This window comes from Magallana gigas, chromosome 3 (genome assembly GCF_963853765.1).
Source record: "Magallana gigas chromosome 3, xbMagGiga1.1, whole genome shotgun sequence".
Classification (NCBI taxonomy): Eukaryota; Metazoa; Mollusca; class Bivalvia; order Ostreida; family Ostreidae; genus Magallana; species Magallana gigas.
In genome coordinates this window covers 16,221,332-16,343,227 of record NC_088855.1, presented here as the reverse complement: position 1 = coordinate 16,343,227, position 121,896 = coordinate 16,221,332, and the positions used below count along the sequence as shown (strand labels likewise).

The window sequence follows — 121,896 nt, the reverse complement described above, 5'->3', positions numbered from 1 at the left end:
TACCCCGGGGCCTCATTGAAATATACCAAAATAAACCAAAAGCCAACATTTTAAAAAATATTCTCTACTCTTACAGATGTTGGAAAAAACTAAAAGCTGATATTGATGTCAATTAAGCCCTCCACCAAAATTGTAAACTTCAGAGCTCCTCGATGGTCAATTTCAACCTTACAAAGCACTTTGAAATAAAATTTAACCTGTTTATATTGCTTTGTATTTTTCTGTGGCATTTGAAAATCAATAAAACACGAAAGCATTATTCTTTTAATTTTTGGACCCTTCTGTACCAGATTTCGATGTTTTCTGTCTGTTCCTCTTCTCTGTGACGCTCTTTTTGAATGTATGAAATTTCATTCTCTAATAAATATACATAACCAAATCCTTGAGAGAGTCTTTTGATAATACGTAACACTACTGCTTAAAATTGATGAAATGAGTTTATTTTAGGAGGTTAACACCTGAAATACTAGTAATGTCAATCATCCAAAACATCTTGGATATAAAGATGGGACCTAAGATGTTCATTTAATTCATTTACGACATATCACATGCCATTCTCTAATAATATGGGGTTCCCAACAGAAATGACAATTTTCCTGAAAGTATTGCTTCAATTCGGCATGGAAATTGAAGAAATCTAACAAAATATTTAAAGCTGGAACTATTATTTAGTTTTGATTTCAATACAGTATGAAGTTGAGCACATGTAGAGACTATGAAAGACATAACCAAGTCAAAGTTTTTAAAACCTTGCTTTATGATGGCTTCAAATGCCAGTACATAATGAATACAACACTTAACGTAGAGACTGTTACCAAATTTTGAAGTAATCAAATTATAACGCAAATAAAAAAATAATAGTATTGCAAACTTTCCAAAACTTTGCATACAAATAGACATACATTTAACGTCTCGTATAAAAGTAAATAAAAGTAGTGGTCAAATACTTGAGATATGAATTGAAATAAGCTAATTTTAGGCACAAATTGGATTAAATTTCTTCTTGACTTCTGTGAAATACAAGCTATATATGCAAAAATATATTGATAGAAATATCAAAATATTGTGGTTTTTTTTTTCACAACAACATAAATATATCGAAATACACAAACTCTCTGGAAGTTTAGTTTGCGCTGAAAATAAGGAGGCTAAAGTAACAGTACTCTAAAAGAGTTATGAAAATTGTTCATTTTCTTCTTGAAAACCTTCCGCCCGTTACAAAATACCGGTATAGTCTCTTACTTAACTCTGTAAATATATAATTTTCTTTGAACAGTTTTATTCAATATTGTTTATTTGGTATTGTAAAATATAAGTATATAAATAGAATCAATATAAGATGCAAAATTATTAGATAAGAGGTGACATAAATTAGTTACCCAAAAAGGAACCTCTTTAATACGTTTGTCTCGAAAGATTAAAGAAATACACTGTTCCAGAATTTTTTGCCTTTACCGAAACACATTGAACAAGTGAAAGGCCGTCAATGTGACAATATGTTTTTTTTAACGTGAACTGTATCTATAATCCATGTTACCCCTGAACTGATAAACACTACCTACCATATCCAAAATATTGGAGTACCTTAAATGCAATATTCTGAAGGAAATGAACAAGTTCAACAGCTGGTATTTTTCAAAAATTAACAGAATTCAAAATCCAAGTAATATGCAGACCTCTGATGTATCTACTATTGAACTGCAAAACACCAACTTTCTATCTTGAAACTGTAGGAGGAGTTATCCGTACAATAGTGTTGCCCTTTAGGCAGCCGCCTGATATTTTCACCATTTTAAAGGTCATATGAAACGATATCCTGACCATATTGAGTTTTATACGGGAATGAGTTCATAAGTGCCTATTTAATAAGACAGACATTGTTTTTTGGATATTTTATGCAAAATGTGAGCGCCAGAGTCGATCAAAATCACTTAATCGGGAAAACGAACATTGACTTACCTCCCTTGCTTATGACGTCAGTAAGACCCAATAGCCTTATTTACAGCTATGTTGTGAATACAAATATCCAAGTCATTTTGCAGCATTTTAAAAGAAAACAAAATACAATTTTATATAAAAACTTGTATAATTATACAATAATCAACCATATCAGTATTTTTTCTCTCAAGAAATGAAATCGTGTGCGTTTAATAGCGTGTACATATTCAGTTTCGAGACTGCACGGAGAATGAATGATTTTCTTTATAGATCCACATGCAAGTATAATATAATTTTAATATATATGCGTGTATATATATGTTTTATTTCGATCTTTTTAATGAAATTGACAAATTCAAAAATAACTGATCGTTTTTTTCCCATTTGCACGTTCATGCAATTCATTAAGATTTTTTCCCAAACAACTTACAGGCCTCGTGGTGCCTCATTCGCTTCACGATTATATTGTTTGTTTCGCCTTCAAATTCACAAATATGTTACCATTTAATTATTTTTAGTCTAAGAAAAATTTCTTCAAATGTTTAATTTGTTTTTGAAAAGTGTACTTGTATGTGCGGTGTTTTGATTTTACAACGTGTATGTGCAGTGTTTATACTCACAGATCCCCTCTATCTCACTTTCTTCCGCAATGTTTTCTTTCGTTTTTTATCATTATTGATGCTTGTTCTTAATAAAATCTGTTGATTATCTTCACATTCGTTCACAACTTTTTTTTTATCAAACAACCGATTTATTTTACCGATACATTTCTAAATCCTTAAATGCCATATTTCCGCGATCTAATTTAATAAAACGTTAATACACGTGCACACAAAGTATTTTCTAATATAAAGATATTGCTACATGTACATATCAATAAGTCAGAAATAAAATTTAAGAATAATTTTGCGGCATTTTATAGCAGCTCTTAAATACAAACTATGTACACAATGCCTCAAACATTTTCATTGGCCTGCCTTATACTTTTTTATGTGATAAAATAAATCAAATCAGTTAAAATGCTTTAATTCCCTTTAAATGTAGCCCAATCATTATACGTACCGAAGAAGAAAATGATGTTTCTATTTCAAAAGGATAAGGATAATTCATTAATCAGCTGTTAATTTTGGAGCATTTCTTTCGTTAAATTTCCACTGCAGTACGGGATCTTCATCATGATTTTACTCTGGTGAGAAGCTGATATTAGATTTATTCATTAACGACCAATTAAAACTAAGTCATCTGTAGGCTACTACGAAATCAAATGATCTCATTTGAAAAGAAAGACACGTTCATGTGTGCAAAAATTACTAAAATTTAATCGATAAACTACTGTAAAATTACACTAGTTTTGATGCATTGTTTACATCGGTGGGTCTTTGTGACGTCATAAATCCACAAAATCAGGAACGATAAGCGGGGAAGAATTTTTTCAGGTGCTCAGTTTTCACGGTTATTTCTCAGTAATGCAAAGGCAAAAAAATCTTGCATCACGTATTTTAACATTTGTTTATACCAAGCTTTATATTTATGAAAGAAAATCATAGTGTTAAAAATCGTTTCATATGACCATTAAAAATCGGATTTTTCCGTTGGAAAACCTTGTCAATGAAGTTAAGTATGACGTAATAAACTTGAAACACTGAAGTGAGGGTGATGCTGGTGCTTCTGAGGTACGTGTTGCACCTATAATTATATAAATCAACCATTAATGCATAACCGTTTGCAACAAACAACGATACACGCTATTAACATCGAAAATCTTGTCATTACCACAGCAGTTATTTCCGAGACGCCTATTATTGTTTCGATAATGACAATATTATTCGGTAAAATGAAATTTAAAAAAAACATAGTATCACTTCTGCACGAGAGCAAAGAAATCCGCGACAAACATGGAGAATGGATAGATAAATAAAAGAGAAAGTAGTAAAATCTTACTGCGTGCTGTCCAAAGGCTAAATACACCCTTTAATTTTCCAAATTAAATAATACAAATGATCAGGCATTAAGACGAAACAACGTTGGTAGAAAAAAGTACAGTTTACAAGGAGATAAAGAAAACGAAATTTAAACTTAATTCGATAGAGAAAGGAACAGGAAAATACAGGAGTCGACTGCAAATAATAAATATTCAGACAGATGCCAAAACTACTGATTCTGCACGTTCTAAAACTGAGAGGCTCTTGAAGAATCAAATAGTGAATGGCATTGTTAGAAAGAAACTGGTGTTCCACCACAATATGATTAAGAGCATTGCCAAAAAACACAAGAACACTAAAAGGCAGAAGCATTGCCAGTTCATTTCTAAGGTAGTTTCTTCTGAACTCCTTAAAAGGTACCGCTTGAAAAAACATTTGCCTTACGATAAAAATAGAACACATTTAAATTTAAAAATTTGTCTGGGTTTCAGAAGGAAGTTACAACGAAATCGTTCCGTTGAAAGGTTACAGGAGAAGGTGAGAGTATTTCTCGAACGTGAAAATAACAGTAACAACAGCAGGGGGAAAAGACACAGTCACGCGAAAAAAATATCAAAAAAACAGAAAAGGTACCTTGGAGACAACATGGTTAATGTACACAAAAAATCCAATGCTGGAAACCATGCAAGCTGCCTTTCCTATTCATTCGTTTGCATACTCAAGCCGTTTCTGGTTCTAAAAGCTACAGAAAAGTATCGAAATACTTGTGAGTTAAAAGTTACATGTAAGTTCTAGAATTCTAGTATTGAGTAACGAAAAGACAAATTAAAATTATTATGAAGACAAAACTACCACAGTTTCGGTGACCAGGAGAGAAAAACAACAGTGTTCATTATCGGCATTTATGGACGACTTTCAAGAACAGCTTGCTAAAATTCTCAGGCACTTATTTGATATAAAACACCATAATAAGGCACCATGCACACTTAGGTAGAATTTAAAGGATTCGGATTCTGTAGATGTAATCCACATTGACTTTTCTGAAAACTGCAAATATAACAAAGAGATACAAAGCGTTCAGAATACCCTCACACTGGCTTAGTTTACCATGACAACAATGTGTTGTCGTTTTGCTCAGTTTCAGATTTTTACATGTCTCTTTTTCCACGTGGGTGCACTTTAAACCTATTTTACATCTTGGAATTTTCTAAAGGCGGCCCATGGGAAGGGCCCCTCAGATGACATTGGTGGAGCTATCAAGCAATCTGCGGACGCGTCTGTTGCTAATGAAGGAAGAATAACCAATGCAAAGTCTCTCATGACTTCTATTTCAGAAAAAAACTAAAGTAGAAATATCTGGAATTCAGGAATCAGGCATAACCATTTTTAAGAAAGTCATCCCAAGTAATCTCTCCGCAGTACCAGAGACAATGAAACTCCATCAGGTAACTTCATCTAGAATCAGGTATGTCAATCGGAACATTTAAGAATATATGAAGTTGGAAAACGAAAATATTAATGTACTTTATATCTATGATTGTATAGAAAGTTTGGAATTTTAAGTAATATGGCACATTGCAAATATGATTGCAAAGGTATTTTTTCAATTTGTAAGAAAGCAATTGGTCTGTTTAGGTTATTGCAAGTAAATACAAGTAAATACACAATCAAGAATCCTTAGTTGTTTCTGTTCACTGGACCCTGTTCTTGCCTCAACCTGACCTCAATTGAGTTTGAACCCTCACATGCAGAAAATGAGATCTTTATATTCGTGAGATTGTTGCGACAAAAATACAAAAAAGTACAATGTAATTGAAATTTTTTTTCTAACTCCCTCTTAAAATGTGTAGAATGGTCAAAACTTGAGTAAACTGGCTTAGAAAGTAGGAATTTCCTATAATAATTTCAATTCATAGACTTATTTAAATTCTGAGATAAGAATAATTACTTAAAAACTTTTTTAATCATTTTAATAATTAGATTGATAAATTTGCAGCAATTTTGCTGTCTGATTTTATGAAATAACATTTAGCAACCTAATAAAACTCAAATATAGCTTACATGTAGACAAATGCAGTTATCATAGTATACAAAATGTCATAAAAGCCAAATTTTTGCTTCTTTCTGTCAAAAAGTTTGGGTTTTATGTGTATTTATTTAATATATAGTTAACCCCCCCCCCCCCTTTCAATTTTCTTCATTAACATTACATGTATGATATGTGAATGTTTATTTGATCTTCAAATAGCATCTGCTCTATATTATAACTACTTTTAGAATTAACAAGAAACAACATATTTTTACCTTTTTATTTTATTTAAGGAATGAATACAATATTTAAATTAATTTTTTCACTCTTCATTGTATATAAAAACGGTCATTTGACCTTTAAAATGGCGTAAAATTGTACAAAATTCAAATGTAACGTCAGGCGTATTGATACGTTTTTGACGTTAGTCTTACTATGACGTAGACAACATTCTTTATACGATGTAAAATAATTATTTAGCCAATCAGAAAGCACGTTACAACCAGAATTAAATTATCTATGCATTAAAAATATAGAAAAAGCATGTAAAATTTGAACATTTTTAAAAATGAATTCTTATCCGTCTCCAAATTCTTGGGTGTGTTTGAATTTTATTTTAATTAATGGCAGGCATCATCACACTTGTAGGTCTTACTGTTTCAGCGTGGTTAAAAGTAGACTAGAAACCAGATAAGGTATTCAATGGAAATAATTGTAAGTCTCCTTTTTCATGGTATGACACAAGAAGTCACATACAGGACGGGAATGTAAATAAAAATGCTACAAATCATTCAATATACCAACAAAAGCTATTCTAAGCATCTTTGATGATGAATTTCAAATATGTGTGAGAAATGACTTAAGGAAATTGGAATTGCCACATGTTTCCTAATATTAGGCAAACTATTTCAAACTAATGCTTTTTATATGAAAATCAAAAGATAATGAAAGAGCATTCATGTAAGGGTATTTCTAGGTAATGTGATTCTTTTATCATGACAATAGCATGTAGATGTATATAGTATTGAATAAGGTTGCTTATTAAAGAAGGCTGAAGAACAATTAACCTCTTAAAGATTAAGTAAAGATGTTTTTCTGAAGAAAAGTCTTATAAATTGGTTTTAAATTGAGGAAAGTGGAAATGATGGGTTCACTCAAATAACTACTTGATACATTTTTTTTTCAAATCAGCAGAAAAATACTAGATTTTGATAGATACATGTACATGTGTAGTAAAATGTATAAGACTTATGTAAATCACGGAAAGCATATAAAATATTTGACAACAAAATTTGATTTTCAAACATTTAATTAAGTAAATATGACTAAAGTCTGAGCCGGTTTTTAACTCGTGTTCTTTTTTAAATTTTTATTTTTACCACTAAGCTAAAATGATATCCAACGACACTGATTGATAAAACCAACGACACTGATTGATAAGCAGTTAAACAAAACATTTAAAACGTCATCTTGTGACGGGATGTCTTTAAAAATGAGTCTTGATGTAGTGAGGTACATTAACCACAAAAAACATATTTAACCCCAGGTTTGAGTTCTTTCGGTGCAAAGACTTAAATCAATATTTAAATAGAAACTTGGGTTTAAGTCAGAAAAGTGATTGCCATCGAAGCACACTATGTTGAAATAATGCTTCGTTATTGTCATGTATGGAGATGTATTGTCGACCATATGATTGAATATATCCACTGGCTTGGAGCAAGCGCAGCACGTTCGTTGATAAAATGTTCTCATTTAGTATTTAGATTCTGCTTAACAAAGTCTTGTTCGAGTGACATTTGGCTCATTGTGCAAAAAGGACACCAGCAAGCCATACAACAGTCTTCGCAGATACTGCCCTGTAAAAGCGATGAAATAAAGATGATAAAGACATGCATGTTTTGATTTTTCGAATCGGTTCAAGAAAACTCAATTTATATATATATATATATATATATATATATATATATATATATATATATATATATATATATGGTCTTAAATAGAATTTTTGCACCCGACTTCTGCACTATATAGGTCATGATAATCTTTAAATGCCTATTACGATTATTTATCCGATCAAGTTTTCAGTTCGTCTCACCTGACTTATTTGATATTTACATTCCATACTAAACATCCAATGCAGGAATAAAAACATCTTAATTAGAAATTATTTTCCGTATAAAAAATCATATAGGATTTTATGAAATTCATACTGAAAATTCCTATCTTTAATACTCTTCTGAGAAAAAAAAATTAATAAAAAAGATTTTAATAATTCAAAAATATATATATAAATCGTAAGAAATACAATAAAATTGATATATAAAACGGGTTATTGTGAGTTGATTTTAATCAACTCTCCTATGCAGTTACTCTGACAAACCGTAAGTGAAACAGTGTTTGGACCTAAGCACAAATCACCACCGCTGACAAGACTTAGTACTTTAAAATCGATAAATTCTGAATGCATTCAGAAGCATTGTTTCAAAGAAGCTTATTAATATATACCTTGAAAATAGTCAGACGTTAAATGGTACAAACAATTCAGATATTTTTTGTAGTCGTATGAATTCCTACACCAATAGTTCAATATTGCTGGGATACAATTTTCAGAAATATTTTATTACTGATACATAATGCATCGTAGAACTTGATGGCATAAATTCTATCTTTATATATTACAGAATATGTCATTGATTCATAATGGGTTTTTTTCGCTCGGAATAGCCCAATAATTCATATTAGAAAAAAATTTGTGTAACTCTTCAAATATAGCACTAAGAAACTACTTGCTATGCGAAATTACATATCTTTCATTTAAAAATGAACAATAATCAATTAAATCAACTCCCATCAGTTCTTCAGTACTTTGATATATCTTATTTGAGCTTATCAATTAAATGGCATAAATGGAGTTGAATAAAACTGCTCCTCAGATGGGTTAACAAATTTCATACTGGCAATGTCATAGTTATCCAGCACTGGGCTTTTGTAGATTTAGATAAAAATATAGAATGTAATGTGGTGTAGTAATTGAGGTTTAAAAGTAGCTTAACTAATGTCGTTTATTGTATGTAAGTCGTTATTAAGCTTACATCAATGTTGTTCTCCGTTCTGATCTTCGTTCTCAGAGGAATCAGGGAGTAGAAACCACAAGGAATAACAAGTGGGAGGCAACAACTGTCCCCCAACTTATCGGAGAGGTTGCAAAGGTAGCATGGAGCACACCAAGCAAGAATGCAGCCTAAACACGACAAGATAAAACAATCAATAGCATTTACGCGGTAAATCAGTAGTATTTTCAATTAAAATAAATGCATATCGCAATGTTGTCCGAAGTATTTTAATACATTACCGACGAAAGTTAATAAAATATATCTATATGTTGTGTTGCATAATCAGCTTAGGTGACTGCCGTTAGAAAAGAAAGTTGTCGGTTTGTCTATATGCTTATCATGCTGATAATTATAAAATATGTTTAAAAACATTTTGATTGCGTATCCGAATTTGACATATCTGAGATACATAGATGTTTTTTCTATGAGTAAGATTTTTTTTCAAACTTCGTGCATCTTAAAAATGTCAACGTTCCTTTCTATCGTAAAACTGATTTTAAAAAATCGCAAAATTATTTGAATGCCATGTTTTGATCTCTTCTAAACTTAAATATACCGGGAAGTTACGGTCAAGTACATTCCAATCGTGGCATCCAGATTACGGATGACTGAACTTTACTTTGTTATATTGAGCTAAGAAAATGAATTTAAAAACAACTACAATCAACAGAATCTAAAATAAGGCATTCTAAAATATTTAAAGAATTGTCAAATTGTACGAACAAGATATCTGTAAGCCAAAGTGAATACAGCCATACGACATGCCTTAACAAGAAAGTGTAACAATTTCAAGCATCTGCGTTTAGTTGCTGAGAAATCTTGACAAAATTTTGTTAATAAATTAGAACTTAAAATCAATAAGGTCGTCAATTTCCAGGAAGTTGACGTCTGATTTGTTCAGACATGATTCCCCCATGTGGCATGCCTTAATAACGAGAGTTAAAATTTCAAGCATTGGCGATTTATACTAAAATATTATCTCATGGGTAGGGTACATACCTAATTTACTTGTGATATTTATGTTGATGCACATTAAAAAAAAAAAGACTAGCAATTACTACAATAAATGATTGCTAAGAAATCCATGACGAAAATTAGTAATTTCACAGGAAGTTGACATTCGATTGGTACAAAAACGAATCCCAACATACGACATACCTAAGCAAAGGATGTATTAAAATTTCAAACATTTGCAAATAATAGTTTCTGAGAAATCATCGACTAAAATTTGTGTTACGGAGAGATCACAGACAGACACACAAGGGGAAAACAGTATACGCCTAACGTTTAGCCAAACCAGTTTTTCTCGCAGAGCTACAGATCTGCGGCTAGAACTGATTAAGCTTTTACTTAAAGCTGAAATCACAGATATGGGGAGCAAATCTTGAAATTCTATTATATAACGGAATATTTAAAGGGTAACGCTTTAGTATTATTAACATGGGTGACGATGAACACCTTTGAAATATGCAAGCTTCTTTTTTAATTTAAAAAATCTGACACCAACTGGTATCGATAACACAATTTGCCCTGAATCAATAAAATCGGAGGAATATACATACATCAAAATCTGGGGGTGATTACAAAAAACAATTAAGTAAAAACTCACAGGTTCTCCTATTTTTGAAACAATCCCAAATCCCAGTGCTCCACTGACGAGCAGTAGGTTGAGATCTCTGGTCCGGGGTCGTCGTTTTGGAGATATTCTACATATTATGTATAATACATTAAGGAAAAATGATATTATAACGTCATGCAAGTGTTTATCGAAAGTTAATGTATTATGATACTTTTTTAAATTTTGCAGTTTTCTTGTATACTAACAAAAGGGAGACAAACTGAATGCGGTTTTGATGTCCATGTACCTGTCTACCTAAATTGTGAAGTTGTTCCTAGGGGTTCAGGTCCTTAGGTAGAACCAAAATAACCACAAAGTGAATATATTTCAGTCTTGGAAGAAGACTAAGTTCACTGTAATTATGTCTATAAATATCTTCTTCAAACACTGTAATTTTGTAAATTATTTTACATATACAGTGTAACCCACAGTAAACGAATTTACTGTGGGCTACACTGTACATGTACAATAAATCCTTAGCCTTCACAATTCTTTAATAGCTGAAGTGGATAAAAATGCAACTTCTTAAAAGTGCGCCAAGGTTGATAAATCTCACAGTATCCTCGGATACCAACTTATTTATCAATTTACTCATTGACAAGTGCCTATTAAATGCCTGCAGGTATTTCACAAAACGATTACAATTGATGGCACATGGATTTAGGGTATAGAAAATCTGAGATTCCTGCGACTTCTTTCCCCCTCCTTTGTATAAATAAAAAGGCCAGGCGTAATAGTCAGAGGAGTGTCCTGGATTAGGCTTTAGACCCCAAAATATAGATTTCAATGCAAACATGAGACTCCTACAGATATTGTACTAGTCAGATGTCCGTCAATGCATGTAGCCATCTTATTTTATCAGATGTTTAGTCTGAAGTCCATTCAATAAAGATGTCTGAAATTAAAGCTTTTAGAAATACCTGAAGCAAATGGTATTTTGCGCTTAAAAATGACCTTAGTTTTTCAGATTGTCTAAATTCATATATTCTGAAATGGTCTATGTTTTGCCACTGATTCTTACAATATGAAATAAGCAGTACATACGAATTCCATTGGTTGAACTTTTCCTGGCTGGCCTGTAATAGGTCCAGGGGGAGGAAAGGAGGGATAATCGTACCGACCACTAAAACTCGGTTCACTGTATTCGTGGTGACTGTAGTTCAAATTATCGTATTCGTAGGGGGCGGGCTGAGATAAATTAGTGTATCTAGATGGTTCATTAGTGTAGTGCTGACTGTCACTTAATGGATGTGGTACTGTTGAAATAAAAACAGATTGAACCATCTTGATCACAGTGTAAAGGAAGTATTTTTACGAAATTTAGAATCATTCTTTGAGTATAATGAGGTGATCAAATACGGTCGATGGTAATCAAATCAAATAAAGCCCGAAGGGCTCATGATATATTTGAGCACGCCCGATGCTATTTGATCACCTCATGATATTGAAAAAAATGTTTCCTATTACTATTATAGATTTCAGCAACTTTTAATTTTTAAATATGTTAAATAATCATTGATAAACTGATTTGGACTATACATTACAAAATTGATTTGTAGCGTTTTCACAGACAAGCCACTAGAAAATGTAAATATAATGAAATATGTTTCATTTTTATATACTAGTTCTAAACAAGATTTTTGAATGACTTGATGACGTTATTTTCAAACACTCAAGCATCTATTATTACTGGATCCCCTTCCTGTTATTCCTACAGCTCCTTGTAAATGTCAATTATTTGGAAACATATGTGATGTAAATTGCAAAAATCATGCGGCATTTTATACAATCTAAAGTTGTAGAAAATAGGATTCAGTACATACCTGATCTTTTGTCCGCCATATCAACATTTAACTAAAGCAGGTGAACAGAAAGTAGCTTAATTATATCTTTATTTTAATGATGGATTATCAGTATGATCAGTTTTGAGTGTAAGATAACATTATCAAAACACGGTTATGGTCTATATTTGTCATCAAAGATAGTAGGCTTGCCCATTTACTGTATCACTTGGGTCACTCAGGTGAATTGTTACAATTGGTCTTTGTCCGTCGAAATCTACAATGCCAATTGTTACTTAAAATTATTTTCAACTTGGGTTGTATTTGTTTGGTCGATTGAAGAGCTGCAGGAGTAATGCTCGTTTGCAGTATGGATTATTTACTTTCCAAATGGCAAATAGACGCTAGAGATATCCTCGACCAGTTCTGGAGGTAGCAAATGAATACGCCCTTCAAACATTTATCCGAGTTGTGATATTTATCATCTTAGCACCACGGGCCTGGTCAGCGTAAAAAATTAAAAATAATGCCAAAATTTCAAAAATCGTCTTCTCTACTTTTACACGTGGGGAAACAAGAGGCCTTAAGACCTTAACAATGCATTCTGGGTGCATGGTGTTTCGACACTTGTTGTTCATAAGCTGAGAAATTACTTATCAGCATGGGCTAGAATATCCCTAGCTAGTTATACATCGGTCCCCATTGAAAGATCTCCAAGAATTTTACTGATCATGATATCACCCACTCCAGTTGAATTAGTCTCCTGGTTGTCTCCTGTGGTAACAGACGCTGGATTACCAAATATCGAGCTGGTCTTAATATAGAATATGGAAAGGGACTTGAACTGTCCAGGCAGGATGGCGTTTACTCTGACGGTTGTCTTTTTTCTGACTTTCAATGGTGATGGCGTATGCGGCATAGCATGATGGGATCTCTTTCAGAGAGTTGAAATCTTTTGGAGAATGACACTTTTTTTTCATTACTTGTTGGCTGAATCCAAGTTGTTGTGAATTCATAGTGAATGTCATCCATCGCGTAAATCTTTGATTTTTGTCCTCTTTGTCCACAATATTAAGAACCACTGAACAGCCAGTTAGGGAGGCACTCTCATTGCACTATATGATGAGGATGTCCTCATTTTGTTTTACGCTGTGTACCTTTGTTTTCTGTATTCTATGTAATGTTTCTGCTTCCTATTTCATAATGATTGATGTGATGTTTTTTTGTTTCAATATTTTTGCTGTTTTATATCAACAAGTTTTAATTCAAGTGATGATGTCAACAATATGTGAATTCGATGCATAATATCAGGAGTACCTTTCTTTGTGTTGCCATGTACCGGTATGTTTAAATTTGTCTTAATTACTAGTAAATGCGATAATGGCCATAATTTTAAATTAAAGTTTTTATTTTCAATTTTGATTACCAAACTTGTATCTACGGTACTTCCCACCATGGTATAGAAGTGGTAGATACTGCGGAATCATTTAATTTCGTGGGGGCCAATTTTCGTTGATTGTGGATTTTTTGCTTATTCGTGGGGATGTAATTTCGTGGATTCGTCAGTTTTCAGTTGGAGTAGGTAAATTAAATCTTTCATAATTAGTTTTCGTTGAGGATGTTAATTCGTTGGCCAGGGGTACCCACGAATACCACGAAAATTGAGGCACCACGAATTCTAATGATTCCAAAGTAAGCAATATGTCTGACCAGATTTGTCAAATAATCAATTTGTCTTAATTAATTATTATCTTCTATCTATGAGATAACTTTGCAAATCAAAATGGCTCGATGAATCATGTATTCAGGTCATATAACCAAATATGTACTGACCATGAGTTTTGGTCATTTGTGCAAGTTAAAATTCAATGAAAAAAAGGCGAAACATTACTTTCCAATTCAGAAGTATTTGAGTTATTCTATTTTCTTGAAGGTAAGTGAATTTGCTCACAGTACCTCAAATAACAGAATTTTCAAAAACTCACCCACACTTTATTGCAACAGTTTTTTTCCTATTAGACTTAATATATAGGCGGTGATCATTCTGACCTCGGTTGGATGTTCACCCCTTCTACCCCGATAACATTTTATATCGCTTAAAATGGTATCGTAAATGTGTCAGTGGGATACTGTTTCCTCTTTTGCCACTTTTAGCCACATATTTTTTGTTTCGTTTTAAAATTCAAAACCCACCACCACCCCTTCGCAAATTCAAACCTTTTGCGTGCATTTAAAGACACTGCTGGTGCTCTGTCTGAGCTAAATTCCTAGTCTTCATATGTTCAACAAAACTATACTCCCGCTTCGAAGGAAAGGGGGTAGACTGTTTACCTTTTTGTGTCCAACTGTCTGTCTGTGTGTCCAAATCAAACCATTCTGTCGCATTCCCCCGCAAATATTAATGCAGGAGCTTGAAATTTTAACACTCGTTTTGTTAGGCATTCCATATGGTGAAATTTGTTCACACCAATCGGACGTCAACTTCCTGTTAAATGACGACTTTGTTTATTTTATTAGAGCCTTAATTTTCAAACAAAAGATTTCCCAACAACAAATATTTCATCAGAGATGAGCAACAATTAATTGCAGATGTTTGAAATTTTACACTCTTTTTTTTTGTTGGAATGTCATATGGAGAGATCTAATTTTGTGCCAATCGGACGTCAACTTCCTATTTAATGACAACTTTGTTTAATTTTAGGCAACATTTCAAAAACATTTTCATCAAAGATTATCAGCAACTATTAATTGTAGATGTTAAAATTTTGCACTCTTCGTTGAGGCATTCCATATGGGGAGATTTGTTTTTGTACTAATTGGACGTCAACCTCCTTTTAAATGACGACTTTGTTTATTTTAAACCTAAATTTTCATACAAATTTTCGTCAACATGTACACTTCTTTAATAAAACCATCATTTTTTTTATCGGATTTGTCCTTTAAAAAAAGTTGTCCATAAATTTTTTAAAAACCGATTAAGCACATAAAACGGCAATTAGGGATTCCAAAATAACCGATGCATCATAATTGACGAAATTTACATTTCGACCACATAACTTAAACATATGCACATAAAGATGACGCACCTTTCCGGCTATATATATAATATATTGTGTACATAAGCACAGCATGAATTGGATGTTGTTTTGTTTTTGAATATTTTTTATGCTTACATTTTGTTTCCAACAATAATTTAAACTGCTGTTTGATTTTTCGTCGTCCAGTAGCGTACTTGTATTCGATGGTAAATCGATTAACTATATGTATAAGTAAACAGCTGCAGAATGCCGGCGATTGATGAATTAGGTAATTGTTCTTTATATTTATTTTATGTAGACTTAATTGATTTTATTACTTTTTTCATGAAAAGGTGAAATTAGCACATGAAATATTTAAAACAATCGTTAAAGACCTTTGATGATAGCACCTGGCATTTTCTTTTTGAATCTTATATAATTAGAAATTAAAAGCAATGCAGTTTAAAAATCTTTATTGAACAGTCATCGAAACACACAATTTAAGACTAAAAAATGAAAGTATTTCTCGCATTGTCTTTCCTGTCGATCGTTTCTGGGGAATATTTGGAGGGTTACCACTTGGATGTCCCTCTTCTGAAAAGCTTAAAAGACGTAGGGTTGCGTTCTTGTTGCAAGGAATGCTCAGCCTACACGAATTGTCAGTCCGTCAATTACAACAAAAATGACTTTTCTTGCGAGTTAAACTACCATCACCTGTCTGGATTGTCCGGCAAAACTGCTCTCAATGAATCTGTTTACATGGACAGGGTCCACTGCTTCACACTGGCTTCCTGCAGTGCGGTAAGTAAGCAACATTTATAGGAAAGAATCGAAATTCTATTCCCGTTGCCTTGTAATTGCTTACTTGTTAAATACTTTTGAAACTTTCAATATATAAAGTTTGTCAAAGTAACCGCTATGTCAATTACTAGTAAGTGTTAGTTTTGTTTAAACTATTTAATAGTGTTGCTGACACTATAATGAGAAACATACTTACTTTGATGATTAAACTGGAATAACTCGAACTATATTTATATAGTTCAAAAGCTATATTTACAATACATTTACTTATGAATTTTTTTCCAAATTTTCAAATTTTTTTAAAATTTTTTTTTCTTAAATGGCTTTGCCATTTAATAGAATACATGTAATAACCTTTGAAGTTTTGCTTTTTCCAGAATTTTTGTAATCTTACATGCAAAATTAACGAAAAATGTGTCCTGACTTCAACTCATCAACCGACATGTATAATCTCAGGTAATTTTACCTGGTTTATCTTGAAAAGCAAATTTGATATATTAACACTATTAAAGTTATGCTTCTTTTTATAAAAGAGTATCATAAGAATTCTGTATCAGGGTTATGTTTATCTCATGTTATTTTCGTTTTCTACACTTGCACACGGTTTCGCCTGTCTTGAACTCGCCCAGACAGCTTTGTACTAAAAGGGAAATAATAAGAGAAAGAATTCACTGAGTCATAAATTCGCGCGCTAACAAAGGGGCGAAAATTAACTTGGGCGAGTATTTCCCTGCACACTGTAAATGTCTGATATACTAATCAAATCAATTCATTTTTTCGTGTAGAATGCGACCCAGTTGATATTATACCGGACATAATACCTATCAATATGAGTAGATTAGTTGGTATTAGGCATTCATTACGGTGCTCGACACAACCATATCCTAGTAGACAACGAGTCAGGTGTGACACAGACGGACAATGGATTCGGCAATACGACACTTGCAGTGAGTAACGACTAATAATTACTTTTAAGGTTTGATTTTCATTATTTTCTTCTTTTAAATTTTAGCTTCTAATTGTACAATTTTTGAAGAGGTCCGTGTTTGCGCATGCTATGCTCTGTTTTGTATCTTTTCTTAAACTTTTGCTTTGAACACTGTTCGTTATCACCACATTTCATTTAAAACATGATGTTTAGATTAGGTAGGGACATAATTGATCATGTTGATCTAAATATTAAAAGTTATATGTATATTGAAACTTTCCGTCGCCGTTGGATGTCGTTTCAAACTGAGTATTTTAGTTTTTTTCTCTAAAATAACAAATCTGGCCTCAGGATCATGAAGCTATATCAGACTTAAGTCAAATTTTTAATAAGTTATAAAAAAAATTGTTTATCATAAAATGAGAATTGAAATTTGTAATTAACAACGTTTAAAAAATACATTTTTAATCGCATTTCAATTTTGTCAGTGTTTTGAATCAAGGTACATTAAAACAGTGTACAAGTTTTGACTTAAGTCTAAGTTTGCTTCATGATCCTGGGGCCAGATCTCGGATTGCTCCAATCTTGATCAAATTTTTATTTGTAGAAAAAAGAAAAATGAATGATTATGATGTTGAGAAAGTCCTTTATCTAATTAGTGAATTAAATTCATAACAATTTGGTATGAGATATACTAATTGTGTTTCAGAATGTTTTTCCGGTACATTTTGGGGTGGCGGCAGCACGTGTATTGAATGTCCCGCAGGACAACATTTGCCCTACGATGATGTGGCGGGAAATGCTTCGTGCATCGACTGCCCTGCTGGAAGTTACACACCTGGTCCAGGATATGCCGATTGTCTCGCTTGTCGTCCTGGGTATTACGCACCAAAGACAGAGTCTTCATTTTGCAAGAAATGCCCTGCCGGATCTTACACACCTAGTCCGGGATATGATCATTGCATGGAATGTCCTGCTGGCTATTTTTCATGGTTCCCAGGATCCAATTCCTGCACTGCGTGTCCTGTCGGATCCCACACACCTGGTTCCGGATATCGTTACTGTATTTTATGTCCCGCGGGATTTTTTTCACCAGTTCCGGGATCTGACTCCTGCATTGAATGCCCTGCTGGATATTGCTCACCAGATCCAGGATATGACTCCTGCATTGAATGCCCTGCTGGATATTACACACCGGAACCAAGATGCAATAGCTCTTGCACTGCGTGTCCCCCTGGATCGTACCAAAGCGAGGCTGGACAAACTAGTTGTCCTCTTTGTCCAGCAGGAAGTTTTAGCGAATTTGAAGCATCTTTAAATTGTAGTAAATGTAAACCTGGATACTACACACCTAGAGCAGGATATGATTCGTGCAAGGAATGCTCCGCCGGATCTTACACCCCTAAACCTGAATACGATTCCTGCATTAAATGTCCCGCTGGATATTACACACCAAACCCTGGATCCGAGTTTTGCATTGACTGTCCTGTCGGTTTTTACACACCAAAAAAAGGATATGATTCGTGCAAGGAATGTTCCGCTGGATCATATACACCAACTTCAGGATACGATTCTTGCATCAAATGTCCCCCTGGGTATTACAAACCAAGTTCAGCATACGATTCTTGCATGAAATGTCCTGCGGGTTACCAAGCACCGTATTCAGGATCTGAGGTTTGCACCGAATGTCCCGCTGGACATTACACACCGAGTCCAGGAACTCCTTCTTGCATAAAATGTCCTGCTGGACATTACACACCAAATCCAGGATCGGATAGCTGCATCGCATGTCCCATGGGATCATACCAAAGCAATAGCGGACAAACAGATTGTCGCCTTTGCGATACCGGAAGATATAGTAAAGTTGAAGCAGCTGAGCACTGTAAACAATGTAAACCCGGAAGCTATAGCGATGTAAGAGGAGCTTCGTCCTGCAAGCTTTGTCCTGTACAGACTTACCAGAAATATTATGGGGAAGACAACTGTAGATCGTGTGAGACTGCTACTGTCGTAGGCGCTACAGTGTGCCCTGATGATGTGGTCTCAACGGTCAGTGTATAAGTTACAGAAAACCGAGGTATCTGATCGAGTGTTAGGGTGGAAAATAGATGCCAAAAATCAGAGGTACTGCATCAATGATTAGCGTTGCACTTAAAAACAATTATAACTTATATTGATAAGAATCAACCCAGAATTATAAATTGCCGATCACATTAGCTTTTCTTTGATAAAATCGATCAGTGTAACGTTTAAAGTATTGGAATAAATCATTTTATATATTCAGAAACAACAGTTGCTTATATTCAATTTGATTTATTTATAGGTTTTGAAGTTACATATCAAAGGGTCACACGTCTTGGTTGAACCCAACGATGTATTTCTATTCATATCTAGGTTTTTATCTAGAACCTGAAGTAAAATTTGCTTTTAATGCTACAATGGATTTTATTCTGCGAAATGCCCTGGTTTCATTATTGTAACTACATATTTTATTTGTGCAACATTCAATGTTTGTTATACATGTATTAATATACTTATGTAGTTTTAGTAATGTAACATTTTGTTTTATGTGCTTGGAATAAACTGTGTTTTATTCGCACAAGCAATATTTTACACATGCAATACAACATGACGACGCCCTTTGGCAAATGATAGTGTTATTATATACCCCGAGTCCGATTGCAAATAGCGTGCACTTGTGGGCAAGTCCACTTCATGATTAACTGTCCCATGTCCATACATGTGCCAAATAGGCAGCCTCTTTTCAGCACCAGACAAACGACAAGACCAGGACATTAACAAGGCTTTTAGACCAGAGGGACCCAATTTTACAAGACCCTCGAGATTTTATAACCCCTGCCTTATGGGACCTGGGTCATACCCCAATTAATGTTTCACATATGTCTAGTATATATCTAGACAAATATACTATAAGATATGTGGCTAAAGAAATTTTTTCAAGGTTTTACATATGGTTTCATGCTTAGCTATCAAGGACTTAAACTTTGTGATGTTTCGAATGATTACTTGTCAACCAATTAACTTCGAGCTTAGAATGCAAAGAAATTAGGGAAATAAGAGTAATGTGCCCCCTTTTTACATCTACTTTTGCCAAATATTCATATTTCCCGATAGATATAGAACAAGTTTAAACGAAATTACTGTTTGTCATATTTGTTTTGTTAAAGAGCGGTCGGACAATAAGTACAGTAGTTAGTTCAAGTATGATTCTTTATTACAGCATATTCAATGGTATAAACAAAAATCGTCACCAAATGTTAAAGATGGAAACGATCGATTTTTATTTTGGAAGAAGTTCAAACAGCAAATTTTGAGTCCTTAAATTGTAAATTTTCTTGTTTTTCTTAATGAAATGTGATTTTAAAAGGAGCTGTACATAGCATTGATGGGAGTTTCAATGCTCATGAAAACTTACTCATGAATAACTAAGTAACTACTCTTTGGTCATCTTTATTCTTTTCTTCAATAAACGATATTACAATGATCAGTTAGTTCTTATTTAGATTTGTTTAAGTAAGTAAATATGTCCCTAATATAATATTAAAATATGATAAGTTACATTACTGATTCTATTTCTGTTACTTTCACTGTCTCAAACATGACGGACTAAGTGTTTGTTTTGTTATTTTACTTTATTTTTTAAAATCCAATAAAACCACTGTGATTTTGGATTATTTTAGTACTTTATTCTTGTAAATGCTGAACTAATCAAATATATCGGATATCACATTTGAAAATATTGTATTGTATCATATCGAAAAGTCTTTACCAATACACAACCCTAGAAGTAGAGCATTTAATAGCAGATTGTATGATGCAAGTGCCAATTGAAGTGCCAAACCCAAATTATAAAACAAGGATATCTAAGGCAGCTAGGAAGGATATAATCATGTGTCTTGGTTTTTTGGGATGGTTCTAATGGAATTTTTTAAATTCCACAGCAGGAATGGATCAATTCGAATGCATAACTGATAGTGCAAGATCTAATGGTCTTGGCTGTTGTTTGCTTTTTTCAGAATAGTTGGATGTATTTTGAATGGCCACTTGATTTGGAGAATGAGGCAGTGATGAGAGATTATAATTTCCTTGAGTCGGTTCCCTTTGTATTTTCAGTAATGACAGGAGCTAGGCAATTGAGTTGTAAGAAAATTCAGTTCTATACTGATAAAATTGCTGTAACAAGCATTAATATTTACATTTTCATCTGTCTTTGTCTGTGATAATATTATTAATTTTGAACCCTGAAACCCAATAACATAATAAAACATGAGTGACACAAAATGGGCGTGTCTTATAGCATTACAGAGAGACGGTATTGGCTGTACACAGTCAGTAACAAACCTAATGAATAATAGTGTTACAATATCAGAATGATGAAAGTGGGTCTCCATTATGCCTTTAGCTGTGGACTCTTGTATGTTCTTAATAGGAAAAGATAATAAGTTCAAGATTTTTTTATCAACATTTCTATATAGTATATCAACGTAAGGCCATATAAAATTAATTTTTAGACTCTCGTCCCCGCCCGCCCCTCTGAAAGTGGCCCGCCCCGAGGCATTTAATTTCATTTTGAAGAAAAAAAATTCGGAAAATAAATCGGTCTCGGTATACAAAAATTTCAAAACATTTTAATGCCAGTCTTAACATGTGTAATATCGTTTGATTTCAGTCATGATTGTAATCATAAGGATACAAATGTCTTCGTGCATTAACAGTTAAGTTGATATTAATTGGAATTAAAAGATAAAAAGTGGGTTTGTGTACTCACATCAGCATTAACAATTTAAAAGAATAGAGCAGTTGTTATTTCTGGAGCATAAACGGTGAAAAAGATGTTTAAAAAAATAAAAATTAATAAATAAAATCCGCCCACCCGCCCCATATTTTTGCAAATCAGGATGAAAATCTAAATATTAATTTTATGTGGCCTAATAGTATTTTGTGTTTTACAAGTAACGATTATGTTTTTCTATCGGTTTTAAGTTAATTGTGCAAACAACTAATATGAGATTTTTTTTTTATAGTGCCTATGTAGTAAGCACTTTAAACAAGCCCATAAAGGGGCATGGTCACGATTTTGGTCATATTTTGTTTTTCTGTTTTTATCATTTACAATGTTTTAGAAAGGCATTAATAGTGATCAAATGAAATTTGAGAGTCTGTCGTAGAGTTAAAAGCAAGATACAGGGCTCACAATTCTTTGTCATGTAAACAAGGATCGTTCCCTGATTTTGTTTACATAAGTTCAATATACCAGTAAAAATCTTTTTCTATCCGATTTGTCAATCTTCTTATTCATTTTAAGCATAATTAAACCGTTCCTAACATATAACACATTAATTACGGTCTAAAACTGGAATTTTCACTTCAACGTTCAAAATGTAATCAAAAGCTTTGTTTACATACAAAGAATTGTAACTCGCTCATAACTCAACAAATGACACTCAAATTTTTGTTGACTTTTAAAAATGCCTTACTGAAGTATTGTTAACATTAGAATTGGAAAATAAATTTTAACCAAAATCGTGATCGTGCCCCTTTAATCTATAAAAAAAACTTTGTATTGGTGCACAAAGTATAAATGATTATCAAGAATATAGAAATTAACAAACAGAAATGATCATAGAAGATATAGTTTAGATATTCTAAATAAGATGTGTCTAAGAAACATTCGATTTATATCTAAAAGGTGTGTTGTAAGTTTTTCGTACTATGATGTTTCTAACTTTTCCAATTAACATATCTTACATTGTAGGAACACTTTCAAGTTATACCAGTATCTTAGAACAGTTTCATGAACATGTCTGAAGATTGCAATTTGCAAACAAGTCTCAGTTACAGCAATTATTTGAAAGGAGTCAACATTTAAATAAGAATTACTTTGCCTTTTCAATTCCAAGTTATTCATCTTTGGATCGGTAGAGAAATGTTATTTTTTAACAAGATTCGTAAAAATTAAATTGAAAATAGATTCGAAAACAAATTGGTTTGTTTAACTGAAAAGTTTGAAAACTGTAAACAAAATATCTGGTGTGAGGTATTTTTTGCCGGTGTGCCTGGAGACGGTAAACAAACAGTAATTCAAAAGGAGTCTGGGTGGTCTACAAATTACTTACTAGATGTACTTTTGAATTTTGGTTATTAAATGATTTTAATCTAAAAATGGCTGCGACATTAAGCCTTGTAAAAGGTGGTCTAATTAATACCCAAATTCAAAACGCGTGTGCACGTTTTTACACACATATCGACAAATTTAGTTCGTGTGAACCGAAATACTTGTCTTACAACAGTGTCGAACATGTACATATTTGTGCCAGGCCCTGACGTCAGTACAATTAAGAGGGTGATTTGATACATTTAATGTGAAAGAATGTTACTTCATGCGAAAATTCCACAGTACCACCTTTTGAATACACAAAACAAAGAAAATAACGCCTCGATTATCGTTAGATATTTTTAAAAAGCCATGCATAGGTTACAGAAAAATATTTACATTTCCCTGTGTCTTTGTCTATGATACCACTACAAACTGATTTTGTAATGTATAGTCCAATACATTTCATCAACCCATTTTAATATGAATCGTAAAATTACTGAAAATTCTTTTAATATAAATAATAAGGAATCATTCTTTGAATATTATGAGGTGATCAAATGCAGTCGGGTGTGATCAACTCTATCACAAAGTCTTTTGGGCTTTTATCTTTATGAACTGCTAACATGTCTGCACAAGATCACAATCGCGCAAACAACTGTAATTGTGAACAATTGAACACCGTGAAATGATTCGTCAGAGTAAAAATGGTGATTTAATCCGATTTTTTTAAAACGTAACTGGTACAATTTATAAGAATTTAAACCGAAACTTAACGGACAATTTTGCGAAAATGTAAAGTGTTCATGTTTGTTTACTCAACTTTGGTTTCCATTTAAATTTGTGCACAGATCGAGTCAACATATGAAAATATTTTTTAAAGCGTCATCTTTGTGCATTAAGGATGCAGATCGTTCACAAGATAGTACATTATTCTATTTCAAAAAGATTTCTGCTTCTCGTTTTTAAAATCATTGCGTAACAAATGAAACAATGTCACAATAATGATTTTTTTCTTAACGTCAGAACAAGTTGAAGGCAAATAATATGCAATATGCAAGGATTCGGAACATGAAGCATGCTAAGATTTTTTCTTGCAAACTGCACGGAAAATGTTACAGCTCGATTACGACCACTATAAATATTTACATCAAAACTTTTATATTATGATTTTGTGTAAATTATGTGATACACTGTATTCAAATGCTGAATTGAAATACATGTAATTAATAAAACTTCTAAATGTGTGTAAACAATGATATTAATACTTTAGTCACTTCTACCGGCCGCCTACGTTTTGGGTAAATTGTCCTAGCAACAGTAAACACTCTTCTAGTTACGGACTTAAGTCTCAGAGTGTACCTAGGTCCTACTTCAGCACTGGTATTTTTTTCTTTTTTTATAATTATATATTTAATTTTTCTGTTTGATAGTCAATATTTTGAATAAGTTTGCCCCCGCTCCTCAGTTTCCAAAATGATGCTACGTTTCTTAAAATAATAATAGAAATCAATCATTGAAACAATCAACAGTACATTTGAGGCAGCCTGTCACAGGTTTTGGATACACGACCATGATTTTCATTTTTATCCTTGGTGTTACCCTTCCATCTAACCGTCTCAATCAACAAAGCTTGATACAGCGTCCATTTTGTTCTATTTCATCGCGACAAAAAGAATTGAACTGTAGAATAGGAAAAATGTAAACTGACACTGAAAATACCTGTTAGATAGATGACTGTTTAATTTTAAATTTTAGACACTTCCTGACGGATGAGATTTAGATGGAGTCCATGTACATTTGGTACTTCCGGTCCGCCGCAATTCGTATGTTTGTTATCTTGCAGTGTACGCTAGTTTTCTTTTTATACCGCACCGAATTTAAGTAATCTTCAAAGTGGCTTGCCATTTCACTGTTCTGGCATTTAGTATTGACCCCATAAGTTATTATTAACATTCTGGAAATATTTCTCATTGTTTAGAACGCACTTTAAGGTTCAAAACATATATCATTTCGATCAGTTTAGAAAACAATGAAAATAAAAAATATTATCAAAGAGGTTATACAACCATCACTTTGAAATTTGTTTTTCTGTGATTATTAACATGCAAATGCGCTAGCTTCCTTGTCTTTTTTAACACAAAAAAACATATTGAACAAACTAATTGTTTAGTTGAATCCGATTTGCTGCCATTTGAATATTGCGTCATAACATTGTTCAAGGAAATTAAAGCAAATATAAGTTTTTGATCAAATTAATAATGAGAGTGGTAAACATTTACGCAAAATTATTTATTTATTAACATATTATAACACAAGAATAAGACTTTAGTACACCCGATAGGTAATGAAAAGAATTTTGATTTTTTTAAAACATCAAACCAATAAATTTTACGGCAGTTACAAAAAGTTTAGATTAAGATCTGCACAAAGCAAATGCGGACTGCTTGCATGGCGTCAATAACATTAAACGTCCAAGAATAATTCAGGGTGACTATTCTCACAATTACTATAAGTCAAGATTGAAAAGGGTTCTATTTCGAACTTATGAAATAAGATAATCTCTGTCAACTCTTTTTTAGGTTTCAATATATTATTGGATCTTAGATAATAGCGGGTGGGGGAATTTTAAAGTTTTATCTTTATCATTGCTGCAAGTATATTTTCTGTATTTAATCAATAAAACAATGCTTAATAAATAAACCAAATCTGCCTAATGTCCCTTTGATAGTCAGGAAAACGAATTTCTTAAAAAAGAAAATAGTTTGGGGGTAATGTATTTAAACATCATAGGGTTGAATACTATACGTCTCTTTATAGAAATAATGAGTTTAATGTGTGACAGCGATGATAGTTTAAGTACACACAATTACGCATCAAAGGTATGAAGCAATCCATAACAACATGTCTGTTCTCAATAGGTCTGTGGATTAGCAAGTGTATAGTCGTGTTCACGTGATAGCTGGCACATCACACACTGGCTACAGCAGCAAACGCAACAACAATCATTCATAATGGACCCCTATAGAATGAAAAGATGAAAAACAACGTGGTATATCTCAGTTCATTTTATAAAAAAGCTCGATAGTTATAGCCATTTTAGACTTTATTGATCTCTTTTAGAAGAATAGCTCTATGTAAAAATGTAGGAAAGTACCCAAATTTAAAGGTAAAATATATGGATTTTTACTTCATTAATTTGGTTGATTAATATCTACCCACCTGAATATTATTTTCGGCCCTCATTTTGACACGGAGGGCTATCAGCCATGGATAACAAGGCAGGCAGAATGGTAGGCAGCAGCTTTCGTTGAGTTTGGACGACAAGTAACATGGGTAGCAGCCATTTCCACACCAGTAAACGGCACAGCCTGTAAAATTTCGAGTAGATATACTGTAAACCACCTTTAATTCGCTGATGAGAAAATTTCGCAATGTTAGCGAAAGCCACAGCGTCGCGATTAATTCTCGCCGCGAAAACATCCTTGGCGCATGGTTGTGTAAACAACATAAGTCTCGATAAGGCTTGGTCGCAAACATAAGTCGTCGCGAACCAGTATAGATCCAAAGTCAGTCGCGCAATAAAGTCAACGTATGACCAATAAAAGCTGGTTTACAGTACCTTCAGAAGCATGAATAAAATTAGAAACCTGAATTGATATCGAACTCATAACATGTAACCTAAACTGTCTTTTAAAAAAATAAATAAATTAGAAATTGGTGATTGAATTGCAATATATCTTTTTTAACTAGTCGAAAGTCAATTGTCAAACTGTCAAACCTAATCCGAATATCGAGTTCCTTACAATTGTCAAAAATTAAGAGTATAATAACGGATTATAGGTTTTGATAAAAAGAGGACAAATACATCGAAGCCTATCAGCATTATCTTGATCGGAGGCAAGGACATCTTGCAATTTTGGCACCAAACAAAAAAGTAATATAATATTTAAATCATTTAAAAATATATATATATATATATATATATAGAGAGAGAGAGAGAGAGAGAGAGAGAGAGAGAGAGAGAGAGAGAGAGAGAGAGAGAGAGAGTGTGTGTGTGTGCGTGCGTGCGTGCGTGCTACGTAGCATAATTTTGTAAATAAATTACGTACAAGACGACATGTCCTCAAAGCACCCACAGATTCCGGAGCTCCAGTCCCGGGGAGGGGGTCGGCCAACCCGCCCCTGGTTGATAACAACGGTCGTGTTTGTTTGCTGTTGATGCTGTAACGCAAAAATCATTTGCGTGCATGAATCTGTTTTATTCAAAACGTAAGAAAGTATACACACACCAGTATGTTGCATTACGTAATTTTCTGGTGGAAGAACTGAGATACAAGTTTGTTATTGTTTTTAGTTCAGTTCTTCAGTTAATCTTGACTCTAGATTCGTCGCGTGGTGTTTTTTTTATCAACTTTGTTTTATTTGTTTTTTGGTTTGTTTTTTTTTTGGGGGGGGGGGTTTCTTGGGGGAGGAATACTTGCGCACTTACGTGTACTGGTTGTGGATATCCTGGGGGTTGGTAGTGATATGCCCCGGGAGGTGGCTGCTGTGGCTGTTGAATAACAGGTTGGGGACCAGTTTCTGGTGCCTGACCAACATTCCAATAACCGAATCCTGCGTGAAAAAAATTCTGCTAACTGAATCCCCAATGAATTAAGTCGATGATTCCTGCAAACTTGCAATCTTGCGCATTCTTTCCCGAAACTTTTGACAATAAGATTGAAACTAGCTATTTGTTTTAATTTTACATTTTTATAACGTTGAAACTTATGCAATGTAATGGTAATTTATCACGTTTTACATGAGAAATTTTGAATTTACTGCCACTCAGTAAATTCAAAAAAAACAAAAAAACAAAAAAAAAACAAAAACTTATTGAACTATTTTGGTTTTTCTTAACAGTGTGTTGAACATTAAGATCAAAACATTTGTCCATAGTCCGATTTAATACTTAAAACTTGACCATACATTCAAATAAATTTATATTAGTTTTGGTTAACAGTTTGTCAAATGTGTCGAAAGAAATATTAGTGTTTTTGATATTTTCAGAAAACAAATGGTCAAGTTATAAATGACGGTTATTATTTTTGAAAAAGACAAATATATAACATGAAAACAACAAATTATCCTTAGCAGATTTTTAAAAGTACATGTATGTATAGAGATGATAACGTATTCAAAACCTATAAAGTACAGTTTAAAAATGCAATAAACGTTGAAAACTTGTGTTTTGATTGATGAATTCATAAAAAAATTGATAACGAAATGAAAATGAATTATTAAAAGATCAAATCAGTATTTTAAAACAAATAATTTTGTTTTACCCTGTCCTCCTTCCATGTCGAAAGTTGGAAAGACTTGAGCAGATCAGACAGTGTCTGGTTTGTTATCTTGCATTGGACGCTAGTATTCTTTTTATCCTGCTATCTTTAAAGTGGCTTATCATTGCACAGTTCTGGTATTTTGCATTGGCAAACAAAAGTCGTTATCTCTGAGATTGCAAGAAAAAAAAAGGTTTGTAAACTATTTATTGGCGATCATGGGCACGGCTGATATATACATATATGTATATTTTTCAATTTAGAATTCAAATACAATGTTTGTTCAAACTTTAAATCAATCTACAATGTGAACAAATGTGACCTTGACCCTGGGAGGTGCAGCAGTCAAGGCCAAAGTTTCAAACAACAACAACTGTAAGTTAAACAAATGACAGCAATGTGACCTTGTTCCTGTGAGGTGCAAGACTCAAGGTCAAAGTTCAACTCATACAATTTCAGCATATATGACCTTGACCCAGGGAGGTGCAGCGGTCAAGGCCAAAGTTTTCAACAAGAACAACTGGGCATTTAACATGTTTAAGAGAAGAGCCGCTCGATATGCTTCAGGTTTTCAGCCGTGCCAGGTGATATGATTAATGGTGGATAGTCTGCAATAAAGAATTAGAACCAGCAGTATCGTGTTTTAATGAATAATCACAGTCATAAGTAAAAAACAGTAAAAGGGAGGGTGGGTTTGGGATTTGAAAAACTAATGTTTTGCATAAAAATTTCTGAACACATGATGCACAAACCTACTTCTTGCAGTGGATTTATGGAAAAGGGGCGATTGGAATGCGTGCGCATAATTTATAATCACGAAAGGGAAGTGATTAGTTACTGAAGGGGCGCTGATCAATTTGTTAAAAAGGAAAAGGAAAATCTAAATTTACATTCCTTCTATAACAGCATCGTATTACTATATACATACGGCATAGATGCATAATTATCTCAGAGATTGCAAGAAAAACAAAAAGGTTTTGTAAACTATTTATTGGCGATCATGGGCACGGCTGATATATACATATATGTATATTTTTCAATTTAGAATTCAAATACAATGTTTGTTCAAACTTTAAATCAATCTACAATGTGAACAAATGTGACCTTGACCCTGGAAGGTGCAGCAGTCAAGGCCAAAGTTTCAAACAACAACAACTGTTAGTTAAACAAATGACAGCAATGTGACCTTGTTCCTGTGAGGTGCAAGACTCAAGGTCAAAGTTCAATTCATATACAATTTCAGCATATATGACCTTGACCCAGGGAGGTGTAGCGGTCAAGGCCAAAGTTTTCAACAAGAACAACTGGGCATTTAACAGTTTAAGAGAAGAGCCGCTCGATATGCTTCAGGTTTTCAGCCGTGCCAGGTGATATGATTAATGGTGGATAGTCTGCAATAAAGAATTAGAACCAGCAGTATCGTGTTTTAATGAATAATCACAGTCATAAGTAAAAAACAGTAAAAGGGAGGGTGGGTTTGGGATTTGAAAAACTAATGTTTTGCATAAAAATTTCTGAACACATGATGCACAAACCTACTTCTTGCAGTGGATTTATGGAAAAGGGGCGATTGGAATGTGTGCGCATAATTTATAATCACGAAAGGGAAGTGATTAGTTACTGAAGGGGCGCTGATCAATTTGTTAAAAAGGAAAAGGAAAATCTAAATTTACATTCCTTCTATAACAGCATCGTATTACTATATACATACGGCATAGATGCATAATTATCTCAGAGATTGCAAGAAAAACAAAAAGGTTTTGTAAACTATTTATTGGCGATCATGGGCACGGCTGATATATACATATATGTATATTTTTCAATTTAGAATTCAAATACAATGTTTGTTCAAACTTTAAATCAATCTACAATGTGAACAAATGTGACCTTGACCCTGGAAGGTGCAGCAGTCAAGGCCAAAGTTTCAAACAACAACAACTGTTAGTTAAACAAATGACAGCAATGTGACCTTGTTCCTGTGAGGTGCAAGACTCAAGGTCAAAGTTCAATTCATATACAATTTCAGCATATATGACCTTGACCCAGGGAGGTGTAGCGGTCAAGGCCAAAGTTTTCAACAAGAACAACTGGGCATTTAACAGTTTAAGAGAAGAGCCGCTCGATATGCCATAAGACCCAAATCGTAAGTGTTTTGCACATAGCACTTGCGCTTGGGGTCTCCGCCACCATGAGGACATTGGGTGGGAGCTTAGAGCGGCATCCCTTTAGCCTGCCCTGCCAAATGAGAATTAGAGATAATGTGGCTGCAGGTAGGCTGATACACCGTGACAAAGAATTTCTTCAAGCCCCGTGTACCCCATCTCTTTGACAAAAAATGTTGGTGGTCAGATATATCTGGGCATTGCACTACTGAACCCCTTACCTCACAAACCTTATTCGAAATGAAAGAATTAATACGCTTTCTTGCCTCTTCCATAGCCCTTGTATTTTCAGAGTAACGCCATTTAAGTCTTGGCAAAATGAGGGACCATATAATGTGTACATTTGGGAACTCCCAACCTAGGTATTGAAGGATTGTTATGATTGCTAACCTTATTTCCGAACAGATGTTTTGCCTATGTCATTCCCACCACAATGAATAAAAATAGCACTTGGGAGAGGACCTACTTGCTTTAAGACTTGCAATTTCTGAATCGCATTGACTACTAGTATCTCCAATCCACCATAACCTTGCCACCACAATGTGATGTTCAATCTATCTAGATTAAGATCTGACCCGCCCGGGCGAAGGAATGAAGCTACAAATGCCCTCTTAATAATTGACGAGCCAAACACCCAAATAACCTGCTGATCTGAAAGTACAGTAAAATTTAGGCATACGAATGTATGATTTGTAACATTTTGATCTCCATCTTCCCGACATCTGAATATTGTCTGATGGGTAACCTTTAAACCTTGAAGCCAATTCAGTGCTCCAATTCTAAACGAGTGTGACTTGTAGGCAGTTAAGTCATTATTAAGAGCAGATATGGCCTTTGTTAAGACTGCTGTAAATTGGTATCTAATGACTGATGCACCCCCAAGAAGACAAAATAGCGGACCCTTAATGTTTGATTGAAATGATAAATATTTTGTAACAAGTGCATAAGGGCAAGTAAGGTCACCAGTGCTTTGTATATGCAATCCTTTCCCGGTTTAGTCCGTTTTGGAAAGTTTTACCAGCAGATGCAAATGTTTATTGACATGATCAACCTGAAGATGTTCTAGTAATAAGACCCTGTGGTTTTGTTTGGGAGTAACTGTAAATTCACTTACTCTCAGTTAGCCATAGAAAGCAATAGAAAAGGCTGATGAGAACAATGCAGACTCATATATGCCCTTGCATACACTCGGAATTATTCTTATTATCCTCTGTAAGAGGTGCTGTGTGATTGGTAATCGACTATCTTGAGTGTGTTTTCTACGTTTTAGGCCCTGCAATAACTTTGATACCAGAAACTAGTCTGTTGGGGCTTGGAAACCCTGTAGATTTGTAAAGTAAGATAAACCTGCTAAGTAAGAGCGTACTGATGCATAAGAAAGACCCTTTGCAGATAGGTAGGCTACAAACTGAACGACATACTCTAGAGATGGTGGCCAAATACAATATTGCCAATATTGTGTACAAAAATAATGGTACGAATTAAAACCAGCCTGGTATGCTCTATGTGTATTTTGAGAGAGTGCAGCTTGAAGAAGTATGTCTATCTCATATTGGAAATGAGGTGTTGAAAGGAGCTGGGGACTGGGACTGGTTTGATCTGTGCCTGAGGTGCAGCCTGCCTGAAACGCTGCCACTGTTGACGAGAGATAGAATCAGCAATTATATTATTTTTGTAGGTATATGTACTGCCGGGAAACAAATATTATGCAACATGCAATTGATGATAAAAGGACGAAGCAAAAACTTAACTCTTTGTGATTTGGAGGTTTGTTAAGGATAGTGATTAGTGCCTGGTTGTCAATATGAAACAAAACCTTTTTTTTTTGTCAATCTAACACCCTACAGGCATAAAGTGGGTTGATTATGCAAATGGTGGCATTATGCATTCTCCTAACAAATGCCCGGCCTGGTGTAATAGCCTTGGTTACAAAATTTAACTTGCCCAACATTGACTGTAGTTGTTTGAGTGTAATTGACTTTCTGTCTATAAATTTCTGAAGCAATGAAACTAGCTCAACACGCTTATACACTGGCACTCTAACCATCATAGCAACAGTATCAATTTCTAAGCCTACGAATACCAAATTATTTGTTGGACCAACAGATTTATCTTCTGCCAGTGGAACCCCCAACTCCTGAGCTACCTGTTTGAACATTTCCATCAGCTTTGAGCATGTGTCAAAGTCATTACCTGCAAAGATAAAGTCATCTTAATAATGGTCAATAGTGGAAAGACCTGTCTTCTGTTCTACAACCCATTGCAAAAATGTGGCAAACTCTTCAAAAACCTTGCATGATATAGAACAACCCATGAGGAGACACTTGTCTATGTAATACTTTCCCTCAATTTTAAACCCCAGTAAGTCAAAATCTCCTGGATTAATAGGTAACAGTCTAAAAGCTGATTTAATATCCATCTTGCCAATGCAAGCCCCTTTCCCTACTTTTGCTACCATTTGGACCACTGAATCAAAAGATGAGTAATGAACTGTAGACTCTGCTGGATTAATAAACTCATTGATGCTATTGCCAGTTGGAAATAATAGATGTGTAATGAGACGCCAACCTGCATTGTCTCCTTTCGGAACGACCCCTATTGGTGATACCCTTAGATTAGAGATTGGCAGTTTTTCATAAGGCCCCAAAATCCTACCCAATTTGATTTCGTTGGCAATTTTTTCCATTGTCTCCCTAGGATGCTGATGTGCAGAAATTAAATTAGAACTTTCTATATGAAGTCTTGGGCCAGAGTAATGCAACCGAAATCCTATTGAAAACCCAGATAGTAGTTTGTTTGCTATAGTTTTGTTTGGATAGCTTACCAAATAATTTTAACACCAATTTATTGATTGGGGTTTTTCCTAGGTCCCAAATGTTTTGTGTAGCCCTGTAGGTAAATCTTAAGGGCTGGTAGTGCTGTGGTCTCCATTGCTGTTGCTGGAATTGCAACCCAAAACTGTGGTTAGCTGTCGTGAAGGACATGCTTGAGCTGATGGGATTGGTACGAAAGGAAGATTGAGATGTCCTTTGCCCATTATGTGTGTATGGCTGTGGTCTGGTTTGATTGAAGCTAATGACGGGGTGCATGCCTGCGCAACGAATGCAAGAGTGTGAGTATTGGCAATTACTCTTTAAACAATTGCCCTTGTAATTGTAATCAAAACACTTGTGCCCAGATTCTGACGATTGTGTGCTCTGATGGTGGTTAACTAGCTTGGAAGACATATATAGAAGTCACAGCTTTGCGTCAACCTCCCCCCATGAGCTGGTTGGGTTAAGAGCCTTGCGAAGTCTATACTGTGTATCATAATCGTACCAGCCTGTTGACCCCCTTGCTACTCCTAATCTAACTGTATGTATGTATTTTAACAGTTCAGCAGACTTGGACGGGTGTGCAGACAAATAAATAGAAGCGAAAATGTGCATAGCATCAGTCCATTTTTCAATGGAGTCAACTTTTTTGACATTTTCTTGTGACTAGGTGTAGCTCCCTGGCCCCCAGAGGGTGGTAGGAGTGTATGAAGTTCAATAAATCTACCTTGGATTATATTTTGCTTAAATGAATCACTCACATGCATGCCCAAGTTATGAACAGATTGTATAGGTACCATGCCATTACCTTCTCCAAACTGGTGAGCAGTTGGTTGTGGGGACTGCTGTGGAGGCTGTGCAGGTGACAGGTATGCTGGCATCTGATGAGCTGGTTGAGGAGCCAATGCTGGTAGATGTGTGGCTTGCATATTAAGAGCCATTTGAGGAGCCGAAGTTGTGTGCTGCCTGCCTTCCAGAAAGAGGGGGTTGGAGAGCTGGTGCTATTTGCTGTGTGGCTTTACTGACTTGCACATGAAGATCTGGTTGCGGTGCTTGTACATCGGTCTGGGGTGTCCTGCTGCTTCTCTTTACCCGTTTGGAGGATTGTCTTGATGATGAGGATGCAGCTGTGGCAGTGCGTCCTGTTGTCTGCCGCGTACGGGGCATGATTAACTAGAATTGTTTAGCGATGACAACCTACTTCTTGCAGTGGATTTATGGGAAAAGGGCGATTGGAATGCGTGCACATGATTTATATACACGAAAGGGAAGTAATTAGTTACTGAAGGGGAGGTAATCAATTTGTTAATAAGGAAAAGGAAAATCTAAATTTGCATTCCTTCGATAACAGCATCGTATTTCTATATACATACGGCATAGATGTATAGTTATTAACATTCTGCAAATCTTCCTCATTGTTCAGAACTCACTTATTGTTCAAACCATATATAGTATTGCAATCAGTTTTGAAAACAATGAAATTAAAGATAATCGATGACTCTTCAAAATGTTATAGAACCATCAATTTAAAAGAAACTTGTTTGGATTATTTACATCCAACTGTGCTGGCTGCTTTATCTCTCATTTTTTTTTACTAAAAAGACATTATTGAGCAAACTTATCACCTGGCTGGTTCCGATTAGCCGGCATTTGAATATGAATATTGCGTCAAAACAACACGGAAAAGCAAAAATAAGTCTCTGATCAAAGAAATGAAAAGTCTGGTTAACATTGACGTAAAATTCTTTATTTATTAACAAACTATAACACATGGAAAAAAGTTCAGTAAAGCAATAGAAAATGAAATGAACTTTGATATTTTTTCAACACCAGTATCATTTCAACATAACTACAAAAAGTAAAGATGAAGGTCTACACAAATCCTATCCAAACTGCTTGCATGGCGTCAATAACAGGAAACGTCCAAGAATGATTCAAGGTGATGGTGTTCACGTAAAAAAATCAAGTATAGAAAGTGTATTGTTTCAAAGTTGAAATCAGATAGCCTCTGCCAACTCTTTTCATGTTTCAAAACTACATGCATATTCATTGGATGCTAGATAATAGTGGGCCGGGGAATTTTAATTTTTAATCATTTTCGTTGCTGCTAGTATATTTTCATTATTTATACCAGTTAAAGGTTGCTTATTAAATAACTCAAAACGTTTAAATGGCCGGCCCTTTGATAATCAGGATAATGATTCTTTTTTTTTTAAAGAGAATTTTTTACGATTTATGTACATGTATTTAACCATCGTAAGTTTGAATAGCGTAATCTATGTCACTTTATAGGGATTGAGAGTTCAAGGTCACTGGTGTGGTTACAATGGTAGTTAATGCACACACAATTACGCATAAAGGGAATGAAGCAATCCATAACATGTCCGTTCTCAATAGGTCTGTGGGTTAGCAAGTGTGTAGTCGTGTTCACGTGACAGCTGGCACATGACACAGAGGGGACAGCAGCAAACGCAACAACAGTCGTCCATTATGGACCCCTATAGAAGAAAAAGATGGTAAAAAAACAACGTGGTATATCTCAGTTCCATTTTTTTTAAAGAGCTCGATAGTTATAGCCATTTAAGACTTTATTGATCTCTTTAGAAGAATAGCTCCATGTAAAAATGTAGGAAAGTATACCCAAAAATAAAAAAATTAAAAATATGGATTTTTACTTTCAAAAATATTTTAACGCTAATTAGATCAATCCGAAATTTTAGATATATCTGATGATTAATTTGTTTGATCATATAGTCCTTTAATCCAATAAAAGAAAAGAATGTATTGATATCCATGCTTGTCATTATGTGACTCCTATATGTTTCAGTTTAATAAAGAACACTGCAAATTCGAAAGTCCGCGTTTTTTTTTCTTTAAGAAGTGTGTTAATTTAAAAAAAAAAACAATTTATAATCAAATTCAATGAATTTTTTTACTACATAACAATACCAAATTTATTACAAGCATAGTTGTATGTCTGTAGCTCCCGGTCTGAAAAAATTGGGATTGACAACCTGGGAGCCACATTGAAAAAATTGTATACTAGTATTTATTGCACACAAAAACGTGCTCAAGTTTTGGACTGGTTAACCTCATTTATACTCAAATTCTGTAAAAACAATTAGTTTTTTTTATGCAATACAACTGAAATCGTCTCTTTATTTGCCTCCGACTTACTCCAGTCCGGAGCACACTACCGACTTCGGAAAATCATGCATGTTAAATCATTTTACTTGTAAACAAACAGCACCACTTCACTATACAGGCTGGTGATAGTGTTTAAAAAGACTATCAGAGACGATATCAGTAGTAAAATGTATGAAGAATTTATTGGTACTAATTATTTTCACAAAATATGCGTATAAATAACTAAGGTTAAACAATCCAAAACTAACGCACGTTTTTCTACGCAATAAATATGTCATGTTGTAAATTTTGAATTTACTGGGTGGGTGTAAATACAAAATTAGGTTGTCATGTTGTAACTTTTGTATCTACACCGACCCAGTAAATTCAAAATTTACAACATGACAAATATACCATTTTTTCAAAGAGTGGCACTGTAGTATCCAGGTCGTTCGTCCAATTTTTTTCAGACTTGGAGCTACAGACCTGCAGCTATATACAGCATGGCATCACCTTTAAAACAAGCAGTAATTATTTATCTAATATCTACTCACCTGAATGTTATTTTCGGCCCTCATTTTGACACGGAGGGCTATCAGCCATGAATTTGCTGGCAGGCAGCATGGTAGGCAACAGCTTTCGTTGAGTTTGGACGACAGGTAACATGGGTAGCAGCCATTTCCACACCAGTAAACACCACAGCCTGAAAAGTATCGAGAAGATATGGGTAAAATAAGATATCCGAATTGGTATCGAACTCATGACCTTTAACCAATCGCGCTATAAAAACTGTCATTTAGAAAAAAAACTTTAACTAATCGAGTGTCGATGGTCAAACCTAATCCTTCATATTTCACAAACATTCATGCAATTTAAGCTTTATCATACCGAATAAGATTATCTGATATATTTATACAAATTGCGTCGATTTCTCTAATTTCTAATAATTTTTCGACTATAATCAGATGATGCGTTATAAAGAACATTGGTTTTGAGGTAGAATAAACCGTCTTATGGCTACTCTCTTTTCAAGTTCCTTACGATCGTCAAAAATTCAAAGTGAATGCCGGATTATAGGTTTTGATAAAACAGTGGAAAAATAAATCGAAACCTATCAGCATTATCTTTATGGAAGTGCAAAACCAAGGATATCTTGCAATTTTGGTTCCAAACAAAGAAGTAATACATATCATTAGAGAGAGAGAGAGAGAGAGAGAGAGAGAGAGAGAGAGAGAGAGAGAGAGAGAGAGAGAGAGAGAGAGAGAGAGAGAGAGAGAGAGAGAGACAAAAAGAGAAAGACGATGGCAATTGGCTATATATGTAAATTACATACAAGACGACATGTCCTCAAAACATCCAAATATTCCAGAGCTCCAGTTCCGGGGAGGGGGTCGGCCAACCCGCCCCTGGTTGATAACAACAGTCGTGTGCGATTGCTGTTGCTGCAAGTACACGGTCATATAATGCCTATGTTATATGTTACAGAATTATACTAATTAAAGTACTGAGATACAATTTAATTTTTTTTTTTGTAATTTAAGTACTTCTGATATTTTGTCAGCATAGTTCGACTGTTACAATGGCTATTCTATTATTTGCGCTACACTAACAGAACATGCACTTTGGATTCATCTTGTGGTGATTTTTATCAACTTTGGTTTGGGTATTTTCTTGGGGGTACGGGTTAAACATGCACGCGCACTTACATGTACTGGTGGTGGATATCCTGGGGGTTGGTAGTGATGTGCCCCGGGGGGCGGCTGCTGTGGCTGTTGGGTAACTGGCTGGGGACCAGTTCCTGGTTCCTGGCCAACCTTTCCATGACCAAATCCTGCGTAAAAATATTAATATAAAAATCCCCATTGATTCGCGTCGATGATTCCTGCAAACTTGCAATCTTGCGCGCCCACTTCCTTTACTATTAAATCTAGCTTTTTTTAATGTCCACGCAGAATATGTATAAGCGAGGTTAAACCGGATGCAACGGAAAAACGCAAGCATATGGTAAACATATTGCAGTCCCTTTTTTTTTAAAATTCAATTTGTGGATATATTTTTACAACGTTTAAACTAATGCAATTTTCAAGTAAATCGTCTTTTACATGAGAAATTTTGAATTTACTGCCACTCAGTAATTCAAAATTGAATATATAACATATCAACCATATTGGTTATATCTAAACATTGAATTGAACATGGACTACTTTTATCCACATCCATCTTTTAAAAGGTCCATAAACCGATTAGATAAATTAATTCCTCATAAATTCAAAAATTTCTATAAACGATTTGTGAAACATTTGGTTAAATCTGTCGAAAGGAAAAGTGGCGTTTCTGTTGTTTTCAGAAAAAAATAGTCAAATCATATGAAAGCGGTTTTTTTTTCTTTTTTGGAAAAAGACAAATTTTGCAGATAAGTTCAACCAATCGTTCTCCGTAAATTTTAACAAGTATGACTGTATTAGAACGGTATAATATTTAAAACATATACGATAAAAAAGATAAACGTGTTCATATTGATTAATTATTATTTTTAAAAAGTTAATATATTAATTGAAAATTAGTTTTTAAAAAATTAATAATTTTTTTACCGTGTCCTCCGTCCATGTTGAAAGTTAGGAAGATTTAGTAGACCAGACAAGGTTGAACTAATTCCTCTGATATATCATAAGAATCACTCTAGCTCACACATCAATGCTCCCCCCGAATATACGGCCTACTTAAAGAGGGGCTCTTTTTTAAAATTTAAGAAGTGCCCTCGTTCGATTGATTTCTTTAAAATTTCCTAACAAAGAATTTTCGAAGTTCATCTATTACGCTTTAAAAGATTTGCACCAATAGCAATGCATAAAACATACATGTTATCTCATGTTTGTGCGAATGTTCAATATATATCTATATATGTGTCACACATGCCGTATACCTCTGTAAATTTCTTTCAATGTCATGGCAATACAGAAACATCACGTTAATACACTGCAAAAAACCTTTTCATTCCTATATACCGTAAGAGCATTTGTTGGGTTCTTATGTAGAAATTTATTGATAATATTTATGTGGTAAGAGTTTGACGTAGTAGTTTTTATTTAAAAACACTTAATTTTGAAATAAGTTTTTAAGACACCTTGATACCGTACTGTAAGCAAACTGATCAAGAACTTTTGCGTGCAAGTTTTATGGGATGTATAGCATCTCGTAATGTGCTATAAGGAGCAGTAAATAAATAAATCACTCCCTCTGCATATATACATACATGTACACACTTTATGGGTTTTTTAATATGCAAACGTCAGTGTGTGGATACTGTCATTATTTTGGTCGTCCAATGGCATAGAAATTCAAGACCCAATTAATTATATGAAGAACTTCGTCTATAAATTACAAAGTCTAAGATATAAATTTAAAGCTGTGCACGTGCGAAATTGTCCTAAAAAACTAAACTCCAGTACTAAATCGCTCATTCCAACTTAAAGTGTGATGAGTACGTGATAGTTGCACAAAAAGGACTGACCATGGCCATGACAAGAAGATGTTTTTTTTACTTGTTTGATTTTGGGTTTTTTTTTAATATATATATACATTCTAGTAATGAAAATGTTCCCCACTTGTTATCCTGTGAAAAGGGTAGTATGAAGAGGTCTTAAATAGACAGTACCCGATAACACGGATTTAACACACATGTACCAGCAAAAGCGATGGTGGGGGGGGGCTAGTCACCCACCCACCTCACAGTCATTCCAAACACATTTTTTTAAAATATCGATTTATTTCTTACATATATTCTCAAGAGAGAGATTCATAAGATACTTAATTTGATGCGAGGAAACTGCTTCTTACACCCCCATTCCTTCGAGCTCTCCCATTGCGGATACAATTTTTTAGGGGATTTTTTTATTGATGAAGTATTAGTGGCGGGGTTATTTTTTTGGCTTGTCAAAATGTTGGCGTTAATTTTCTAATCCCTCTTCCTCGCCTTACTTAAAAAAAAGAATGTGTTTCATCTTTGTCTGCTGTCCAGTTTATTTTACGTTTTATTTTTTCTCAAATAAAAAGAATCAAAGGTTGCCAAAACCAACAGATAAAAGATAGATACTGTTTATTGCTGCCAATATACAGTGTAAAATCTTGTTTGCGTCATTTTATGGTTTAATGCCATTCTTGTTTAAATAAACACCTCATTGTCGTTATCAGATGGCTCCTTTTTCTACAAAGAATGATATAATATGGGAGTCATGCGTCACCTTAAAAACAAGGATAAGATCTTGCAACGCTGGGTCTATCTTTATCGGAGTGCACTTGTCCTTTAATGAGGATGACTTAATCCACCATAACTAATGAATTGTACTTCCTCATTTTTTTTTGCAGTTAACCTTTAAATGACAGAGTTCTTTTGAGCTAAGTTCAGTATTGTTAATCTGATGAAGTTTCAACATTTCACCTTGTGATCATTCGTAAGCACCTTAACATGTTCGTGGAAATTGACCAAATCTATAATGTTCCGATCGGGCCACTTCGACTCTCGCCTTTAGGGTGAATATGCGAGAGTGTGAAGTTGCAAATTCGAAAGTGCGAAGGTGCAAAGGCCAAAGTGCAAAGGCCAAAGTGCGAAGACGCGACGGCGAAAGAGCAATATGTAAACAGATAGCCATGCTATGACCATGAATTGCTAGTATTACATAATGGTCACTATGATATTTATGTGTACCTAAATACTGCGCACTGAATGGTATTAATGATAATTAACAGAATGAACTCTGTGACTCTTGTAGCAATGCGTAGTATTCCTAAATGATGTTATGAAACCAGGTGCTTAATACGGGCATAATAATATCCAAATTGAGAGATTAACAACATGTGACATATTTGGCGATTCTGTGTCTGCAACGATAGCTCTAGTACTCTATATTGACTCATGTATTGTGTATTCTATATATTAACCTTTGTAACCTTTTATGCCATGTATGAATGAACGTATTATGAGTAAGTGATGCCTCTTACTAGGTGGTGGACTCCGAGAGCCAGGACTCGGAGACTCAAATCCTGCATCCAGACTCTTTGATTGGCAGTTTTGACGGTTTTGTTACTTTATTTAGAAATAAAATATTAATCTTAATTTTGAACACTAAATGTTCACTCATGATCGTCGTATATGGGCCGAACTAGTCAAAACTGTCCATCATATGTAAAATGTTATATATACCCATGTAAAATGATGTTGAACAGAAAAAAAGATAGATTCCGCTTATAGAGATTCAGAGACTCCTGATTTGGGCTGCTATTAGCTGCTGTAATTGTAACTATACGATCACGCTTAATAAAACCGCTTGAGAAAGAAATACTGGACTTGTCATCACTAAGTTTGAGCTGACCCTCAATTGGATCCGTAAGACGGAAGGCTTACAAATACTACTATCGCTCCTTCGCCTTTGCATCTTCACCCTTTTTATTGCATTCAGCAAGTCTCTGTCGATTGATACATGACATTTGATGCAGAAACCGCACTTGCCCAAGGTTTGTCGATTTATCTCAGATATTATTCGTACGCATGCGTTAGGCCATCGTGCTTTCTAAGAATGTTTATAAATATTTTACTGTGTAATATGACATATATGTTTACCAGTGATGGCTATGTCTAATCATTATATACTCCGCCATTATAATGTGTACAATTGCATTTCCAAACTATACTGTTATTTACCAGTTGTGTGTTTATTTCAAATCAATACCGTGGTCCGGACCCCCCCCCCCCACCTGGAAAATTCAATATTATCTATTCAACATAGTAAACGAGGAGGTGGGTCCGGACCCCATCCCTTTAGAAAATTTAAATTTCAAAATAAAATTACTAAAGGTATGCCTTGGACCCCCGGACCCGGCAAGTACAATTATCCTTCGGACCCCCTACCCCCTAAAAATTATGGATCCACGCAAATTCCAAAAAGTTCATCTTCTGCCTAAGATGTCATTTTATACAGCTATAATTATCTTTCAACTATAGAGAGCTTCACAAACATAAAAAGGCGAAGGCAAGAGACTTAGTGCGAAGGGAAGGGTGCGAAATTGCCAAGGCGAATGAACAATAGTAGTATCGCTCCTTCGCCTTCGCAACTTCGCACATTCGCCTTCGCAATTTCGCACATTCGCATACGCACTTTCGCCCTTTTGCCTTCGCACTTTCACCTTCGCAACATCGTACTCTCGCATCTTGGCCCTAAAGGCGAAAGTGCGATGGTCGAAGTGGCCCCATTGTCCCAGAACACCTTACAGCAGTATACAAGGTTAGCTTTCTAAAAAGCTATGGAAGTCAGCCAGCGGAATATCAATATTAGGATAAAAATGAATACACAACCTATTAGAATAGAAGATATAATGTTTCCAGAACAACCATAATATACAGAACTGGTGTAAATTTAGTTAATGCACCTGTATTTTCTAAGGCTGTATATATAAGAGACAAGCGTGTAGCGGAGTACATATTACAGTGTAGGGAGTATTACTGCACACCTACTTAATATATACTTAAATTTGTATAAACTTTGCACTAAAAGATTGCTCTCTGAATTTTATTGTCCCGTCGCAAACCACTGTTATCTCTTATCTTGCTATTAAAGAGTCAGAAAACTTGATAGATTTCTTTTAGGAAAAGATGATAACGGTAAGGATCGGGTGGGAAGATATACCGGTATATGCAGACTCGGGGCCACGACTGCGGATGATACCCATGGACAAGTCTTCCAATACGATGATGCCCAGTTTGACTTAAAAAAAAAACCTGACCTATTTTATAACTTATACGAATTTCTCTAACATGGACTGTCTATTTCCTTCCCAGAATTCCAATTTACGCAAGCGCAAATGGAGTTTCATCCTAACTTAATTAGTTGCTGACTAATGATATATTTTGTAAGCAGTATGATATCAAACTTTAATTTAGTAAATAGTACATAGTATGTGAAGTGATTGTTTTAAATCATAACACGAAATTTATACAAATGCGGAATATTCTGTTACATTTTCAGTCATATATATATCTGAAATATACAAGGGGTTTTAAAAAAGTTCTAGACTATCGTCATAAAACATATAGAATATGCGGTCGATTGCGATTTGTTTGTAAAGTTGAACATAAGTGGAACAATTCAATGCAATTCATTCGTGCAAAAGATTTATATACAATGAAGAAAAAATGTTTTTGTGCAAGATTGCACACTTTACAATGATAATTTTGTTTAAAATCTATGACCCGTGTGTGACTTTCTTTTTACCTAAATACCGGTATTTTGCTGCGTTTAAAATAATATTTGTTCTCCTTCTTCCTAAAAAGACTACAGCTGTAAGGTCATCTGATAATATTACTCGTTTGACTCGCAGTTCTAGGACCTTTAAACCCTACCCCCTCTCCAAGAAAAGCCACTGTCCCCGTTCTCATAATTCTGAAAATTGCTGTGCTATTTGATTCTACCTTTACCAACTGCTCAATCAATAAGAGCTCCGTTAAGGACATTTTAAAAACAAGTCCGAATTCTAGTTTATTTTGAAGAAAGAGCGCTTAACAAACCAGGAGGGACTGGGATGAAAGTAGGGGTACGTGTAAATTAAAAAAAATGGCTATTAACTCGCAGGTTAAGTAAACTGGCGAAGGTTTCCTTTTTTGTACATCTAGCTGTCAGTGAAATATCGATCAACAATGAGTTCTTGTATTGTTTTTAAAATAGTGTTTTTTAACGTTTATTTTGCGGAAAGTTTGAAAAACAGAATCTGACTTTTTTTTTTTTTTTTACACTTACCCATGTTTAAGCGAAAGCTATATAAATTAATTAGATCTTAAATCCTGGTGTTTAATACTTTATACATGTACATATTAATTTTGAAATGTGTAAATAGGTATTACTTTTGATTGCGCTAATATATAGCCCAGAGGATGGTTTATGTGTTTTCTCCGAATGTTTATTTTGTTTTAGTACTTATCATGTAAATTTTCTTTTGATGATTGAAGGCCACATAGCGGTAAATCTTAAATACATATAACCACACCATTTCCTTGTTGTGTTTTTAATGTATTTTATATTCTCTATTGTATTTTATATTATTTTGAAGTCTCATTAACGCACAAGTACCCATGCACAACATATCCTTTCTTTAACATAACAGATAAAAAGATTTGTACCCAGATCTAGTTTACATGGATTCCGAAATACATCCAAAAGCTGGTTCAGCTAGCATATAACGTCATAAGAAGCATTACTATAAACGCGAAAAGATGCCAGGAGAGGGCTAATAGAAGATTAAGCATTTAGGGCAAAACTTCTTAGGCGACCCCCCCCCCCCCCGATCCCTAGTCCAAAACTATTTTTGCCACTTAGAAAAAATACCTTAGTTACGACCAAGTTTGAAGTTATGTTACAAAATTTTTTTTTTGTATTTTAAAATCGAATCATTAGCGCGTGCAACATGCTTAACATGCTTCAACGGAACACAAAGCCTATATTTATACCCTATAGTTGAATAAATTATTGAATCCCCCCCCCCCCTCCCGTTATGTGATAAATCAATCTACCCTACTTTTTATTTCTCTGTATTTAAAGCAAATTGCGAAGATGAACAATAAATTGGATTGCAGATATCCCATTAATTGGATTTCAAAATACTCTTGTACCATGCATTTTTTGTGTACCTTTCAGTTGTAAGATAACGTGCAGGTCTGCAGCAGACGAGATTATAACTTGGTGACACATTCAGTCATTCAACCAACGAAAATGACTGTTAAAATCTCTAGCGTTGTAAAGCAACGTTTGTTTACCATGGTAACCTGTCGAGTTGCATAACCGGTCTTTTATGGGTTGATGCGACTTCATTACATAATATTCAAATATTTGTTGGTTCAGGTGTGTGGCCCAGCAGACACTTATTATTACATGTATATAAACGATTTGATGGAAGACGTTTTTCATAATCAATATATTTTTTTTTCAACAAGATTAGATGCAATCAATAAAATGCATGGCATTTTGTGCGGCAATTTCTGCTTGATATGCGCTATGTTTATTGCATAATGCTTTGCTGTCGAATAAAATTCCGTTTTCAATATAAATACCCGGTAAATTGCATGCTTATTTTTTGGATGTCGTCGGTCCAAGTATGTGCAAGCAAATTGAATACCGCGTGTTAGCGCGGTATGATAATTTGCGAAAAGGGTATCACTATTGTACGGATAACTTCAACAGTTTTCAATTTTTTTGGAGGTCAATTGCACATACATCAGAAATGTGCAAGTGGATTTGATTTTTTATGATTCATGCAATTACCAGCTGTCAATTGAACTCAGTCATTTTGGCAAAATATTGCATATAGGGTACCTCTAACTCCTCCTACAGTTTTCAAGATAAGATAATTTGGCTTTGAAGGTCAATTTGACATATATCAGTGCATATCATTTCGATTTTTATTTTTGCAAAAATTTTGCAAAGATATCACCTGTTTAACTTATTATTTTTTTTGTAAAATATTCCATATAGAGTACAACATTTCTCTGGATAGGTAGTGTTTAGCAATTTACAGGGTCGACAAATGGATTATGGATACTGTTTACGCGATAGAATACCTGCTTTGCAGTCACATTGACAGCTTTTTTTCTCTTGTTAGTTATATAAATTCATCATCAAAGTAATTTTTTGAGATACAGAGCCGCATTAAACATCTACAAGTGATTATTTTTTTTTTTGCATCATCAAGCACATGCGTTTATATAACATGATGCAACTATTATTATGATAAAATACTGTTCTTAATTTTGTTTCAAACTATTCTTTCCTCGAGAATCTTTGTTTTAACTATATTTTGACTTTCGATACATTGAAACATGCTTGTAAGGAAAATAAGAGGTCAATGATTTCAGAATGACAGTAAAATATGCTTGTAAGGAAAATAAGAGGTCAATGATTTCAGAATGACAGTAAAATATGCTTGTAAGGAAAATAAGAGGTCAATGATTTCAGAATGACAGTAAAATATGCTTGTAAGGAAAATAAGAGGTCAAGAATATCAGAATGACAGCGGTTTCAACATAGGAAGGATAAGAAAAAAATATTACATTAACTTTATTTATTATAACCGACATTTTCTTATGTCAGAATTCCTTAATAAATATGTAAATTTCATAAAGATGACGATATCAGCTAATTATACTTAATTACTACTTACCAACAGTTGGTGGGCCTGCAGAATTTTCCGCCATTCTATTAACTTTGAAAGGCCCCAAGACTCCTGTCTGTGTTAGAAATGATTGATCGAATCCGTTGATGCAATAAAATAAATTTAGTAAATTTGTGTTGATTTTGTATTGATTGATGGTGTTAAAAACCTGGTACAGAATAATTATGTCTTACGTAACGTTATGTTCGCTGCATTCTAATTGACCCACTCGTCAATACTTTGTTTCTCTGTAACTTGATACCAGAATTCTGGGTTCTGTGCATTATACCATGAACTGTTTGTTTTGTTTTTCATTTTAAAGATAGGAAGGCTTCGGTACACCTTTTAGCCCTATGAAACATCCTTCTGCAAACTTTCTTGCACCTTTGAAAGATATATGTACATTTAGAAAGATATTTTTTTTTTTCAAATCCAAACATCTACATGTACTTTAAGTCATATTTCATTCATTCTATTTATTATATAACTTCGCAATTATATCTCAATAAGCTTTTTAAAAAATTCGTTACATGTTCGGTTGTAAATTTACATGTATAAAAAATAAGCATTAAAAAGTTGCTTTGAATTTGTTTGTAAAGCAGTGTCGAAAGATTCACAAAAATAGTATTATTTTATCAATTGAAAGACGAAATCATGTTTTATTTACATTAACAAACAAAACACTATTATATAGCATTACATTTTACTCCGATTTTGACATTTTTCCAATTGAAGTATATTTCAGTTCTGTTTAAAAGTTTTGTAAACTCTTTCAATTAACAATTATTAGCAAAAAAAAAAAACAAAAAAAGAACACTTTTATATAGCATTTCATTTTACTCCTATTTTGACATTTTCCTTAAATAAGTATATTTCGGTTCTTTTTAAAAGTTTTGTAAACGCTTTTAATTAACAATCATTAGCAAAAAAAAAAGACAAAAGAGCACTATTATATATCATTACATTTTACTCCTATTTTGACATTTTCCCCATGTAAGTATATATTTCAGTTCTTTTTAAAAGTTTTGTCAAATCTTTCAATTAACAGTTATCAGCAAATTTATTATTAAATTTTCATATTAAAAAAACAAAACTCTTGCATGGTTAAACCTGTCTATTGTTGTCTAAATGAGATCTTTAAGGAATAAGGAATCATTCTTTGAGTATTATAAGGTTATAATTTCGGTCGGGGCGTGATCAAATCGAATAAAGCCCGAATGGCTTTATGATAGATTTGATCACGCACCGACCGAACTTATACATGTACATCACCTTATTATATTTAAAGAATGATTCCTTATTACTTATATCTATATAGCTTTCAGCAATTGTACGGTTAAATATTTGAATATAAATAAGCAAACCCCGTTTGCGCCCCAATTATACGTCATTTGAATTTATTAGGACTGTATAGTTCACATGTACAATATCTATACGTAGTGTTACCACTGGCAAAGGCACTGAAAATGTAAATATATTGATTTGACAACCTGCTTATTCTCGGAAACCAACTACAAGTCTTGACTGCTGGTCACCTCCTAGAAATTTTCTCGTTCTCATGAATGATGCATGTTCTATTCGATATGGCTCCGCTTTACTTTCGTGTAAAAACTCCAATCAAAGCAGCGACATACTTGTACTTTCATAAAATGATCATTCATTGCATTCAAACCGTCCAATAATAAATTAAAGAGTATTGATTTTCTCATTTTGTTTATAAACTAATAAAAATTTAATGAGTTAAGCCCATGATACATTGCAGTTCAGACAATGCCACTAAATAACATAAGGTAACTCATTTTCGCCAAAGAAATATATCTTTGCCTGTTAAAACTGGGTTCCCATAGACGACCCCCCCCCCCCCCAAAAAAAAAATTATTGTCAAAGGATCTTTTCTTCTATGTTCTGATTCCTAACTTTTTTGTGTTCGGTAATTTTCATTCGATATTGTTAGCCTAGAACTTGTATTGGCTTTCCATAAATAATTAAGCACTGGATACATAACGAACTGATATGGGTGGGTGCTTTACAAAGTTAATTCTTCGTTTATCGTAACCTTCAAACCACAAAACATGAGAGTGGATAACGTTCATACAATTACTGCGAGAATTGAACAAGACAATTTAAAGGGACTTGGACACGATTTGGGATTAAAATTTTCAAAATTTATTTTTTCGATTTTTATGTCTAGAATTGTTAATATAGATGTTTTCAATGCTTTGACAAAATTTGAAAGTCAAGTATCGAGTTACAAGCGAGTTACTGAGGTTAGAATTCCTTGTTTTGTAAACAAAGCTCGAGTCCTGTTAATGTTTACATATTTGTTGTATTGGTATAAGTTTCAATCTAATGTTGATATTTGTTGTTGATGAAATTATTTATGAACCCATTGAATCAGTTTTATCTTGTTTCCACCTGTAAAGGGGCATGATCACGATTTTGGTCAAATTTTATTTTTCTGTTTTTATTATTTGCAATGCTTTATGAATGCATTTCTAATGATCAAATGAAATTTGGGTGCCAGTCCTTGAGTTTTAAGCAAGATACAGGGCTTACAATTCTTCGTCATGTAAACAAGGCTCGTGCCATGTTTTTGTTTACATAGGTTCAATATACCAGTAAAAAATCTTTTTAAAGCTGGTTTGTCTATCTTATTATTCATTTTAAGAATAAATAAACGGTTCCTAACGATTAACACATTCATTTTAGGTCTAAATCTGGAATTTTCACTTCAACATTCAAAACGCTTTGTTTACATAGCGAAGAATTGTAAGCTATGTAACTCGTTTATGACTCATCAAATGACATTCAAATTTTGGTTGCCTATTAAAAATGCCTTACTGAAGCATTGTAAACATTAAAATCGAAAAAATAATTTTTGACCAAAATTGTGACCATGCCCCTTTAAAGTTTATATGATAAATGATAAATTTTGAAAGTAATAAAGACAATCCCAGTGAGTATATGATCGATTATCAAAAGTTTGGTTTCTTCAATATTCGTTGAAAACCAATTTTCGCGGATGTAGTTTTTAATTAAATTCATGAAATTAAATGTTCATTTCAATAAGACAAGTTCTATGATCAAGCTGTATTGATAACGTAATTGTCCGCAAATTTATAAATTCTTGAAACAGTACAGTCAATTAACTTTGGACAGCAATCTTCATCCGAATTTTAAAGAGGGTTAAAGAACAATCTGTAGTGACCCCCCCCCCCCCTCCTTTCGCTACCTTTGCAACTAAAGTCAACATTGACTCTTTGGTTTTCAACATCGATACCCATGAAAATTGTTATCTAGTTTCGACACGAGTCAATCAATTACCCTGAGAGAAATTAAAATCAAGCATGGAAGTTGTTAGAGAAGTTTCCTTGAATCAATAATTTACCTGCAAGTATCAGTGCAGTGCATGAGGCATGACACGTTTATTTTGTACAGGTAAACATGCAAACCGGTTCTCAAGTAAAATCGATTTCTTTCAAACCGAAATAAATTAAAAAACTCTTATTTTTTTTATTTGAATTTTTAAATTCTAAACTACTTTACAGTTTTAACTGCGAATAGTGCAAAGTAAAGGTTGAGTAAATGGCACAGGTTTTAAAATTATATCCTTGGCGGGTTGCACTTGGTAAACCATGCACTGTAAATATGTCTGCGTCTGCTTTAATCTGAGGACAACAGATGCACGGCATTTTATGTTGATTTATATATGTATAGAGAAAAATCAGTCACTGTCATTACATAATCTCCACACATGACCGATAAGTCCCATTTACTAGTTTACATATGAGGCATAAATCAAACATTCTAAAATTGTCAAAAGAGATCTTTTAAAATCAGAGAAAATTAAGACACTTCATACTAAGTGTCTGAATAAACATTATTCTCAGGAGCTTATTATTTATACTTGATTATAACAGGAACTTACAGGTACATTGTATCTCTTAGCTTGTTCTCATTTTCTCAACCTGGAATATTACAAATTGTCAACCTTACTACACATTTCTCTCTCTCCATTTTTTTTTGGGCAGTTTCTTTATAATGTATTTATCATTATCATTATGTATGATGTTTATATCTACATCTGCAATATTCATTTGAGGAATATATGAATACGACATTTTCTTTTTTTCTGCTGAAAGACTTTCAACACAAAGACCTTTAAAAGCTTTATTAAAAATAAATTAAATCTTTCAAAAATGAATAAAAAGTAAAAAATAAACAATGGACGGCATCTAAAGTAAAAATACACAGATCAAAATGTATGTAATGATTTCAAAAGCATGTAAACACAAAAAAGGAGCAGAACATTTCTGTCTCCGCCCCTGTATTATTTAATATTCAATTATTTTTAAATCCCACCGATTTATTAAATGACACCAAATAAATCGATATAAAGGTGAAGTTTGGATGTATGCGATTTACAAGTTATGGACTACGTGCAATTTCAGCTTGAATTTTTTTTAGGGAGCTATGCTGGTTTGGATGTTTTTTTCTTCATTATTTGAATGTCTGTACATTAAACAGTGGTCTAAGATAAATTAATAATTATAATATTGATAATATACAGACATTCTGGATGCTCCAAGTACCGAGGTCTAATGGACGTCAACATTCACAACAAATACATGTACTGTATTCATTTCAATATTCCAGTGTTGGGTTTCACTGTCCCAAACCTTGTGCAGGATCACAAATGGCACACTCTTCATAAAGAAAATATCAGGTCATGGCTACCAATAAAGGGTTTTCATCCAACTGCAGTCCTCCTTGACCTTGTTTCTTTGTTTTAGGGTCAAGGTCGTGTAATATTCAACATGTCTCTGAAAATGGTATCTCTGTATTTCTTCTCAAGCTCCAACATGTACGTCATGTAATTTGATATTCGAAATCCTGTGATGGCGGCTTCCTGTTATCAACAAATAATTTAATTAATAAATATTGAAATTAATAGATTACTGATATCTAAATAAATACAAAATATATGAGTTATTGAATAGATGTAAGACATCACTTGCATTCAAATGAGAGGACTGTATTGATACAGCACATGTATTAGATTAAAGATTATTTAAGGAATCATTTTTTGAATTTCATGAGGTGATTAAATGGACATGTCAATTTATCTGGTATATGAAAACTGAAAATTACCAGTATTTGCCTAATATCTATCTAAGAATATTTATTTATAAGTGTCAATTAGAAAACTATGTCGCAAAGTACATGTAAATAAATTCTCTCTTAAGTGTAGCCTTGCTTGTTAACAATGCCAGTGACAGTATTATCCAATAAAGAATTTCAATATTGGGCTCAAAGCTGAATCAATTATTCTTTATTCTTAAATATTGAAATAATAATTACTGAATTTTAAATTTGTTTGATTATACTTATTAATTTTTTTAAACAATAATACATTCTTTGAAGAGGGGATGGCATTGCTACATTCTTAGACAAAAACATGCCCATAAGGCAAAGTAAATGAAACAAAAATCATTTATTTGAAAACTTTTCAATAATGGGTAGCATAGGCATTGCACACTCTTGGTGCCTGTTGCAGTAAAACCTCACCTTGAGATGAATAATGAGGTCTTGAGTTTGCATGTGCTCCATAATGTTTTTCTGCTGATGTTTCAGAATGGCACAGCACAGATACACCTGGTAGTCAATGCCCATCACTACACACAGACAGACATACTGACAGATCTCATTCCAGTCCAGGTAGTTCCAGAAACATTGCTTCAGCCAATGGAAGCAAATCTGAAAGCAACGAAATGCGTAATCTTATAATCTATCAGTTTCAAGAGACCCAGCATTTTGATTTATGACTGTATATGTGTATACATGTGTAGATATATTTTATTTGAGCTGAGTTAGAGCTGATATAGTTTATTAGAGTAGATATACATTTCAGGGGGAAATTCTATGCGGAAGTTACTCTGGAATAAATGTTTCATTTTAAACTGACAAAACATAAGGATCTATAATATGTAAACATTTTATATTTGGGTGGGGGGGTTCATTTTCTTGAAAGGTTTATGTTACAATTTCTATGGATATACAATGCAATTTCTATAACAGCTGCTAAAATTGAATTTTAACTACTTCAGATAATATTCATTGAAGAACATTCAACTGTAACTATAGGCTCACCTGAGCTGGAGTGAATCCAGACATTTTGAATGCAGAGGCCACCAGGGGGAGTTCTATCTGGAGGATGAGTTCAATGTTGTGACCTGTGCTGGAGAATATGGGGGAAATCCCACTGCACATCAGGTCAGAGGGCAAGTGAACCTGAGAGGTCAAAGGTTATAACATTAATCATACATTTTCCAGCAAATCTTGGTACATTTAGATAATTTTATCATCCAATTAAATTTATCTAATAAATTCATCTTATTTTTTATACTTTAACTAATTTTTTTCTCCGGTTTTTAATTAATTTTCTATTCAAAGCATATAATAAAATTGTAAGGCCAAAAAAGGTTCATGTTTACTTTCTTTGGCATTACCAAATCAAGTCAAAAGAAATAAAATTAAAATGTAACCGCCCGACCACATTCTGTTTTTGAAAATATTGGCCTGAGAACTTTTTATGGCCTAAAAAACCTGCCACACATATTTCGAAATTTTATCCTGAGAAACTAAAGATTAATTTTGTTTTGCCTTCAGATAGCTGTAGCTCTTATACATTATAGACTTACAGAGCAGTGAAGTCTTGGGATCCAGAGGTAACCAGAACAACCTAGGGTGGAAAACTTGTGGAGGAAATTCCAGGATTTCTCCAGGTTACCTCCAAACATCAGAAAGATGGTGGCAGCAAACCAGTCAAATCCTCCATAAAATGAGTGGAGATATTCTAAAATGAAATACAGTAAAACACGGTTATAGCGAACACGCTTATAATGAATTGACGCTTACAGCGAAGTGAATTTCATTCCCCAAGTCTCTATTTCATGTTGTAAACTTGACGGATATAACGAATTACGCTTATAACGAAGTTAAATTGGCTGTCCCTGGGACTTCGTTATAAGCGTGTTTTACTGTACATGTACTTGTAGAAGTTACAAATTATAGTTTCTTTAGTTTAAAGAAGTAATATGAACATTCAGTGATGGTAAATGGAGTGCAAAAGTTAGTGGCAGCAATTTCAAAAATTCTAAAATGATAAAATAAATGTAGTCCATACAAAATTTTTAAGAACATGGGCAAATGAGATGGAGTAAATATGCCATTTAAATAAAAAATGAAATACATGTTGCCTTTATTAGATATGAAGAACATGGGAAAAAACGATGGTACAAACAGGTATTCGTAAAACCAAGGTAATAAAACACTTGTGACCCTGGATCCTTAAATCTACATTAAAATAATCAAGGAGAAGGTTTACATGATATTTGCAAATGTATACTTTACCTATGGAAACTTCCATTGGTTTTTGCTGTTGTTGTAGATAATAAGAGCACTGCTTCAGCAGCTGGGCAAGGCGATCTGTCACATCATTGTGGATCACTTTCAGATGTAGACCATACCTGTCAATCAAACGAAACTCACCAATAAAATCACATCATGTCTGCAGAGAGTATGCGACACAACCATAAAATAACTCATATCATAATCATAATATATGGTATCATTAGTTGGCTTTACATAAAAACTAAAACAAAACAAGATTTCTTCAGTTATTGCAGGAGCATGTGAAGAATTTAAGGTAGAATGACACAAAAAGACATCTTACCTAATAGCCATTTTTATTCCATTTTTCTGAAGTGGGGATAGTTTTAAAGCCCGCAATGAACTGTCTGAACCTTTCATAGATAAATAAAAGATATACTGAGGTTACTTATAACCAAATTAATATAATGTTTAAGATTCCAGCAAAGAAACATATCTGAAAAATTCATGCAATGGCCAGCAAGAGTTACTTTTCATTTTTATGCTTTAGCAACAGTTAATTTTCCCTACTGCATACAGTCAAATAAATATTTTTAGAAATTTACAAACTTAATATAATTAGGTATCATAGTGTTTAAACTTTATCAATTTGAAAAAAAAAGTGCTGCATGGACTTATGCATAAAAAATCATTGTGAAAATACATGTAACAATCATACTGTAAAAAGAAAAATTTCTTTTGAAAATTGGCAAGTTAGTTGAGAACAACAGTGCAGGGCAGATCAAAATAGTGGTGACTCATTTTGTATGTGGCATAAAAATGTGGCATCTGAGTGAACAGGCCTACCACTGTTGCCACTGCTGGGACGAGAACACCGCCCATAAAACCACGGTTCTATATAAACAAAGGGTCATCAGTACATTACAAAGGATGTGTTATGACAGTCATATTATTTAGCGAACATGTTACAGGCTATAACAAAGATCAACAGTTGAATACATAGGAAATTAAAGAACTGTAAACCAACTTTTACTTGTGATGACTTTATTTTGTCATTGTCTAGAGATGTCTTATATGGTTCACAGCGACAAATTTTTGTGATACTGTAAATTCCTTATTTTCTGCAAGTACTTAATTCAGGGATCTTTCCCTTTCGTATCAAACCACAAGAATATTAAATCGCGGACACGGATGATTTATTCAATTTCTTATAGTTCTTATCTTATAATAATAAAAATATTAAAATAATAGCATGAATTTTAAATCAACGAGATGTGCTTCTCGCGCTTCTTTGTAGATATTAATTTCTCATGTTTAATCATGGATCCACTGTATCAAGTCTAAGTTAAAAATCCTAAGCAAACTATTAATAGCTATAAAGGCAATAATAGACTGGTTCGTGGTAAAAAAAAAAAAATTGACAAAAATGAGGTCCTTGTGATCCTTACAAAATTTTCTTGCACATGAATAAAAGTTGGCTTAGAGTATAAACGTCAGCAGATAAACAGATAAGACCATATATGATGCACAGAGTTTTAAAATGAAGACGATACAGTACATGTCAGTTATTATGTAATTACCTGTATACTCCAGCAAGGGGAATACATCTTGGAGTTTAGACATGATGGGAATCCCTACCTCCAACAACTGCTGCATTACTGAAAGGAGAAAAAGAGGAGAATAATTTTTGAAAGAAACCAACAAGATATCATAAAGATGATGTCCTTACTTAAAGAATTCATTCTTTTCCGAAGTGATCTGTGTGAACCATGACTCCTGACCTAGAAACTTGACCCTAATGCCATCAACATATATAAAAATTGTCAAAGCAATGTTGGAAATTTGTATTATGTCTTGTTCTCTATAATCAGTTTTGATAAATCAATAATAGATTGTTTAAAAACAGATCCCAGGTATCTACATGTAGCTGAATAGAATTTTTGCTACACGTAATTATCAACTCCAATACCTACTCCATATATTTACTTATAAGTAACCAAATTTAAAAAGAATTTGGTCCTGCAAACGCAGTATATCTGGTTATTTCCACTTGTCACAAAATTTGTGAAAATTAGAAAAATGTGAAGCTTTGTTTGCTTTGCATCAGTCATTTTTTGCAATCTAAAAAGTTAAAAAGTAGCTATCAGTACTGAATATAATTGCTGCATTTTAAATATTTTGCGTTGTAATAGTGGAAAAAAGATCATTAAGAAATTTATGGGATATACATTATATTTTCAAAACAGCTATCAAATTTAATACAATTTAAACTACTTTTTAAAGTATACTCTTTACATACAGTCATGTAAATGCCAGTAGAATCAATTTATTGTATTAAATGCATATACCTGTAGGTTAATACTCACTATTTGCCTTCAGTAAATCAGGTTTAGAGATCAACATTTTGGAAAAAAGAGTTTTACATTTATCCAACCAAGCCTGGCCTTTTTCTGGTTTCTTTGCAGAGAGGAACTTTCCAAGGTCATTGTCTGAAAAAATTCACAAATTCCTTAAGATTTATTTAAAAGATATACATATAAGCTAAGATTATGGTATGACTTTTCAGGTTCCTTTTGATGTTTTCAATTAATCCTAATTTCATAAAAAAAAATTCTCAGAATAAAATACATCAAGTAAATTTTTTTAAATTTTAAAAATAAGTTTTGCAGTTTTACCTCTACTGAAATTGAAAATTATATATAGCATGAATTAAACCTGTTCAAAATTAACAATGAATCGAAGTTAATGCCTACGCTGTTAGGAAACTTTCATTGCATGGTCATTTTTCACAACCATGAATAGCTTGTAGTGATATTATATACAGCTCATGTGTGCTTGAGAATGAATTGAAAAAAAAAGTTAAATCTCTTTCAACAAGTATGTCCTCAAAACACAGTTTTTCAATCACTGCAAATCAAATCTCCCATGTCATGGTGAAGAAAGAAGCAGTCAAAAATATATGATGAATGAATTTATCAAGAAAAGATATAACAGCGGTAATATGACTAAACTTTTAAGCTTTATCAAATAGAAAGTACATGTTCATTCATAAAAAAGCAAATGCTTTATAAATGCCACTCATAGAAAAGTTATTCTTATATGGTACTATAAGATATTAACTTAAGAAAAATTACAGATTTGAAAGAGTTGTATCATGATCATTTAAAATATTATTTTCCTATCATCTAAAATGTCTTAAGTTTTTCTTCTTAAATAACAAACATCTTAACATATGATTGCTAAATAATAGATGCTTGCATGATCAGTTTTGTAAATGATATAATTGTACATGTACATATGGATAAATTCAGTGCATGTTCACATGCAAACTAGTGCCTGGCAGACTACAAACCTTCCTCTTGTTCAGACGTCAAAACAAAAGCTACAATGTACAACAGGCAACTGAACAGTGGTTGGAAACAAATGTGCACTGCAACAAATACTTACACAGATGAACTTGTGTGATGAAGATGGATTAATGTGTTTTGATGATGTTAATGAGGATGATGATTATCATCATCTTACTAAATAATATTGATGATGCTTTTGATGATGTTGATAAAAAATGATGCTGCATAATGTTCTAAGTAAACTTGTGTGATGAAAAAAGATTAAATAAATGTGATTTGATGATGGTGATGATTATCATCATCTTGCTTAATAATATTGATGATGCTTTTGATGTTGATAAAAAATGATGCTGCATAATGTTTTACTCATTTCCTGATGATAACTAATGATGATAAAAATGTTGCTAGTGATGATATTGAAGTTGAAATGGTGGTGTTCATAAAAATATTGTTGAATGTGATAATGTTGATGATCATAATGTTAAAAATAATGCTGTGATGAGTATGATGTTGAAGATGATGAGGGATGAAGGTGATAAATATGAAACATTAAGTGTGGGCAGTGGAAGAAAATTGGTGTTTATACTGAGAAAATAATTCAATGTTTGGGTTAGAATTATGATAATTTCAATCACATATACATATATTATAGGTTCTGAGTAATTCTATGTCACTAGTATTTAATTAGTACCTTGATTGAATGGAGATAGTATTACAGGTTTGTTGATTAGTTCTACGAGGTTACACATATAATATATGCCCAGAACGTACAAAGATATGGAGATTTATTTCATACAAATTCACCCTTCACCTGAAACTAACAGGACGGTACACCTACATACAGTTAACTACTTTGTGATTGGTTAATTCTTGGAATCAGTAAGAACAGCGATTGGCCCCTGAACTCAGGGTTCACCACCAGAGGGCATTAGTCCACACAGAAATGAGAGAAATCTATTGGCTGACCTGAACTTGCAAAAAAACCCAGAACTTTTTTCTTCATGTCTGACTCTGCGTATATTATCAAACATCAAGGTACATGTCTAGGTATGTTAGTGCGAGTGCACTAAATCAATAGCATTCACAATCATTATGTCAATGGTGTTCACGATACTCAAGGAAACTATTAAATAATTTGACAATAAAATTAACAAAATCTCTAAAGAGCTACTATGCATAATTGAATTCTTAATAAAATAGCTTTAAAACTGAACATCAAGCAAAGCAACTAATGGATATACACCTATATTTATATATTGACATGTTAGAATATATATGCAATATTTATATCATAGGCACCCACTTGGTTGTCTAAGGTAATATACACCTTTTCCAATATATATATACAACAAATTTGTTTACAATATGGGAAACACGTATATAAAAGTATAGCATTCCGGGCATTATTTAATAAATTTTTACAGTGGCAGTGCATTATAATAAAACATCCCACCTTGTTTAACCGTAGACCTCCCCCCAATGCTTGGAATGTACTCTCTGGGGACCGGGTAAGAGGAGAAGAGAGGGAATGAAAAGGCTCCTGTCTTTTTTTTCTACAACAAAGAATGTTCCTATTATAGGAATGATTTTTTTTATTCTTTTAAATGATACAAGGTTTGCCTGAAAATGATCAAACTCAACTGCCATTTCAATGGTTATGCTAAGAATAGTACGTGTATTTCAAACCATATTACATAATCCATCAGTAAATATGATGGATTTGTGTTATGCATGAATTTCTTTGTAGCATAAGCCATAGTCAATTGACTGGAAACAAGTAAAGTAAAACATAATAATGTAAAGGTATAAGTTTAAACAGCTGACCTCATCAATGGACCTGGGTGGCAGGGTCCTCTCAGAGGGACCTCCGATTAGGTAGGACCTCACCAGGATGTGGTTCCTCTCCAAGGACAGCATGTCCAGAATTATCTCTTCTCTGTACAACATAAGGACAGCTTACTTAAGGTTGTGGATTTTAGGTGTAGTGAGCGACTTTAAGCTGTAGTTTTGATGTGCAAGTGACTTACATAAGGTTGTGGTCTTGCTGACAGATGTGCAGTACCTACTTGAGGTTGTAGTTTTTATGTACGAGTGACGTACATGTACTTAAGGTTGTGTCTGAGCTGACAGATGTGCAAGTGACCTACTTTAAGTTGAAGTTTATGTGCAAGTGACCTACTTGAGGTTGTGGACGTGCTGACAGATGTGTAAAGATCAACTTTAGGTTGTATTCAAGTTGACAGATGTGTAGTGACCTACTTTAGGTTAGTTTAATTTTGACAGATTTGTAGAGATCTACTTTAGGCTGTTTTCATGTTGACAGATGTGTAGTGACCTACTTCAGGCTGTTTTCATGTTAACAGATGTTTAGTGACCTACTTTAGGCTGTTTTCATGTTGACAGATGTGTAGTGACCTACTTTAGGCTGTTGACAGATGTTTAGTGACCTACTTTAGGCTGTTTTCATGTTGACAGATGTGTAGTGACCTACTTTAGGCTGTTTTCATGTTGAAAGATGTGTAGAGACCTACTTTAGGTTGTGTTGACAGATGTGTAGTGATCTACTTTATGTTAGTTTCATTTTGACAGATGTGCAGTGACCTACTTTAGGTTGTGTTCATGTTGACAGATGTGCAGTGACCTACATTAGGTTGTGTTCATGTTGACAGATGTGTAGTGACCTACTTTAGGTTGTGGTTGTGGCCCTGGGCTGACAACAGGATGTCCTGGAAGTTGTATTGAGACTGCAACAACAGGAAGGTGTCCAGACAGCAGATCATCACATTCAGCACTCTGAAACCACATCAAATATACACATGCAATTTAGCAGGGAAAACTAGTGACTAACTTTTCCATATAGAAAAAAATCAAAAATCCCTAAAAAGCTTTGTGAAATGTTTGTAAAGAGCCTGGATTTTTTTCTAATTTTGTTAACTTTTTTGCAAAAACAAAATTGAGTTGTTCAGTTGCTCTCAGGAAATATTGTTATCAATACATGTACTACATTGAAATTAAGTCACAATTACATGTATTTCATCCAATCAAAATAGAACTTAAATCACACAAGAAAACAATGGTTTGAATTATGCATTTGTATCTGACTTATAGGTACCTCAATCCAAAAGTGTGACTCTCTTCAAAATTAAACAGGGAATGGGCTTTGGCATCTGAGTCCATTATGATTAACCTATCCATAAAGTCCTGAAAAATGTAAAATACACATGTAAGACATGATCCATACAATTGTCCCACATAAAAAAAAAACATTGTAAAAGTACAAATATTTACTGGGGATTAATTTTCATTTCAGTTACCGTTATAACATAAATCAATAAGACAAAATCATCTGCAATTTTTTATTTTGTGTGTTTATGTGATGTAATTTTCATTAGCAACAAATTTAATCCTCATTTTAAACCATTTTAAATCACAAATCAATGAAATCTTGTTGATCTAGTTGGGAGGTCCTCCTCAGGAGCCACAAAATCAAATATCAAAATAAAAAAAAATAAGAAGGTGGAGCCATTGCCCACAATTTATCTTCTAAACGGCATGTTTTACAAAATCATCAAAATTAGATGCCAACAAATATGAATAAACCCCAGTATCATATGATGGAGGTTTTAAGACTTCTGACTTACCACTATAGTTTTAGGAATTTCTCTGAATCCATACTCTGCTCTAGATGGGAGAGGTTTGTTGGCCAGAACCTCATATACAGCAGGAAAGGCTGACAACACATTCAGCAGTCTGATCAAGTGCTGAAAGAAAAAAAAAGTTCCACAAAACATTTCAATTCAGGTGGAAGAAAGTGTCTAATGTTGTTTCAAAAATACCAGAAAAGATATTGAAAACAACTTTCTAGCAATTACTGATCAAGAGGTGGAGGCATTTAAAATGACATGTTATTTGTTCAAGCACACAAATGACAAAGCATCATTAACACTCATAAGATATTTAAATTGTGTAGAAATATCTAGTGAATGTAGTATTATTTTGATGTTTACCTTGTGAGATGATCTATCTATTGCATCCACTGACCAACTTTTGGGGGTGAAGAGGGGGGTGTCTGAAGCTCCACACTCCAGCACTGACCACAATTCTGCTATCAGGGATTTAATGTAACCTGTGTAAGGAAAATATATGTAGAAACGATCCCCTGCTGTGTTCATGCAATTTAATTTACTTGTATTTTGGTAATTTTGGTGATTTATAAATGTTAACCTTTAGCAGAATAGAAAATTAAATACATCTATCATTAAAATATAAACTCCTCTACTGTAATTTTCTTCTACTGTTATATCTTTCTTGATAAAATGTAAAATGCTAATTTTCCAAGGCACATCCTGACAATATTCCACACACAAAATAACATGGTAGTGTGGAGTTCTGTAAAATCCTGCTGCATTGATGTGACAGTCTACTAAGTGATGTCTCCATCCATCTAACTTCACAAAGAATTACTATAGTTTCCTTATTTTCCATGAGAACTTAATTCCGCGATTCAACTGTTTTGCATCAAATTGTGAGAAAATAAAATTGTGAACACCAAATTTTTTTCATATTTTCATTTAGTTTACATCTGTCCCAGAAATAAAAGCAACATTTTACAATTTTACTCGAACATTGATTCCTCGCATTTAATAAGGAATCTACATAATACATGTATTAAATTACCGGTTTTCTGCAAAGCAATCATTCCCGGGGCTGTTGCTGCCACTTGAGTCACCATGTAACCATAGCCAAACTTCTCGCACTTGCTGACCTGAGTTGAATTTATACAAACGTCATCATGTAGTTCATTTTACATATTAGAATGTTAACATTTGATTTATCACATGTTAAAAATATATTTAACACTGCAATGTATTTTCATTATTTTGTAGAACCATCTGCATGTTTTGACAATGAAAATTAATGATGCTCTTTAAAGCTTCCTAAAAGTTTCACTAACTCAATAAGAATCAAATATCTGCATCCACATTTTCACAAAGATATATACAGTACTTTATAAAAAATGAATTAAAATGGATTTGAAATAATGAATACAAGAAAATAAATAATCAAAATTGCATTTGTTAAAATTTATAAGTACCTGTAATTTCTTCTCATATCTGGCATACATGTAAGACATACACTCATTCATGGCTCCAGTCTGCTGCAATAGTAGGAGACCTTTGGCAGAGCTGGCAAAGTTCAACAGGTTATCTCTCAGGATGTCTTCCCAGGCAGTGCTATAGAGGACAAAAAACAGCTGATAATTGAACAGATACATCAGATTGTAAATTGTGAAATTCAAAATATTAACCCGACCTTTAAGAGCTATGAATATCATACTTAGTTTACGCAGTAAACTATTTGTAAATTATTTAGAATTACAATCTCTCTAACTAAAATTAAAACTCTTAATAAAAACTCTTTAAAAAATTCATCAATTTCATAAAACTAAAAAAAAATCCCTTCTCACAAAAATCTAACGAGTTTTCAGTATATTTCATTAATTAGCTTTACGTAAGGCTTTGTGAATGCCTGTAATTGAACAATAGAACATGGGATGATATACTTACATATCCAGTGCACTGTGCCTGGTGGTGACAATGGAGTCGGAGTCACTGGAGCTGTGTTCTGATGGAGTGGGGGTCACGGACACAGCCGGCTCATTGACCGCCTGAAATCACAGTAAGAGTTACTTCCCTTAAAATGCATTAGACTGTCATTGCACTTCAGCATGCGTAGTATTTACAGCTGTCAAATTAATTGGGGAAATCAACAATTTTATATATATAAATCATTGACACAGTTTCATGCTTATAAGAAAAATCATTATAAGGTAAATTTTTTTACATCATACAATGTTTCATTTTAACAGTTGCTACAGAGTATATGGAAATCACATAAAACCAAGTATTACAATTCAGTTGCTTACTAGAAACAAATACATGTATAAAGTTTTAATGATTTTAAATTAAATTATTTGATTCTAGCATGTGTAATCTTAAATACTTATCAATGAAATATTAAATGAAAACACGGCCTTAGATAACAGCAGTCATTAGTCAACCTCATTCAACATTTGACAGTAGTTATTAGTACTTTGACCAACCTCTTTCCACACCCTGACAATGACGTTATGGAGATCGTACTGGTACAGCACTAGTAGTCCCTCACAGGTATTGTACAGCTGTCTACAGATATACAGGTACGCCCCAATCACGTTCTTTGAGGGCGCAGAGCTACTGTCCCTCGGGATCTCACCCAGCAGAGCTTTCTTTGTGAATTTGGCAATGATATGTGCTGCTGAAGACCTGGATCAATATTTTAATTTATGACATTAACAATTCCTCTGGTATCTGGTGACCAGGTACAGGTATGTGTACATAGATATTTAACATGTGATAAAATGACCAACAACTGATGTATGTAATAATTTCATCAAAATTGATATACATGTATTAAATATACAGAATTCAAAAGATCTATCTCCAATCATACAGCATATATCTGGTATATTTGACATCATAATCATATGACACATCCACTTTCTGACAATGCTTCACGCTTGACTAATTATGCAGTGACCGCCTTTAGTTATAAGCAAATCAGGAATTCTTACTTTGTGCGAGTGAACATGTTCTTCCCCTCCCCGTACATCAGGTGTCGTCTCCCCTTGGTACTGGAGGCAATCATAGACACGATGTCTGCAATGTGTAGCAGAGTGCTCTCCCCTGGTGTGTTATGTTCCTGTTCATTAAATAAAACATTCAATCATTTACAACATTAGATTTATCAGTATCATTATTCTTAGCATGTTTTTGACCCCTTCATTCAGCAAGCTATTGAACAGAATTTGCTATGTGTTCAGAATAATGAAAGACAGAAAAAAGAGGTATGCAGGCATAAATTCAGTTTTGAATTTCATTACATTGTTGTTACTTTGGATCATATGTACATAATATTGAGTTATGAAAATTCAACATTTTCCTGTACATTTCATACATATTGCCAGCAAATGAAATGAACAAGGTCTATAAATGAAATTCACATTAATTTAGTTGAAATTATAATGCAGTTATGAGGAATTATCATGCAATTCACATTTAAGGCAAAAGATAAAGAACATTGATTATAAGATTACTGCAAAATTTATACATGTAAAAAATTTTGTCTATGTTAAATGGTTTACACTATAATCATATGTACATGTACTAGCTTGCACAATAAATAAGTAGTAATAAAGTATTAATAAAATCAAAAATATTTAAATGGTATTTCTATGGAGGAAATGGCCCTATGGTTACTCCATGAAATAGGAATAGGTGGCAGGGGATTATTAATCCAATTTAAGGAGTATTCCATAATTTAATATGATTGCAATCTTTCTATGAGGGAAATGGGTACAAAATAATTCTACAGATTTCAAAAATTAGAATAATGGTCTGTTGGTCACACAGACAAATGAAAAGGATTATTCCATTCTAATAAAAGGCAATTATATGTATAGAATCAAACTCTTAAAAGGAAAATGTGTCAGTTTTGTTATAATGAAACCATTTTCTAAGGTCTGGAGTACAAAACTCTCTGATATTGGTGGGTTTATATAGGTAAACATTTTGATTTCTAGAGGAGAAAAACATTACTGGAATTAGGGTCATCAACACTTTGGTCTGTCTCACCTCAAAGAAAGAATAATCACTTTCAGGACGACCCAGCTACATTTGGAAATAGTAAAATTTTGAAAGCCTGGAAGTGTTTCTTTGTTATCTGTGGTATCCACATGAAATTAACTTTAATGAGTACATGTATTGCCTTTAAGACAATATTTTTCATGTCAATAGGCAGATCACTCTAACTGCACAAAAGGACCATACAATGTGAACTCTTTAGTGTGCACAAAAACATTTTTTCCAAACTGTCAACATTTATTTGTCAACAATTTTTTAAAAAGCCTTCTATAATACTGAGGTTTCATTAATATTTGTTGGCAACACTTTTCAGCAGATTCAGTAAAAATATCACTTGAGAGGATATACATATCAACAGACAGAGTTTATGTCACATTTTCTTACTTTAATAAACATGATCTTGTGGATCATCTCAACAGTGAAATCCATGAAAAAAAAATGTTCAACAAAACTGAGGAAATCCTTCAACAAATAAAATAATGAAACCACAGTACATTTAATATTTGTTCTAAAGACTTTTGAAATCTGATTATGAAATATAAACAATACATGAAAAAATATGTCAATGTGTTTATCACCAAGGCAACTAAGAACTAAGAAATTAACACAGTAACTGGTTTCTATGGCAACCATTCACCAATCAGCAGTGAATACTCCTCATATGAATACATGCACAGTATAATGAGTAACCATGGAAACATGCAGACTTACTACTTCCTCCCCTTCACTCTCCGTTTTGTTACACTAAATGAAGAATGATAAATGAGGAAATATCATGATTTTTGTGCATAAGAAAAGCAATCCATCATATCTAAAACTCTCATTGATATTTGAAATATAATGAAATGAATTAGTTATCTCCGGGCATCATGAGAAGAGCAATTGCTTAAAAATACAACTTTCATGTCATATGTTAAAATTTGTTGATTTGGCTGTGTTACAAAGTTGTTTTGCTGGAATTATGTTTTGTTGCTTTATATCATGTTCATTGATAAGTGTGATGAATGAAATATTTCTGCTTTACATTTACAATACTAGAATGCAATTATCGAATACAATTTGATACCGCTGTAATTAACAGTTGAAGGGTTTTAGCATTTAATTATCTTTCATAGAGAAAATATTAAAGACAGCTTATTGAATAATAAAATATCAAATTCTATAACTCCACTTTTAAAAGTAAAATCAAATAACTTTGTGAACTGAGAAAATATGATACCCATGAAGATTGATGAGATATGAATGCAATACAAAAGTAGTTAAAGTACTATGAGACTACCGGTAATGAATATCCATTGACCAAATATTCTTAAAAAAACCCAAAAAAACCAAAAAAACAACAAAACTCTGATTAGACAAGAGTGTACCTAATTTAATAAAAAAAACAAACTACCTGTAATTTAGTTTTAAAAAAAAGGGGGGGGGATAAAACTAAACATGTGAAATCTCAGATCATAAAGAAAATTCAATATCATATCTTATCAAATGAAGATGGTTTCTACAAGTGCTTTTTCTTTTTTTTTTTTTTTTACAAGAAATTAATTGATTTGAAAAATTGCAAACTAATTTTTAAAGATACAGAAAAAGAAGAAAAAATTATTTTTTTCACAGGAGTTGGACATTTTACATCAATTAGTTGCGTACCTGCGAGTCCAGGAACTGTGAGACAGGTGAGAGGAGGGCGGTGGTGATCTCGTCCTTGTACAGACAGATCTCCGCCGTCTGCTCATGGCTACACAGGATCTTCAAGATCTCCGTCACCAGGGAGGCAGGCTCGTAGGACACTGAGCATAAAAAATACGGCACAGATTAGTACCCTGTACTGTGCATTATCTTTGTTGACCAAGAGTTTACAATCTGCTTCTCTTTCACTTTGTTGAAAAGAAAAAAGTGGATTGTAAAGCCTTGCCTAGCAAGATGCCAATACATGGGTCAAAAATAAGCTCTTGATTTTCACTGTCATATACATGAATTACTATTGCAAACAGGAATTAAATGTATACTGTATATCAACTTTTTATTCTTGTGTGAGAAATTTTTGCGAGGGTTTTTCATATTCTCAGACTGTTAATATGAAAATGATTATTGAAAAATGCAATGATATTTATGCATTTCAAATTATACAGAAAATATCAAATTAGCATGACAATATTTGTTTACTTTCTGTGTATGTGTATACATCTACTGCTTTTGATATGAACTTACTACTATGGGCCCTGGGCATGGTAAATGAACTTGGATCCACCACCACTAGGACCAGAGAAACTAGGAGCTTCTTAATGGTCACTGGCTCTGTGAATTCAAAAACATTGCTATTCAACAGAAAGATGTATTGCTGCAAATACATTTTGTTGATAAAAATGATTCATAAAAGTTACACTTAACGGCATTCTTTTTTTTATATAGGGTAGAAATGGATACCTAAGGTTAGTACTGTAGTTAAAGAAAGAGTTAGTTAATAACAAATGTATGATAATATTTTGCTGCTGCTTATCTAAATTTGGATTTTCTCAATTGTTTTTTGATGTATGTTGTCATGTATTATATAGAAATGTGTATTTGCATAAAAATCACGCATTAGCAAATGAATGTCAGTCACTTTTGGGACCAACCAATGCAACAAATCTGTTAACACACTCCAATGTAATTTATACATTTGCACTAACCCTCTGAATCTTTCAGTTTTATGGGGAAGAATTTTCGGCCATTTGTAAAGCACAGCAGACGGCCAATGAGATACACAGAGTGAATGAAATAGGCATACTCCAGCTCTGCTCCTGCATAATAACTCCTTCTGCCACCTAAATGATAAAAATATCTCAGTTAAAAACTTAAACATTTAATTACATTGATTACACAAATAGATTCTAGCATATTGATGCATACATACATTAATAAAGAATTAAATTCTTAATTTTTTTTAACTTTTTGTACAATCTTACTTAGGTACATGCATGTATTCAAGCAAACTGAATAATAACAAAAAATCATAGTATTTAATAGAAGTATATAAACGATATTAAATAAATTGTCATTGAGAAGCATAATACCTAAATTGAATACCGGTATTTTGGTTCAATAAATCAGATTCAAACTAAGCTAGATTCATACCTCCTACTGTTATCTTGGTGAAGGAATCTGAGAAGTCACTCATCAGATCAAATGGAAGCTTGCGGTTTGCAGAAAAATCCAGGCAGTGGCGAACAGCATTAACAACCTGGAAATCAAAATCAAAATATAGACATTATACATTTATATAAACACAAATACCTGGTACATAAAGTCGTAAACATTAAAGGTAGAGTGAATAAATGATTGTTATAGTTCCAAGTTCGTACTCACAATTGGTCTGTACTTTTCTAACAACTTCAATAACCTGTGACGACTGTAATTTCCATGCTGGAGAAGAAATAGATAAATGTTTTATAAAAAAGCATCGATGCAACTATTACTATGTTGAATATAACATTCGAATGGATTTGCCACAGATTTGATATCTAAACTGACCATCCACTTAATGAACCACTGTGCCTTGGGATCAATGAGGGCAATGAAGTGTATGGGAGATAACTGTGCGGAGGTTCCTACTGGTCCCCCCATCTGATGAATGGAAAACAGGTTCAATGTGCTCTCCAGGATCTCCTCAAGGTACCTGTGGGCCAGCAGAAAGCAAGTTAATTACAAAACAATGTCTACCATAAAGCACAAGTTGTTACATTAACAAAAGTATAAACCGAGAGTTGCAAGTACTACCTATACTGGTCGCTTAAAATTTTTCCATGTACTTGAAAATTGAGTATATTATGTCATGTATATGATAGTTTTTTTCTAAATTTCAATTTTAATTTAAGGGATGTTAGCAGTATTAAAACAACTATTAGGGATGTTTTCCATGAAATTTACAACAAACCTGTCTGGATAACGGATCCAGTAATTTGTTGTTTCTTGTTGGAACTCATTCAATAAACGAAACTGAAAATAAATGACCAATCATGCTCAAAATTTGCATAAAATAAACAATACAAGATTCATTCAATAATTTAATAATGAATCATGTAAATATAACTATAAATATGTTCCATCTCTATTTAATACATTTAATGTTCAATTTAAGGCAAAGTTTTTTTTCAAAAAACCTATAGAACTCACAGCCTTTACTAGTTTGGTGATTGCTGGATTTGTAATGTCAAGGCCATTCTTAATCTTTGGTATTGTCCCTCGCCGTGATTGGAACTGACCAATCAAATATTCAGCTGCAAAAAAATAAAACATATTACTAAATTTCATTTTTCAAAAAGCAAGTTTTTCATAGCTAGGAGAGACTTTATTTTATTTTTTTAAATTTACCATAAAAACTTAAGCAAATCTTTCAAAAAAGAAATCTCACCCAGAAGTGTGTATATTTCTCTGGTTTGTGGTGATGTGGTCATGAAAGCTCTAGTTATGAACTTTAGAGATAAGTGCTGTTAAAAAAATAAAGGATATTTAAAAAAAAAACCACTGTAACAATTACATTGAAACATTTTAAATTAATCATTTTTCAAAGAATTTTGACACAGATACTTTTCTAATGTAAATTGTAGTTGCCCTGTTTTTTTTCGGTGAGAGATAGTTTAAAACAGTTAGAAAGTCAAAACTTGGAGGGGGCATTTTATTTTCACTAATAAACTATGCCATACTGTGAGTGAATCCTCGGGCTCAGTCATGACATCCAGTAGATTTTTACGAATCTGTGGCCAGTAATCACTATTAATGAAATCTGCTGGCATATTCTGATTCAAGATCTGCATGGCTTCTGTTCTAGACTGTAAATTTCAATAATTGGAGAAATTATTGACATGTTTATTATGCAAAACTGTACTTGTAAATCTAACAACTGAACAAATACATGTACATTACTGATTTTCCAAAGAACAACTCTTTAAATCCAGTGAATTTAATTCTTAAAAATTCTATGGTAAAAACAAAACAAAATTTAAGAAAATTGTATAAATATGAAAGATAATGAACATCTTATCTATAAATCAATGATAGAAGGAGTAAATTCTTCTTTGCTACAAAAAGAGCATAGAACAACATAAAACAACAATAAATGCATTAAAAATGTACCTGAATGTCTCTGTTTTTGTGAAGTTTATCTGCTACTGTTTGCAGCTCCTCACTGTTTGGCATCAGAAGCATACCCTTGATATGAAAAAGTAAGAGCTTAGTACATGTACATCAGAAACATTTGGAAATCAAGAAATACTTTGGTACACCAAATATGTGTGAAATTTTGCCAGCATTCACCAAACAATTGTTTACCTTTTATTTAAACAAAATGTGAAGAAAACCGACTTTTTGCTTAACAAAATGACTACGGCTTCAATTTTGTTATATATTTTCACAGTTCCCTAACCACCAATGGCAATCACCATGAAAATTACACATAACACTTGGTTTACAGTACTAAATATTGTACCTTATCATAGAAATGCAAGTTCATTTTTAGCTATCTGTTCCATGTAAACTTAACAGATTTAGACACTTAAAAAAACATCAAAAGACCTGATTAAATGAACTGTCACATGATGATTCTTCCTCATCACTGTCCAAATGGTGACTGTGTCGAGGATAGTGGAGGGGATCTGATGTTTCCTTGTGTTTTCCTGATCCAAATTCAGCATCGAAGTTTTTAATTAAGTCTTCAACAGCTTCAGATAAGTATCTTTTCATCTTCTTCGACATGTCACAGTAACTATAATAACAAGTTACAATAAAGAAAGATATGATTATCTATCAAAGATCTTTCACATGCACTAAGTTATAAAAAAAATTGTCACTTTCTTAGTATTTACATCTACATGTGTATCATTCTGTTTGTTATATATAGTCATTTGCTATCAAAAATACCATATTTTCAGGAATATAGATCATTCTATATTGACCATTCATTCAAAATTAGCACTGTTATTCACAGTTATTGTGTTGATCGATATATACTTTTTTGAAATTTTACATAAAAATTAAATAGATTAACCAACAAGCAGTTTTAACTTTTTGTCCAAAAAAGTATATTTTTAAAGACTACTCTAACTACATACGGTTTTGAATGAATCACAGATTGGGTAATCTTGCTGACGAGGGTTTCTTGACCTGAGGTGTCAACCTGGCCAGCCATTGCAAATTTCTCAATTTCATCCTCAATCAATGGACTTAAAGCTTCATCAATCTTTCTTTTCAGTTGTTTAACAAACTCAAATCTACAAAAATATACACATACAAATACAGTGTTGATAAAATTTGTAATACAAAAAGATACATGCATGGTAAATTACTAAATATTATGGTATTTTTTAGGCATCATTGTCTAGATTCTGAGAGATAAATAGCACTGTTATATACAGTATTGTATTAATTTCTTACCTGTGGAAATGTTGTTCGCTTTCTTCTAGATGAATTAAGGTCTCCTCTGCTAATTCAAAATTCCCTGCTTCTCTGATATGAGGCTCAAAATCAATAATTAGTTGTCGGATGTTATTTTTAAGATCTTCACCTTCTAATCCCCTCCAAGTCATTTTGTTTTATATTATACTAAAAACAAAAATTGTATATACTCGATAAAATTACTCACATCAATATTCAAATCTTGTCTTAGTTTTAAATTTGAGACCTTATAAAGTACATTATTGTCATTATATGTGTATATATTATCAATGATCATATACATGCATGTACGATTGAAATCATAATTCCATTTAGCTAAGAAGCTTTAAATGAATTGCTAGACACCAGGGGCAATTGTTCTTATACAGTACTCTCATTTACCAGTTATACCAATATCAGAGACATAAATATCAAAGATTGGCAACTGATTGAAATCTCGCGAAATCTTGTGGTCCCTGTACAGGGGTGTGCAATTACAAAATTTGGCCACTAGCCCAGGGGCTAGTGGGAGTACCAAAATTACTAGCCCAAGATTCAAAGTTACTAGCCAGACTAATTCAGACATGTCCACATTTCATTTTATAAAAAAACCTAAATTTTATGTACTAAATGTTTTCTCCTGTATGATGCTAGTATATATTTATTAATATACAAAATATTTATTACTTGCATGTTTTCTGTGGTAGACTAGATCAAAAATATTCAACTTCATTGATCTCTCACATTTTAGTTACAAAATTGGTTTGGGTACTGTTTATATAATAAAACCCAAACATAACATTGTGAATGTGAACAGACTCTATAAAATCACTGCAACTATCTATGTGTGCATGCATTTTATCCTGTTTAATTTCCATGTACAAACGACAACTATGCAATTAATTACGTAATGGTAAATTTTAATTAAAAATAATGGAAAATGCACAAATAATAATATGCAAAATATGAATTTTTTTTTTAATTCACCAAGCAGGTCACTTAAAAATGTGTTCATGAGAATAGTTGGTGCAGAAATTTATAATATCTCTGTAATGTATCTCTCTCTCTCTCTCTCTCTCTCTCTCTCTCTCTCTCTCTCTCTCTCTCTCTCTGTAAAAAAAATCATATTAAAAAAAGCCAATGAATACATATTAAAGAAAAAGGAATCATTTTACAGTGATGTCACTTGAAACAGCTGCACAGGTAACTACGGAAGCCATGTGCAGTGAGGCGTGACTCTCTCGTCTAGCCACTGGTCAGGTCAACACTGTCGGTAAAACTTCAAAGTGTGAAACTTACAGCAGAGCGTTTTTTCTCAGAAGAATGTAGCACGAGAAAAAAATGCTTAAGAAATTTTAAGGCTATCATGACATAAAAGGAGCAGATATTATGCCTCTGTGATAACAATGACGATACACTTTTCCTACTAGGACACTGCAAATTTACCGGCATATTTTGCCAACTCTGGTTATGATTTACTAGCCCGACGGGCTACCACAGTTAATGTTTTTGCTAGCCCGACCTCTAAAATCGGTAGCCCCGGGCGTCGGGCGATGGTAATTGCATACCCCTGCTGTAGTAAAATCAGTATAAATCAGATTAAATCAGTATATCTTTCTAATAATTAAAACAATTATATCAAAATATTAACAGCTGAACTCTTTCATTCAAAATATCATACATGTATTTTCACGAGTTTATGTCTTATATAAAACAATATTAAAAGAGGAGTTTTAGGTGGCAGTTGGCCACTTGTCGTCCGAGATTCCACTGATGTTTTATAGCAGACCAATATATGTTCTATGTATTAATCTTATTTTCCATTTTTCGTCAAAAATGTATAAAACCTATGCACATTTTCATAAAAACAATGTACTTTTGGTTTAAGATCAGTAAGGTTGGCCCCGTAACATTTTTCAACATCAAAACACGCTAATGGCGGAGTTGCCAATCTCTGTTATTTATGTCTCTGTCAATATGAATAATTTTTTATTTTTTTTGCGTAAAGTAGTGTATGGAACAAGTGTCTGTAGAGGACTAGGTGCTTTACTCCGATCTGAATCTTCTACGATTAGAGTATGAAAATTGAATGACTTCATTTAAAACATTAAAAATCAAAGGAACAAAATAACATACTTCACTGAGTTCCAAGGATTCAAAATACAATAAATTTTACGTTTCTCTTGGAATGTTTACACTCCTCCGCCATATTGGTTATCTTTTCAAAGTACCTTTTCTTTTAAGCTTTTCGATTAGTCAAAGTGGTAATTTTGTCAAACAAGAGCCAATAAAATTTCACGTAAGAAAATCCGTTCTTGCAGTTGGCAAGAATACATCGGAATACTTCTAGAGTTTACCTAACACACTAAAAATGTTTGAAGAGTTCCGAAAAGAAGTACCTTGACCTATTTTCCTGCCAACTAGCCCCTACTGGCTTCAGCCAAAAGTAAAAAGTTTGAATCAAAAGCCTACGGAAGAAAATGGCAGCAAATGCATTGCTTAAGAACGGAAAAGTATGTATTATGTTATGCATAATTTACAAGATAGATGTTCAAAAGATATACAAGAGGGAGTAACGTTATACCTATACTTCCATAAAAAAATCTTACCTACCAAAAATTCCCCCCCCCCCCCAAATCATGAAATTGCTGCGAGAAAAAGTGGGGGGGGGGGGGCTGAACCCTCTATGATGCTATGTCCCTAATGGTTAGGTCTAACTTTGCAAAAAAGGGGGGGGGGGGGCTTAGCCCCCCCCCCCAGTTCTGACGCCTATGCTATGACATAAATATAAATAATACACAAGGTGTGGTGTATTATTTATATATATATCATAGAGTGTAGAGGGGATACGATGCCTCTGTGGATGAAGCCTATAATGGGACTAGATCAGTAGATGTCCTTTCATCATCACGGTCTGGCCTGTCTCATATATTGTTTGTTTTGTTTGAACTCTGAGTAATCTCATTAATATAATTGGCCCAAGAGCATTGGCCCCTTGTTATTTAAAACTAGGATGAGTACATACATATATGCCTGTCAAATTCCTTGTATACTGTGGAATCATTAGAACTCATGGTGGCTCAAATTTCGTACACTGGTATTCGTGGGTAGATCTCCCCCACGAATTTACACCCTCAACGAAAGCAAATTAGAGTTATGATCTCTTTTTAGCTCAAAATCAGAGAAAAACCCGCAATGGTTGTTGTAATTTGCATGTAAAGATTCAGATTTGGGAGTGGGAGGGGGGGTATGGGGAAGACAAATACGATCGCGGGAGAAATTTGTCTCCCGCGCGGGAGATAGGTTAGACGGGGAGATCTTAGATTTTTAGGACGTTTTGCGGGAGTCTCCCACCCAATGCGGGAGGGTTAACAGGTATGGTTATCTCCACATGTTATTGAAACTGAAAACCAAGGCATCCATGAAATTACATCCCCATAAATTAGGAAAAAACCCACAGTCCATGAAAATTGGCCCCATGAATTTAAATGATTCCACAGTATTTAAATGACTATTATAAGAGAATTAAAACAAATTGTGCAACAGTACATATTATCTGACCATCAACAAATATACATGTAGATTTATATTTTTACTTTTCTCCTTAATCATGTTAATAGTTTCCTACTGGTCTACGTTTATATTCTCGTCATAGCAAATTAATTAATCTGAAACAATCTCTGACTGTGCTTAGTTTCTAGTGATATTGTAATTTGAATTTATTTGTTCAGGGCAAGAAAATTATGTATAAATTTTGTCGTTTAATATCTGAAGAGATTTATACATATAAAATTTCTTAAAATAATTCAATCATATCAATGACAATTATGAACAAAGTGGGAAGTTTTTTGTGAAAACCACAAATTTTGACCCATGATAGGATTATAGGTCTAAACTTCACTTACATGAGTTGTGTATAAAAAGAATGAAATTTTTTTATTTTTAAAAAGTGCTTAATTTAGAAACCTATACCTTTTGTGTTAACAGATTTAAAAGCATATGTTTTGAAATGCATTGTTAAGTCTGTTAAGTCTGTATACATGCAAGCAAAAAATAAATATTTCAGCAATATTTGAAATATTAATAGTTCTTAATTAACATAATATTTATTGCTCGAAGTAAGAGATATATAATGCCTTGTACATTCCTGTCCCTTGTTTGATCCCTGATTTACTAGACTATAGTCAGTCTCAATTTACCGTTTCCATCATACAGTGTATTTTGACAGATCTTATCAAAAAATACATTTATATGCTAATTTAAAAGAAATACAATTGAAATCATTTATTAAAACTTCATCTATTTTTTTTTTACTTAAAGATTTTCACAATAATGGAAAGCAGATATTTTATTGAGAACGATTTATCTTCCTTAAATATGGAACACCTCACACAATTTTCAAATGTTAATTATCATCCAGACCTTATTTTATAGCATTTGCAACCCCAATCACCTGTCTATTTAAAGCCGCTTTCTTTAAACAAACAAGTTAGAGAGATAGGGCTGGGAAATTCAAATCCCAAAACGTGTAAACAAATTTTCATTCTGGTACAAAATAAATATTGTTTGACCCTGAGGTATTTCATCTTCTCTAGCCAAGGGTTTCTGATCCGTGTCGGTCCTGCAGATCAGAGACCCTTGGCTAGCAAAGATGGAGGTATTTATGAATATCTTATAATAATCTTGAGACAGATTTAATACAGCTGCATTTTTTGTTATTTTGATTCTATAAATATACCGGTACATGTACATCATTTTGATGTCTGACCATTTGACTTGTGTAAAGAGAATATTAACTTTGTATTTTCTACTTTTCTTATTTCTCAAGATAATTTCTCAGTATGAAGTATTTTAACTATTTAACTCTATTATTTTAAATTTATGCATTGCTTTCAAATAAAATATGAATTAAAAAGTAATGTCTATTTTTTAAACAAAAAAGATTGGAGGATTTTTGAACATGTTGGATAGAGAATGAATTTGATTTGGATGTACTGGGTTGTACATGTAGATTTAATTTATACCAAGATCTCTTTCTAGATCTAAGCAAGGAGGGGGATGGGTTTATGTATCTGATACTATTTTTGACACAGTTTGCTGGCTTAAGATAAACGGTGATGTAATATTATAGTCTAAGAGTCAAATGAATGTTTTATACATTTGTTGTATCTACCGGTATATTCCGCCTGATAAATCCTCATTTTTCAAGCAATATATCTGTGATATTTTCTATGAATTAGAGAACCAAATTGCTAAATATTGCAAGAAAGGTAAAGTAATGAAATGATTGCCAGTAAAGTAATGATTGTCAGTAAAGTAATGATTGTCAGTAAAGTAATGATTGTCAGTAAAGTAATGGTTGTCAGATATTTGAATAGTAGGTGCTCAGTGTTTTAAATAATAAGGAATCATTCTCTGAGTATTATGAGGTGATAATTTCAGTCGGGGCGTGGTCAAATCCAATGAAGCCCAAAGGGCTTTATGATAAATTTGTCTACCCTCCGACCGAAATTATCACCTCTTATTCAAAGAATGATTCCTTATTACTTATATCTATATTATTCCCGATTTGTACACTTTAAAACATTATTTTAAACCACAATTTTTTTTTAATTAGCAAATGCTATGTATTACTATGCAGCACAGCCAATAACATTTTTCAGTTATACTACATGTATAAGACACACCCATTTTGTGTCACTCATGTTTTATGAAGTTATTAGGTTTTAGGGTTGAAAATTGATTTGTAATGTTATCACAGACGAAGACAGTTCAAAATGTAAATATAAATGATTATACTGAATGTGACAGTGTACATGAACAAATCTCTGATTTTATACCACCTACCAGTATCTGTAATTACAAGGACGACGATAGATTAAGTGTGTGTGTTTTCAGACAAAACAGTGAATGCCTACAGGCTAAAGTTGATTCAGATGTGTATAGTAACTGGTTGATAATCTGGCTAAAGATTTTACATATTGTGGTGCCAACAGATGTTGTGTTACAGATTTGTGTATCGAGGATCCCAAACATTTTCAGTTTAACACTTCTGATCTCGGACCATTGCACATCAAATTGAGAATGGGTTATACTATAAACATCACATTGAATCAGCCAGAAGGAACTTCATGCAACAGACATGATCATATAAGATATCGCTGGAAGGAAGATTAAGTAATTTAAGTGAGAGTAAATTGTTACTGGGATGAAAAAGTTTGCAAGTGTAGAAGGACGAAAATGACACAGGGTGAAAATAACTTTAAATTGTGTATACAGTACAAAAAAATAATACATTTATTCTCATTATTTTCCAGGTCATTGCAAGGTCTTTTGCCCAAGCCTCAAGCATCCGCAGTCTACATAATGACAAAGTCTATGAGCTGAGGACCTACAGCATTAAACCCAAGAATTTCAAAGAGTTTTATGACCTATCTGTAGAATACATGCATTTAAGAACCAACCATTCCAAGCTGGTAGGGTACTGGACTAGTGAAATAGGAGGAATCTTTGATATGGTTCACATATGGGAATATGGTAATTATTTCCTGGCTTTCTAGAAATCTTCATGGCTAATGTTTTGTACAAAGTGTATATATACATGTAATTTTAATGGATGTTCCCAATAATTACTGTAAAAATTATTGTGAAGGTAATTTCATAGATTCATTAATAAATCATGATTAATTTATAGGTATTATGGCCAACAGTTTAATCTCAAAATCAATTGGCCAGGAGTGTAAGTTTATAGAGGCAGAGAGGGTCATATACATCCTTGAAATGGGTTTAAGCCTTAATAGAAGTAGTACATTTACTCCAAAATCAGCAAATTCTTGTCTTTAAAATAAGATGAACACACAAAATTTAGACCGCATAAATATTTCTTGTTTAAATAGTATTAAATACTACCACTATTTTAGATAATAACTCTTGCTTTGTTTTGTGTTTCTTCACACAGATAACCTTCAGCATCGAGCCAAGGTAAGACAAGCTATGACAGGTGACCAGGAATGGTCGTCAAAATACATCTCCAAAGTCTTTCCCATGATGGAACGTTTGGAGAATGTCCTCCTCAAGCTGGACAGCAAGAGCAGCCTAGAGCAGACAAACACAGGGGGTGGGCACAATCTTGTTTTTTACATATTGAATATTATTTGCCATGTCAGACTAAAATTTTTCTTCAATCTGCATTTTTCAAGATTGACATCTATTCTGATGCTTTCAATATTGATTCCATTGATCTCTAGAAGCAATAAAACTAATATGTATTTTATGTTATTGTTTATATTTATAAAGATTTGTGTTGGCTTTTTTTTTAAACTAGATACATGTACAATCTACTTGTCTTTCATCTGTTTTACTTGAGAAGACGTGTTGAAAATGTTGAAATTGCATTGGAGAGCCATATTATTATTTGATTGTCAATTTTGTATGTTTTAGGTGTCTATGAAATCTGTTGCACTGAAAAACCGTTAAAAGAACTTCCTAATACCAAGGGGGATGGTCAATTGCTGGGAACCTTCTCAACTCTCATTGGATCCCTCAATACATGTGTGTATACCATTAAACATGTATAACTTATTGATTCGTTAGAGAGGTTAAGCATTTGAACATGTACGTGTATGTGTAAATAGGGTAATCCCCTAATTTTATGTGTATTACGTCATAATTTCTGCATACAGTGTAATTCTACAAGTTGTACAAAATTTGTAGAACTAAAAGTACACAGATATTAAAACTTGTAGCATTTTTTAATAAAAAGATAGACTTTGTGTATATCAAACATTGTTTTATGTAAAGCACATGATATATATTGAAGAAGTCTGCTTTGGGTTTCATCAAATTCATTGAATTTTTTCATAACCAGGGAGTGTAACTGAATATGTTGGAAATGTTAAATCTAATTATTTTACAGGTTTGCTTACACGTACAGTTTATTAAGCATACTCCAAATATTGGTACCTGTACATGTAAACATACTTGTAGCTTCACACGTATCAGTAGATGTACACGTTCAATTGCTTAACCTCTTCATTTATTAAAACATGCACAATGTAAGGTCCATGAGGGTCATTGGCAGCTCTATTTTATCCATTATTCATTATTAAAAAACATTTACCATGTTTACATATATATGTGTATCATCTGCATATCAATGATAGTCTTTAATATAATTTTCTTTAATGAAATTTTAATTTAAGATTTACAATTGAGTTCTCTTTCTTTTCAAAATCTGAACTACACCTCTATGACCATCTCTTTACATTCTAATTCGCTTTCTATTTAATAGCTTTTATATGATATATTGATTTCCTGGTCCCTGTTTTAAAAATACTGAGATAGAAAAAAAATATACATATCCAGATTCCTGTATTACATGTAATATATAAAACAACATAAAACCCTTATATTACGGTTTCCTATGATATCAGGGTTGTCTCTAAAAATTGAAGTAGAAGGAAGGAATAAAAAAGTAGAAGGGGGTATGGAGGTCTAGCTTCTAGCAGATTGTGTTTGAAATGCAATAATAGCTATACTTTGTCCCGAGTTTTTGCTTCCACCACTTTTTGTTTGATATTTCAATAATAGTAAATACCTTTGTGCTCAAACTACGTTCATCCACTAATATGAAAAATGTCAAGATTATCTGTTTCAAAACGCCCCCTCTACCGCTTCAGGTTTCAATACACATCCCAAAATTGAAAGTCTATGGAGATTTTGCATTGCATCAGCCATTATTAAGCCTGGATGATAACGCTAAAAAATGTAATTCGAATGGAGAAAACATTTCCCATTATAAATCTCCGTAAGAAAATTGTTTTTGTTCCTGTGAACTTTTATGAGTGAAAAGGGAATTGTTCAATGAAGATATTTTGGATATATTCCCTTTCATCGATTTCAATTGTATTTCTTTCACAGGTATGTGTATTTTTATTAAGAATCATCAAAAATTGATGGAAGCAATAACTTGGGACAGACTATAGTTAATAATATGTCATTATAGGCAGGCCCGCTTCCCGGGTCTTACAGACAACCCTGGATATGATACAAAATTTTACCAAGATTGGATGGGATCATGATATTCATGTAAATGATATATCAAATAATTATCTTGATTACAGCATACCAACTTTGGTACCACAAATCCCTGGATGCATTAGTTTCCAGTGCTGATTTAGGAACATGTAAGTATTGATGCTGTCTGTAAAGTCATTTCTTATCAAGGTTATTCACATTCTTACAGGTTTATAAGGGTTTGATATTCTGAATAAATCATTTTCTTAAACGAATTACCATACAAGGAAAAGTAGACCTATATTCATTGGTAAGAGTGTAATATAATACTTACATTATTTTAACTAATTTTGAGGCATCTGTATATATGTGCATTTATGGTTTCCATCAAGCAAGTTGCAATGTACAACTAAACTTGTAATGTTTTGATTAATTTTATGAAAGCTTTTATGTTTGTTATAATACCCGGTAATTGTTATGTGTATTTTGTATAGATGGTACGCATAGCACCAAAAGCAGACTCCTCTTGCCTACACCCTGGTCCCCAATGAAGTAGCTTAGAAGTGTACTGCCACCCTCACAAAGGATTCAGCTCATTTAATCAATGTCATGATAGGTAGGGAGAATGTGGACTTAAACTTGATGCTAAGTGCATGACATTGTATATACCCATTCTGAAACCAGTTTAAACAGTGGTTGTTATATATATACATTTATTGTTTGTAGTCAGATCTATGGTAGTACACATGTAACCATTATTATGTACATGTTATATGTAAAAAGTATATTCATCTTCTGAAACTATTGCATACGGACTGTGAACCAACAGGTTAAACTTTCTTTGTTCTCATGAACAATTTATACTTATTTCCAAGGGACATATATTTCAAACTTTCGTGAAGGAAATTTCAGCAATCTGACATGTTTATGCAAACAAGTGATCATGAACATTGGCATTTGGCATGTTTGCATTGAAAACATTCCACCAAAATTGATAGTTTTGCATTTTCATTTGTGGATGAAAAATACCATTAATAAAATATTTATGAAACCAAAGAGAGTTCAGCAAGTTGGCCCATTGTCAGCAAGCACTTGATGTGGGTTTTTGATACCGGTTCATGTATAATTTTTATGCTCTATACATGTATTGCCAGCAGTTTTTATTTAGTTTTACCCAACTTGTTTTCTAGATCGTGTTCAATTATAAGTGTGTTCACTAGAGATAAATTAGAATAAATTTATGTACAAATCACTATCTAAATCCAAGATATGCTAAAACCAAACTAGTCAGTCATTTTTTTCTTCATTTCTCTAATTTCAATTGTGTGTATTTTACAGATCAGCATTCAGCAGTTCATAAACCAAAGTTTTTTGTTACTTTTTCTTCGTATTATGTACATGTATGGTGCTAGTTACATTTAGTATACAAATGTTAAGACACGTTAAAGAAATAAATATTTTATGCTGATACTTCAGTGATGTTTTTTTTCTCTTTTTCTTGCAATTTTTATTAAGTTTCAGTTTTGTCAGAAATATAAGATTAACTTGATAAGTGTGTCCGAGTGATTCCCATATAAATGTGTTATCAAGCTAGGCATCAAATATGCATCTGATGTTTTCAAAAGAAGGTGATTTCAGCCTCTAGTGAGTAATATCAGCCTCAAAGGGTTACTATGGATATTGCCTCCAAGCATGCATGTAAAAAATAAATTTTGTTCCAATCCATGAAAGTATCTAATAGTTTTGGAAAGAAAGATATTAGCCTCAGAGATAAACTTAATATGATCGGATATATAAACTTCATATCAGCTTAGAGATTTCGAGATGAATTAAATATCAGCTCCTGAGATAAATTTAGAAGTAGTACCTACTAAGGATACTTGAAAATAAACTTTTACAATAAAGATGCTGTTAGCAAGCTTACAAATGATACCCCCACTAAGAAAATTTACTCAAGTTCCGGGTATTTCTCTATTGGAAAGAAATGGATGCACTAATTTTCATATTGTGACCATAAACTTACAAAAATGACCAAAGTTTAAGGTAAGAACATATTTGAAGGTCATAATTAAGCAATCTTTGTGTGAAGTACAAAGATTCTTATCATTTTCCATTACAAGATACGGCTCAGACAGGAATTTTGCATTTATGACTATGACCTTAAACTTGCAAAAATGACCTTGGACCTTCATGACACACTGTCAGGTCATAAGCAATCATTATGTGAAGTAGGAACTTCCTAAGTTTTTTATATATATATATATATATATATATAAAGCTATAGAGCAGACACAATTCAAGCTAAGAAATTTTTCTTCCAGTGACCTTGAACTTGCCCAAATGACTTTGAATCTAGATCATGACACACCCTCATGTCACTAGCAACTTTGTGTGATATACAGTATGATGTATGGTAGGATTATAACTTCCAATGTTTCTCCATAAGAAAGATAAGACCAGACAAAAATTATGCACTCTTTCTAGTGACCTTGCACTTGTCCAAACGACCTTGGGTCAAACTCATGACACACCCTTAGGTCAACTCCACAACTTTTGTAAATCATTATATTTACCAAGTTGCTGCTCATATTGAAACTGCCGTTACTATTTCATAACATTATATGCTTGCCCAAATTTTCTGTTTTCACTCCTATACCCCAGCCAGTTTGTATCTGTGCAATACAGCCAAAAAAAATTTTTTTTTTATCAGGGGGTTTCATTTGTGAGCTTGCTCACAGTACCTCTTGTTCCCTCGATCAGTATTCTTTATATAGGCTGTGATTTGCCAATTTTCAACTGATTTAAGAAAGCAGATTGATATACCATCATGATGAATTCCTTGTTAGTTATTTACTTTTTAAATTAAATGAATTTTCTTCAACTGTATAAACAACTCCATCATCACTTTCATGATCTTAAGATGCCCAAAATACGCTATTAAAAAAAATTCCAGTCGATAAGACTACTTTTTATTCAAAACATTTTCATTATAAAAAAAAAATACAATGTCATTTCCAGATGACATTTGTAATAACAAACTGGATGACTAGAAAAAAAATCACAATTAATGCAGAATATAATAACAATTCAAACAATATTACAAAACATGAAAATACACCAAATACAGTGTACTTAATAAATTGTAAAAGTTAGCACTAATATTCTTCAACATATAAAGGGTGAATATTCCTTTATTAAATTTAAAAATATCTATAACTGCAATTTGCAACTCAAGCAAATTAACATAAAAACAGAATGTATCTTCCATAAAAATTGTTTTTTAAAAAAAAATTGTAAACTTTCAAAAACAGCTATTCTAGTTTTTAAACACAAGAAAATTCTGAACACCAGAAAGTCAAACTGATATTGCAAAATGATAACCCTTAGTGCATATCCATCTATTTCTCAATCATAAATGAGTTATATATTTTCTGGGCTATTTAAAGAATTCAAACTTAACATCGCTTCTAAATTCTGACTCTTATAGGAATAAATCAACTGCGGTATTTTCTTTATTTTCCTTGGTTTCTACTTTTGAGGAAAAAAGGATAATCAGGTTAATGATGTACATTTGCTTGCTTTGTAATTCTTTGCATATCAACTGACAACTGTAAGTAAAAATTCTTGTTTTCTTTCCATCAGTATCTCATAATAATTTAAAATCAACTAACAGCAGTGACAGTATTGATGTACATTAATTTTGTAAGCAGTGTCACACAGTTTGATTTCAACACTCGTACAAAATAATCACAAAAAGTTTAAAAGTAAATGTACAGTGTTACTACAAGCTCAAACAGACTTCAAAGTCATTGTTCTTACAAAAACCTCTCTAGTAGTCCCCAACATCTTTTTCAATTTCTGAGCAAATGGATTCCCATTCTCTCTGGACGTCATCTTCTGGTTTGACAAAAGTAGAGTTACCTGTAGTTGATATATAATCCACATTTGGAGATGGTTCTGGGTTGGACAGAAGAATAAGGCTTTTGGCAACATCAAGTAACATATTCTTTTTCTCATCAGTACATGTAGTATTTACTGTAGGATTCTGCATGAAATCATACCCAGCAGAATAAGATGACAAATCAGTGCTATATGCACTGGCTTGATCAGCTTTAGCAGCAATGGAAAGTGGAATGACTGAAGCATTCCTTTCAGGATCGAAATGGGACAACTCTTGCTCATTGAGAAGAAAACTGCTCTGAGAATCCAAGAGATACTGGTTTAGCAGATTTGACCTTGAAGCAGCCATTGAACCTTGACTGGTATATGAACCTTCAGATGGAGTTTTCTGACATGTTTCATTAAACGTCTGCAGTGTTGTTGGATTTTTAGCAGGTATGTGTTCCGAATCACTGCCGACTACTCCAAGATATGTGGAGTAGGAGGAGTCATCTTCTAGGTTTCTTTGTTCAATTGCATCCATTGCTGCAGAAAACCATCCGGACACTGCAGAGCCTGATTGTGTCTCTTTGTAACCAACGGTGTTAAAGGGATCAAAATCTTGGTACTGATTATTTGGATAGCAAGAACTGCTATAAGCTGAATCTTGTTCTGAGTATTCACTAAATGTGCTTGCTTCACTGTATCTGTTTTCAAATGCTCTTTTTCTGTCACTAATAGCAAAATGGCGGCCTGTGTCCTCAAGGAAATTCTCACAGTGGCTAGTAATGCTGTACTCGTTGATAATTTCAATCTCTTCATAAAAGCTGTCATGAGATTCTTCTTTCACCTGAGACTGGATTTCAGCAAGATCCGGGTCTTTGTAAAGATAGTGCTTTACAATGTTGCTCTGACCATCCACATAATCTATCTTGTGTACAAGTTCAAGAAGATCTGGATTCTGATCAAAAAAGCTGCTCTCCATTTCCATGAATTTCTGCTTCCTTTTAGATCTTACCTTTGCAAAATAGTCATACTTTTCCACGGCCTGATCTGAGGTGTGATCCAAGCCTTTATATGGTAATGTTGTTGATTTTGAAGGATTATCCTCAACTGAAATTGATGAACAAAATTTAACAGGTGTCAGAATATACAAAATTTCAGCAAAGATGCAGTAAGAGCACGGTTGAAAACTACATGAAGCAATTGGGAAGAGTTCTATATGAATTGATCATGAATTGTGATTTACATGTACACATGTATATGGGTACTGGGTATATACGTGTACATGTATCTTATGTATTGTACAAAAAGGCCGGCTCCTGCCTTAAAATCATGTAGAAATAAGATCTAGCTGTTAAGATGTTGATCTAAACTCACCAGACAGCCTTTTTGACACTACAGACTTCCCTCCCTTGATTTTTTTAATCTCCTTCAGCAGACATCCGATGAGCTCTTTGTGAGACTGAGTTTCAAAATGCTTCCGTAGATGGTAAGGTTGGCTGTATCTCTTTTGACATGTCAGGCAAACATGGACTTCTGCAGCATGGCAGTAGTAGAAATGTGTTTGCTTTGCAGTCTAAAAAGAACACATGAACAAGAAAATTACCCAAAAAATCTTGGAAGACAAAATACTATTACTTGACTAATAATTTTTTTTAAGTAGTGTTAATTTTGTAAAGGAATAATTTATCAAAAATTTATTTGATTATGAACATTTGAGTTGTATCTAAATTGAGAATCCAACTCATAAGAAAATCCTCACATTGCTGTTTGTCATAACTATACCCAAAGTCCAAGCTCCTGTTAAAATGGTTCTATAATATATACTATGGTAGTTACTATGTGACTGCACACTGCACATGGCTGCTGAATCTTTATAAATTAAGAGATGTTTATGAAACACTTATGCCCCTTCCCTTGGAAACATCAATGAAGAAAATGAACAGAAACTGCAAAAAATTGGAATTTGTCTAAGTCCAAGGGACATAACTTGTCGAAAATTGCACGATTGTATCCAAAATCGAACATGACCTAGTAGATAATATTATGATTAATCTAGCTGTATACCAAATTTTATTTCAATATCTGCAACCTCTGCAAAGAAAATGAATGGAAACTATGGCGGACCAACTGACCGACAGACAAAAAGACAGACAGCAGCAAAGCAATATGCCCTCCTCTCTTCTTCAAAGGGGGCCATAAAAATAACTGTATAATCTTAAATTTATTGGAACTGTACTTACCTTTGAAACACAAAGTTCCTCACACTGTGAGCACTGATGGTCTTCTTTAATATGCTTATGAATTTGGGATGCTTTGCTAAATCGCTTTTCACAATTTGGACATGAAAATGCTTTCAGAGAAGCTGTTTTCTTTGAAACAATAATATTCTTTTTCTTGCCTTTCTGTTTTTCTTTGAATTCTTTGAGACTCGTATTGCGCAGACCTTGGTGAACTTTTATGATAGGCTTAACATATTTTCTTTGCAGTTCACAATTTGTTCGTTTTCCAATATTGGAGGCAGTGTATTCTTTCTTGGAATTAGAGGCATTCCCATTGCGACTTAAGGCACATGCAGCTCTTTTCTCTTTGACAGCTTTTGCCTTAGTGCTTCTCTTAGATGATGGAGTCTGATTCAAAGAAATTGGCACCTTCTTTTTATTAACAGAATTGCCATTCTTCTTAGCTGTTAGACTTTCCTTTTGAATTTTTAAGCCCAAAGATTCTGGAGTTTCCTTTGAGTTACACTTGTTTTTATTCTTTTTGGGAAACAACTCTTTTTTCACTGTGGTTGTTTTTTTAATGATGTGGACTTTGCTTGATTTCCTTAGACTTTTCTTAGAGGATGTTCCTGCAGACAAAGCAATCTCTTGTAAACAATTTTGAACCAGTACTTTCGGCTGAGACGATTCTAGTTTTTCACAAGATGACTTCATATTAAATGATTCAGAGTCCTTGTTTTCCAATGTCCTCTTTACTACTAAATTTTTCATTTTTGCAATGTGTTGAGTTTTGGACTCATTTTTGTCATAGTTTTCACTTAGATGACAGCCTTTCTGAGACTTTTCACTGTCAATGGGAGTTAGAATTCCTTTACTGCACTTGTACTTCTTGCCTGAAAATTGTATAACTAGCTCTTTTTCATTTGCATTATCTGACCTGGTGTTCTCATCCCCATAAATTGGAGGATTTTTCTCTAAAGATGAATGCTTTCCATGATCTACTTGTGGGCTATCTTGTACAGTTTGCTGAGGTTTCCCTTTACCATTTCTCTCTCTTTTTCCCTGCGGTTTCTGTGTACTATAATCTATGTTCTTGTGTGCCACTCTTTTTGATCTTCTTGGTGTAACTGGTCTGCCCTTCAGGTTATCATCAAAGTTCCCTCTCTCATTGGGTTCAGAGTCTTTTATAACCAACTTCAGTTTATCCTTTTTGGGAAAATTTTCAGACTGTTCTGTGTAATTACAAGATTCATTTTCCACATAAAACTCTTCAAGATATGTAGGTAGGGCAAAGTCTGCAACTCTTAGAGCAGTAGAGACTCTTCTAAGTCTTCTGATTCTTCTTCTAGACAAGCTCTGATCCTTCAAAAATTCAAATGACTCTTTCAACAACTGGAGAGTGGAATGGGGTAATTTTTTGGTCTTTGGGGAAACTGAAGATGTCCCATTATCTGCAGTTTCATCTTCACCCATTTTTTCTTGCAAACATTGGTTTATACTGCCAGTGTTGGTTAAAGTGTTCTCTGCTGGAGATTTTCCTAGTGAAGGGATACCTGTCAAATTCTTTTCAATCTCGGAAGTCCCAGAGATTCTGTTTGTGTCAAAGGTTGGTAGACTTGATTTTCCAGATTCTGAATCCACATTGTTTTGTTTCATAAGCCCTTCATTTGCTTCACAAGTCTCAGGATCTTTTGTTAAAGAGTCAAGGAACTTGTCTGAAAAATCAAACGAACCTACATTTTTCTGTAAATACGAGTCAGAAAATGAAAAGTTCAGAGCATCAAACATATTTTCATGGTTCTGGGATTGCTTTTGTGTTGAATACTCTGCCTCTTCTACAAGACTTTCCATGTTTTCAAAATGAATGGTTTCTACATTAGGAAGAACTTGGTCATCATACAATGTATCGCCCTCTGTTGATACTGGTACTTTTATTGGTTTCTCATTTATAAAGTCAATGGCTTCTATGCTCAATGAATCCTCCATCACTGGCTTTCGGAGTCTTGGATCACGTGGATTGAGAAAATCAACATAGTCCAAATAGTTTACTCTTGGTATTTCATCCAGTGGTATGACAATCCAAGGCATGAATGTGGAGGAGTTGTCTTCATTCAGATTAAATTCATCTCTGCCCATTTTAGTCATTCTTTTCTCAAGAACAGAACCATCTTCAAGTTCATTTTCACTAGAAGCACTGTCATCCTCAAGTATGTGACATCCCAATGGCAAAGCAATAGGATGGTATCCACCCTTTTCCATAAAACTAAATGAAACATCCATTTTGAGACCATCTTCAAATTCATCCTCAGTATACTTGTTTTCTGCAAGAGTATTCACATCCATCAATTCTTCAGTTTGAGGCAATGACAGACATCTGGAGAATTTAGGTGGCTCTTGATGCATCACATCTTGTTTATCTGTCAACTTATCTGAACTCTGCAAACTGTCCTCTTTAAGAAAAGTGTCTATTTCTGGTGAAGTAGGACAAGTTGTAAGATAATTAAGCACTTCTAAACCAATTCCTGGGCAATTATTTCCCTCATTTTTGTCCTCTGATGGTATTGAGACTGTATCCATGAATGCAGGTTCATTTTTCAAGCTGTTCAACTTGGTTGAATGCTTTGAAGCATCATATCCTACTCTAGGCTTTAGGCAAGCTGTTCTGAAAGTGTACTGCTGCTCAGGGGAGCTTGTAGCACTACTGTCATCATACATAATATTTGGTAAAAAATTCTCAAAACAGCTCTCAAAAGAAGTCTTGTCCACAAATTGGTTGTCATCTACTTCTGTTTTGGTCTGAATGCTATTGTCTTCATGTGCATTACCAAAACATTCCCTCTTTTTCAGACTGATGGCTTTATTGGTGAGTTGTGAAATGTATCTGCTTGTCTTTTCATTGTGCTTTATCTGAGTAATATAAGGAGAAGGAGCAGTTGGGGCATTTCTTAAAGGTATTCCTTTTAGTAGTGCATCTGATGACAAACTGCCACTGGTCAAACCTCTACAAGGTTGTTGAGAATGTTTACAAACCCTCGCTGATTTCAACTGAGTGCATCCTACTTGGTTTGGTAACTGTGCAATAGGATAAGATCTGCTCGAATGTTTATTGATCTGCTGTGATTGGGACTTAGGAGAATGCAAAATACGATGATTATGATGCTGATGCATGTGATGACCATATTTGGTATATGGAGCTGAAGGATGATTTTTGATGGTAGCCTTTTCAAAGTTGGTGGAACCCCAAACATCACATTCATTCCCATCCCTGATGATCTGTTGTGAATGGGATTTAAGAGTCTGAATAATCCTATGGTCATGATGTTGCTGCACTCGATGGCCATATCTGGTATATGGAGCTGAAGGATGGTTTCTGAAGGTGACTTTTTCAAATGCTGTGGAGGTGGAACCCCAAACAGAGTTATTTTCACCTCTGAATCTCCTGCATGACCTTAGAGTCCTCGTGTGTAAAGCGCGTTGAGGCAGCAATGAAGGAGCAAGGCTGAAAACTTGCGATCTATTTGGTTGATTAAAATTTGCTCCCAATTCCTGTTGCATGTTCTCAATTTCGAAGAAACCTCTTGTTAGACTTGCTTGTTCTTCTTCATTACTTCTCCCCATCATACCATATTCTGGTATCTGGTCCATCATTTCATACAATTCAAAGAGTCCTCTCTCCATTTTGATGTTTCTGAACTTTAGTATATCCTGAATAGTATCACCTCAGCACCCATTGTAACATAATATATACCTGCAATGATTAAATAACACACATTTGTTATCAAATTATTTTCATAAATTTTCCTACATGAAACTGAAAACACCCTAGGCATAAGAATTGTCATGGGGTCACAGTTTACACAATTGAGAATCATATGTCAGGATTCTTGCACATTAAATACAGTAAGTAAAAGAACTCACTGTGAACGCTAATGCCCGTTTCCCGCCTACATTTTACATCCAAATATTTCGGAATTTCTGTCAGATATTCAAAAACTAAGTTTTCTACTAAAAAGTATAATCAAATCCTAATCAATTCATATCAAAATAAAATTTGTAATCAAATTAATTATCTTTAAACAAAAGTTTTGCTAACGCGGGGTCTTAAAAAAATTTCATTGAAATCGGTCTCTATGAGTGAGGAAAATGTTTTTTAGCGGCCAATATGTGCATAAAAACTTAATAATAACATATTTACGATATATATTAAAGTAAAATTTTATTTTATTTCATATATCTGTTAATTATTTTTCAAAAATTTACAAAGCAAAATTCTTTTTTTGGAATGTATTTCGATCTGTAGACTTATGTTCCCCCCTGTGAAACAACAAACCCTTTGGTAAAAATATGCTAAATAACAATAATTAAATCCCTTAAAAGGAATTTTTGTTTCACGGGGGAAAGATGTTTTAAAAAACATTTCCGTTATTTCCTATTATGAAATGAGCTTTTTTAACCCAAAATACAAAGTTTTCTCTCTTTGTTTGACCAAATCATTTATATTTAATGAAAATATATATAAATGTTTACATTATAATAAAAAAATAACTTTGATTAGACAACTTTCAAAAAATGACTTTTAGTTAGGCGGCTAGACAATGCTATCGTTAGCAGTCCTTATAAAAATTAAAAATCCAGTTTTTTGAAGATTTCTGTTAAGGTGGTATGGGACACTTCCATGTTGTGATGTACTATTTGTTGAAATAAATAATAAAATCAAGTGTATTTCTATAAATAGTTTCTTTCCCAATGTTGTCACCTTACAGGGTAGCGCAGTGGGTTAGAGCATTCACAAATCTGTATTAAGTTATGTGTTCGAATCCCGCTGGGAATTTTAAAATTATTAACGTACGCTCCAATTTAAACATATATATATTTTGGTTAAAAATTGAAAATTCTAAACCAGTGAAAGTATTTTAATTGTAATGAACTTTAATATATATACATTAATATTGACAAATGTCCCATACCATCTTAAATCTGATTCCCCTTTTTTCTTTTTTGCCCCACCCTATCTTGATCATGATTTATATTAAAAATTAAATTATTTACACTAATTGAGGATGCTTCAAAACAATTGAGTTTAAGGTTTTCTGACTTATGGTTTTGAGAAGAAAATTTTCAGTTTTTCCTGTATTATTTTTAGGTAACCCCCCCCCCCCCCCCCCTCCAAATGTCGGCCCACCCCATCATGGTTTGAACAAATTTGAATTCACACTAACTGAGGATGCTAAAACACAAGTTTCAGCTTTTCTGGGCAAATGGTTTTGGATAAGATTTTGAAAATAGAACTAATAAATTTTCAATAATTCCTAATTATCTCCACTAGAAAGCAGACATGGCTCTTCATTTAAACAAACTTGATACCCTTCGATCACTCAAAGATTCTTTTTGCCAAGTTTAGTTGAAATTGGCCCGGTAGTTCATGAGGAGAAGTGGAAATGAAAAATATGGACACATATAGACGGAAGGATTGATGGACATTAAACTGATCCCTCCCATGGCAAAGTGAACTGCCTATTTTAGCAGTAGATAGGCAGCTAGTTCTTAAAGTCAGACGACACGTTCCTCAAAAATATTTTTTGTATCTCCTCGTAATAAAGAGTTCCAATAAAAAATATTAATTTTATAATTATTTAAAAATGACCTTAAGCAGTTTTCAAAATATTTGGCAGTTCTCAAGCAGTTCAAAGCAGTAAGGATTTTAGTGGCAGGTCAAAACTGCCTAGGTAAAAGTATAAGCAGTTATTCTTAGCAGTTTTCTTAGCAGTCTTTGCAGTATAAGCAGTTATATTTTAAAACACGCCTCACATGGGACTTGCATCATTCTAGAATTCATTTCCAACCAGTTACAAATCAGGGTCATGCACTGGCCACTGCCAGATAAACTGACCACTCAGAATCAAGATCAGAGATAACAGGAAGTTTGGTTGCAAATTTTGAATGTATCTCAGTGGCATGAGGAGCAGTTAAGAGTGCATGTGATATTCACCACTGAAAATGGTGTGTTTGGGCAATTTAACTCAAGTAAATTTATGGAATTTAATATGTTCTAAGGATATATTACATATATTTCTCTTCTGACAGGTAAATAAAACATTTCAAATAAATTTTCATTGAACAGCTTTTAATAATGGCCTGGTTAGATCACTTGAATTTATATATATATAAGATCTGATATAGTGTGTGCATGGGAATTGACCCTAAGGTAGGGCGAGACCACAATGGTCAGTCAAAGGTATATAGAATATCTAACATGAAAACATTTTAAATAACAACTTCTCAAAAACAACTAGCAAAGCAGCTTAGGTAATGATTGTAATTTAATTTACCTTGGTATACCGGTATGTCTTATCATATTATATATTTACATTATGAGACATATAGTGGAATCCAAAGTATGGAAGGCTAAGGGTAAGAAACTGCTTAGATAACAAAACTAGTACTGCTAAGGAACTGCCAAGCAATTGCCTTCCACTTTGACATGGGAGCTAGCTAGCTGCATGTAGGATGCCAGCAAAGCAGCCCCTTTATATTAATACCTAGTGAGTAAGAGTTTACTCTTTAAATTAAGTTTTTGGGATAAAAAATTCATTCATCAATAGATCTGATTAGCTTGTACTGCTTGTCATTTCAATTAAGCTAAATTAAATCATATATTCAAATCTATATAATCAGTCTCACAAATAATACACATAACAGTTCAAAATAAGCCATATGAATTAAACAATATCAACCTTCATCATCATAGGTATTTAAATATACATATTTAAATAAATAAGTATTTTTACATCTTGCCCATTGATGATTAGATTAAAAACATTGGACATCCATCATCTAACAAGAAATTTATAAACATTTGACATTCCTTCATCTATGTATGGTTGAGGTTTAAGGCAGATCAACAGTACAAAGTTGAGACAAAATAGTGTTGGGCCAAATATAGAGTAGCTGAGTATGGTTCATTACATATCGGGGCCATGGTATTTTAAATCCCCTCTCCATTTTGGATCCCCTCTCTATTGGGAATTGGAAATAAGAGGGGGCTTTAGTATATCGCAGCCATGATCATTTATGAACCCCCCTCAGATGGAATTGAAAATAGGAGGGGGTTCAATATATAGCAGCCATAGTATTTGAACCCCCTCTCTAAAAGCAATGAAAATCAGAGGAGGGGTCAATATGTTGCTGCCTTAATATTTTGAATCTCCTCTTCAATGGCAATGAAAATCAAAAGGGGGTTCATTTTATCCAGATCCGGTATAGAAGGAGGGCTTAATATATCACAGTCATATTATTTTGAACCCCTCTCCTATAGCAATTAAAATATGAGGTGGATTCAATATTTTACAGCCATATTTTGAATCTACTATATCTAATAGGAATTGGAAAATTTTGGGGTATGAAAATATTGTATGACAACAGTACACTAACTGTACTTGACTTTTTTACTGTCTCTGCATACACATCCCTTTGCCATAAGCCAAGAAGAGATAAAAAAAAATTCACTGAGGCTGCTATGACCTTGAGTTTTGACCTAGAAACTTGGTTCAAGGTAAGAATAAGGGATATAACTGTCGCAAAGGCAGAATGATAATTCAATCCCACTTACAATGGGTAAAACCCATAACTGTATATAAACTGACATGGGGTACCCATTTGCGGATCCAGAGGGGGGGGGGGGGGGGGGGGTTCTGGGGGTCCGCCGCCCCCCCCCCCCCCCCCTCCTTTTTCTGGGACATATGAATTTTTTTGAAAACTTGTGCCTATTTGAAGGCAATCTTTTCCCATTTATAATAAATACTGTAATTATCTCAAATAAATGCTAATAAATTTGCTTATTTGAAGAATTTCATACACAGTGAGTGTACTGTAATTTTGTTCTTACATGAAAAAACCGATTTTTATCGATTTAAAGTACTCCCCTTCAGCATCTGGTGTTTACTACACTGCCTAAACATGTGGAAAATAAAAAAAAAATACATAAACTAAAGCAGTATCGCTTAAAACACAGATTCATAATAACATATCTACAATGTATTTTCTACTCTATTTCTAAAAAAAAAAAATCAATTACAGTTCATACTGTTTTGAATTGATTTTGAGTTAATTAACTTAAGTAATTATAATAGATGAGTTTTACTTCGTTTAAATTTATACGAAAATTCAAAGAAAAATACAAAGAAAATTACATGACCCGCTTATGTGAGTTGTGCTATTTTTCTGGAATGCTAGCTACCTTCATACCCACATGAAACACAATAAAGCCTTTTTTTTTTTGCTTCCAAGAATCTGAAACTCTGTTACAAAAATACTGTGTAAAGGGTTTATACGTATACCATTTAATATGAAAATGCACAACTTTTGAAAACTTTCCTAAATATGATCGCATCTCTACTACTACAGGATGATGTAGCGCACCCATTACAGAGGTCACATCAAGTTCCCTGGGACGACAATTGCTTGTACCATTGTAATACACAATTTCAATTTCTTTATTAACCAATTAAGGGCCCTCAAGGGGCAACATGAAGACTGTTGACATACAACATCCAATGAACATAAAACATTCAATAAACATATACAAGAGGGAAAGAGCTGGATGATTTAAAGAACTATGACAGACATGAACAATTAAATAGTATATATGTATATATATATGTATAATTATGTATGTTTCCATACATTCAATATAGTGTCTTCTATATATTTATGTTAAACACCATACATAAATATGTCAAGATACAAATGCACATACAAATTTGAAATAGTTTATCATATGATTGAAAAATAAAAAACCAATATTTGAATAGGAAATACAAATTAAGGCAATGCCTTTTGTAAATATTTACCAACAGAGTTTAATATATCTAATTCTTCACAGTTTAGAATCCAAAATAATTTTTGTTTATCTTCTAAACTAGTAAAATGTTTTGCTTTAGATGAAATTAAATCAAATAGTTCCTCTCTTTCTTTTGTAAATTTGCTGCATTGGATAAGAAAATGTTCTTCATCTTCAATTTTATTAAGTGTACAATTTTTGCATATTCGTTCTGTTCTAGGTGTGTTATTATATCTGCCCGATTCAATAAAAAGTCTTTGCGCTGATATCCGCAGTCTACAGATTGGCTTTCTGTATTCAGGTCTTAATATAGTTAAATACTTTTCCAGTCTGAAGTTAGTTTTCAAAAATAAATAAGTAACAAGTTTGCCATCTTTAAGTGTTTCATTTGAGTACTGCCAATCCATCAAATATTTTTTAGTCTGAGATTGTTTTAAAGAAGTAACAAAGTCTTTTTTAGAATATGTCATAATGTTTTGAATATTAAGAATGTTTAGTAGCTTTTCAATAGAGGAATACCAAGTTGTATTTTGGGCGAAATGAAGTTCTTTACTACATACAAATGCATCTTTTAATACAGGAAACTCTGTTGTTAAATTTTCTAATCTGTAGCAATATTTTAGTAATCTATTGACAATATCATAATGTAGAGGAAATCTTCCTAGTTCAGAAAGTGAAGCATGGTTCATACTTTTCTTATTCAACCCCAATATGGTTTTACAAAATTTTAGATGTAAAGTTTCAGCTATTAAGTTGTTATAACATTGTTGTATCAGTATATCATTAGACTGTTTTATTTTTATGTTGTACACATGTACCATCTATTCAGCAGATAAATTATCCTCATTCTTTTGTCATATCCTATCATTTAGACCTTTATTCAAGAAGGCAATCAATAGAAATTAAAATTGATAAATAGTTTAGAATTTAAACATCAAAGACATAAAAAAAATTACCAAAAAATCCATTTTTATAATAGCTTGTCATAATTAGTCTGAATTATTTTTGGTTTTCTTTTTTATTAAGAATAGACGCATGCTCTCAATGCTGGAGACTTGGGTTTTTTTAAAGGCTAGAAATTATGCAAATCTTCCTTACCTAAACCAATTTAAAACAGCAAAACGATCAATAATGCAGTGCACTCTGATGATGAAATAGATAGTGACGAGATTAATGTTTATTAATTTTAAGCATGGAAAACGTTCAAAAAGTCCCTGTTTGTTGACAAATAATGAATTTTGCACGTATTGATTTTCATCAATTAGAACCCCCCTTTTACAAATTGCTGGATCCACCTCTGGTACCTTTTCCTAGCTTATGAGTAATGTGTTTCACATTATTCTACATATATTTTGAAAAAATGAATTATGAAATGTATTATGAGGGACACTTCATAGCCCAAGTTTTGAATTTAAGCTGTAGATATGCAGCTTTTAACTGTTTAATGATCTGCAGCTTCACGAAGCCATAACTGTATCCTTGTGTGTCCATATTTGGACAGTCTTAATCTATGGGTCTTCTTTACAAATTATCGGTAAATGAGCAATAAATTGAAAATCCAAGTTGTTTATTATAAATAACATTCATTGCTTGATTTTTTAACATTATAGCTGATTAACCTGTCTACATTTCATTACTTACATTGACAAAGTACAAATTTGTCGATAAGACAACTTTATTAACTAAATAGCCTTGTCAGTAAATTTTCATTATTACTGAATGTTCTGTCTTTGCAGACGATCCATCATATGGTTCATCATATTCTTTTTTTTTTATCCTAGTACAATGATTTGAATTCAAAGTAAAGGCAGATTAAATTTTGCTCATTTTTGTTTGGAAACTTCATATATTCTTACTTGATTCTTTGAGGCACATTTTAATAAATACTGGGTTGATTGAGCATTAGTCTACAGTTAGATTATATGTATATAAATTTGCAAGTATATATGTTCCTGTGAGAATGAACGAGGTTTAAACAAAAGACGAACGCCGTCGAAATTTGGACCCTGTCGATTTAGGACCCTCGACCATACAACAAACAGATTAACTGATTAATTGCTATCTTTGACCATAATTTAACATGGCTGGTTGTTACCTTTACTGCAATAATGTATATATTTTAAATCATCAAGATGGTCATTTACAAATTAAGTGTTCGCTTTGTGGGCAAAGTTCTTCGTTAGGTGTTTGCTGATTGCGACTTTTTTGTGTTTATCAATAATCATGCCGAGCTTCGACTCTTTGATGTGTTTAATGAGACGCCTTATAGGCAATGAAGTCTTTTGGTGGACATTTTTTTTTTTTTTAGATATTTAGGCTTCACGAAAAACAAGTATTTGTGTTAAAAGGACAACTTACCATCTATATTGGGCCTCGTTTTAGAAATCATACAAACTTTGGCGGCAGACGTCTCTTACGTCTTCGGAACTCCTCTAACAATGCAGCGAGCGCCAATCTATTTTGAGAAATCATATTTGCACAAAACGATATAGGCATCATATATTATATTTTTACTACGATTGCGTATACGTGTCATTTTGACTTAATGTTTTAACTTTAATATCAACATTACTCGAAGTGTATAATCGAAGGGTGGGCGGGGGGATAACGGGATGTTTCGCACCTAAAAATGTTTTGTCCCGAGATGGTTCGCTCCTATTCTGTTTTGCCCCGATTAAATTCACACAGTAAATCCTTTACCGAATATCAAAGTACTGTAGAACTGACGGGAGTTGATTTTGTCGATGGTTATTTATTTTAAAATCAATGATCTGTTATCTTGCATGACAAGTACATGTAGTTTATCATTTGAATTACACACATTTTTATAATTTGAATTTTTGGACTTTTTCGACAAGAATATCGAGAAACCCCCATATGAATAATGTTAAATAATATTTAAAGATTTAAATCAATCAAACTATGTATCATTGATAGAAATATTTCTCGAAAATTGTATGGATCCAGGCAATATTGAACTCTAGTCTCGTTCTACCAAACGCTCGGCTGACACCGTGAATCTCCGAAAAGGATTTACGGAGATAGCCGAGCGTCGAGTTGAACGAGACTATATTGAACTCTGGCGTAGGAATACATACGACCACAAAAATATTTAAATTGTTCGTACCATTTAATCTGACTATTTTCAAGGTATCTATAAATAAGTTTCCTTGAAAAACAGTGCTTTAGCATACATCACATCGAATTCATCAATTATTTTCAAGAACTTAGTCTTGTCAGCAGCAATGATTTGTGCTGAGGTCCAAACACTGTTTCACTTTCGGTTTGTCTGAGTAACTGCATAGGAGAGGGATTCACTCATGGTTCAACAATGCTTCAAGTCAATGAGTGCACGTGCACGCATTACTTATATACATAAATAGGTCTCCGACACACGTGTTCATGTGAAATAAAAAAAAAAATAGGACCGGTATATGCTCAAGTGAAGAACAATGTTCATGTCCGGAACCCTAAATTCTTCCAAGGGGATGTGGTTCGAGGGATGATTTTGTTTGCCCGGGGGGGGGGGTGTCTATTTTCGAATTTTAGTTCTTCTGTACGTGTGAGTAAATATAATTTGAATATGAATTATCTTGCATTATCAAGGGGTGTGGGTCCGGCGCCTCTGGATGTTTTTCTGAAGTTGATCACATAAATGAAACAAATTTTAAATTGAGGTAAAAAAAAACCTCATCATTAATTAAGATATCCAACTAAAATATGACTTTGCGATCCATTTAAAAGTATATTTTAAATACAAATTTACGCAAATAATTGCTAATTAGAGTGCTTTCATAAGTCAACGACGTCGATCATCATAAAGGAGAAAAAAAACCTTCATTTGAAGGGGAAGGTCTCATACGGAATTTGTTAGCCTAACCTGCATGTTGTTCAGTCAATCATTAAAGAGTCTTTATAGCTCTGCTTCGCAATATCCATATCTTTTGCACTCATGATGGCCTCAAGATTAATTTTTTCGATCGTCAAACGGTCAAATACTCTATTTTTACATCTATACTACTATATTAAAATAATAGACTCGATCGAATTTATGGGCTTTAATACCGAGAAATCGGAAGAGTTTTAATATATTTTAAACACAATTGGTGCTTGAAGATTACCAATTTGTTTTTTTTTCTCAATCAAGCTTCGCTAATTAAATATCGACGAAAATTCCTTAAAAAATCATCTGGATTTTTGGATTTTACAATCTTGTGCATGCGCATAACATTCACGCTAAATCACGGGAGGCTGTTTAGTCAGGGGCGTAGGCTTCCTTATTGTGGAAGCAAACTAAGGCAGGGGATTTGGGGGCCGCCTTGAGCCCCCCCCCCCCCCCAATGGGTACAGAGCGAAGCCATGGTAGGGGCCCAGGACGCCCGGAAGCTGGCGAGTTTTCGGCATTTCAAACACTTAATTTGGAGTATCCAGAAAAAGAAGTTTCATCAAAATAACCCCAATTTTTAATGTGTAAAATGCTTACTTCATCATCATAATATTAACGATAAAGAAAAAAAGTAGTGCCTTATTTATAATGTAATTAATTTAATCAATTTATTCTATATCTAAAAAGTCTTTCTCTCCTAATGGTCTATAACATTTTTGTCTACATAAATATTTATTTAAACTTTTTAAGATTCCGTTATTTCGATCTCGATAATCTATTCATAATCACTGTCACGATCACTCAGGCTATAGAATTGCATGCAAATAATAAAAGAATATAACAGAAGAGCATTTTTTTTTATTTATTGAAAAAGAAGGCAAGTCGTCTGCGCTATTTCTCAGCAAATTCTGAGATAACAGCGGCTTAGTTTAATTTTTATTCCTAAAGGAAAGTTTTCATTAATCAGCATTATTTAAATTTTATTTTTATTCTTTTCATTCATTTCTTTTTTCTTTTCTGAAAATGATATGGAAGCACTTGCGTACTTGCATACGCCTAGCTACGCGCCTGTTAGTTTATGTTTCCCGCACAATATAACATTTGCATGGATTAACTCAGAAACAATAATACAAATGCGTGTAAATTTTCATTGGAAATTTTATATATATATATATATATATATATATATATATATATATATATATATATATATATATATATATATATATATATATATATATATATATATATATATATATATATTCTGTTCATCAAAGAAAATACGGGAGATAACTCTAATTCAGTGCATTTAATATGACGTTGGTTGACATTGGTTTCCTCGGGTTGTCAGTTTCAACTGTTATCCTACCAAACAGGCACTATTTCTATTATCCGATATCATATGCAATGTCAACTCGTGCACGCACGGGTCAAAGTCTAGTTATATATATACTTACATGTATTGCTCTGTCCCGAGTTTTTGCTTCCACCACTTTTCGCTTGATATTTCGATAATAATGCTCAAATAGTGCTCAAACTACGTTCATCCACTAATATGAAAAAATGTCCAGATTATCTGTTTTGAAGCGCCCCCCCCCCCCCCCCCACCACCTCAGGTTTCAATACATATCCCAAAATAGAAAGTCTACGGGGATTTTGCATTGCATCAGCCATCAATAAGCCCGGATGATAACGTTGAAAAATTACGCGAGGTATTCCGAGTACTCCCGAATGGAGAAAAGATGTAAACATTTCCCTTAATAAATCTCCGTGAGAAATTTGTTTTCGTACCTGTAAACTTTTATGAGTGAAAAGGGATAATTTGTTAATGGAGATATCTTTGATGTATTCCCTTTCATCGATTTCAGCTGTACTTCTCTCAAAGGTATGTGTATTTTTATTAAAAATCATCAAAAAGTAATGGAAGCAATTATAACTTGGGACAGACTATAAATAAACTCGTCATTGACAAGATACTGATTCCAATCAATTTTCATGTAAATCAATCGGTCGTGACCAAAGTTACATAATATTTTACAGGCATGTAAGACAGAGCAATTTTGTTGCACAAACTTACATGTACATATGCATGTACATGTAGCTCCGCATCACACGCCATGCGATGAATTGATACCTATACTTTCCAAACATGGTTCTTTATTTATACATGTACATGTAACAACATCGATTGATCTTAAACGCTAACTTAAAAATTATTTGCATATGAAATTTAAACAAACTGTCACGCAAGAAAAATATGTGTATTTTCCAATTTAAATGTATGCAGGTATAATAGACGACCAACAAAGCTCTTCATTGTTAATAAATTGTATAGAATAACATCAAAAGTTTCACGTTAACTCGCTCAAACTTCAGATCATTGGGATAAATGCAATTAATAATTTGTTTCATAGTTACATCAAAGATGTAATTATATAGGTTCAAAGTTTCGACGAATTTCTGAAATCTGGAGCATGAAATATCGACGTTTATTATCTCTTAGAATATTTTTTTTTTCAAATGATGCCTTATTACGTTTTTAAAAAAAATAAATTGTTTGATCCTTTTCTGTTTACAAAACAACTAAAACGACATGCAAGTCATTTTCATATATCACTTATAATTGTTATATTTACATCCAGTAGGTATGATTCCCTCTATAAAAAAAAAATCACGTTCTGCACGAAATAATCATCGATGATGTCAGACTCAAATTCCCTAAGACGATTTGGCTTATATATCTTTAATCTAACATACTGGTGTATATCAACATTAATTTAGTTTCTTTAATTTTATTTTACTTCTTTCAATCAATTCATTATTTGTTAAAAGAAAGATGAATGTAAATATAAAAAATAAAATGCTTTCTTTGATGATTCATGCGGGTTATAAAGTTAGCGACCATTGCAGAAAAAATATATTTTGTATACGTTTTGTATTTGAATATTTTTTAATGTATTTTTTCTGCAATGTTGCTACCTTTATTTCCCGCATAAATCACTAAAGAAATCATTTAATAGTTTAGGTAGGTAAAATCAAGTAATACAGTGCGTACAGTAAATGTCCTTTTTCTATACATATACACAGAGGTGACATATTTATTACAATACGTGTACGTACATGTAGTTTGTATAACTCTTGGGTGAGAACCTAGTAAGTTGCAAGAACTTGTGTTCGAACCCTTTGTATATTATATACCGGGTATACAATAAAATATGTTCAAACCAACTCCTGAAATATCCCTGCATGCAACGAAAAACAAACATGCATCTTCGCACAGTTCTGTATAACAGTAAAATATTGCGACAGACATTTTTTTGTTTCAAAAATTTTATCATCACTTAAAGTTGTAAATATCGAAGAAAATTTATATTCGTTCAGTACTTTTTTTCTACAACGACAGCCGCATTCGCCTTCTTACTCACGTGGACGTTACTTTCAAGTAATGCATTAAAATGATTAAATAGTACCGTTTTAAAATTTCGAGAAGAACTGAATATTACATTGTACATTGGGCCAAAACATTGATCTCTTTGAGAAATCAAAACCAAATCGATTTGATTAAAAAAGCTTTATTTTTATTCCATGTAAATTATTTCATATGACAAAATGATGAGTATACATTTACATAGATCTAGTTTAATGCATGCATATTAATGATATCAATTTGAAATTTGAAAGTTCAATCACACAGTGACCATTGATATAGATATTTAAACTTTAAACAAAAATTAGCTAACTGAAAAAATGAAATGTTCCAGTGAAATCTATTCATATATATATACCACATTCAATCACAAGAATCTAATTTAGACATTTGACATATAATTACGCTTTAAATAAGTAAATGGCCAGGCACTTGATCACCTGCCTTTGAAAAAAAAATTTGCCCCCCCCCCCCAACCAAATTAGAAATTTCTGGATCCGCCCGTGAAAGTTCCTCACTGAACCAGCTATGCTATAATTTAGGGAACACTTTTTCGTTTTCTTCTTCAACACTTAAATCCGGAAATTTACGTGGCATCATTCTGGGTGGCTCCACATCCGGGTCACAGCGGTATTTGGAGAAGTCCGATATGCCGGTGGCTCTCAGATAGTCCTCATCGATAAGAGCCAAGCCATTTAACCTGAAAAAAGAGAGGAATTTTCACGTGCTTTGAACATCAGAAAATAGACTGGCGAAATACACAGTATACAATAACAAAAGTGGTTTTACCAAGCAAACTTTCTGTTTTCCTATTTACAACTTTTAACCAAAAAAAAAATCTAAGGAACAAAATTGCCAAACCCACTTGTCTGATTTTTCTTCAGCTATTCCAAGAACGGCGTCAGCAAATACATCCGGGGTTCTCAGGACAGAGGGCGGGGCCCCCAGCTTATCCGTCACAAAAGCTTTGATGGCAGTGGCGGGCCAAAGAGATGAAATTGACACACCTGCAAATAAAATAAAATGGCGTACATTTTACACCCTTAAAAATAGGTAATAAAAAAAGTTGTTTCAATATCAAAGTTTAGAGTTCCTGATCCAGTCCTGCAGGAAAGAGACGATTGCTTTGTATCGCAAAAAACTGAATTGAGTTTGTACTGCAATTCCGTAACTTGCCCATAAGGCATGATACTTGATTGATATTTGATTGAAGTTACATTGTGTTTTATAGAAAAAAATACATACACAATCAAATGATGAAACATCAAATATCTACTAAAAAGTTTTAAGCACAGAAAAAGCTGTTGACAAACCAGTGTCTTTGAGCTCATTAGCCAGGCCATGCGTCAACACAGTCATCCCGACTTTACTGATGCTGTATGGGGTCTTCCCTTTGAAGAACCTGTACCATGAAAGAAAACAAAAATGGGCAATAAGTTAAGGAAAAATCAATAAATAACATTGAATCAAATTGCATCTCCCATAAGTTTTGTCATAAAGTTCGGTGAAAAATACTTTTTCTACGGTAACCCCAAAAAGCCTTAAACGAAAAAAAAATCTGCTTTGGTCGTAAATCTTGAACTTTTACTCATCAGTATTCAATCGCAGTATTAGGGCTTAACCTTTTGTAAATTGGTGGTGATACCAGTATGATTCTTCCCGATTTTCTCTCAAGGAAATGTGGCAGTGCGTGCTGGACCATGACGTAAGCACCTCTGACATTTACTTCATGTAGGAGGTCAAAACGAGGCAAAGGAGTCTCCATCACGGGTTTCCATAAAATAGCTCCAGCATTATAGACAGCCAAATCTAGTTTACCGAATCTAAAATCAAGTTATAACGTCCTTTTATAATGCATTTACATTTACATTTTACATGAAATCAATGTTAAACAAAGATGAATAATTAGTGTGGCTAAAACACAGACACTTGTCTCTGTAAAATCATACTACTGGGGTAAACTTTTTTTTAAATAGAAAAAAGAGTCCGTGGACTAAAGTTGCAATTCCACCCCTATTGCATCCTCAAGATTATGAAACGAAGACCATGCAAAAAAAAATCAAAAATGCAAATATTGTTTCTTGTCAATCTTGAATAAGTTTACATACTTTTTAATGCATTTCTTCACAGCATCTTCTATATCTGCGCTCTTTCTTGCATTACATTTAATCGGTATTGCAAAGCCTCCTTCTTTTGTGATGTCACTAACTACGTCATGAATCGTTCCCGGAAGCGAGTCTTGCGAAACCTCGGTCTTCGCAGCCACGCCCACTGAATATCCATTTCTGGATAAGGTGATGGCGACCTGCCTTCCTATTCCACGGGAGGCGCCGATCACTAGCGCCGATTTCATGGGTTATGTTGAGATGGGGCATACATGTATTTTACAGTGGTAATTTGGTATATTACTCTGGGTATCAGCCCCTACAAAAAATGTGATGTTAAAAAAATACACTAAAACATACATGTAGTTACTATAAATACTTCATGACATAATCATATTTTCAGCAAAAAAAAAAATCAATAAATAAATTTGTAATTATTAATGTATAGAATTGTAGATCTTTTACAATTTATAGGTTCAATGCAGAAAAAAGTCCAAACGTGTTAGCAAATTATGCATAATTGTCTTTTCAGTTTGCAATTCGAAGAATAAATTCAGAAAATGAATCCAAACTTTCATCAACATGCAATTTAAAGAAAGATCAATTAATCTATAAAAAGACAACGGCTTCTTGATGTTCTGAGCTCTCGTGAGCCTTTTCGTAGAAGCGTAGTGTTGGTGCTGATGAAATTAGAAATTACACCTGCAGAATTTCGACCGCGATCTTTTTTCCACGAACCTGAAGTAAATAAAATTAATTTTGTTTGGGTTACACAAAAATAGTAAAGCTCAAGTGTAATGGAAGTGTAAACAAATAATATAATCTATTCGAAACGTGAGAGTAAACAGAAAGAATCCACTAAAATCTATTTGCGGTCCCAATTATATTTATATACACATTAAAAGGACCTCAATACTTGAAATGCTTGTAAAAACAGTTTATCAAATGCTTATAAATGCCGAAACTTAATCACAACTAAAGGAACTCTAAAAGAGTTGTTCGAGATCAGATGCTAGGTATCCATATTCCCTCTATTTCTTACGATAATCGATTGTAATTCATGCATGCATGACAAGACATTAACCTACGCGAACTAGTAAATGAACTATAGCTGTCGGCAAAATAAAAGCATTCTAAGCTGCTTTGGGTGGATTGTTTTGCTTTTTAATAAATTCTGGTATTGCTATAGAAAATAATTAATGCTCACACAGTTAATTCATGTTTTCTTTTGTACTTTTGCTGTTGACTTAATTTGCGTGGGTTAATTCTTGATCAACAGAAACTAAAGTTACATTATGTAAAATTGGCTGCTCTTTTGAGTAACATTCATCTCGAAAATTATATATTACACTTTTATTCACTTTTTAAGGAAAATTATAAATGTTTAAATGGTTTAAAGATGGATGAAAATATAAACAGTAAAATGTTTTCTTTGGACTTTTATCAATCGGGCTATAAAGGCATAGTTAGAATTAATTGCACGAAAAAAAACACTACATAACTCGCGGCCGTCATGTTAATTATAAGTTTTTTTCTGCAACATCCTAACTAGCTTCATACCCTCACAAAACGCCAAATAAATCATCTTATTGTTTTATTTACAGTTTAACTATTCATAGAATGTTTCAAAGATGGAAGTTAACCGATCAGTCAGTATGTATCGGTTGTAGAACAACCTCATCTTGTTGTGACTGTTTAACTATCCCAATTATTAGAGAGGTTTAGCAAACCAACGTGTACGCGTACGTGTACGTGTAGAACGGAAAATATGTGCATTACGTCATCAGTTTGTGTAATGACGAATTTCTACACGTATGTACCCGAATGAACATACGACGTGTAAATTGCAAAGTACCCGTAAGGTCGAACTTGTAGCCTCTGTTTCCCTGTTGTCTATTAATTTTAAAAAAATATGTTAACTTTTCTTAAGCCTGAATATTCAATGCGAATACTGATATATCTACCAACATAAATTTTCATTAGCGTTTAATATGTTATTGGAGTTTTATTTCACGCATCTCTTCCTCCAAAACATGCAATGGCTCCGTTATCTTATTAATTTGCGATAAATAAAAATGTGCATATATAATAAATGATGTTTAATAAAATTAACACATGCAGAATTCCTACTTTTCATTTATAACCAACATTCTCAGCTTAGTAGGAGAGGATATCCATAATTACATTTAAACGTACAAGTACACGTTACAACTGCTAAACAAGAAAAGTAATTGAGCTATTACGGGTAGTTCTAACTTGTAACCTACACGTACAAGTACACGTACACGCTGGTCTGCTAAACCTCTCTATTGACAAACATTTGTCAAAGTTAAAGAAAGTTAATTGATTACTAAAAAATGCAAGTATTAAGCATATTGAATAATTTATTTTTAAGTCCTCGGTCGCATCATAATTAATATCTGTCGTTGGGAGCCGGTTTATCCGTCTGTAGTTATTAATTAAAGCAACGACAAGAAAATCAATCATTCACTGACATTCAGACTGAGTGTTATGATGGGATCTAAACTTAATTGTCATCTATGGAAATGAAATATAGTTACAGATATATCTGTCATGCAGGATCAAAGGCAGGTCGAGTCTACAACTGCACCCTTCAATATACATGTATACACAAAATTACCCAAGTGCTCGTTTTCCGGAAACATGAAGTCAATTTAGAACCGAACTTCTCTTTTATAACTGTATAAATATTATTTACTTTCATTTTTAGACATTGTGTGAAATCTCATCACTTACATTACACTTGATATTTCTGAGTTTAAAAAACATATTGATCGACAGAAATATAAAGTACCTTTACATTAATTTCCCATTCCGATGTCCAAACGCTGCATTTTAGCGTTTAAAACCCTCCTTTTAAAAGGTGTTATCTAGATTTAATAATTATAGAGAAGAAAACGGCCACAATTTGAAATTCCGTAATATTATCTATTTATGACGACGAGAGATTTGTTAGAGCGAATGAAATATTTCACCAAAATTAGCCCACCTAGCTTTCTTAGACACCATAAATTCTCGGATTTTGATTTTACATGTACGAATTGAAATGGACATCGGAAAGATAAGCTTTCACGGTTAGGATCAAAGTCTTTTTCTGTTTGTCAAAAAGTTTTTGGGTGTGTTCCCTCAAACATTTGGTGTGCGCACTTACTTTTAAGTGTGTCATTTTGTAAATTTTGTATTTCACCCATTAGAGCCTGGCCAGATCATAATGACAAGCATATATATTATATAAATAGTGCCTGTTTGGGAGGGTAACAGTTGAAATTGACACCCCGAGAAAACCATTGTCAACCGACGCGAAGCGGAGGTTGACAATGGTTTTCGAGGGGTGTCAATTTCACCTGTTATCCTCCCAAACAGGCACTATTTATTTTGTTATATTGAATGTCTTAATTTTTAAGAAAATTTTACTGCTTTTAAATAGGAATAGCGTGAATTCTACAGCGAACCGTACGCGCATAATTTTCGCGCATGTAACATTTTTTAATGTTACCCGTTGCTAAGTGCGTTGCTAACGCTGAGGGTAATAGCAAATATTATTAACTGCGTCTTAACCAATCAGATTTCAGTATTTAACATGAAAGTATAACAATCATGTCTACGCCAGGCTGGGTTCATTTCAGAATATTTTTATCCACTAAGTATGATTTCCTAAATTGATTGTATTTTACAGCTCTATCGAAACTGACAGGATTGAAATCTACAGTATCCAGTTCTATATACAGATATATAACCAGTTATATAATCGATCGATCGAAACCAGTGAAGCTGAACAGCAACCTAAATAAATCACGGACTGCACGAAATAATCAAGATGATGTCAGACTCAAATTCCTATATTGGCTATTTCCTGATGTTCATTTGCAATAATTTAGTTACTTTTCGGGTGATGAAGTTAGTGATCATTGAAAAAAATATTACATAACGCGATAAGGCGGACTATGTATTTCTCTGCAATGTCGCTCCCTTCACTTCCCGCATATTTAATTCATGAGATTGTTATTGTATAAAAAGAAACTTGAAGTGAAATTCTGAATAAGAGGGCAATATAAGTTTCGATAGGGTACTCAATACACCCTGTTGTTTCATGCTTTTTGGATCTAAATGATTGATTGATTTTACATTACATGAAACACCAACCTTTCAATCGTTTATATTAATAAGACTATCAATCTTTAAAAAATGATAGGTTCGTGGTATTGTTCATATTGTTGCTAAGTACATAGAAAACCACTAAGTATATATGAAAGCCGGGTGTATTTAAATGGAATCTCGCACGACTTGTCTCAAAAATGAATATTCGGAAATGCAAAAAAAAAAAAAAAAATGTTGAAAGGCATATATTGTACTCAATTAAAATTTAGTTTGGAGTTGATTTGCATTGCACTTCTTAAATATATTTTGCTTGCCAATCAATGATTATTTTAAAAATAATTTTACTGCCCCCATCCAATCCCTATATTAAAAATCCTAAATAAAAAAACAGAAGCCATTCATCCTTCAATGCATCAAATATTTGACTTGCTTAGAAACTCATTGATTGATCATTATGACATTGCTGATTAGGCCTATACATAATGTATTAACCATTCTATAGGTGCTTTGAAATAAAAATTTTCCACAAGTAAATCCTGGAAATATGGGTTTTCTCTTGGAAAACTAAAATTGTGCTCCCTCAATGGTATATAGTTTTATTGTATACTAATTTCACATTTCATCAAGTGCAAACTTTGATCATTTCCTCAACAGAACATTCAGTTTCAAAGATATTAAATGTATCACCCGATAATAGAAAAACACAAATAACAATTAAGGGAAAATTAATATTTCCTATAAAATAGTTTCTTCCCGGTATTGCGTATTTAGATAATTGTGTATACTATATATACAATGTACACGCAAGTTCTTCATTATTCTTAGTACTTTTAAATTTCCCATTAATCACTCTAAAACAATTAAAAGAATCATTATACACATGCTTTGTTTTATCGATGTTTTAGAAAATTAATGTGCAGGTTTCTAGCATTCCAACAGATTGACTCCTGTATTCCTGAGTGAAGGACTTTCAGGTATGACATTATTGTCCTAGATGAATATATACTGAAAACACTGAATAGGATAGGGTGAATTATGTAAAATTAAACACTCACGTTAAACACAAGAAACTGAATATTCAATTCAGAAGACACGAGCAGATATAGTACAGCAGTTAAAGAAAAATAAGGTGAATTATGCATTCACGTGAATAAAAAAACCTTCACGAGAAACTGAATATTCAATTTAGAATGGTTTGTTCCCGTTTTGCACACATTTGAAAATTATGTATCGAAAAAATGTGTGCGAAACGGGAATTTGACCAGGTGAGATAATTGCTTAATTGCTATAGTCTATATCACAGTTCCTGTGAGGGCAATCGACAATAAAATAAATAAAACATCTACTCGCAATTGATATTTACATTTATTTTATGTTACAATATAAAATGCATAAAAGCACATTTACATAACAATTAACATTCATGCTCTTGAAATTAATTTCAAACATAAATTGGTCATAAATAATTTCATTATTTTATTTAAACAAAAAAGATTATTGCAAAAATGCTGGATATGTAATGCATTTGTTTAACTTGCTGTCTATAAGAAGTACATGTGCATGTTAAAAGTTTGAAGAGAAAATATATCTTAATATTCAATAATTGCTTTTGCTAACATAAATGGAGGAAATGTGTTTAGTGAAAACGCTGCAAAATATTTTTTATTTATGCTTTGGCGTGAATAATCGAAGAAAATAAACAAATTGTATGATGATATGATAAATAGGCAATTTTATATGCTTCAAAAGCTGTTATATATTTTCACAAAACCTATCCAAAGTGGACCTAGTTCATGCATGTTCAACCTTCTGCAGATTAAAGTATATCGAATCAATATTAAAATTATTATTTTTGTTGGAATTATTTTTGCTTCATGTATTTAGCCACTGATTTGAAAAACCAGAAAGTGACCCGCAATATATACTTAAGCGGTGACATCATAAGAACTTATAATTATCGAATCAATATCATAATAATCATTTTTGTCGGAAATGTTTGTGCTTCATGTATTTAGCTTAGTACTAATCTGAAAAATCATAAAGTGACCCACAATATATACTAAAGCGGTGATGTCATAAGAACTACTGTCAAAGTCGCTACTTCAAAGATTGAAATATTTTTTTTATAAAGATCTGTCTCCTTTCACAATATTCCTTCTGTTGATATCAATCAACCAATTATTAACATGCGTTTTACATATTTTGCAACCAAATTGTAAAAAGAGACACGGAGTACCCCAACATCTTCACAACATCTTATCTTTGTAAAGATGGGCAGTGAGTGGAAATTTAAAACTAAAAATATCATTATCTTTATTTTATCAAATGAAAAAAAAATGGTGATATTTATTAGTTATTAGACCTAAAACACAAAAAATGTCTATATTCTTCTTGTTTCATCATAAAGGCATCATAAGTGGCGGCCGTGCACTTGGACAAATCATCGCCAAAATACATAATAGAGAGGTTGAGATTTCAAACGTGTACGGGTACGTGTACGTGAACTAGGGGAATCACCTAAATTCTTCGCGTATTACGTCATCAGTTTTTGTGACGACATTGTTTCTACACGTTCTCTAAACTTGTAGAGCGTCGTCTACACGTAAGTACAAACGTGTAGCTTTTTACAACAAATAAAATCTTATTGATGAGTGAATGTATTCTTGTGATACAGTATATAGATTTTTAAACTTCATTTGCATGAAAATTAATAAGAAATTTACCCTTTATTTGGAATTAACTAAATAAATTCATGTCACAAAACTGCGTCGATTTACGTACACATTTATATACTACAAGTTAAGAAATCTCAACTGATAAATGACAAAAACGTGTACGTGTACGTGTAGTTTTAACACACGTACGCGTACCCGTATACGTTTAAAATCTCAACCTCTCTAATAACAAATATTTTGGTTTTACGTCGTATGAAAAACTATTTTCCTCGTGTGTTGCCCCTATCCTAGACTATGGAGCTGGTGTGTGGGGCTACCGTAAGTTTCAGGCTATAGACAATATACAGAACAGGGCAATAAGATACTTCCTGGGAGTTCACAGATTTACTCCAATTGTGTTCCTTTACGGTGACGTAGGCTGGCTCCCGAGTCAATTTCGACGGTGGCTCTGCATGTTGAGATACTGGAACAAGCTGATATGTTTTGAGGATGACCGAATAACAAAGAGGGCCTTTAATCTAGACTATGAACGATGCCGTGATAACTGGTGTAGTGAAGTGAAACACATTATGAACCAGATTGGAATAGGGCAATATTACGACACCAAATGCGCTATTGATTTGGGCTTGGTGGAAACGCATCTTACGAATTTCTACTCGGAAATATGGAAAGACTCATTGGAGAACGTACCAAAATTACGAACGTACAAGACCTTCAAGATCGATTTTGGCTTAGAAAATTATGTATCGTTTAATCTGAGCAAAACGGAAAGATCTCACATGGCTCAACTTAGATCAGGGATCCTTCCATTAAGAATCGAGACAGGGCGATATGTAGGAGAACCTCCAAACGAGCGATTATGTACTCTTTGTACCCAACAAGAAACTGAAAATGAACTACACTTTGTGTTAGACTGCCCGTTTTATAACCAATATCGAACTGAGATCCTTGGCGAACAGCTACTATCACCAGCACTATTAAATCGTGATAGACAATACGTGTTTACCTATTTAATGAGCGATAAATTTAGACAATTATCAAAATTCGTTGTGAAAGCATTCCGAATTCGGAGACAATCTCTTTATAGATAATATATTCATTCCATGATATAAACTTTGATGTAACATTGTGATTTAATATGTACCATAACCCAAATATAAGTTAATAATTGATACACCTTGTATAAAGCGTGATGAACTATAACTGTTAATATTACAAAGGTGACTTATAGGCCCAATGGGCCGGGTGCCCAAATTTCATGTACAAGTAGTTGTTATAAAATTTGTATCATACGGCACAATTGTACATAATATGCACATGTCACTATAATAAATAATTTACTTACTTACTTACTTACTAAAGGCGCTGATAAAACACAGGTAAAAATCCAGGTAAAATCTTTGACCGAAAGCAGACTATAATTGCACAGGCTGGAAAAATGAAAATAAATTCAGGTAAAACTATTATATATGCAGGCCATGAAGAAGAAAATGCACCGCATACCGAAGGGGTTGCAATCATGCTATCTAAACAAGCAGAGAAGGCATTGATTGGATGGGAGTCAATAAATTCCAGAATCATATGGGCTAAGTTTAGAACCTCAAACAAAAGAATAAACTTAAACGTGATCATGTGCTATGCCCCAACTAACGATGCAGATGAGGAAAAGAAAGAAGAGTTTTATACCATACTACAAACAACTATGAGAAATAGAAAGGAAAGGGAAATGACACTCTTGATGGGAGATTTAAATGCCAAAGTGGGTGCTGACAACCTAGGATACGAAAGAATCATGGGACTACATGGAAAAGGAGTGATAAATGAGAATGGTCAACTTTTTGTGGATTTTTGTGCAGAAAACAACCTAGTCATCGGAGGTACAATCTTCCCACATAAGAATATCCATAAAACCACATGGGTTTCTCCCGATCATCGTACAGAGAACCAAATAGATCACATTTGTATCAGTGCCAAGTTTAGAAGATCACTACTGGATGTAAGAGCAATGAGGGGAGCAGACGCTGCATCTGATCATTTCCTGGTGGTTGGAAAACTCAAACTTAGACTCAAAAAATGTATGCAAAATAATAGCAGAATGAAATATGATGTAGAGAGGTTAAAAGATGGCAACACCATAGAGAGCTTCAAGCTTTTATTGCAAAACAGATATCAAATTCTGCAGGACCATCATACAGAAGATTATACAGTTGAAAGTAGCTGGATAGATATTAAAGAACTGATTAATACAGTGTGTGAAGAGGGAATCGGCAGAAAAAAGAAAAAGAACAAACCATGGATTTCTCAGAAAACACTAGAGAAAATGGAGAAAAGGCGGAAAATCCATGAGCAGTGTTTAAATGCAAAGACAAGATCAAGAAAAGCAAAGTACGAGACCGACTATAAAACAAAACATCGAGAGGTGAAAAGAAGTGTAAAAGATGATAAAAGACGCTATTATGAAGACTTGGCAATCAGAGCAGAAGCAGCATCAGAACAAAGAAACATAAAGGAAGTTTATGATATTACAAGACAACTATCAGGAAAATCATCAAAATCGGAAAAACCTGTAAAAGATAAAAATGGGAACACCCTAAGTACAATGGAAGAACAAAGACAGAGATGGGCAGAACATTTTAGGGAACTACTTAACAGTCCAGCACCAGACACAATGTCAGAAATTCAACCTGCAGCACACCACCTTGCTATAAACTGTTCTATTCCATCAATAAATGAAATTATTAAGGCCATTAAGATGTTGAAAAACGGAAAATCTCCAGGTCCAGACTTGATACCAGCGGAGGCATTAAAAGCAGACCCACAAATAACAGCTAGAATTCTGCTACCCCTCCTTACTAAAATATGGGAGACAGACGAACTGCCACAAGACTGGAAAAAAGGATATATTATTAAACTTCCAAAAAAAGGGGATTTGAGCCAGTGCAAAAACTACCGGGGCATTATGTTACTCTCTGTACCAGGAAAGATCTTAAACAGAATAATCCTAGATCGAATTAAAACAACAGTGGACAAGAACCTACGAGACCAACAAGCAGGGTTCAGAAGAGAAAGGTCATGCATTGACCAAATAGCCACATTGCGCATGATAATAGAACAGTCAATTGAATGGAACAGCTCCCTCTATGTCAACTTTATCGACTTTGAAAAAGCATTTGACAGTCTAGATAGAGAAATTTTATGGAAACTACTTGACCACTATGGCATACCAACCAAACTTATAACTTTAATAAAAAATATGTATAGTGGCATGAAATGCCAGGTCATACATGGAGGAGATACAAGTGCAGAATTTGAAATCAAAACAGGTGTACGACAAGGTTGCTTGCTCTCCCCCTTTTTGTTCATTTTAGCCATTGACTGGATTATGAGAGAAACAACAGCAGGGAAAAGAAATGGAATCCAGTGGAACCTTATGAACCAACTTGAAGACCTAGATTTTGCCGATGACTTGGCTCTTTTATCCCATACGTACGACCGAATGCAAGAGAAAACATCAATCTTAGTCAATAATGCATCAAAGACTGGGCTTCGAATCAACAAGGAAAAAACAAAGCTAATGAGAATAAACACAAACAACATCAACAGCATAGAAATTGATAACACTCAATTGGAAAATGTTACATCATTCACATATCTAGGAAGTGTTGTTAACCATAGTGGAGGAACAGAGGAAGATGTAAAATCACGCCTAGCAAAGGCATATACTGCATTTGGTATGCTAAGAAAAGTATGGAAGTCCAAGTACATAACAATCAAGACCAAACTCAGGATATTAAATAGCAACGTAAAATCGGTGCTACTTTACGGGTCGGAAACATGGAGCCTCACAATGGCGAACAGGAAAAAACTCCAATCCTTTGTAAACAGATGTCTGAGAAACATCCTTCAGATATGGTGGCCGAACAAAATAACTAATGAAGACCTTTGGAGAAGAACTAACCAAATCCCTATTCCACAAGAAATCAAAAAGAGAAAATGGAAATGGATTGGTCATACACTAAGGAAAGGCAGATCTAACATCACCTGTCAAGCCCTCCAATGGACACCACAAGGGAAGAGGAAAAGGGGAAGGCCAAGACTAACGTGGAGAAGAGTCCTTGAAAAAGAAATGGCCGAAAAAGGACACAACTGGAACACCATCCACCAACTAGCAAAGGACAGAGAGAAGTGGAGAAGAATTGTCTGTGGCCTATGCTCCACAAGGGAGTGAGAAAGGCTTAATTCAAGTAAGTAAGACTATAATTGCTATCACAACACAATTCACACCTATTGTTCTATACCCAATTATCAAATGTGTGCAAAACGGGAACACACCTTTGGTATGGTATGGTATGAGTTAAAGAAAAACAACCTTAAACATATTTTTAACAATTTAGCAAACGAATGCTCAAGGAGATTTTCAAATATATATATAAAACTTGCTTAAATCTCCATCTTCGTTTATCTTCATTGTTAATAAATAAATAAATATTGAAAGTGTCGTTTATGAACACATGGATGCCGAAATAACAGCAAAACAAAAATTAGCTTGGACACAATAAAAGTGCAGATGTTTTACCGAGCTCATGATCAGCGACATAATTCTTCCTATCTTAGAGCCATACTCAATTAAATATTCTATTCTGAAATTTAATCATTCTCATGGTAGAAAGCAAACAGTATTCTTATTATTCTTACCCCAACCCCCATCCCCCAACCCCCCAACCCCCCAAAAATAGATTAATGGGAAAAAGAAAAGACAAAATACCGAAGACTTTGAAAACTGCAGGGTTATTAGCATCAGAAGCAACTTGATTAAGGAAACTTTTAATATCCGTTCCAATTAGGCCTAATGGATTTGCAATTAAGAAATCAATTTCAATTACTTAATTGCAGAAGATATACGTCTTATAACACTCAATATAATGGTGAACAATACAAAAATATCGGCAAAAATGGACGGTCAGTCCTTACAAATCTTGTCTCTTGCGTACAAACTCATATGTTTACAGAATAATTTGTATTTGGAGAATGACATACAGGTTACTGAAAAATACACACAAAAATAACACATATATACCCGGTATTATATATTTATATTGATGGTAATAACAATTTAAATCAGCAAATGTAGTTCAAGCCATTCTGAATGTGAGGGCTTTGTAAATGAATTATCCTAAATTACACAATTCTTTGATATTGTTAACACTTAGTAACTGTATTAATCTGTACATGGATGGTTTACACCAGTTTTACTTTTTTACAATATGTGATCGTAATGCTAAATATATTGGACATACAAGTATAAAATGATATTCGTTTTCAATGTCTGTAATACAAGTTTTACAAAATCTTTTGTCTCTTGGTATATTTTTATGTCGTCCTGTTTCAATAAGCAAGTTATGTGTGGACAACTTCCATTTTAGAGATACATTTTTTGTACAACTTGGGAATTGATTCTTCTAAATAATATTGTAAGCAAGAATATATAATTATCAACTAAGTGCTTGTAAATAAAATATTTTTGTTTCTATTTGCATCTTGCCATGCAACGTTTGAATAAAATTGTCTTTAAGTCTTTTCTGAAAGATTGGTAGACAAATACGACTGTTTAAATTACTTTGACCATTCCACATGTGGCCAAGTCCCAAATAATATACTTGGTCCTTAATAAATTTTGTTCAGCTTTGATAATTTTGCTTTTTGTTTTCACAAATACAATATGACCAGTCATAAGCAGCTCTTGATATAAAATTTTCTGTCTGCAATAATTTAAACCAGAACTTGAACATTCGATATATACGAATGAGATATTAGGGTAGACGCCCAGTCTCGAAATACGTACACCAAGCACAAAGCGTAAAAACTCAAGGTGGACCTTTTCAATATCTTGTCCCTTGTGGGAACCCCAAACTTCACATCCATAATTTAAAATGCTACACACATAAGTATGCTCCAACAAAGGCTTGAATTACCTACTGTCGAGTTGAACATGTTAAGTAACTACATGATTGGCTGGAAATGCTACATATTAGGAATCTACGGTAGTGATTAAATTTATCAGATCCCCTTTTTTACCGGTAAAAGAACGAAAAGAAACCCAATATGTATGAATTGCTATTGCTGTTTCAGTTGTTAAACAATTGAAAAGGGTGTTACTTACAAAAACAATTTTGATGTTAAGGAATTACAATAGAAATATGAAACACGGTTTGCGTTGGCGTTAATAACTACACTGTATAATGGCCATATGCAAGTTTCATGGTACGCATGTTTAACTATAACCCAAATGATATTTACTTCAATGTTTTTGTACTTTTTGAAATAGTTCATCATGCATTTGTTAGTACATTTATTATTCCCTTTGAAGTTCGTTTAGTTTTGGGTCACAGTTTTCTCCCAAAAAATTATCATTTAGTCGCAAATTACATGCAAGTATAAAAAATACTCTTTTGTGTTGCTAGCAGTGGGTTGTCTTGATAGAATTATAAAGCATACATGCATTTATACCACTGAACACGACTGTAGAAAGTCTGTGGTTGAAAGTTTTAATCGATCAGTTATAGATGCAAAACACGAACATGTAAATGGATGTTGAACATATGAGCATGGCCTGGGAACGTCGACATGCACTTGATATTTCTGGGAGGTTCGATCTAGATCCAATCTACAGATAATCAGTTACATTTCTCGTATTTTTGTTTCTCTTTGATGTTTAAAAAATCGTTAGAAATATGTTTTTGTTATTTTTTTGTAGAATTCTTCGCTCTCTGGGGTCCATGATATTCCGAGATTATACTTCGAACATTTACCTTGCCGGGCCGGGGGAGTTTGGTGGGATAATGTAACGCTATCACAAACCTCTACTTTATTTTAATATGTCCCATATACGAAGGCTATCGCAAAAAATACATTAAGCCTTATTACTGGAAAAAACCTTCAATGTGTAAACTTCTGCAACTTTTTAATGTTGAAAATGTAAAGGAACTATGTAATCTGGGTAAATTTATTCACTTTGGTTTGAAATTAAGAAAAGATTTACTTAATGCAAATTAGATGTTGATATCATAGTATGTACACTTCTGCCACATTCTCCTGTTAACCTACCTGTACGTGTATATTGTTTATATTTATTGTACTGATGAGCTGTATAGCTTAAAGTTAATAAAGAACTGAACTGAAAGTATCAAAAAGAGAAAACAATAGTTTAAATAAAGCTGATTAATTGCTGATTTGAGAGCAAACATGGCTTTGCGACCTTGTGCCGCTAATTGCTTTGAGTGGTAAAAAAAAATACCATTATGATTGAACACAACGCCTAGATAAACAAATTGGTCCACTATTTCTAAATTTACACCGTTATAAAGCCATTTCTCGTTGGTGCGGTAATTCCCACCATTTCTAAAAATAACAACTTTAGTTTTAGATACATTTACATCAAGGTTCCATTTATTTGTATAGAACTATGAAATATTCAACATGCTCTGTAGCTCATCAATTGATTCAGAAAACAATACCATGTCATCAGCATACATAAGAAGATAAAGACTTAATAATTGCAGGTCAGTAGGGGCAGTACCTTTTTTTTTTATAAATTCATTTCAAGAATTTTCTGTACAATTTTTTCCTAATGATAGAGTCAAAGGCCTTCTTTTAATCAACAAAACAACAATAAAACCGTTTTTTAGCTTGAAGCACTTGTAAAACCAGACAATGAAGTGCAAAAATTGCCTCTGTAGTACCTAACATAGGTTGAAAACCGAACTGTGCATCTGTGACAATACTATTACAAGATGCCCATAATATAAGTCTACGATTCAATATTGAGGTAAACAATTTACAAAAACAACTGATAAGACTTATACCTAGATAATTGTTGGGGTCAACTGGGTCACCCTTTTTAAAAACAGGAATAATAACCGCATTTGTCCATGGCGTAGGAAAATATTCAGATAATAATATACGATTAAAAATACTATGTAAATTTGGCATAAGTATATACCCTTGAATTCTATAAAATATTCATTCAAAATATAATCAAGACCATGCGAGTTGTCTCTTTAAAGATTGTCTATAGCATCTGATATTTTCTTTTCAGAAATTTTATCGTCTAATTCTTCAAACACGGTAGTTCCGATGTCATGACGGATGCAAAGGATTCCAAGTTATACGATCAATTGCAATGTAAAGCAGTAACGCCGTCTTCATTGTTGTTTTATTGATTAGAAGCGATTGAAACGATTATCAAAGAAGAGAAGCTTATTAACATGATAAAAACTATATACAGGTGACACTCGATGGCTCGAACTTCGATATCTCGAAGTTCTTGATCTCTCGAAGTGAACTCACGGTCCCAATTTTTTTCTCTATATAACTAAGCAAATTTACTCTTGATCTCTCGAACTCTGATCTCTCGAAGTTCTTGATCTCTCGAAGTAAAACCTGGGTCCTGTTATGCATATTTCATTGTTTTTCACTATTGATAACTCGAAGTGATTGCTGTGTACACACGCGGCCGATCAAGCGTATAAATATAGCTCCGCGTGGACCTTACCTGGACGGTTGAGTGAAATCCTGGGGGCTAGCGTGGTAGTTTTAATTGGTTGATTACGTAAGTGACACTACCCCTTGCTTCCTTCAAAGGGTAGATAGGTAATTTGTAAGTGATCTATTAATTTCAAAAACTTGTGAATGAGAGATCAAGAGTTCTAGAGAACGAAAGTTTAAAAATATCCGGAAATTTTTCTTCCGGTCATTTTGGTTCCAAAATTATAGTAGCCGGAAAATATATTTATAACATGGAAGGATAGTCTGACATGATTTCAATCGTATTTTCTGCTACATTACTTCAATTTAAACAATACAGAACTTACTTGTGTGGTTATTAAGTGCATTTTTTTTCACGTTAAAAACTTTTAAGCATATTATGTTTTCTTAATCATTACGTTAGAATATTTCAAATAAAGAGCATTTATCGTAACATTCACAAGTTTTTGAAATTAATAGATCACTTACAAACTACCTATCTACCCTTTGAAGGAAGCAAGGGGTAGTGTCACTTACGTAATCAACCAATTAAAACTACCACGCTAGCCCCCAGGAGTTCACTCAACCGTCCAGGTAAGGTCCACGCGGAGCTATATTTATACGCTTGATCGGCCGCGTGTGTACACAGCAATCACTTCGAGTTATCAATAGTGAAAAACAATGAAATATGTATAACGGGACCCAGGTTTTACTTCGAGAGATCAAGAACTTCGAGAGATCAGAGTTCGAGAGATCAAGAGTAAATTTGCTTAGTTATATAGAGAAAAAAATTGGGACTGTGAGTTCACTTCGAGAGATCAAGAACTTCGAGAGATCGAAGTTCGAGCCATCGAGTGTCACCTGTATGTAAAATTAAAATTCAGAATGGTTCCAATGAAGCCTCGACGGAAAAAGTATGATTGCAAAGAACGAATCAAATATGGATATCATACAATCGATATTGAAAATCACACCTTCAGATAGCTGATGTATAGAGATATTTGCAATCATGCCATCAGATGCTAAAGCTGTTATGCATTGGATATTTTCATACATCTCTGGTAAGATTATTGTAATTGGTTCATGACCTTTTTTCTGGGGATGGCCAGCGTTTATTATATGGTATATTCAATTTTTTAATGGATTAATAATATTTGTAATTACAACCAAAACAGCTTTTTCAAAGCAACGCACTTTTAATTAAAATGCTTAAAATCATAGAAATAATTAAGGGAAAGTATAAATCCGCTCTTTTATATTATAAGGATCATTAAAATTAAAAATCTTAGTGTAGCATTCCGCCTTAAGATTAATTGAGTAGGGAAGCAAAGGACAGAGAATTTATGCAATGTAGTGCATCAGATTTTTATATCAAAAAGTATGTGAGAGCTTTTTGACAAAATATACTTGCTTTTAGTTTAAAATATCATAGTATTGATCCGAAGAACAATGTAAGATAATATCATTACAAAGTAAAAAGAAATCCCTGGTAT

At 33.4% G+C, this 121,896-nt stretch overlaps 8 protein-coding genes across 18 annotated transcripts; 2 read left to right on the top strand and 6 right to left on the bottom strand.

The window, feature by feature from the left end:
• Positions 1-6,197: 6,197 nt before the first annotated feature.
• LOC105332007 (uncharacterized) lies at positions 6,198-12,538 on the bottom strand. Its single transcript, XM_066078682.1, has 5 exons — positions 12,447-12,538; positions 11,668-11,879; positions 10,615-10,711; positions 8,985-9,133; positions 6,198-7,745 (listed from the first exon to the last, which is right to left on the bottom strand). The coding sequence occupies exons 1-5, from the start codon at positions 12,463-12,465 to the stop codon at positions 7,638-7,640; spliced, it is 585 nt and encodes a 194-aa protein (XP_065934754.1). The 5' UTR covers positions 12,466-12,538; the 3' UTR covers positions 6,198-7,637.
• A 3,008-nt stretch (positions 12,539-15,546) lies between these two features.
• LOC105332000 (proprotein convertase subtilisin/kexin type 5) lies at positions 15,547-19,481 on the top strand. The gene is made up of 4 exons (XM_034462135.2): positions 15,547-16,222; positions 16,600-16,678; positions 17,008-17,169; positions 17,860-19,481. The coding sequence occupies exons 1-4, from the start codon at positions 15,935-15,937 to the stop codon at positions 19,209-19,211; spliced, it is 1,881 nt and encodes a 626-aa protein (XP_034318026.2). The 5' UTR covers positions 15,547-15,934; the 3' UTR covers positions 19,212-19,481.
• A 6,283-nt stretch (positions 19,482-25,764) lies between these two features.
• LOC105331993 (placenta-specific gene 8 protein) lies at positions 25,765-28,733 on the bottom strand. Its single transcript, XM_011434401.4, has 5 exons — positions 28,593-28,733; positions 27,758-27,882; positions 27,378-27,489; positions 26,488-26,636; positions 25,765-26,287 (listed from the first exon to the last, which is right to left on the bottom strand). The coding sequence occupies exons 1-5, from the start codon at positions 28,606-28,608 to the stop codon at positions 26,180-26,182; spliced, it is 510 nt and encodes a 169-aa protein (XP_011432703.3). The 5' UTR covers positions 28,609-28,733; the 3' UTR covers positions 25,765-26,179.
• A 6,556-nt stretch (positions 28,734-35,289) lies between these two features.
• Positions 35,290-46,957, bottom strand: LOC105331940 (placenta-specific gene 8 protein). Of its 2 annotated transcripts, none has more exons than XM_011434335.4 (5): positions 46,891-46,957; positions 38,397-38,521; positions 38,024-38,132; positions 37,245-37,393; positions 35,290-36,062 (listed from the first exon to the last, which is right to left on the bottom strand). In XM_011434335.4, the coding sequence occupies exons 1-5, from the start codon at positions 46,922-46,924 to the stop codon at positions 35,955-35,957; spliced, it is 525 nt and encodes a 174-aa protein (XP_011432637.3). In that variant the 5' UTR covers positions 46,925-46,957; the 3' UTR covers positions 35,290-35,954. The 2 variants fall into 2 exon arrangements, with proteins under 2 accessions (XP_011432637.3, XP_011432644.3); XM_011434342.4 differs by lacking the exon at positions 46,891-46,957 and adding an exon at positions 39,282-39,492.
• Positions 46,958-51,037: 4,080 nt separating this feature from the next.
• On the bottom strand, positions 51,038-73,992 carry LOC105331956 (protein broad-minded). 6 transcript variants are annotated; one of them, XM_011434354.4, is made up of 36 exons: positions 73,847-73,992; positions 71,711-71,878; positions 71,389-71,547; positions 70,853-71,042; positions 70,415-70,489; positions 69,985-70,110; positions 69,693-69,768; positions 69,455-69,558; positions 69,216-69,277; positions 68,813-68,957; positions 68,648-68,704; positions 68,417-68,522; positions 67,972-68,106; positions 67,511-67,597; positions 66,950-67,089; positions 66,017-66,049; positions 64,237-64,364; positions 63,727-63,928; positions 63,191-63,291; positions 62,719-62,857; positions 62,301-62,388; positions 61,631-61,749; positions 61,265-61,384; positions 60,736-60,824; positions 60,309-60,416; positions 59,448-59,559; positions 59,077-59,176; positions 58,590-58,634; positions 56,640-56,762; positions 55,854-55,931; positions 54,617-54,686; positions 54,295-54,410; positions 53,583-53,737; positions 53,032-53,172; positions 52,450-52,638; positions 51,038-51,790 (listed from the first exon to the last, which is right to left on the bottom strand). In XM_011434354.4, the coding sequence occupies exons 2-36, from the start codon at positions 71,860-71,862 to the stop codon at positions 51,677-51,679; spliced, it is 3,984 nt and encodes a 1,327-aa protein (XP_011432656.1). In that variant the 5' UTR covers positions 71,863-71,878; positions 73,847-73,992; the 3' UTR covers positions 51,038-51,676. The 6 variants fall into 6 exon arrangements, with proteins under 6 accessions (XP_011432656.1, XP_065934748.1, XP_065934749.1 ...); XM_066078676.1 differs by lacking the exon at positions 66,017-66,049 and adding an exon at positions 65,297-65,332; XM_066078677.1 differs by lacking the exons at positions 58,590-58,634; positions 66,017-66,049 and adding exons at positions 57,626-57,655; positions 65,297-65,332.
• A 75-nt stretch (positions 73,993-74,067) lies between these two features.
• Positions 74,068-82,200, top strand: LOC105331982 (protein NipSnap homolog 3A). Of its 2 annotated transcripts, none has more exons than XM_011434390.4 (6): positions 74,068-74,223; positions 78,028-78,247; positions 78,669-78,827; positions 79,151-79,261; positions 80,833-80,895; positions 81,220-82,200. In XM_011434390.4, exons 1-6 carry the CDS (start codon positions 74,191-74,193, stop codon positions 81,279-81,281), a joined length of 648 nt encoding a protein of 215 aa, XP_011432692.3. In that variant the 5' UTR covers positions 74,068-74,190; the 3' UTR covers positions 81,282-82,200. The 2 variants fall into 2 exon arrangements, with proteins under 2 accessions (XP_011432692.3, XP_065934753.1); XM_066078681.1 differs by lacking the exon at positions 74,068-74,223 and adding an exon at positions 76,347-76,367.
• Positions 82,201-83,677: 1,477 nt separating this feature from the next.
• Positions 83,678-98,092, bottom strand: LOC105332201 (uncharacterized). 2 transcript variants are annotated; one of them, XM_011434708.4, is made up of 4 exons: positions 98,027-98,092; positions 86,851-90,577; positions 85,985-86,183; positions 83,678-85,717 (listed from the first exon to the last, which is right to left on the bottom strand). In XM_011434708.4, exons 2-4 carry the CDS (start codon positions 90,505-90,507, stop codon positions 84,555-84,557), a joined length of 5,019 nt encoding a protein of 1,672 aa, XP_011433010.3. In that variant the 5' UTR covers positions 90,508-90,577; positions 98,027-98,092; the 3' UTR covers positions 83,678-84,554. The 2 variants fall into 2 exon arrangements, with proteins under 2 accessions (XP_011433010.3, XP_034318029.2); XM_034462138.2 differs by lacking the exon at positions 98,027-98,092 and adding an exon at positions 94,715-94,780.
• A 5,035-nt stretch (positions 98,093-103,127) lies between these two features.
• On the bottom strand, positions 103,128-108,042 carry LOC105331930 (hydroxysteroid dehydrogenase-like protein 2). 3 transcript variants are annotated; one of them, XM_020068732.3, is made up of 7 exons: positions 107,902-107,985; positions 107,648-107,698; positions 105,090-105,405; positions 104,604-104,804; positions 104,295-104,383; positions 103,847-103,988; positions 103,128-103,681 (listed from the first exon to the last, which is right to left on the bottom strand). In XM_020068732.3, exons 3-7 carry the CDS (start codon positions 105,332-105,334, stop codon positions 103,513-103,515), a joined length of 846 nt encoding a protein of 281 aa, XP_019924291.3. In that variant the 5' UTR covers positions 105,335-105,405; positions 107,648-107,698; positions 107,902-107,985; the 3' UTR covers positions 103,128-103,512. The 3 variants fall into 3 exon arrangements, with proteins under 3 accessions (XP_019924291.3, XP_011432628.3, XP_019924293.3); XM_011434326.4 differs by lacking the exon at positions 107,648-107,698 and having other exon boundaries at positions 107,902-108,042; XM_020068734.3 differs by lacking the exon at positions 107,648-107,698 and having other exon boundaries at positions 107,908-107,993.
• Positions 108,043-121,896: the final 13,854 nt, after the last annotated feature.

Excerpts from the sequence above, each read along its gene's own strand:
- LOC105331956 (XM_066078676.1), bottom strand. The coding sequence starts at position 71,862 with ATGACTTGGAGGGGATTAGAAGGTGAAGATCTTAAAAATAACATCCGA. Across the intron at positions 61,385-61,630 it reads TAGATAGATCATCTCACAAG|CACTTGATCAGACTGCTGAA; the intron begins GTAAACATCAAA and ends TTTTTCTTTCAG. Across the intron at positions 51,791-52,449 it reads ACCTCATTATTCATCTCAAG|GAAGCCGCCATCACAGGATT; the intron begins GTGAGGTTTTAC and ends TGTTGATAACAG.
- LOC105332201 (XM_011434708.4), bottom strand. The coding sequence starts at position 90,507 with ATGGAGAGAGGACTCTTTGAATTGTATGAAATGATGGACCAGATACCA. Across the intron at positions 86,184-86,850 it reads AGGAACTTTGTGTTTCAAAG|ACTGCAAAGCAAACACATTT; the intron begins GTAAGTACAGTT and ends TGTTCTTTTTAG. Across the intron at positions 85,718-85,984 it reads AGTGTCAAAAAGGCTGTCTG|TTGAGGATAATCCTTCAAAA; the intron begins GTGAGTTTAGAT and ends CATCAATTTCAG.
- LOC105332007 (XM_066078682.1), bottom strand. Across the intron at positions 10,712-11,667 it reads AAGTTCAACCAATGGAATTC|AATATCTCCAAAACGACGAC; the intron begins GTATGTACTGCT and ends CATAATATGTAG. Across the intron at positions 9,134-10,614 it reads TTTCAAAAATAGGAGAACCT|GCTGCATTCTTGCTTGGTGT; the intron begins GTGAGTTTTTAC and ends TGTCGTGTTTAG.
- LOC105331993 (XM_011434401.4), bottom strand. Across the intron at positions 26,637-27,377 it reads CTTTGAGGACATGTCGTCTT|GCTGTGCCGTTTACTGGTGT; the intron begins GTACGTAATTTA and ends GAAATTTTACAG. Across the intron at positions 26,288-26,487 it reads GGGCCGAAAATAATATTCAG|GGGTCCATTATGAATGATTG; the intron begins GTGGGTAGATAT and ends TTCATTCTATAG.
- LOC105331982 (XM_011434390.4), top strand. The coding sequence starts at position 74,191 with ATGGCAGCAAATGCATTGCTTAAGAACGGAAAA. Across the intron at positions 74,224-78,027 it reads CATTGCTTAAGAACGGAAAA|GTCATTGCAAGGTCTTTTGC; the intron begins GTATGTATTATG and ends ATTATTTTCCAG. Across the intron at positions 79,262-80,832 it reads CATTGGATCCCTCAATACAT|CATACCAACTTTGGTACCAC; the intron begins GTGTGTATACCA and ends TCTTGATTACAG.
- LOC105331940 (XM_011434335.4), bottom strand. The coding sequence starts at position 46,924 with ATGGCGGAAAATTCTGCAGGCCCACCAACTGTTG. Across the intron at positions 38,522-46,890 it reads TGCAGGCCCACCAACTGTTG|GATTTGGTCATGGAAAGGTT; the intron begins GTAAGTAGTAAT and ends ATTTTTACGCAG. Across the intron at positions 36,063-37,244 it reads GGGCCGAAAATAACATTCAG|GGGTCCATAATGGACGACTG; the intron begins GTGAGTAGATAT and ends TTTCTTCTATAG.
- LOC105331930 (XM_011434326.4), bottom strand. The coding sequence starts at position 105,334 with ATGAAATCGGCGCTAGTGATCGGCGCCTCCCGTGGAATAGGAAGGCAG. Across the intron at positions 104,805-105,089 it reads GTGAAGAAATGCATTAAAAA|ATTCGGTAAACTAGATTTGG; the intron begins GTATGTAAACTT and ends ACTTGATTTTAG. Across the intron at positions 103,682-103,846 it reads GCTGAAGAAAAATCAGACAA|GTTAAATGGCTTGGCTCTTA; the intron begins GTGGGTTTGGCA and ends CTCTTTTTTCAG.
- LOC105332000 (XM_034462135.2), top strand. The coding sequence starts at position 15,935 with ATGAAAGTATTTCTCGCATTGTCTTTCCTGTCGATCGTTTCTGGGGAA. Across the intron at positions 16,223-16,599 it reads CACTGGCTTCCTGCAGTGCG|AATTTTTGTAATCTTACATG; the intron begins GTAAGTAAGCAA and ends TGCTTTTTCCAG. Across the intron at positions 16,679-17,007 it reads ACCGACATGTATAATCTCAG|AATGCGACCCAGTTGATATT; the intron begins GTAATTTTACCT and ends TTTTTCGTGTAG.